The 129,098-nt window shown below is 43.2% G+C and overlaps 2 protein-coding genes across 3 annotated transcripts; one reads left to right on the forward strand and one right to left on the reverse strand.

Annotated features, from left to right (window-relative positions):
• The first annotated feature begins 13,150 nt into the window (after positions 1–13,150).
• LOC104485636 (kyphoscoliosis peptidase-like) lies at positions 13,151–29,250 on the forward strand. Its single transcript, XM_086747625.1, has 7 exons — positions 13,151–13,201; positions 15,192–16,155; positions 19,223–19,340; positions 20,724–20,841; positions 21,433–21,624; positions 22,904–23,094; positions 27,932–29,250. Exons 2-7 carry the CDS (start codon positions 15,517–15,519, stop codon positions 29,248–29,250), a joined length of 2,577 nt encoding a protein of 858 aa, XP_086603751.1. The 5' UTR covers positions 13,151–13,201; positions 15,192–15,516.
• A 14,895-nt stretch (positions 29,251–44,145) lies between these two features.
• Positions 44,146–120,299, reverse strand: DNAAF9 (dynein axonemal assembly factor 9). 2 transcript variants are annotated; one of them, XM_086746504.1, is made up of 37 exons: positions 120,173–120,299; positions 109,955–110,034; positions 103,711–103,830; positions 102,699–102,823; positions 99,210–99,306; positions 97,862–97,968; positions 95,375–95,452; positions 93,098–93,196; positions 92,768–92,823; positions 91,450–91,585; positions 89,745–89,826; positions 89,105–89,141; positions 86,631–86,718; positions 86,149–86,225; positions 85,812–85,856; positions 85,299–85,344; positions 84,856–84,967; positions 83,935–84,005; positions 83,155–83,205; positions 82,268–82,355; positions 77,185–77,288; positions 73,659–73,805; positions 69,754–69,842; positions 69,436–69,531; positions 69,043–69,160; positions 67,101–67,189; positions 65,646–65,804; positions 63,156–63,281; positions 61,135–61,172; positions 56,413–56,548; positions 55,675–55,761; positions 54,467–54,573; positions 53,692–53,766; positions 53,327–53,529; positions 51,388–51,453; positions 50,659–50,752; positions 44,146–48,944 (listed from the first exon to the last, which is right to left on the reverse strand). In XM_086746504.1, the coding sequence occupies exons 1-37, from the start codon at positions 120,256–120,258 to the stop codon at positions 48,832–48,834; spliced, it is 3,528 nt and encodes a 1,175-aa protein (XP_086602630.1). In that variant the 5' UTR covers positions 120,259–120,299; the 3' UTR covers positions 44,146–48,831. The 2 variants fall into 2 exon arrangements, with proteins under 2 accessions (XP_086602630.1, XP_086602629.1); XM_086746503.1 differs by having other exon boundaries at positions 44,146–48,959.
• Positions 120,300–129,098: the final 8,799 nt, after the last annotated feature.

The following is a 129,098-nucleotide window of genomic DNA, read 5'->3' on the forward strand; positions in this document are numbered from 1 at the left end:
TCTGCTTGGGCTTTGCTTCTACAAAGGACTTCAGAGACTATAATGTACATAATGAAGAGCAAGACGAGAGAGAGGGCTTGGGGTGGTGTTTAGCCAGTAGCGCAAACACAGCCCATGGGATTATGGCACTGAGAGGCCTCAGAGACAAAAGACAATGGCAAACGATCGGTCTCAAGCTGCCGGTCAGGAAGCAACGTGTTTGCCCTTCCCCAGCCCACCCCCCTGTCTCTGTCTCGCAGCAGAGCCATGGTGCTGACCATGGTTTCCAGTGGTTTCTGATCTGCAAACCAGGAGAAGCAGCCTTTTTTTTTAAAAAATGGTAATGTATCTGAAAACTGCATTTTCAGAACTCCACTTCTTGAATGATAGCCAGCTTGATCCCACCTTCCTACCTGAGCTGCCCCACCTCACACATACAAAGCCTTACCAGCTTTTTTGGTCATAGCATCACATTGGGCACTGTGACTTAACAGCTCAACCCCCAAGTTCTTTTCAGTTTCCACCATACAATCATAGCTTACCTGATATTTTCTTGGATGTCCAACATCACAACTGATGGTGTGGAAACTAACACGTTTCATCCATAAGCTTGTATTTCAGTGGTTTTCCTGAGGTCTCTGAGGCCAATCTTCCACACAATGTTAACTGCTGCTTTGTAGGACACCAAACTCTTTGCTGAAAAAACTTGTTTCATTCCCTTGGTAGCGTGCACCTTCTTGGGCTGGCACAGGAAGCTGTCGGGAACAGCAGGACCACTACATAGATGCTATGGAAGTTCAGAATGTCTTATGGTTATTGTATATTTCTTCTGATTCTTACCTTCTAGAGTAAAAGTACAGGAGAGAGCAAAGGGTTTTCAGTCCCCAAAACACGAAGCCAGAAAGAGATTTCCCCAAAGCCGCATCTGTTCACAGCGAAGCCCCGTGTCTCCTGCTGACAGCGGGCTTCTATTGCCAAACCCCGGGCAATGCTGCCCATTTCCAGTGAAACTCACCCTGACCCTTGGGCTGAGCCCGTTTCAATTCCCCAGAAGAGTGAAAGGATTGTTCAAGGAATGAGTATGGGGGAAAATACATTCATTTATTTCTCCATCTGAAATATTAAAACCCCTGTGGCAGCCAGAGGTGCAGGACCTCACAGGAAAGGGACAACTTCAAGTTCCCCTTGCTGGAATTTTTAATCGTTTGTTCAGATTATAAAACAATAATAAAAAAAAGAAAATAGAAAATGTTATTTTCTTGCAAGTATTCAGCCTGAAAAATTACGGTTTGGTTATATGCACAAGCCTGTCTCTCCTGGGTGGAGGACATGGGGGCATCCTGCCCTGGATTTTCTTTTTTTTTTTTTTTTAGAAATATCCATTGCTTTGTGATATCTGGGAGCAGCAACACTGCTCGCCTTTGGTGAGGAGGTACGGACCCCAGGGACCGCTTGCTCTGTATCACGGACGTTGCAGAAACTCACTGTCCTCCACCTCCCGTTGACAGCAGGTGCCCAGGAGAGCGCTAACACCCTGCCGATAGTGGCACAAATTCATCAGCGGTCTGTTAATTAACTGACAACCAGCCAAATTAATTCCCTTATCTCACAGCACACAAATGAGGCTGGTGAGGCAATGCTGCCTGGGAGTGGGCTTCGTTAATGCAATGCTGAGAAGCCAGACCCGGAAGGAAAGAATGCAAGGAAACAGAAAATATAAATTCTTCATGGTGTCTGCATCCTTTCCACCTGAGGTGACAAAATGCACCTCAGCCTGTGTCTGAAAGATTTTATAGCACGAGACACCAGACATTTAGGAAAGTTCGTCTGCCCTGGGGACCCTCACAAACATGTCAGCGTGGAGAAAATGCCAATTAAAGAAAATTCAGTGCTCCGAGAAATTTAGCGAGTCTTCCCTACCTCTCCTCTTACCTTTAGCAAAGGGTTTCTGACCCTATAAATTGGCTCGTTCCCCAGCGAACATTTTACTCCCCTTTGACACGCACGCACTCAACATTTTCTTCTCTTTCTGGGGCTACGGAGCCTTGTGGGAAAGTTTGTCTGGGGCCTTAGTGCAAGTCTGGAATTGCAGAGGAAAGACAGAGACAACGTGCGGCTACAAACGTTGAAATGCTGCGGGGATGCTGAAGAACATAGAACTACAGTGCACGTTTTACAGGCTTCGTGTTTATTTATAATGGGCATCAATAAAACCTGCAGAGTTTTTAACTCCCTCGTTCGGGAGAGAGAACGGATGAAGAATCTGAAGAACTGGATGATACGATATAATAATTCTCCTAACCAATAAAATGGGAATGGATTCATGTGAAAAAAATGCTAAGTTACAGAGAAGGCTGAATTTGGGTAAGGATACTGACACTGGATGGGCCGAGCTATGAATTTCTCTTCTTGTAACCTCACAATATTCTGATCCTTGGCTGTTTCAGTCCCACATTTTATTTTCTGAGCCTCCAGTTAGGGCTAACTGGCCACAGAGTCAACCCCGTGGGCTCGTGCCCCATACTTTACAAGATGCAGATGCTGGTCACCTCCCATCTCGTATCCTGCCAATGACTTGCTAGTTCTTGCACAATTTGGGGGTTAGGCTTTTTTTTTGTGAGTTATTAAGTCATCTTTAAAATGCTCACATGCCATGACTTAGCCTGGAGCAGTTCTTCCCAGCAGCTGCAGCTTTAGTACTTACAACACAGGGGATAGATTAATCTCGGGCATCGCATCAATAAAATCAGCAAGCGATACCGTGGGTCCAGACCTGTGACCTCAAAGACTTTCCCTTTGGAAGATCTCTGGAAAGGTGGATATCTTGCTGCCCATTATCACATCTGCTGTGCAGAGGCAGGGTGGAAGTCTGCTGAGGAAGAAGGAGGTTTCCACAGGAGGCTGAGAGATTCACAAGCTAATCAACAAGATTATGGTTTATCATGACATTTCTTTCTTGCATGTGGCTCATCAGACCTTCTGCTGCCCACTGCTACCTGCCCTCCCTCCTGAGCATGAGGGATGCAAGCTGGCTACGTTCGACCTTTTGTCTGCACCGTAGACATCAGAAACAGGGTAGGATGAAGCCTAATTGTTGTGGTAGGAAATCCGTTGCTGCTCAAGACAAGCATGTGTTACCTGATAGCAGGAGCTGCCACCACTGCATTCCTCCTGTATATCCTTCCCTAATTTGTTGCCATAAAAGGGTATTTTCCTAGAAAACTTAAATACGAGGGGTCTTCTGTCTGAGACACTCACTGATCTATTCGCTGACATCATGCCTGGCATCTTATTTATTCAGCAATGTTCTAAAAAAGAGGATTTGTTCGGAATCCGGGAAGATGAATAAGCACCAAGCTGAGGACAGGGTGTAGACATCGCCAGGTTTTGATGGGAGGGGAACCGACTGATGGGAATAAAGTTTCTAATGGAGTTGAAAGGTGAGACATTGGGCCTTTTTTAAAAAAAAAATATATTTTCAGTAGTAGTTTTGACTAAAGGAAGAGCAGAGAGCTGATGGTTGCTGTGGGTACAGAGATAAAGACTCAGCAACGGGAAGAATTGAAAATTATCGTAAAAGACAAAATGCCTGAGCTTGAGAGCTAAAAAGGGTGGAATTTAATAAGGTATGAGAGTGAGTACTGAGGGGATCAAACCAAAAGTTTGACTAAGAGGGAAAAAAATACAGTTTGGAAATGATGGAAGAGGAGAAAATGTGGAGACACAGGATACTTGTAACTTAAGTAGTTGAGGCATCTGTGGAAAAATGCAACCCTAGCACGTACTGGGCAAGGAGTTCAAATGCTGGTGTGGAAAACTTAACGTTACTGTAGCAGACACCTGTGACACCACAACTGGAGCATCCTGAATACTTCTGATTATCTTAAAATGCTGAACCCAGACTGTCATGCTTGGAGGAAAGAGATGCTGGAGTGGTACTAAAGTGAGCAGGAAAAGCTAGGAGACTTGGAGGACCCTAACCACGTCCTGCCTCCATCCCAGGGTGTCTGGCATCCAGGTACGTGCTGCTGGAAGAGACCATGGGTCATCCCAAGCCTCCCAAACACAGACTTAGAAAGGACTGGTTTGTTTGGTGTGGTTTTGTTTGTTTGTTTGTTTGTTTTTCCTCAAAACCACACAGGGAAGCAGTTCTGCATCAGCTAGGGTGAAGGCTTCTTCAGCTGGGGGCGGGTGGGAGTGCAGTGTGTGAGCAGGATGGGATCAACTCAAGAGTAGAATATAGGCAGGAATTCAATTAGCAGGAATTTAACCAAACTCTGTGGTTTAGTGTCGAGGCAGGAAGTTTTTTTCCAGCGCAGGTGTGATCTACTGAAGAGGATGCGTTCTGGGAGAAAGGCACATCACAGCTGGGGAAGGGTCAGCAAGAAGACAGACCACTGAGAAGTGGTTAACACAGCACAAGCTGAGCTTTTGGAGGAGAGGAGCTGCCAGATCATCCCAGCTCACAAAACAGGCAGAAACTAGAGACCACTCAATTTTTTTTCCTCCTGCCATGCCCAAAAGGGGAACCCTGTAAAAACCCTGGAGAAAAAACTAGTCAAAGCTTAAATAATCTGTTTGGGCAGCAGTTCCCACAGGCAGAGCCGGAGCAGAGGACTCCACAGGAAAGGCAACAAGATAGCTCCCTAGGAGGGGCAGGGAAGAGAGATTACAGATATTTCCTCTGTTTGTTACTCGAACAATATAGAGAGACTTGGTTTCGCTCCTAGCAGCGATGCACAACTGCCCTCTCTTTATGTGTGGAGTGCACCCCGCTGTCCTCTGGTCCCTGGCTGTCCCACGGGGCCAACACTGAGCAGGGATGAAGATGACTTTAGCGGCTGCACAGTGACTTATGGCCACTGCTGATTCAGCAGAAAGGGACAAAGAGCCCTCCGGTGATAACCAGCTCTTGTGGGCTCAGCATCCCACAGCAAACCCGTCTACATCTGTCAGATGTGGAAAAGCTATTTAAAGAAAAAAAAAAATCAAAAAACACTCAAGGGAGGTAGGAAAACTCTTCATCTCGCACAGGGGAGAGCTCTCCAGCTGGCATCTGACAACTTCCAGATAACTAAAACACATCTGTGTGCTTCCTCCTACCTTTTTTTCACCCAGTCTGTGGTGCTAAAAACCCTCTGACCGTCCGCTGCCCACATCCCCTGCACAAGCAGGTAGGAAATTTCACAGGTTGGAGTAGATCAGAAATCCCTCAAATAATTTTTGGCAGAAAAACATCAGCTTGTACAGAAAAATTTAGCTGGGAAAGTGGTGCTGAATGGAAAGATTGTCAAGCTGCGGGGGCATTTCTGATCTGTGCCAAATGTCTGTCCTCCCTCTCCCAAATCAACCCATGGCCTCCTGCAATGGCTGGAGCAATCCTTGAACATCAGGGTTCAAGTGCTACCTCCAGAGCAGAGCAGAAGTCCAGGTCCACCTTCTCGGATGCTTTAATCACTGTTTTAACACATTACCTACCTCATTATCCTCTTTTAGACTTTTTTTCCATAGCTATGTCCCGATAAGGATGAGGTCCTGCTTGTCACCTTAGGGATGGCACGCAAGGTCTGGAGATCCACTGGCATACCTAGTTCAGGAATACCCCGAGAGTCTCCATTTATTTGCTTACCCATAGTGCACGGTGTTGCTTTGTACATAAATTTCAGCTGATTTAATCCCTGGCTATGTTTAAACTTGAACTGGGATTATTTTTTTTTTAAAGTAGGGATTGTTCTCTCCGAATGTTCAGAAAGTTCATGCTCCATAACAGGAACTGCAGTTCCTATAAGCCAGTGATTAAACACGGATAAAGATTTGGACCAAGTCACACCTGGCTTGTTTCTTTGTCTGTAAAATGGGCAGAAAATTATGGAAAATTGTCCTGTCCATCTCCTGGGGGTCTGTAGAGAAGCTGCATGTACTCCACTGCAAGAAGAGTCTCCCTCTTGGCTGCAGGTTTAGCAGGCTGCTCAGGAAAATTAAGTTTTGGCAAGACTGAAATTTTCTCTTGGAAATCAATCAATTTGCCAGGGGAAAAAAAAAAAAAAAGAGAGAGAGATTTAAAAATGCACCTGATGGTCTATTTGGGAAGCTGGCTGGGTGCTAATTTAATCTAGGATTTCTCTTGCCTGCCTGCTAGGCCAGCTTTATATTTTTCTGGTTTTATTTTAGCCTGCCATCAGTTTTCTGCAATATTGAAAGCAGCTACTGCTCTAATGAAACATCTTATCTGCTCGTCTGAGGTGCGTCTTGCTGCTGGAAGGGAATTGTTTGACATTTTGAATTAGATGGTGAAAGAAGGTGGTTCACTCAATACTAATTAGAGTAGCAGCTGGTTTGTGGTTTGGGTAGGTTTTTTTTTTTTAATATAACACTAAGAGTAAATTAAAAGAAAAAGAGAGGCTGATATCTCTTAGAGAAGCTCAACATGCAGACAGTTTTTGAATTAGCTGAGGAAAGTATTCTGAACTTTCATTTCAGGATTCCTGTTTTCCTAAGAGTTGGTAATTCTGAATCACTGTTTTCCAGAGAACCGGACTTTCCAGCAAAAAGGAATTTCTGTATTTTGCCCGGTGATAATTTAATGCATAGGCACTGCTATTCATTTTCCTGTACTCCAGGGATCCTACAGATTACAATGGGGTTTGATGGGTCCGTGGAGATCCATGAAGAACAAGAGTTATGGCTACAGCGCTGCTCCTTACACCAGCAACAATAATTAGCCCAATGAAAGTAGTCCTGGGGTGCGTATATTGGATCTCCTACCGATGCCAGCTGGGCTCAGTCTATTGCCTTCAAACACAAAGGACACACGTAGTCCTTCTAAAAGGGGCAAAACCACTGGAAAGACTAAGCAGCATCCATGGGAACACACAAAACCTGCGTAAACCAAGAGGAAAAGAAGAAGACACTACAATAAAACTGAACTTTACATCTGTATGAACAGTAAAAATACCTCTCTGCTCAGCTTGTTGGCCAGGAGTTCTGTGTCCCACATCTCCTGGACACGGGTGGGACCAGGAAGTGGTGGACTCACCATCCCTGGAGGTCTTCAAAGAATGTGTAGATGTGGCACTTTAGGACATAATTTAGTAGGCATGGTGGTTTGATTGACGATTGGACTTGATGATCTTGGAGGTCTCTTCCAACATATGATTCTATGGATCATCAGGAGAACAGTACTTTGGAAACATCGCAGTCCAACATCTCAGTCCCACATCGTCAGTGGTGTGTGTGCTGTCCTCAGTAACCAAACCCAGAGAGGAGCAAGTCTCTGGTTTCAGAGCAAACAGCAGCTCCACAGCTGATCAACAACCCACTTGCTGCTGAGAAATTACTGTTTTGTCAGTCTGTTCCCTGAGAGGGCTTCATTGAAAAGATGTTTACATCGAACATCCCATACCACAGACTGTACATTTGCCTCATTGCTGTACAACAGAGACCAGACACCTTATTAGCCACCTGCTCCAGATGGAAGTGAATTTTTGAGCCAAAACAGCCAGTCTGTTTGCGGTGGTGTATCACCCACGCAGATGAAGCCAAAGCCAGCTTGCCTCTCCCTTCCTACACCTCTCCAATAGATGGCATCCAAGGTCCCTTCTCTGTTATTTTGGGATCACCAGGCCAGGAAGCAAATCGTAAGTCAACATCACAGTCCGAGCACAGACAGCGCCTGCCGTGTTGATGGCCAGGCTTCTGAGGAAGGTGAACCTCTCCTTGTAACTCTTGGAGAAGGGCTGGTTACTTTTCTCAGAGCCCTCTCCTGCCTGGAGGTTGTGCCAGGGGATAAAAACTGTCTATTTTTCTCCCAAAGTCACCTCTGAGCCCAATCATGGCCTAAAATCCAGGCTTGCTGCTTTTAAAGCACAACCTTGCATTAAAATATTGTTTATTTTCTCCCTCCCTTTCAATCTGCAAGGATAGATGGTTTGTTCTTCCCACACACTCCATCCTTGCAAAGCAAGGACAAGTGAAAATAAACACCAGAAGCACAGTTCTGGGAGTGCATCTCTTGTAACAGCCTGCCTTGTCTGGTCTGTGTCAGACATCACCCGCGGCACATGAGGAGGCAGCAAGAACCAGTGCAAAACCAGAGGACACGACACGGTCAACATGGCTAGTGTGTTCTAGGACCTGGTGGCATCATGTGGCCTCTTCTGCTGACAGATCTGCTGGTGATGGTATAGGCTATTTGTTTCGTTGACTGTTACAGCCCAACACCATGTCTGGAAACCTGCTGTGGGGTCTACATAGACCCCATGGGCTCTCTGCCTGTGTCCGGCAAACAGACCTCAAGGACTCGGAGGTTTGGTCCATAATTTTCCCCACATAAGACTCGCATTTGGAAATTTTCCCAGCTACTGAGAAGCTTGCTAGATACCCAGAACATCTAATGTCTTTTGGGATACTGTGCAGTCATGAAGTCTTTCATGATGCACCAGTTCCTGACTGGGACCTGCAACTGGAGATGAAGGACAGTCACCCTCCCCATCAGACCTGCATGCAACCTTAGTGTGTCCCTATGCATCAGCTGAGCCATGGGGACTTTTTACATCACCAAGCGACCAACCACAGCCAAAACTGACCCTACTGCTGTGCGTATTACCAGACCATCAGGAGACCTCACAGGCCATCGCGTGCTCTGTATGGCGAGACGTGTCACGGGGTAGCAAAGCACGGAAACGCACCGGGGAGCACATATGCTGTAATCCTTGGCTGTCCTTACACACCACTCCAGCCTCCTCCAAACAAAAAGGTCACTTACATTGTTCCTTCACTTTGTCTACAGCAGCCTGACAGCTTCAGCACGACGGTACCGGGCCAGCTCAGTGATGTCAATTAAATACTTGTCCGAGCTTCAAAGATTTTGGTGTCAGATTGGTGCCAGGACGCAGGCTTCAAGGGGGGATAGCTCTCCGCAGCGTTATTAGTTGCTCATCAAACACATCGTTGTCAGCGTAGAGATGCCAGTGCCATGAGTTCAGAAAGCAGAATGTGCCCGGTCTCTGCGGGATATTTTGTGCTTTTGATAAAAAAAAAAAAAAAAAAAAAAGAGGAGCTGACTCATTTCTGGTTCGTGTATTCACCTGAAAGAAATAACAAAACAAAACAGAAAAGGAAAGGAAGCAATGACGGAAGGGAACTGTCAAAAGCCCTGTGTTCTTCCTCAATCTGAAAAAAAAAATAACTATTCATTAAAAGAAAGCACTTGAAAAAGGTCGCCAAAGACAGTGATGCGTAAGATGAGGCAACCTGGTGACAGAGGTGGCTGATGCATTATTTCCTGTATTGTTCCTGAAAACGTACCTTTGCGCCTCAGCAGCCCCAGCTCCCCGCCGCGGATGGGTGGGCTCTACCAAACAGGAGCTCGCTCCCTCCCAGAGGCCTTTCCACAACACTGGAAATCTGTTCCCTGCGCTGCAGCAGCGGGGAAAGGTCCCACCCGACGTCAGAGCCCCACATGCCGAGCGGTCAGCCCGAGCCCCTCCAAGGGCGCAGCAAGAGAGGTCGAAAAACATGGACGTTTTCACCGGTGCTCCTCATTTAGTTAGGAGACACCAAGTCTCCGTGGTTTATCTTGCAGTCCCAGATGAGAAAACAGGAATCCCAGGTTTCAATTTCTTTTTCCCCACCTCATAATCATGAATACTTTAAAAAAAAACCCAAAAACCTACAACAACAACAAAAAAAACCAAACAAAAACCTTCTAAATACAATGTTAGCAGAACCTCCAAATCAGAAAACATGCTGAAGCATGACCTGTTTGCCTTTTTTTTTTTTTTTTTTTAAATCTCATCCTTTCAAAGGCCACTGCAGAACACCAATCCTTCCCCAGCCAGGATCATTGTAAACTTCTCAGACGTGAGCAGCATCGCTTCAACACTCACCCCAACCCAGGAGGTGTGGTACCAACAGGACGACAAGGTGGCCCTGACCCATTGCACATTTTGTCCGTTGGCTTTTGAATCAAGCAGATGGACAGCTAACAAGTCACTCTCTCTTGTAGACTTGAACCAGGGTCTTATAGAAGGTGGACTCCACCATGACTTGAAAATTGCAGATTCTAAATAAACCAGGGGTTTTTGACTGCAAGAACAACACGGTGTTGGCTTCTGAGCAGCTGAGCCCCTCCAGGATGCTTTGATTTCAGTTGGGCACCCCTCCCGAAGGACATCGTACCGTTCAAATACAACTCACCGCTGGTTTCAAAGCCAGCTTTGGATTTCCCTGCCTGCTCCAGGCTTGGGATCTGCCAGGTTAGGAAGGCTGCTGGCTTGAAAAGCCAACCCAGACCCACATGAGGTGAAGGTGCTTGTCTGGAGGATTTTAAATTATTGCCTTTGCTTTATTTCCATGTATTTGGCCACTCTTTCCAGGGAAATACACTGGAAAAGTGGCTCGCTGCCAATGTCTGAAGAGTGAGCAATTCTCTCTCGTCTCTTAAATTCTGGATTCCTGCTGAGTGCTTTATAAAAAAAAAAAACTCCAAAAAATAACCCGAAAACTAGCTCCCAGCTTTTGAGCCAAGAGACTCTCCGAGTCTGGAAGGCTTCACAAGCAAAATAAAAGATCACAATGAAATTTACTTTCTCAGCCACGCTCTGCACGATTGCTGCCGCAATCCGTACGCCTCTCGGAGGCACCGCCTTGGGCTCCAGTCCTGCAAACCCCAAGTGTCTTGCGGCTCTGCAGAGATGAAGCAAACAGCGTGAGACCAGCCCCGGTTTGAAGACAGATACTCGTCTGTCTGAAATTTCTCCTTGCTCTGCAACATGAGCAACGCCACTGCTCAAGGATGGGTACGGCCTGGAGGGGTGCATCCAACCCAGCGGAGCGGTTTTATCCGCTGTCCACGAAGCCGTGCAACCAAGGTGGGGACAGCACAACGGTATCTCGCTTGGCCTGATCTGCAAACACCCGCCTGCAGCTACTGCTGAATATATATAAATTGGCCCTTCCTGCCATAGGTGGGTAATTAGGATTGAACCCGTAGCAGCCGTAGTTGGTGTGGGCAGTTTTTTTCTTACACAGCTGGAGCCTGCAGCCCTCCGACCCGGCATTTCAAAGCAATGCCCTCCCCTGCCCATCCACACAGCCCATCAGCTCATCAAGAACCTTGCCTCCGCACAGGGTTACTGCCTGTAACCTCTCCTCTGGGTTCGTCTGGTACAAATTTGACTTCATTGCACGTGCAAAATACCTCTCTGCAAGAGTATTTTTAGCTCCTTGCCTTGGCCAGGTCAGCTCTTTCTGTATCCTGATTCTCTTTGCACCCTTTCCCCCCGTGGAAGGAGGGAATACGCAATGTGCTTTTGTTATCTAAGGCCTCTATGCCCCCTCCTCTCCCACCTCTGATCCCAACTCCATCTCCAGGCTCATCTGGTTCATCCTCTACTAGCTGCTGGATCGCCAACCAAGCAATTCTGTGCTATTCTCCCTGTCTGCCTTCGTACTGAGAAAAGCCCCCAAATACAAATCACAGCGAGGCCTCATCCCTTTGATTCAAACCTTCCCCGTAAGCCTGCCTTTTCCTGCAACGCCTCTGTTAGATGGTCAAGAGAGGAACCAGGGTCTTATTGAAGATGGGCTCCACCATGGCCAGACTGCTATTCACAGGGCTGTCTAGAAATTTGAACTCATACCTTGGCTCCAAAAATTACGTTGTCCAGTGAGGTGTAATGCCTTGCAGAGCCTTTTGCAGTGTTCCAGTAAGTCTCTGGGTTGGGTAGAGACCAGCGGAGGGTCACTAATTGCAAAACAGACCCATTAACGGCCACACGTAACTGGAAACATCTGCAAGCCGTGGCACCTCGCACTCTTTCACCAAAGACCCAAGGCCTTCCCTTGCCAGCCTCCCGCTGCCGAAACCCACTCACTGTGAAAATTTCATTTTGAAACTGTTTTCTGCAAATTAGGAAGGTCTCGTTGGTGGCACCCAGACGACACGGTGTGCTCTCCAGCAACCGGGTGCAGCGTCCGCTGCGCCCAAAGCAGAGCCAGCTCCGCGCCGAGAGGGGAGCCGGGGAGAACCTGCAGCATCAGGAGGCGGAGGGTTCCTAACTCCAGGTAAAGGGAGCGAGCCTGGGGGCTAAGCTTTGGGGGGAGTTTTAATGAAATGTTTTTCTCTTTTCCAAAACAACCATTTTCTCCTTTCTCCCCCCCCCCGACCTCCTTACTTTAAGCCAAAAACTGGGAAAAATTCTTCCAAAAATACATTTCCATTTCATTGACAAATATTTTTCCTCCCTTATTATTTCCTATCTGTTTGACGAAGAAATTTTTCAATATTTGGAAACAGGGTTAAGATAAGCGAACAGAAACAAGGGATATGATGCCACTTAGTGGAACAGAGTTAGACAATAATAAAGAACAATATTCCAACATCTGTGTTTCAAATTTTTTGTGATCTCTATCAGATATTGTTCTTAATCCTAGTCCTGGACTTTCCAGGGTACCAAGCTAAAGACAAGGGCCAAAAAGCAGTCCGTGACATGCAAATAAAAAGTTCCCTTTCCAATCCTGCAGATGCAGCCTGATGGCACAGGGAATTTTGCAGAAAAGTTGGAAAATCAAGGGCGCAAGATGATGAAGATGATTGGGAAGGTGTTGTGAATTGGTCCATGAGCATCTCACAAGACAGTCAGAGCTTGTGGTGTCCAAGCAGCGCTAATGAGTAGAGGAGGAAGAGAGGACCCCCCACCGGCTCGCTGGATAACTCTGCTCTTGCCTTTCCCCACCAGCTCCCTACCAGGGCAAAGCCAGGACGGTGAAATTCAAAGCGCTATGAGAACGCAGCCAAAGGTGCCTAGGAAAAAAAAAAAAATAAGAAAGAAAGAAAACATCACAAGGCAGGAGCAATTCTGCAGAAACACCCAAATTGGTGAGGGGGACAGACACGAGCCAGCCGCTGCTGCCCTGCCAAAGCCTGGCCGCCGATAAGGGGAAGCCTCTTATCTCTCCCCTGTCCCTCCTGTAAATACACCCCAGCCCCTGCGCTCTGAAGAGGTGCCAGGCCTGCGGAGGCTTCGGTTGGCAGAGCAACGTTAGCACGTTCGCCGGCGCTTTACAGTATTTTTAGCTCTCCTGACATTAGCAAGGTGGGAAAAAAAAAATAAAATACAGACAGTCCAGATTTGGCAGGTGTATAAAAGGGATGGTGGCCCTGGGAGTTGTTGCCTGCTTTTTGCAAACAGAGGGGATCCACGGCTGCGTCGTGAGCAGAGTGAGTAGGAACAACCCCCTTTTTTCCAAGGCTTTCCTAGCCCCATGTTAGACCCCGCTCACGCGCTGCTCTGGGTCTCTCCAGGGACACCCACCGCCGTATAGACCCACTGGAGATCATTTCCCAGGGTTTTGTCGTCTCTCTGCATTTATTCCCTCAGCTCCATCCATTTCCATTACCATCGCAGGACAAAGCGCCACGTCCCCACGTGGGGCGGTCGGCGTCCAGCCTGGCTCTGCTTTGGTGACCTCTTTATGGTCCTTGCCCTTATCTCCTGACCATCTACACCTTCTTCACCCCAAAAATTCCACACCCCAACAGCAATTTTGGAAACTCCGTGTTCCCCATGGCATTTCCCTTCCCCTCTCCGCTCTCTGCCAGGCCGGTTACCATGGGAGGAACGCTGCAGAGATGTCAGATGGTGTCTCTCTGCTCATCCTGTGGAGGTTTTCCGTTTGACCCATCACGCCTCTAAGCCGCCGCCGTTACAGCTCGTAGAGGCAAAGCAATTCCCGTGCTCCCAACATTTCCAGCTGTGGAAAAAATTGTCTTAGAGCCCCCCAGTCCCTCTGATGTAGGGTACACACTGCAGGAATAAGCCTGAGCAAAGCAAGAGGAGAAAGGCTGGGGTTCCTGGCATCTGCGGGGATTTTTTTTTCTTTTGAGTTATCATGCGCCGGTTCACGTCAGGTAACGACCGCGTAGGATTCAGAAGTGGCCTCTTGCTGCTCACTTAGGAAGTGGCAGCCAGAATCCCTCTCTGCCTGTGACAGCAGGTGGCTGTGCCTGGGGACGGGAGAGCAGCCCAGCTCACACGCCCAAGCACAACTTCAACCTGTCAACAGCTGGGCGTGAACAATTCATCTCTTCGGGCTGCGATGAGGTCCAGGAGTAAATAAAGGGTGTACGGCCTTGGTGGGCCATGCAGAAACCCCACAGTTCTGGGGTGGTTTGGGCTCTAGTATGGCTCTCCTGCAAAAGAAAACCATCCCACGTGTTCAGGAGCTATCCAGGACACATCCTTCCATTGGGGCATCCTCTGGTTATCTGAGCATCCAACACTGGATTAACTCATCGGTGCTGTTTGCATCTTCTCAATGTCTGTACGTGCGTGTGCATGTTAATGGGAAGAAAAATAATAATTGGCAAGCCTGGAGTGGTCATGACCTCTTATCCCTTCTGGACAAGGCTGTCCTACCTCTGCAAGCCTCAATCCCTTGCAAGGAGGGGAAAAACCAGGGTAGCAGAGAGAGGGATGAGTGACATGATGCTTTCCTGGAAGAGAGGGTCCGGTGCCCCAGTGCAGCTGCTGGAAAACCCAATCCGCCTCCGCACGGGAGAGGCTGGCTGAATACGAAGAGTGACATTTCTGGGCGACGCTAAGTGGCTCACAGCAGGCCCTGCTGTTTGCATTGCACAAATAGTCATTTTCTGATTAAAAACAACAACAGCAAACAGAAGCTAAACCGAGATAAAACCAGCGAGCGCTGCGCAGATGTTGAGGGCACGCAGGAGCTGGCTCTGCCTACAGCTTTGACCCAAAAACCTTGTCAATCCTGGATTGCACCTTTCCTTCCACTTTTTCACATATTTCCTCCTACAGCCTTCCCACTCGACACACCTATGTTTCAAGTGTAAAGCAAGGATATGAAGAATGACATTTTTATGCAGAACTTGAATGGCAGATGTGAATCTGAGCAAAACAGACAGATACTGGGTGGGAGGTGAAGGCCCGCGTAAAGGAAAGATTTTCTAGCAGAGATACCTTTCTGGAGCACCAAAACATTAATTATATTAACTCTTTGTTCTTCTTGATTCTTAGCTCTGGAGGAGAGGAGAAATGCTACGGGATTAGTCCTAATTTCATGTAGGGAAACTGAGGCACCCACTCATTCCCTGCACCGACTTATGGACCCTTCCAACACATAAAAATATTTCTTTGCTCTTTCTTTGCAAATGGAATAACCCTGATTTTTCCGTTCCCTTCCAGCTTGGACAGGTAACTGCTGATAGCCCACCACTGGATCTCCAACTATCCAAAAAAAAAAAAAAAAAAGTAATTGCACTTGGAAAAAAGACCAAGGTCTTCTCTTCAGGATTGCCATCCCATCGTACTTCTGGAAGTATGAAAAAAAATTTACTTTTAGCTAAACTCAGCTGACCAAATCCTGATTTGTTGTAATTAACCACGCAAACAGACAGGCTCTGAAATAATCGGTGCAGCCTACATTCTTCTTTTGAAACAAACCAAAAAATAATCTGTCTTCCCATTGGCAGACCTCCGTGGTTTCTTCACCTCCTTAGCCCCTGCACAGATGAAGAGCAGCTATGACAGAGGCAAGTCATCCAAACTCCAGACTACCAAAGCAAACGAGCCGATTTCCTCCCATCACTCCAGGAACAGCAACCACCGTGAAAAACAAACCACCCAAAGCACATTGAGATGGGCACATCCCAGGAACCATGGAGAAAACACAATGCCATTCCGGGCCAAAAACAACTTGCCTGGATGGAGGGAAGCTCCGATGTCAGATGTCTGTAATGGCAACTTTCCCCTGGGACACGTTTCTGAAGAGACTGGCTGCAAGACCTCAGAGAAACTCCACCATGGAGTCACCAACATGAACAGGAACAAGGAGGGGGTGCTAAAGAAAGTCTCAACTGCACAAAAAGTAAAAGATGGACCTAAGGATTCCCCCTCCAAGGAGGTTTTCACATTTTGGGCAAACAGAGTTAACAGCAGCAGCGAAAGGTCTGCCTTCCAAAAGCCACTGCAGAAGTCACCTGTGACTGAGAGAAGCTGCTCTTCAGCCCCTCTACCCAAGGAAGGGCTTAGCAGCTTGGGAGAAGAGAAGCAGGCTAAAAATCCTCAGAGAAAGACCAGGAGAGATCTCTTCTCTGACTCAAAGGTTTTCAGCCACATAGACACCCACGTCCTACACGTGAGTCAGCAGGTAGGTCTTGGTGTCCTTCGGTAGGAACACAGATGGTGCCATCAGCAGAAGGTGCCATCAGCAGATCCACATCCTCACACTCAACTCTTCTCCGTAGGCTCTGATGACAGCAGTGACAAGGTCGTGCCTTTAGGAGATCTCACAAGGCCCTGGGCTGTGAATTTGCCCTAACCGTGGCAAAGATCTCTGTGCTACCTCTGAAGATCTGCTGCCCATCCAGGGCCCACTGCTACCAGCCAGCACCGGTGTGCAGCTGCAATATGCAGCGCCTGCTGCATCTCATCACACGAAGCTGGGAAGAAGGGTTGGATTCATCGTGGTTCAGGATATTTTCGGGGTCCCAAATGGGATTGCAGTGGTAGAGGGATCCTGGAAACCCTTCTGGGAAGGATGCAAGGGGGAGAGGAAGGGCCTCAGACCACAGTACGCCCCAAGGCAGCACAGGCTGGGACATGCATCCTTCCTGCATAAAATGCAGAGACAGCAATAATCACAGAGCATGGCCACATCCACCAACCCCTTCATATCTGCAGCAGCCCAAGTCCTGCTTTTTCTCAAGCAGGAGGCACCGGTTGTGTCCTCTCTTCCGGCTGTCTGCCGTTATACGATGCTCCCCGTTTCGGGATGCTTGGGAGCCCAGGATGGGAGCGGTGAATTTAATTCCTTCATTTTACCTGCTGCTGGTGTAATTTCTCCCCCAGAGTCAGCACAATTTGTCTAAGCAGCGAGTGCTGAACCGATGCAGCGTTCACCACTTACAGGTTAACTCGTTAGCGAGAGCAAAGAGGCCCAAGGAATAATTGTGCTCTCTGTTACTGTTGCAACCTGTAATTTGTACCTAGCCCGAGGCCAGTCTCCCTCAGGAAGAAGGATGCTTGAGGATTTCAGAGTCTACCTAGCTTATTAAAAAGAGAAGAGAGGAGGAGGGAGTTGGATGAGACAAAAAAAAAAAAAAAAAAAAAAAGAGTAATAAACAACCAAAAATACCTCCGAGGCAGTGGGGAGCCATGGGAACAACTCCTTTCCCTGTTTATCCGAAGTGCAAGCTGCAGTAAAACCTGGTGCACTTCGTCTCTTCCTCTCAGCCATGAATTACTGGTGCCAAGAGCGGCGGCAGACCAGCTTACTGACCACATGTGGGTAGGGTACCGTACCTCTGGGGATGGCTGCTGCTCAGTCAGGTTGTCCCCTCCCCATGTCCCCAGTGAGGAGATGGTTGATGGGACAGCTCCAGGCAGTGCCGGTGAGGAGCCAAACCTCTTCCCTGGCCATTTAGGAGGAGCCTGCAGACTGCTTGTGCTCATCCACCTTAACCACGTGAAAAAAAGTCTTGGCAGGATCATTGCCTGGGGGGTTTTGGAGAAAACAGAGCCATCCGTCAACTCCAAATACTCTGGTGGAGCCAGCAGCTGCTGCAACACAAGATGCTCTATTCTGCCCTGGTGAGACCCCACATGCAGTACTGCATCCAGTTCTGGACCCCCCAACACAAGAAGGATATGGACCAGTTGGAGAGGGTCCAGAGGAGGCCACAAAGATGATCAGAGGGCTGGAGCAGTTCTGCTGTGAGGCCAGGCTGAGAGAGTTGGGGCTGTTCAGCCTGGAGAAGAGGAGGCTCCAGGGAGACCTTAGAGTGGCCTCCCAGTGCCTAAAGGGGGCTGCAGGGAAAATGGGGAGAGACTCTTCAGCAGGGCCTGGTGTGACAGGACGAGGGGTGATGGTTTCAAAATGGATGGAGGGAGATTTAGATTGGATATTAGGAAAAATTTTTTTACAATGAGGGTGGTGGCACACTGGCCCAGGTTGCCCAGAGAGGTGGTGGATGCCCCATCCCTGGAAACATTCCAGGCCAGGTTGGCCGGGGCTCTGAGCAACCTGATCTGGTTGGAGATGTCCCTGCTCCTTGCAGGGGGGTTGGACTGGATGGGCTTTGAAGGTCCCTTCCAACCCAAACCATTCTGTGATTCTATGATTCGTTTCTTCAGGCATAGTCAAGAACAGGTTTACTTGTGAACATTGCAACTCTCAATCTAGGACCTACTTTTTACCATCTCTGATTGAAACAAATAGCAGCAGGGACTTGGGCTGAATTTGCACCATGATGTGCAAATGGTGAAGCAGGTAGCTAGATATTTAATGGCTGAGTATTATTATTTTTTTTTCCTTGGGAATAATTCACATTATTTGTTTGTCTAGAAACCACACACTCATAACAGCCCCAGGACAGAAATGCAGGGGACCAGCAGGAGCACCATCGTTTTGAAATAGATGCTGTCCTGGCTGCGTTGTCATTTTTAAACCCGCATCACAAGGAAAATCTTCGGCCATTACAAAAGCAACCTTTCCCAGAAGCAAAAAAGAAAGAACTGTCCACCTGTGTGAAGCTATCTTACAGATGGTTGGGGCAGGAAAGTCATTGAGGAACGAAATAGCAGGGGCAGGAGTTTGGAGGAACGAGCTGGGCTATATTTAACTCAGTGAAAGAGAGGCCTGCTGCTTAAAATGCTTGTTCTGTCACAAAGAAGGGAAAAGCCCAGAAATGTGAATATGTGAATGGGAGGAAAGGGGCAGAAAAGCTTTCTTAGGGGTCAGGTATGAATTAAAATGTCTGTGAATTTTTGGTGGTAAGGGCAAAAATCTTTCCACCCTTTTTAGTGCATGGATTTGAGTGAGGTCTCACAGCTTTAAGAAGAGCATCTGAGCCACAAGCCTGGTCCTCTTCTGCGTAAATACACTGAGAGGTTAATCATAGAATCATGGAATGGTTTTGGTTGGAAGGGACCTTGAAAGCCCATCCAGTCCAACCCCCCTGCCAGGAGCAGGGACATCTCCAACCACATCAGGTTGCTCAGAGCCCCGGCCAACCTGGCCTGGAATGTTTCCAGGGATGGGGCATCCACCGCCTCTCTGGGCAACCTGGGACAGTGCTCTACAATCAGCACGTGGAAATGTAGCTTTGGGGTTTTCGTGGTGTACATTTTCTTTCCAGTGAGCCAACCACGTGTCACCCGCCCACTCATCAGTGACACCCTGATTCCCTTTAACTCACCCATCCTCTCCATTGCAGCTGAAAGCCAGGCAAAGCGGGGTGTCCATCCAGGTCATCGTTCCCCTGATTACTGCCAAATCCCAGAGCAAGCTGGAGATGGTTCGGGCGATATGGTTCTGGCTCTGCCACAACATTGGTAAGTCTGGTCCCACTGTTTTGCGAAGAAACATAAATAAAAACTGGGCAGAGAACAGGCTGAGAGCAGACCTAAGGAGAAGGACATGGGAGTGCTGGTTGATGAGAAGCTCAACATGAGCCAGCAATGTGCACTCGCAGTGCAGAAGGCCAACCGCATCCTGGGCTGTATCAAGAGAAGCATGACCAGCAGGTCGAGGGAGGGGATTCTGCCCCTCTGCTCTGCCCTGGTGAGACCCCCCCTGCAGCACTGCGTCCAGCTCTGGAGCCCCCAACATCAGAAGGACGTGGAGCTGTTGGAGAGGGTCCAGAGGAGGCCACGCAGATGCTGAGAGGGCTGGAGCAGCTCTGCTGTGAGGCCAGACTGAGAGAGCTGGGGCTGTTCAGCCTGGAGAAGAGGAAAAGGGGGCTGCAGGAAAGATGGGGAGACACTGTTCAGCAGGGCCTGGTGTGAAAGGGCAATGGGTAATGGTTTTAAACTAAAAGAGGGCAGATTCAGACTAGACATAAGGAAGAAATTCTTTATTGTGAGGGTGGTGAGGCCCTGGAGCAGGTTGCCCAGAGAAGCTGTGGATGCCTCATCCCTGGAAGTGTTCAAAGCCAGGATGGACAGGGCTCTGAGCGACCTGGTCTGGTGGAAGGTGTTGCTGCCCAGGGCAGGTGGGTTGGAACGAGACGATCTTTAAGGTCCCTTCCAACCCAAACCATTTTCTGTGTCTATGTGAAAAGTCCTTTCTTCATAGACCAGCTCCCCAATTTAGGCTCATCATGCCCTGCAGAACAGACTCCACAATACTCCTGTTGCAGTCATGAACTGAAATGTCCCCCTCTTGACTTCAGCAAAGTGCCCGGGGTAGGAACTGGTTCCCACCATAGGACCATCCATTCTGGAAATGGACACCTGCCTCACCAGCACTTGAGTGTCAGACCTCCAGAGACACTGGTGAAGCCCACCTGCCTTCGGAGCACTCAGCTTCAATGCATGGGAGGCTTTTTCCCCAGTAATGCAAATTCGATGAGTCTGAGCTATGCCTGGTAGCAGTCATCTGGGGACACAGGAATCTCAGCACAATGCAGCCGCTTCGTGCTACTTTACCCTACTACATCCATGTGTGCGAGACAATACGATTGTCACTGTACCTCGCCCGAATGGCACAGCGGCTGTTTACATGCACTGGGAACCCAGCTCCCCCAAGGCTTTGGCAATTCTTTGCTCATATGGGGAATTGTCAAACTCTGGAATAATGATGGATAAAAGAGCTGTCATGGCTTCCAGGGTGGGTAGGCAGAGAAATAGGGTTGGGCAGGAGAAGGAATGGGATCGGTTTGGAAATAATAAGCCTTTACATTGGCATGAAATTGCATTACATTCTTCCTTTCCTAGAATATGATGTGGATGGCTTCTTGGGGCTGTCTCAGAAGATCCACATGCCAGAGCAGGTCCTGCAAATGGGAAGAGCTGTGTGTTCCGGTTATGCCCATTTATGCCAGGAAATGTGCAGGTAAAACTCACCGTGGTCTTTCTTCTCCTGTTCCCTCAAAGATTTGAGGTGGGGACATACATCTGGCACAGGGCTTGCCACACAACCAGCATCACTCACCGACCGTATCCCCAGGCACAGTAGATGCCTCCCTCTTCTTCTGCTTGGATAGAGGAGTAGATGAGGGATGATTAGATATTAGGAAATTTTTTTTTTTACAATGAGGGTTGTAGAACACTGTCCCAGGTTGCCCAGAGAGGTGGTGGATGCCCATCCCTGGAAACATTCCAGGCCAGGTTGGCCGGGGCTCTGAGCAACCTGATCTGGTTGGAGATGTCCCTGCTTCTTGCAGGGGGTTGGACTGGATGGGCTTTGAAGGTCCCTTCCAACCCTAACCATTCTGTGATTCTATGGTGAGGACTGGGAGTAAATATGGGGAAAGCAGGGACCTGGATAAAAGTTGAATTTGGCCAACAGCTTGCACGAGTAGGGCCCTGACTTTAAGAAGAAAGAGGTTGTACTTACCACTCAGGTTGGGTTGCTCTTCAAGAAAGCAAACACAAAGTGGTGTTTGGTCTGCAGTTATCTCCCCTGATGGCTCTCTCTGGACAGGGAGGCGGGTTTGAGCTGCGTGCAGGTTCCAGGATTTGGCCGGAGCCCAGGCTCCCGTGGAGGCCAGTGGTGCCAGCAGCAGAAGAGCAGCCACATGTGGAACGCGGTGGAGCTGGAAGGACAGTGGTGCCTCCTGGATGCTTGCTGGGGTGCAGGGACTGTGGACACAGACAGCAGGCTGTTCGTGCCCAGGTGAGACATCCCTTCCCCTGCCGTCACTGGAGACATGGTGCTAGACACAAATGAACAAGGCTCAGCCTGACTTTGGAGACACCCCAGAATGGCCACCCCAACCCTTCCAATATACTCCTTAAAGTCTGGGTTCACCAGGCCTTGAGCCCCTTTCTTCAGGTACGACCCCAGCGGCTACTTGCAGAAGGTCCAGAGAGCTCATCCTCAACTATGGTGGGTGCTCAAGGACCTCGTGCAAACATGGACCTTTTACTTGTAAACATCTACCTTAAGTGCCTTATTCCTTGAGCTGGGGCAGTAACTTTTCAGATGATAACTTCACTCCCCAAAATTGTTTTTTTTTGTCTGCAACGAGTGTCACTTACGAAGCAACAAATCCTCATTTTGTTCTCGTGTGGTTCCATATGTAATTACTTGAGATTTCTCAGCTCATGCTATGCAAATAATGACTCTCATGAAAGCTATTTGTACAATTTAATAATTTCCATTAACTGTATTATGGGATTGCGTGTTATTTTTTTTTGTCTAATAATGCATAATGAAATAATTGTGTAATTTCTAATAGGTAATTATCTTGCTGAGAATAGTTTACAACATCAGTGAGTGTGGGTTGTTTTTAGCTGAGCATGGGGAAAAAGAGGACAAGAAGAATGAAACATCACCTAGAACAACAGGCAGAGATAACAGCTTCTTGTGGGTCCAACACAGTGTCCTCAAAACCTCTGAGTCAACAGATGCAACAGGATGACCCCAACACAAGGCTGAGCACGCGTCTGCGTTTTGACCCACTCAGCAAACACCTAAGCAGGGGTGACGTTTGGAAAGTCAGGTTAGGCACGTTCAAACTGGAGACAAGGTGCATTTTTTTTTTTTTTTTTGTTAAATTGTACGTAAATTGTTGGAATAGCTTTAAACCAAGATCAGTTGTCATACTGCAACACAACCTCAATTAACAGGCCTTGGTAAGAGGAGCCACTCAGTGAAATTTTCTCCTCTGCAGCTCATGGGGCCATCTTAACTGGTTGCTGAAAAAGATCTCTTACAAGGCTGGGAACTGCAGTTTCAGCTCTGGACATCTCAGTAGAGTAAAAATGAGAGGGAAAATAAAGGCTGCAGAGAATGAAAAGCCAAACGAGAGCTCGGTCCTCCCTTACTGAAGCTGGTGCAGCTCAGAGGGTGTGCAGGAAGCTCCCTCCCCTTACAGTGGTGCATCATGACCACTCGGGATGCTGAGGGTTTTCTTGCTCCTTCCATGATGTCTTCTCCTCTCACTTTTCAGGCATGATGATTTTTTCTTCCTGACTGACCCGGAGCACTTCATTGAGACCCACTGGCCGGAGGACCCCCAATGGCAGCTACTGAAGCCCCCTGTCTCGTGGGAAGACTTTGAGCAGAGAGTTTTTAAAACTTCAGAGTTTTTCAGACTTCAGCTCTCCCTCCTTTCTCCAAACACTTCGCTCCTGAAAACAGGTAACTGGAAAGCGAGGGCTAAATCCTAGTGATATAAAAGCTCATTTACTCTTGAGAAATAAGTCTGGGTTGAGGAAAACAGCTCTCATTCAAAAATGGTCCATCTGTCTATTTTTAAGCCCATGTTTAACATCCAGTAGAGCAGAAGCACATATTTAAGCAATTTCTGAAATCACGGCCATTGTGTGATACTATGATTAGTAAACTGGGAATTAGGATTCATAAATTACAGTTAATTGAGGTAAATCACTTAAGCCCTTTTGTGCCTGGCTTTTCCCATCCATATTCACCAACGGCAGCAAAATAACTTCAACAAACCTGAGACTCAATCCTCATTGTGTTCATAAACTGGGGAGGGCGACGCCCAGATAAAACATGGCCTGATAGCTTCACATCCCATTTTTTTGACAATGAAAGGAGAGGGGTGAAGTTGGTTTTCTTTGATTGTAGTTTTATGACGTTTTTTCAGATTGGATACAAAACGATCTTTTTACCTGGACACCCTTTGTACATCCATTTCCCTGCATGGTCCCAAGAGCATATGGATTTTTCACGCAATTTATTTTATCAAGACAGCAAGCTAGGAGACAAAGCAATCTTAGATTGAGGGGAGTTGTCAGGCTTACAGAAAATGAATGGACAACAGACAAGGCACGCTGTAAAGCTTTTGATTGAGAGAGGTTATTACTTACCCAGAAATCAAACTCCTCCAGTATTTTCAGGATGCTGGGCTTTGCCGAGATGGGCTATCACACACCTTCTAAGCGGTGAGCGGCCTGTGCAAATCAAATTAAATTTGGAACAGCTGAAAGGTTGTTATTGCCTCTTACGCAACATTACGGGGACTTTGCCACATAAGTGCTTGCGACCTTGCGTAGAGGTAGACAAAGTCCCCTTCCCAGGATGCTCTGAGGTTCTGTGGTGGAGAAAGACCACAAGATCCTTGGAGACTTGGAGAAACCCCTTTCAGGTCCAGGGCACGAGGGAGGCTCCAGGGCATAAAACCAAACAACACGACATTTGCGGTCTCAGAGGAAAAAACAGGAGATCAATGGTCCAACTGGTCCCTTCATCTGTGTGCCAAAGCGATAAATTGCAAAACATAGACTCCTACCAAATATCATTAGCGATGGTACAAAAGCCCAAAGGGAAGAATGAGGAAAAAAATAAGTCTTTCATTATTGTCTCCTCTCTCTCCCTCAGCTTTTGATAGTCAAAAGACAGAGGGATGGAGCCCAGAAACAGCTGAGGGCTTTGGGTCCTTGCTGGACACTAGCTGCCATGAGTCAAACCAGAGCTGGGGGCAGACGTGAGGGAAGGAAACCTGCCTGGCACATTCCAGCTACATCGCTTCTTCACACTCCCTGGGCTGGAGGATCTCCTGTCCCTCAACCACAAAACTCACTGGCTGATCTGGGTTGCAGGCACAGTTTTGTTTTTTCCTCCAAAACTGAGATGAAAGGAGCTATTTCCATCAGAACAGGGGGGAAAAAAAAAAAAAAAAGGTCAACTTTTTTCCCCCTGTGAATATCTCATCTTGTGAGGGAAAAAAAAAAATGGACCTAACCTGAACAGTTTAACTACTGCAATTAGCCTCAACAGCCAGCCCCATATCAGAATTGTGCTTAAAATACCAAATTACAAACCCAGATTGCGAACCAAACCAGCCATTTGCTTTTGTTGATGCAAAATTATGGTTATATAGATCTAGATTGATGGGAGTAAGCTATCAAAACACAGGGTATGCTTAAGCGTCTGCGGCACTCTCAGTGCAAAGACGCTTGAGCCCTTCGGTGCCAAATCTGCTTATTTTCCCTCTTTGGCTACCGCGGATCAATTCCTCCTCTATTATATTTGAGCAGCTCCCATCTACTTAAAATGCTTAAACGCTTTCAGCCAAGATTCCTCCTACAAATCACTTCCTGATGGGAGCTGAAGGTGGGACACGTTGCAAAGGGACCTGATTTTCAGGACATACCTGGCACCCCATCCTCTTAAAACCCAGCCCTTGTCATCACTGATGCTGCCCAGGCGTTAGGGTTAGTAGCCACAGCGATGAAGGATGTTCAGCCCTACGGAATTATAGAATCATGGAATGGTTTGGGGTGGAAGGGACCTTCAAAGGTCATCCAGTCGAACCCCCCTGCAAGGAGCAGGGACATCTCCAACCAGATCAGGTTGCTCAGAGCCCCATCCAACCTGGCCTGGAATGTTTCCAGGGATGGGGCATCCACCACCTCTCTGGGCAACCTGGGCCAGTGCTCCACCACCTTCAGCATCAAAAAAAATTTTCCTAACGTCTAATCTAAATCTATCTCCTTCTATTTTGAAGCCATTACCCCTTGTCCTGTCACACCAGGCCCTGCTGAAGAGTCTCTCCCCACCTTTCCTGCAGCCCCCTTTGGGCACTGGGAGACCACTCTCAGGTCTCCCCGGAGCCTCCTCTTCTCCAGGCTGAACAGCCCCAGTTAGGACTTTATAAGATATATTTTTTCGTATAGAAAAGCGGTCATCGGTGGCATGCTGTAGATACAATAGCTAGGGTGGGAGAGGGGAAGGGAAGCCATTTAAACAAGGCTTTGAGAAATTAGAAACACGCCTGTGCATTAATAGTGGTTTTCCCCCCCAAACAATTAATGCAGCATACATTGACCTCCTGTGGCACTGAGCGTGCTGACGTGGGAACACATCCCCAGCTTCACCTGGCCTCCCTGAAAATCAGGAATCTCTAGCGCCTGGCTCGAATTAACTCAATAAAACAAACGTTTGTTTTAGACGTAGCCATTAATTATCTCCTTGGGTCTCCTTCCCGACGCGGAATGCGTTGCTGGCTTCCCTATCTCATCATCGCTGGCTCCGCTGCATACAATGTTCTGTTCTTTTCTTTCTTCCTAAAGATCCTAATGCGATGCAGCCGGCCAGGCCAGCAGCTTCGGAAACTAGCATAGAGCGAATTTAATAACAAGCAAACCTGCAGTTAATAAAGTCTGTCATCAGTAATGTCTCCACTGAATGCTTGCCAGGAGAGAATTGTTTGCACTTACTGTGTGAGCCAAGTCACAGCTTTAACAGGCAAGGCACAAATAAAACCCAGCCTTCCCATTCTTTTCACATCTCTGTTCTGACCTACCAACAAAAACTGTAGGGCAAACAATGAAAAAATCCAGATTCAAACTTTAAAAAAATAAAAAATAAAAAAAATAAAGTCATCTCCCCCATTATTCATTAGATTACGAAACACATTTCATAATCTAATAATTAGCAAGGGCAAATTTTTTCAGCATGAATCTGGAGTCTTTTGTCATTTCGTGTTAGCACCCAAAACAAATGAGCATTGTGCACAGCACGGTGCCGATACCAGCCGTGGGCTCCCGCCGTGCCGTTGCTCGGTGCTCCCCTCTCTCCAGCGAAAACGTGATGGGGATGGGATGGCGCAGAGCAGCTGCGCTCTGAATGTGAGAGAAGCCATCCTGAGGCACTTAGGGACCCTGGGTAAGGAGCAAGCTTGATTTCTACAGACCTTGAGGATGGTGGGTTCAAACACGTATCTCGGTACATCTGCCAGTGCCGGGCTCTGTGAAGCACTCTGGGATCCTTCAATGGCAAAAGGACTCAAAGTTTTGTTCTCTGTGGCCATTTTTCTCGTGCTTTCATCTATACCTGGAGTAAAAAAAGGTAGATAATACCATTAACCCAGGGGTTTCTAGCCAGACTGCCCCAGTACCTGTGGCTTCCCACGGGATGATGTAGCTCGCCACGTGCGCAAAGGCACCTGCTGTCTGCTGGTTAGACGGTCCCGTCTTCTTCAGGGCCAAGAGTTCAGGGCTTGTGGAACCTTGCCCTGTCTCCGTTGCAAAATCAACCAACCGCCCCTTCTGCCCAGGAGCAGATGGAAATCCCTTGGGAGGTCTTGCTGCTCTGAGAGGTGCCGTCTCAGACCGCGGTATGGGTTTACAGGCAGCAAGAGGTGGCACACAGAGGGTGGGGGTGAAACCAAGGCCACCAGGACTCTTCTCCTCCATGGCAACCTCCCTTGGAGGTGCTTCATTTCAGGGGGTGAAGGTGCGTTCAGATTGGCGTTAAAGCCATCTGCCATGTTCTGCCTGGGGGAGCAGGCTGGTTTGGTGCTGGGGAGGTGTTGGGTGGTGCACGGTGAGCAAGAGATTGCTATGTCCACCCAAAGAACAAGAGCCCCAGCACTTACCCACCAACCAGGTACCCATACCCATACTCCTTTGGACATGCTCTCCTGCTCTCTTCTCCTCCCTGGTTAGAGCACACTCCAAGCCAGAAGCTTTTGGATTTTTGTGATTTGGTGAGGCCAAAATTTAGAAAAAAAATATTTTAATAATAATAATAATGGGAAAAAAAAATTACATTCATTCCTAAAATGTGGCAGTGATGTGGGATCTGCTACCAGCCAGGTTGGGCTATTTTTACCCTCCCAGCTGCTTTGTTGGTTTCACACCACAGTATAAGACCTGTGGCTTAGAGGAATGACTCCAGCTCAAGAAGCCATGCAAGAATCACCCCAGATGGGACATCATTAGCTTAGTCTTGGGTGTCTCAGGGCCCAAAGGATAGCTATTTGTACCTGCCCCCTTCATCTGCAGATCTAGTGGTGTCACCATTTCTCTTTCAGCAAGGGGTGAAAAATGATAAAAGGTGAAGGTCTTGCTGAGGCTCTTCAACAGGGAGAGAGAAAAAAAAAAAAAAAAAAAAGATGGAGAATCAGGTCTCTCTCCTGTGCAGATGATTTGGGTCAACACTGCAAAACTGAATGTGTTACACCTTTGATGAAAGGGTCATAAACGGTGTTTTGTTTACCCTTCTACAGCCCATGGGGAGGTGTCAGTGATGCTGGGGAGCACCCACCCAACAGAGTTCACCTACCAGCTCTCCAAACTTCAGGGGACCACAAACGGAGAAGATATAGGCGCAGTTCATGGGATGATGACAGTGTCCAAGAACAACATGACTATCAAGGTGACTCCCCCAACCAAGGGCTTGTTCGACCTCATGATCTTTGCACGCCACAGTGACTCTCCGGACCCGTACAACTGGGTATGCTCCTATCAGATCCAATGTCTAGAGCCACACAGTGGAGAGAAACTGCCCGAAAATCCATTTCATTTCTGGGGCCTCCACCAAAAGGTGAGAGATTTTGGCATCAAGGAGAGCAGTCACAAAGACGAGCTGCTTGTTGCTCCACAGGGATCTTTGCTCTTGACTCTCCAAACATCCCAACCCTTGCTTGCCATGTATGAGCTGGTTAATAAAGATTTAGATGCTGCTCTGAGCAAGAAATGCCTGGCTGCTCAAGCTGAGGAAGAGAAACTGAGTTGCCACGTGCTCTGTCCTTTCCAGGGTTACTACCGGCTGTCCGTGTTTGTGAAAGATTCAGGAGGCAGCACCTTCAGGAACGTGGCCAATTTCCTCATTCGTTGTCTGAAGCCTGTCAACCAGAACGAACTCTTCCCCTCAGGGCTGAGCATGCACTGCGGGAGCGGGATCAGCTCCAGCAGCCATGGCCTCTCCAATCCCAGCCACTCTTCACCCATCATCACCACCAAGCTGGGGAAGTGCAACATCACCTTCCACACACCCACTGATGTTGAGGTGACCGCCAGCTTGAGTAAGGACAAAGTCATCTACGCCAAGTACCCCCTGGAGAGGTACATCCTGGTCACCCACCTGAGGACTAAAGTCAGCGTGTGTGTTGTGCTCCCCGAGTCGGGCATCTACAAAGTGGGGCTTTTTGGGAGAAGCAAAGACCACAAGGACTTTGCCCATATTTGTGACTACGTTATACGCTGCTTCACTGATCCCAGCTGGCTTCCCTTCCCCAGGGTCTACAGCCTGTGGAGGAGAGGGTGCGTCTTGCTAGAGCCGCGCACAGGGGTGCTCCAAGAGCAGAGCTGGGTCCGGTTCAGGGTCAAGGTGCCAAAAGCCTACCAGGCTGTCGTCCTCGGTCAAGACAAGACGGTGCTGCAGCAGACCCCGAACATGGTCTGGGAAGGGGATGTATTCACCGGGACTGCGGGGACGCAGGTCAAACTGGCAGCCAAGTTCAGCCAACACTGCTCCTCCCTGGAGGTCATCCTGGCGTTTGAGGTGGAGGGTGGCTCATCTGCTTCCCTGGGGTGTTCGGGGTAAGCCAGAGAGAAGGGCTGGATGTGCCGGGAAGGATTAAAAAAACCAGGGAAGGAAGCAAACGCTCTCAAAACTGGAGGATGTTGAGGAGACACGGACAAAACTCCCAGAACTTTATGGCATGTCGGGGGGAGTCTGGGTGTTACCCGCAGAGCTTTTCTTCCCGCAGGATATCCAGATACTTGCTGGGGCCTCCAGTCCCACTTGGAGATGTTGCCGCCGTCTAAATCAGCACCAACATATGGAAGGCTCCTAATATTTTGCTTCTGTCAGAGGAAACCATTGTTCGGCTTCTCTACAGGAAGGATGTCTCACTGCTTATTACCAGCTTGAATAATTGTTTGGAATGTTTTATTTGACATTTATTCAAGAACTTGGAAACCCACATAGTTTCTTTCTCTTGAGAGGATAACAACAACAACAACAAAAAAAAAAAAAGAAAAAAAGAAAAATACGCGAACTGGAGCCAACAGCTTCAGATATTAGCAAGATTTTTAAAATGTAAATATATAGTAGACCAAGTAAAACTTCCTTGCAGAGAGACTCTGTGCTTGGGCAGAGGAAGGAGGAAAGGAAGTAAAGAGATGCTGTGTTTTATCATGTGTGTTTTTCAAATATTTTCCAGGTCTTCATTATCAAGGATGACACGTAGATACACATTTATGAGCACTGAGGGCTTGAAATGAAGAGACAGAACAGACAAGAAAGCAGCTCTGTAGCCAAAGCATCTAATGGCTGAGCAGAAAGCACGAGCAACTCTGCTCTTAAACTCTGACACATCCTGCAAGGCACCACAAACGCCGACTCACTGAAAGCAAACGCGATGCTCACTCTTAGGCGGGCTGTAAGACACAGTGGAAATACTTCACCACACTGATGTGTTGGAAGATTCCCCTGAAGAAGAACGTACAAGGATGACTCTGAACTAAGGGAAGCACTTGCAATGGTAGACATCGGATAGACTCTTGCCTGTGGTGCTAGGAAACATTTAAGGACAAATCTCCAGATCTTCATCTTCTGACCCATGTTCTGGATGTTCTGTGTTGGGCCATCCACTTGGATGGATAAGGGAAAGAGAACCATAATGTGACTCAGCTTCCTCGTGTGTCTTTCAGAATAACCACAGACAAAAAACATTCTGCTCCTTGTGAGGCTGAGCAGACAATTCAGAGCCCGTAAAGTGGCTGGGGGTTGGTGTTGTCCTCCAAACTCCCGCTACCAGCCGAGTACCTTTGTATGCACCTACCATGACCAACAGTCTTCTGACCATGCTGCGCTCCCTGAGCAATGGGGATGCTCTCCAGACCTCCTCAGTGCTTCCCAACCTGTGCATTGTCCCCAGACAGCACCAGCAGTGAAATTGTATCTGTAGGCAGGCTCCCTAATACTCCGTTTTACTTGGTTTTTGTAAAAGCATTTTGGCTCAGCGAACAAAAATGAACTCTTCATTTCTGGCCAGTTTTGCTGTTAACTTTTCACAGCTGTGCCCCTCTGAGCCTCTTGAGCCACTCTACCTATCTGTGTGTATGTACTTTGTTAGATGAAACTGTCCCATCTTTGCCCAAATTTAAGCAGGCAGACCGTGATCACATGCCTCCAGTGAAAATCCATCTTCCAGCCCGGTGACTAGTTCCTCTTTATCCATCACAATGAGGTCCAGGTTAGAGTTACTTTTAATTGGAGTCCAAACAGGTTGTGTCAGAATATAATTACCTGGAGGTGCTGAGAACTTAATGATACTCCCATAGAATTTTGGGGGTTTTTGGGGGTTTTTTCGGGTTTTTTTTTTTGTGGGTTTTTTTTTTTTTTGAAGGATCTGAGTCAATCTACTCACATTTTCTTTCTGTGCATGCTTGGGTATAGCATGTAACCTATTTTAAATGTCATTCTTATTTAGATTTACATACCTCAAAGCCTGCACCCAGAGCTCTAGGAGCCTTCGCAATAAACACGAGCACTAGCTCTCCAAAAATAACAGCCCAGGGGCAAGCGTCACTCATGAAAAAACAATGATAAGGAAAGAACTAACTCATATGTCTTTCCTCCTCTCACTCCTTCTGCCCTGTAGGATTAAATTAGGTAAAGATGGATTACAACACATTGCTGCAGCTATAAAACACACCTAGTTCTGAACAAACTTAGTTCAAAAAGTCATTAGGAGGCCTCCAGGTATGCATTGAGCCGCAGACGGCCAAAAATTGAACAGGAGGCTGCACCCAACTCTACGAGCCATCTTGGTTGAGAGGTTGCCTTACAACCAAAGTCAAAGCAGGTGAGACCAGGAAGGGCTGAACCAGGAACTCGCATACTGAAAACGCATGCCTTTCCTAAATAAGGTAAGACAGCAGTCACCAACCGCACTGAGCTTTTACCTTCCTCTACAGACCATACACAATAACCATCAGATGGTGTCCAGACTCCATTTCCCTGTATTTATCTTGTCATTAGAGTCAATTATGTTCATACTTGTTTGGGCTCAATTTATCCAACGAGTCACACACGTACACAAACTGTGTTTTCTTTGGCTTCTTCTTGTGCTTCTTCCCTTCAGCACCATTAAAACCTGAGATGACCATCCTTTCCATCCTGTGTTTGGACTTCCTTGAGTTTGCTGGATGGTGATCAAGGGTGTTGGAGTTTGCAGAAACAAACGAGGATGTGTCGTTAGCTGTCAGACGGCAGCAAACAAGCAGTAAGAGCGTAGGACAGGAGTTACGGTCTTCGCGTTTGCACGCTGCAGCTGGGTTGAAATGTATGCTCGGAGTAGAGCCCTGTCCGTACGTGTCCATGGGTTTTCTACACAAGGAGTCATTAAATGCCTGCACATGATCAAATAAGTCCTACAACAAGTATGAGAACAGCACAAAAACTGCTGTACTTTGGTTAATCTGAGAATATGCCGGGAAAAGCAGTCCTTACGTTGCCCAAATATCTTTGAAATACAGAAAGGTGAAAAAAATAAACTGACTCAGGTAGGAAATCAAGTAGATTTCAAACTTTTTGTCTTTGGTCTGACGACTGGGATTTCATGGCAAAGTTGCAAGGAAAAAAAATGGGTACAGATAAGAAGAATATATGTGAGAAGCGCATTTCTCAAAGCAGAGCTCTTTCATACGGTCACAAGAGACATGTAAGTGAGAACAATCTTGTTCAGCAAGTCCCCAGGGGTCTGGCTGGGAAGACAAGTGGGAGGGAGGAAGGGTTAAAAATATTTTTCAGAGAAAGCTTGGCTGTGGCTTGCATCTCCTCAGGCTGGTGTACAAGAAGGACTGGAGACAGACTTCTGCTGGAGGTACCATCCTCCTCTCCAGACTGGCAATGTAGTGATAACGCACAGAAGACGAATCCGGAAGATCCCTGAAGAGGAGTATGACGACAAAGCACGAGCGACTCCGGTCGAGGAAGTCCCACTTTGCACAGCAAAAGGGAGGAAATGATGAGCAAGCACTTCTACACACGGCAGGAGAGAGACCTTCCAGAGCCTAAGGCTGGTGGGAAAGCCGCAAAGGGCATTTCTATAACAACAGAACCGAGAGATTAGCGCCCGGGTAGGCTAAGCGCTGGGCAAACACACCTCCCAAATCCCACATTATTAAGGATTTAAGCTACAAACCCATTTTACAAAGCTATCCAACCATGGACATCTCGTTAGCATTTTCACGATTGCAGCCAAAGATGTTTCATCCCCAGGACCTGCCAAAACAAATCACCATGGGACGTAAGTTGGGCGAGAACAAAAGAGAGAGAAGGAACAACTTCCCCTTGTATCAAAAGCCAACCTCCTTAGGAGAGACTCGCCAAGAGCACTGGAGTGATGAGAAATCTGTGACATCATATTTAGAACATTTTGCTTGCTTTACCAAAGTCTTCCTTGCCCTGGTTCTGCTGTTTTCCATCCATGGGTACACTCTGTACTCAGTACATACGAAAGAAAAGGACTTCTGCCATCAGCCATTCTGTTTACCACGAATGAAAGCGTGGTAACCAAGGTTACTTGGGTTTTGCTCCTGTGATTTTCGTTCCCAGAGAAAGCAATATTCCCCCTCCCTCTTTTGGTGCAGCAACTCCGCAGATGAAACAGGGCTCCGTTGTACTAGGCTCTGAGCACAGAAGGTGGGGCCACCCAACAGACCTTGCAGTCAAGAGATAAGCAGGTAGCCTGGGGTGAGATGCTCCGTGGGTTGGCAGCCTTCACATGGCAGCTATGGAGGCCAGTGCCTCCTGGGCAGAGTTACCTCCAGGACAAGCTAAGCTGTCCCAGCTGTCCCCTAGACCATGATGTGATGTCTCCAGGAACAGTGTCACAGCACTGGAAAAGTCGTCTTAATTCTTCCCAGGACTCACATTTGTAGAAGGACACCTGGACTGTTACGGCCGTATCGCTAAGTCACTTTTTGTCTTGGGTTTTTCATGCAATGGCTGTCCTGGAGCAGATGAAGGGTCCACCAAGGCCAGCCAGAACCAGCGCTAGGGGAAAGACCGTAGCCATACAGTGATGGTCACCTTGCTGCACCCTTCTAGTTTCCAACTATCTGCAGTCCCCACCCCAGCAGACATTGAGTTTGCCTCTCCATTATTCTGCTTAATGGCTCTTGATGGAAAATTTCTTTGCAAAACAGGCAGTATGATCCAGCAGTGAGGACCAAGCACCCATCAACCTCATGGGAAGAGGCTGGTGGATCTCAAGCAGCAGCAAAGGAGCCAATGGTGACCAGACCTCCTCGTTAGGCTGTTCAACCCTATGGACCCTTTCTAAGCTTAGTCTCCAAGGACACACAAGCCTATCTCTGGTTTCACCTTTCCAAGAGCTGAGAGGGGACATGAGGGAACATCCAGCTTCTGCACACAGACCTTTTGTTCGCCTGTGCTTTATAAACGCAGTAGAAAGGACTATTTAAATCATATTTGTTAGGGTTTCCTTCTCCAGAAATACTCCTTTCCTTGGAGAACTTGGTCCCCTGTGCTCAAGGTGGCATCACAAGATGGTACAGCCAGGCCTGGAGACAATGTTCAGGTCACATTATTGTCACAGTCCCAGCTTCTGTGCAATATATAACTTCAGCTTTTATTTCAGTATCTCCTTGCTGGAAATGTGCTTAATCTGTTCCTTTTTTTTCCCCTAAGCCTTCCCCAAGGACAGTCTGAATTGAACATTTCAGGTGTCTCAAAATGAGAACAAAACATAGCTCAGATCCCAAAAATAGCTGCCTTCAGAGGCAACACCGAAGCCGGGAAACAGCTGTGCACTTTGTTTTCTTTCTCCTACCTTCTTTTTATCTTCACTTGGGAGGAGAACAGAGGAGAACCTCTGCATGGGGAAGGGGTCCATGCAGGGATCTGCAGCCCCACATGAACTTCAGGCACGTGCTAGGGTCTCCCAAGTGCTTTGACCTGGGTTTATCACACTGACTCAAGCTTATCCCCCTCCTGACACCATCTGTAGGGTCCACTTGAAAGCGGAGGTTTGATGCTTAGAGTTGTCTTTAGATGAGCTCTTAATTCCAAGCCAGAGAGGAGATTCACTCAACATCCTTTCCCCATTATTTTGTTGGGTTTCTTTTCCTGCTTTCCTCCCTTGGGAGGCAGCTCTCCAACAGCGTTCAGGCTAAGAGCATATTATTTCTAATGCAGAAGTGATCAAAGCCATCTCTGCGTGGCAGGGCTGGCTGAACACATCCATGGGAAGATGGACGAGTCTTCACTTGTGCTGCAATGTGGGGGAAGCAGAGAGAGAAGGATGAACCCAGAAGATGACAAAGCCATGTGAGCCAAGGCTTCAGCAACCCCAGCGGTACCAGGCATGACAGAGCATCAAAAAGCTGATGATGAAGCAAAAGTGCAAACGACTCAGCACCAGGGCTGTACTTGGAGTCAGCAATCATCATTTTGATATCAGGAAAAAGTTTTTCACACTGAGGGTGGTGAGGCACTGTCCCAGGCTGCCCAGAGAGGTGGTGGATGCCCCATCCCTGGAAACATTCCAGGTCAGGTTGGCCGGGGCTCTGAGCAACCTGATCTGGTCGGAGATGTCCCTGCTCCTTGCAGGGGGGTTGGACTGGGTGGGCTTTGAAGGTCCCTTCCAACCCAAACCATTCCATGATTCTATGATTCACTCTAAAACCCAGCAGCTTTTCTTTCTGAACAGGGTTCACCACCTCTCTTTTCTTCCGTTGGAAATGAAAGAGGAAATCTGGCTTGATATGGCATGTAATTAATTGAGAGACTCTGACTTACAGAGACAAAAGGGGAAAAAAAAAAGGATAAAAATTTAAAAAGCCAATTAAATTAAGTTACAAAAATTAATCTGTGGTGTGATGTCCTGGTTAACGAGTTGAGAGCTTTCTGTGAGCTACAGTCTTTTACGGGTGTCAGTTAACCCTTCAGGGGCTGACCGACAGCGGCAGGGCTCGCTGCAACGCCTCGGGGAACGCCTTCCCCAGGCAGACCTGAGAGCATCCTTCACCTTTCCCGAGCTTCCCTTTCACCTTCAAGCATGGCCACTTCCAGCAACACACGTGCTTCATGGCAGGGGATTTCGGGGGCAACAGTTAGGAAGGAAAACATGGGTAGGGCGAGCATTGCACAGACAACTGCACACCCAGAGTAGAAAAACAGGGAATTAAACAATTACCAAACCTCTTAAAACGCCAAGATCTCAAAGAAAGTACTGGTTTGCTCCTCATCATCCTGTAAGAAGGACAAGTGGAGATTTCTAGCTTGGACAGCAACGGAAGAGCTGCCAGAAGACCCAGACAGAAGACCATGAGCCCCACCAGTGACTTCACGGCTCAGCCCTTGAATGTTGCCTACAACAGTGCACAAATTCTGCTTGAAATGCCAGATGGGCAGGGCTACAGAAGGCAGAAGAGGGATGAGAGCACCTCCGTGGCGAGCAAGAGACACTTGGCCATGGCAGACTTGCTGCAGACAACGAGAAACGTTCACTTACAAGAAAGAGGTTGACCCAGGGCGGGGGGAAAACGCCTTCCTGGACCGCTCCAGCGGCTGTCTTCCCCCACAGCGGGCTTTGCCAAAGGAATCCTCGGGGCTGCTTTTTTGTACGCATTAAACTTTGATTGAAAGTGATCGTTATTTTCCTACCCTTACCGGCTGCCAAGAAAGCGGCAGATGGGTGACCTCACTGCTGCCTGCGAGCCAGCTGAACCAGAAGCTCTCTGAGACGTGAACTCCTCCGTGCGTCCCAGAGGGACCGGCGAGTTGAGGACAGAGTTAACACATCCTGGATGATGCTGATGCGTCCCTCCTCCCGTACCACGTCCCACGGCATCGGGTAGTGGGCTGCCACCTAGACCTGTAAAGATGGAAACTTGAAGTTTGAGCCTGGATGAAGCGAGGAGAAAGAAAGCCCGTGGCTCCAGCCACGTGAAAAGACGTTCGCCCTGCTTCCCAATGCCATAATCCCTTCCTGAACATCAGCACCCTGGGCTCGCAACATTTCTGGTTTCTCTTCCTCCAACCGAAGATGAACTGTGCCCTTCACCACTGCTTTGGGACGTCTTGGCCATCCCAAGGCACTGCCAAGGGAGGCTCCCACCAGGCTGAAGCTGCACGTCTTGATGCTGCCTGCACCTCAATCCCAACACCTTTCCTCCCCACAGCCAGTAAAATCCATTGGGTTTCCCTGCAAGGGGAATGAAGATAGAGACTTTTCTTGCATGGGTGCATTGAAACGGTCCATGGCAACATCACCCTTCCAACCCAAAATATTCTTTCATCGATCTGGGCTTGGCCTCATGCTAACACCATTGCAAAGCACTGGGTAGATGAGGACAGTCGTGTCCAGATAAGACCATGAAAACACTGGTTCCCCATCCCATATCTCACATTACTCCAACTAATGCCAGCAGATTAGCCGTACCTGACCCACCGCAGCCCATCTGCCCCACTTCACCCCGGGGATGCTGCACTCATCTTCCATCCACTTTTGGCGGAACTTCACCAATCACCACCTCACATCTGGAGTGTGTTTCCACTTCGTCACTGAATCAAACAATAGTGTGCTTGTTCATGCCAAAGTGGGTGGGAAGCTGCTCAGGGAGCAGTGGGAGCACGGAGCTGCTCAGGCTCCTCAGCAAGGACAGCAAGATATGACAGATGGCCCCATCACTGGGGGCTCAGAGGGATCACACCGCCCTGCCCCAACCCACACAGGTGATACCGCCCCAGCACCGATCTACGAGTGTTTGTCAAGGGGTGGCACAAGGACGGTTGTTAGTTGGCAGGAGCTGTGCTGCTGCTTGCGGTGGGGACTCAGAGTCGAGCTGCTTGGTTGTACCAAAAGGTCCCTTTCCCCCTCCTCCTGGGGTCTCCAACCAGCTCTACCATTCAGGAGGGAGGTGAGTCAGACACAAAGAAAAGTCTTTTACAGGGAGGTATAAGCCAACATCCGGTTCAGGTGGAGAAAACTCCATGGTTGGGTGCCCAAGGAGCAGCAGTGACCTTCTCTTGGGGCAATGGGGATTAAACAAGATGACTTCTCATGGGTCTTCCCATCCTTCTCTTCATCCCTTCTCCTCTCCCTCTGCACTGCTTTAAGCCCTTTAATGAACACTTAGCTTGGGAGGAAAGGTTGAAAGGACTAAAGAGTCAAAGCCATGCCCACTGCTGCCTGCAAGATGGGTAAGAAAACAGAAAATGCCCAGGGACGATGGGAAGGAGCACACCACACTTCTTTCTGCACCCACCTCATTCTCCCATATTCCCCACAACGTCCCATCCCAGGACTGGTGCTGGCTTGTTCCTTTGCTTTGACCTCTCTGCAAGCCATCGTGTTCCCAAGAAAGTTTATTGTTAGAGCTTGCACCCACCTCACCCAAGCAAACAAAGAGCTGCTAGCGGAAGGGACACCCTTCCCAAACCAAGCCAAACCTAAACCGTTTGTGTTTCGTTCGCTTTGCAGCAGCGGTTTTAATCTGCAGCACAGACCAAGCAAGTGCAGAGGGCCCTTCCCTGCTTCTCTCACCCATTTCTAGAGGGGGAATTCAGGGATTTTACTCATTTCTGTGGTCTTGCAGCCAGAGAGAGAAGAAAGCCATAGGCCTTTGCTTTGAGAAGAGAAATCTCTCACCAGTCCCACCCTTATCATGACCACATCCCACTGCCAGGGAGCAGGTCCTTGGCCAGGGGGACAACATGGCTTTTTAGCAGATTTAATTTAGGGGGAAAAAAAATAAAATGCATAATACAAGGAGCTTTTTAACTCCATCTCCTGAAGAAACAAAGCTGCAGTGACCACCAAGAGTGGTCTGTAGTTTTGTCACCCTCCATGAACACTTTCTGAGCTCCTGGCTGACCTGAACTGGGTCTGAAGGAAGAGCTCAAGGCTCATATAGCTGAGTCATTTCTGCCAAGGGAAGAGAGCCAGGCCATGCCCATTACTGGGGACATGTCACTAAACATCAGAAGCCAGAGCCAGCCACCCTCGCAACCTTGCCCCAAGCTGGACCAGCAACTGGTAGGCACAGGAGGACGTGAAGAGGCTTCCCTGTGAGTAGGATGGCTGCTGCCTCCTCTTTCTGCTGTACTCAGAACCAGCCAAGTCCAGGAACAGCAAGAAATTTCTTCATTTTCCTCCTAAAATTTAAAGCAGAAGTCTTCTGTTCTCCCCAAGGCAACTTCTAAGAGTATCTGTAGGCACCAGTGCACATGAAGATGCACGTGAGGCAGACGCCTGTCATCCTGGTGGCACGTTCAGGATGGAAGACACTGAATTGGGGCAGGTCACCTCTGACAGCGTAAGGCATATAAGAGACACTGTAATTTGTAATTCTATCTTTGTGTTGTTCTTTGTCCCAACAAAGGGAGAAGGGATGTGTCTGCTGGTACAGGATGAACTTCAGCCCTTATCTCAAGAGGTTCCACAGGGAAATACACCAGAATTCTCTATTGTTGCACAGGAAACACATCTTTCAACAGTGTTCGGCATCAAACCTGCCTGTGGGACCTTCCCCGTCTGCTGGTGACATCCCTTCTGACCTCGAGTAAAGCGCTGCCTCCCCGTTTCCCCGCGACACGACGAAGCCTGCAGACTGGCTCAGAGCATCGGGAGGGTGGCGAACTCCAGCGCAGTGCCACAGCCGGGAGGGCGCGTGAAACCTCCACATTCTATGCTGAGTTTTAGAGCAGAGAAGGCTGAGGTAGAGGACGGGCACACAGGGCTAGGACCGGCTTTCCTCCCTGCGCTCCCACAGCCCAAGCTCCAGCAGCAGGACCGGAGCACATCCCACGTGCTTGCAACACTTCAACTTCAGAGACGACCTGGACAAACCCACCCAACTTCTGTTTCGATGCACACAAGCCACCTTAGACATTCTGCACCTCTCTCCAGAAGATCCTGTGGTCCATCCTTACCTTATGTCCCTTGGAGCCTCCCCTCTTTGCCAGATCCTCAGTTATTCTTTCTCCGCGGCTTCACAATACAAGCAGAGGCGCAAGGAAAGACCGCGGACAAGACCAGCTCTTCGGCTGACAAGATAAAGAGTTAACGCAGGCAAAGCAAAAGCTTTGGAAGAAAACAGGTTACGTAATAAATCAGATATTAGAAGGCAGGAAGGTGCGCTATATAGAGGAATCAAAGTCCGGAACAGGATGTATATAAAGCAAATATTGAATTAACTTTGATAACACAGAAAAATAGAAGATTTTTGGCGGGGTGAACCGACGGCTCAATTTTAACTATTATAAATTTCCTGTTTCACTCGTGTCGGGCGGTTTTGCAGCGATCTATACAATACATTGTGTGCCTAATGACTTCCTAGCCATGAATGGGTCACTCAGATTTTACTTTCCATGGGTTATTTTTTTTTTTGTCTGTCCTGGAGCAATAAAGCTATTGAAATCCTCCAGGCCTTGCCCATTGGGTGTTTTCTTTCCTACCAAGACATCAAACTACCCTGGAGGTTTATTTTAAGCAAATTCAATAGGAGAGATCACACGAGCACCTTGTTGAAAGCGTACAATGGCAGCCGAACCCAGGGCTATTCAATTAACAAGCGCTCCATTTTCAGGCAATTCCTGTTGTGAATTCATTACTTTAATTAGGCCAGCAATTTATGAAGCTAACGAGGCACCGTTTGTCTGCGGACACGTAGGCGAAGAAATTCCGAATCAATTCACATTGGAGGGCAGAGGAGCTCACGAAAAGCTAAGGAGAACTGGAAACCTCTGCAGATACACCAGACTCACCAGAATGAGAGAGAGAATTGAGAGCAAGGAACAGGATGAGAACCCTGAGTCAAGGGATACGTTCATATTTATCTAGGAAAATTTAACTCGTCTCTCTTCAGAAACACACTGGAAACACCGGCACCATTCACATCCCAGAATCTATTTGTATTTTTCAGAGATGCTTTTGCACCGGCCTCACATCCAGCTTTTCTTCCTCAGTTCTTCCAGTGATATGAGCTCAAATCCCTCTATCAATATCTTCATCATCTGATTTTCAGTGCTACCCCTAGGTCCTCCACTTCATTCTCCACCATTTCTTGACCCTCCTCTGTACATAATACTCCTCTACTTTATACTTTTGGTGAATTTCCTGTGCGAAAACTCTTGTGACCGAGATAATTTACGTAAAATGTTCGCTGTGCATGTTCCTCACAAGCTTCACCAAATAACCTTCCCTCAGCCCAGTTCTCCTTGCAACACTGACCACCATCATCCAGCCTTCAGCCAGTTCCTGGCTGACCTTGTGACTCTTCCACCAACCCCTTGGTCTGTAAATCAACAGCTTCCCATCTTGAAAACACCAAATATACTGCCCATGTCCAGGTAGATGAGATCTTCCAGGCTGCCTTTGCCTAGGAAAGATGTTATTGAAGGAGAAACTCAAGTTCATAGGGAACAGTCTGAATGATAAGGGGGACAAACCAGCCAACATCATCCTTCTGAACCACGGTTTTGCAGCTCCTAGGACACCCATCTGCACATGCCTTCCATCCATGCCTGTAGGCATTGAGAAGTTATTTAGGACCAGAAAAAAAAAAACAAACAACCCCAACCGAACCAAACTTTAAGATTTTTAAGGCAGAAAAGATCTTGAGAGTCTCAGCTTGATCTTGCCTGACTTGCCAAAACAGATTTTTACCTGTTACGTTCCCCATATCAGCACTGAAATATGGGTATAAGACACATCAGATAAATAAACATCCCCCAGTTGGCCAAATTTGGAAGCGGTTGAACCCCAAGAGCTTGGGGCTCAGCTTCTGACACCCACGCTACGGGTTAGACAACCCAAGCTCCACCTTCGCTCCGCCTGCAGATCCCACCAGGTGAGATGACCCATCTTCAGGTTTAAGGGGACTGGAACAAGGGATTTGGGGAGGAATGGGACCCACACCTGTGAAGTTAAATGGTAGTGTGAGAAGAGTAAATAGATATTAGCCGGAAAATTTGATTCTGCACCGCAGTAAGTTTGAGTGAGGGGAGAAAAATAAGCAATGTAAAACAAGTGGAAAAGGATGCACCTGGATCAGAGAAGAGACTTTCTTTGACCTTTATATTTTGTTCCTAAAAAAGGAGACCGTAAAAATGACAAGCTTCTAAGTGCGCGCACAATACTTCAAACACGTTGCACGCGCTCTCTCTGAAGTTCTGGCCGCTAAAAATAAACCGACATTTCAACAGCCTCAGCCCGAAGAGGAGAGCTGTAGGTTAGGGCCCAACGCCAGGGCGACGGGGCCGGGGGGAGTGGAAACTGCAGAGGGTGAGATACAGCTCCGAGCCAGCACCGCCAGCTTTCCCAGAGGATGGCCAAGGGTTTTAAACACGGGAGCAGATGAAACAACCACACCTTGCGCGCTCTCTTGCTCTACGCTTTATTTGCTCTTTGTTTTTTACTAACACACAAATGTACGGATATTTCCTCTGATCCTCTAGCACAGGAATTCTCCCCAAACCATGTTTTCTTGTAAGATTTGTTGACGTAACTTCGTACTCTCACAGACACCTCAAATCCCTCTGGGTTGCAGCAGCTGTGTCAGTAAACGTTCACAAAACCGAGGCCACCAGGAGCAGAATCAAGCTTGAGTCTCACTGCTGGCTCATCGGGAAATTCAAAGTTTATAAATTATGACCGCCACTTTCAGAAAGTTTTAAGCTAAGTATTCTTGGGATGGAAAAAAAAAAAAATATCCTATGGACACACAAGAAAGCTGTAATTTGTGTTCTGTGGAGGAGAGCATCCTAAGTTCAGCCCAAAATGATTGCTTACCACTGCGTCATGTTCATGGAGAGGACCATAATTAAGCCAGCGGTCTCCACCACCAGATGTGCCAGTACATCTGACAATGGATAAGTCTCTTAAAAAAAATAACTCAATACTTCAGTATTGGGATAATTTCTAGAAATTCCTAAATGACAAACAACTCATCACTTGTCATAGATTTTTTTTCTCTTGACACTCAAGCTGAAAGGGCTGCTACAAACAGAGCTCTAGAGATGTGCTCCTCCCGGCCAGAGCTCCAAAGATCTACGTGTACTGAGCCGACAGTCTAATTTCTGCAGCCTTCCTGTAAAAGCAATTCTTCGCAAAGGGTATCTCCTAAAATCCTAATAAGATCATGACTTGGACATTTTAATCATCAAGCACAAACAGATCTCACTTTAAACCCTGAAAATCCAAAGTGAATGGAAGACGCAGAAACCAGGCAGTGAGCAGAGTCACGCACCAGAGAAAAAGAGCAAAATTCTCACTTGAAGGATAATCCAGGCCAGCTTGTAACAGGAATAAAGAAAGTTGCTTTTCTTTCATCGACCTTCAGCAACTCCGTTGCCTTTGAGGAGCATCTAAAGAATAACCACACGGTAAGATGTGAATAAAGCCATGAGCCGTGACCTGAGCACCTGAGGGATGGTGGAAACCCTCCTGGTTCCTCGGCCGGCACCAAGATCTAGCCCAAAGGCTCATACTGAGAACGTGTGCCCACGTGTTCGTAGTAACAGGACCCAAACGCTCTTGGCAAAGCTGAGACATGAGGGATTTTGTGGAGTCTGTAGATACCAAAGAGATAACTGGTTCTTAGCGTTGTGTTGATAGCACGTACCACAAAGCCAAAGGAAATTGCGCGTACTCAGCAGTTCAACAGCAGTGAATGCAGTCCAAGCGCATTTACAAGTGGATGAGTCCGTGCTTTCCAAAACCAGCTGAGTAGCAAGGGAAAACTCCTGGATTTCAGTCAAAAGTCATAGAATCTCAGAAGCTGTTATTTCTTGTGTGCTTACCTGGAGTATGCAAAGCAGGCTGAATTTAGCACGCTGCTTTTACATAAACACTTCATTAAAAAAAAAATAAAAAAAAAATAAATCAAGCGCAAAACCTTCCCACAAAAAAAAAAAAAAGCTAAAGCGTTGTCAAATTGAGACAGAAATCATTTGCAGATTGAGTTTAATCAGCACACCGATCTGACTCACCCACAGCCTCCCGCTCAGCGGGCGAAGCGGGAAAGGAGGGTAAGGTGGGATTGCCCTCTCCATGGCAGCCTGGTTTCAGTTCAGTGGAAGCCGATCTTGAAACTGCAGCCTTGTTTATACGAATACAAGGAGCAGAATTTAGCTCTTGCATTTCAACTATCAACTTACGCTTACATACAGTTGTTGAAAGACAGAGATGGCAAGGGGAAAGCTGATTAACATCCTTCATCCTACTATTTTGAAATTTTACCCAATTACAAGTCCAAGAAAGAAGGTTTAAACTTAAAATGGCAACTTAAAAAAAAAACCCAAACCCTTAAATCTTTGCTTTTTTAGTTTAAATACAAATTACTCACCCTTCTGCCAGTTCATAAAACCAACAAATTTAAAAAGAAAACTGCTAAAAGTTTCAAAATTTAAGTTGAGGAGATGGTGAGTTTATGAAAGAAGTCCAAGACAGGCAGTGGATGGATGGATACTGTTTATTGGTTCTTTCCATCACATCCGAGTTACAGGTGTAAAAGTCACACAAACTGCAGGTATAAACATGTAAAACAATACAAAAATAAATGGAAAGGTAATTTTTATATTTACTGAATCACGTTGTGTAATAAATACGACAGGCAAAAAGCTTCAATCACACAATTCAGTTTAACTGAAGTTACAGTAGTATTTGTAAATACGAGTTTTTAACTTAAAGTTGCAAATATTAAAGCATTGAGAACTAGTATAAAAGTGAATTTTGGCACACTGGAAAGTGAGAAGTGTTAACATTAGAATCTGACTGCTGTGTAAAAACAAAGCAATTTCTCACTAGCTTTCTGAGGTACAGGTTTGAACAATCTAAAATTAGATCAACGATGCGGTTCTAAACTCACAGTTCACAATTCACTATACTAGTTACAATTTTTCCCTTTTAAGAATACCGACGTACTCCAGAGCTTACATCTGTGCAAATTCAGAAAAGTTTCAATTAAAAAATAATAATAATAAAAAAAACTTATTAGGGAACTTTAACGCGCAACTCAAACCCTCCCTGCAATCCGTTTTCTTAATTGCAAAGCGTAAAATCGGACTAATCCCAAATTGCACAGCTTAATATAAAATACGCCAAGATCGCAGCGCAGTTTGAGTTGCAGACGTTCCTCTCCTAAGTTTATCACATTTTTCTCCCTATAACTTCAGTAACTTCTGATCACACTCATTCTCGGTGAGGGGAAAAACCAAACCACCACCACAAGCTGCTAACATGAAGGTCAGCAAAGCACGTAAACCCCTTGAGGACTCTCAGCATTTCTTCACAACATCAGAAATGCCTGGGCACAAAGTTACTGTCAGCAATTTTCAAAATACAGTAAGAGATAAAGGAACAGTGTAATGGCACTTTTTCTGTATCCAAACATCTGCGGTTTAGAAACGGTGCTTTTTCTTTTTTTCTTCTTTCAGTTTTACAGTAGCTAAAAAAAAAAAAAATTTTTCAAAACTAGATCCTTAGAATTATCTCAATCCTCTTGACTTCAAAAGAGTGAGGAAACCAGTTTACCCTCCAGACGGGGTTTGATACAGTATAAACATCTCTGACCAGAGTACAAAAGTTATGCTTTTCTCCTAAAAAAAAAAAAAAAGTGCTGCTGATTGTTAGAAGTAACTCCAAAATAATCAGCAACTGCTATTAAACTATCAGCAGCATCAGGCATTTACACATTTTAGTCCTCAAAGAGTTTTCTTTTAAACAGTTTAACCATTTGTGCTAATATTCTTCACTAGGTTAATCTTAAGTCCTTTCACCAAAACTGTTTTTCCTTTAAAGAAAACAAGAGGGTGCAAGCAATACAACCCATGACATCCATTTATTTTAACGCTTCGTGAATAAACGGTGTCATCTGCAAGGCACTACTATGTTTGAAGGATACCATTGTCACAGTTTCACTATTTCAGTATTTTTTTTTTCCTGTTTGAAAGTCACAGTTAAAAGCGAAACAACAACAAAAAAAAATTGAGGTAATCAAATTATTTCAATACCAAAATATATGAATTGAAATAGTACCAGTATGGTGAAAGGTCTTTATAATACACAGCTATTACCACATGGCATGCAGTACAGGATATAAGTATACTAGGCCTTTGTTTCCCAGCTCTTCTGCTTCAGTTTTTAAGGAATAGCTCAATTTGCGCAGCAGCACGCCAATTTTGAACACTTCTTTCCTTTTTTTTTGTTCACGGGGCATCTCACTTGCGATTCCAACTCGCCGCGTCAACTCCAGGCGAACGAGCCCCATCGACGTTTATTTGAGCGCTGCACAAATTGGAGTTCTTAAAAAGAGTTCAGCAGAGCAAAACAAGCTACGGTATCTTCATCTATTGTTCAATCAATTGCACTTCAGCCTACTCTTACGGACTCACAAGTTGAGAAAGCATCGACAAGGCGCCTGCGGTCCCAACCGCTCGTCTTTCTTCTGCCGTTACAGCTATTCTAGAAATATGGCTTTGCAGATAACTGGTACTGAAAAGGAGCGCGCTGGGTTTACACTAAGTTCGTTAGCAAAGAACTTGAATTTTCTCATTTTCTAATGCCCCTTTTTATTGCAGTGTTACGACCAGAATTTTATACTCTAATAATCCCGGCCTGATAAATAGTTCCATGCAAGCAACTGTACTTAGCTCGTAAACACCCGCTAGCCCCCCCAAATCCACCGCTAGCTACGTTTAACCCTACCAGGCACTACCGTATATTAAGACTAAAGTATAGCCATGCATAGATAAACCCACGAGCCTTACCACGATGCTCTATACCGGTAACACGGCTCACCCCAGAAAGCCTAGAAACACAAACTAATCGCTGGCTTTTACTGTACTTTAACAGGATACATGTAGTTTATAAAGTCTCGTGGTGTGCAAAAACAAAATAGGTAATTCTTAGATTCAGACTTGTAAATCTAGTAAGAAAGCTAAGGAACGAAACCTTATCAACATCTATATCCCGACCTGCAGCACCTGGAATTCCGCCTCTGCACCGAAAAACCATCACAGCGCAGGCACCGGCCAGCTAGTAGCAACGTGTACTGGAAGTCTACCTGAAAGGCGTTTCTTTTTGGACAAACATATTGAAATGTCAGCCATTTCAGATTCCAAAGGTAAAAAATACATATTTCTGAAGGCATGAAAATGTACCAAGCCTCAGGTTCGCTGGCAGGAGTTAAATCTCATTTTCCTGCCACAGAAAGAGACCGTGCGACCGCGTTGTAAGTATTTTAAGTGTACTGTGAGAAATCATTCATTCGATTTCTTACTGCATTACATACCTCTGACCAAAAAGAAAAGTTGCAGTTGTATTCAAAGACTGAGCCGTTCCTAAGGCAAAGGGACACGAAAATAAAAAATTCCTCCTGGACTGTTTTTACTTGACTAAATTCTGAACACACGGCACGCTACAATAATCTGCTTATTCAAATAAGCGTCAGTAATTACGTTTAAGTAGCTGCTAAGGTACCTTATAATCCCTCAGTCAGTGATCTACGAAGTCTCACTTAAAATTGTACTAAACTAAGTTAAAGGACAACTTGCCAGAATTCCTGTTACGATATCACTTAGTAACTGTAAAGGTTTTTTTGCAAGTACTTAAAACCTGATGTATCAGTTTAGTGAAATGTTACGGCGTGCAAATTCTTCTGAAAGCTTCACAAACGAGTTCTTTCATGCTTCAAGTATATTTTTTTATATTTTTTACCTTTGGAAAAAAGTCATGAAAAGGAATTCTTTAGCTAAAGAATATCCTTCTTTTCTTGCTTTGCTTATTTTTTAGCATTGAAATAAGAATCCTTCAGAGATAATATTTTAAGCAACAGCAAGTTGCAGATTACTGCCATTCATGTCGTATATTTTCTAGAACACCAATAACAACATTGGGAAGAAAGTGAGATATCTCCACTTATCTCATTTCACCCTGAAATGTATAAACATCTTTTCTTTAAAAAAGTCAAAATGTCGACTAGAGATTCAAACTGTGCAGAGGTTGAGACACGCTGCCCCGTCAGAAAAACGCAGATGCCTAAGTGTTCCCCCATTTCTCGCTTTGGGAACAGCCTAATGGCCATAGGATTAGGTACTCTTCCCAGTTTTTCAAGTGTTCCCCCATTTCTCGCTTTGGGAACAGCCTAACAGCTGTAGGATTAGGTACTCTTCCCAGTTTTTCAAGTGTTCCCCCATTTCTCGCTTTGGGAACAGCCTAACAGCCGTAGGATTAGGTACTCTTCCCAGTTTTTCAAATGTTCCCCCATTTCTCGCTTTGGGAACACCCTAACGGCTGTAGGATTAGGTACTCTTCCCAGTTTTTCAAGTGTTCCCCCATTTCTCGCTTTGGAAACAGCCTAACAGCCGTAGGATTAGGTACTCTTCCCAGTTTTTCAAGTGTTCCCCCATTTCTCGCTTTGGGAACAGCCTAACAGCCGTAGGATTAGGTACTCTTCCCAGTTTTTCAAATGTTCCCCCATTTCTCGCTTTGGGAACACCCTAACGGCTGTAGGATTAGGTACTCTTCCCAGTTTTTCAAGTGTTCTCCCATTTCTCGCTTTGGGAACACCCTAACGGTCATAGGATTTGCTATTCTTCCCAGTTTTTCAAGTGTTCCCCCATTTCTCGCTTTGGGAACAGCCTAACAGCAGTAGGATTAGGTACTCTTCTGAGTTTTTCAAAAGTTTCCCCCATTTCTCGCTTCGGGAACATCCCCCAATCCCACGTACTGAAGTACACTACTGCTCACCAACGCTCCTGCGCAACAAGTTTCAAGGGACATCCAGAGATTAAAGCGGTTTGATTATCTGCACGATGGACCGATTCCACAATTACATTCTGACCTACTAGGAAATACATTTTTGCTTCTTTTCTTCTTCTTTTAAATAAGTTTCCACTACTAGCCAGAGATTCCAGGTGATGCTTTTTACAGTCTGGAATTAAGGTGAAGTGGAAGCAAACCTGACAGTACAAACAGCTAAGCAGTTACCGTATTAAAATGCCAACCTTACAGGAATGATCTCTTAGTTTTAAAAGGAGTGCTGAGAACTGATATTTCACTGAATTTTCTAGTTAACCAGCAAGGACAACAGCATTTTTGGTTACTGACAGCAGGCGGTTCAGAAACGCACAGAACGCACGTGCTTATGTTTTCTGCTCGAAGAGATCGTGATACTCTTGTTCTTCTAGTTCTCTGTTGTACTTCTCTATTTCCCTGTTGGCTTCTTCCAAGTAATCGTTCATGAATTGGTCCATCACTGATTTTGAAAAAACTAAGGAAAAATATTTGTGTAAATAGCGTTCGTCAGAAAAGAATTTACAGGTTTGAAGGATCTGTCAGTTCAGGGACACTTACTGAGAGCAGAAATTCAATATATCACCTTCCAGGAGTCCTGCAGCCAGACCTAACCACAACTACTCTGTGTTAGAAAGGAGTTGCACAATAGACATTTCCCAACAAAAAGGAAGAATATAAGAACAGCAAAACTACAGCAGGTCTGCAGATGTTCACATCTGTTTTGGTTAAGTGGAAGTCTAAAAAACTCTGCCTAAAATTCCAATCATCCAGAAGGGGTTAACCAGTGCCTGTATCTTTTATTGCCAAACACCACAGTGGCGGTGGAGTAAAGCTCCAGTGATTTTTGAAGTCCAAGTTCACCATCAGGCTATTTTCTGTCCGTATACCGTAACTAGGAGCTTACCCTGCAGGCAGAAGTCTCCTGGTTTAAAATTATAAATTTGTCCCATAGGGCATAGAGAATAACTGTTTGTTCTTATTCCAGAGCAGAATCATAGAATCCACTTGGATTTCTGTAAAATTTGTCAAAATTAAAATGAAAAGTTAACTGGGAATATAAAGTCAAATTTGAAATTTTAGTAATAAAAGAAAGACAACAGCGATAGAAATTTATGAAAACAAGAAAGAACAGGAACACGACACACTGGACCATTAGTATTACTCCGGCATTTCTCACCAAAGACAAAAATATGATCAGGTCTAAATTAAAAAATAAAAGTAATTTCTGGAAAGAAATACAGAGCACTCTACTTCAGCTGTAGTTCTTGTCTTGTAAACCAACACCAACAAGACCAGTGAGGACAGTGCACTCACAATCGTGTGCATGTCACAGTTCAATGAGTCAGTCACACCCCTTGCTAAGCTGAAGTAGTTTTAAAGCAAGATTTTAAGTGCTTCAGTGAATTTTAAAAGTGATTACAAAAGAAGCATCTCTGCGCCTAATTCTGAACACACTGTTCACATTACGACATTGCACCCAGTAAGGTTTTTCTCATACTGAGTTACAAAATGAGAGCGATCATATAACATCAGCTGCACCACAAAGATAAATCACAGAAAAAATGGTATTATGGTAAAACCTAAACCAATCCTGATTGTTTTGACTTGAGCTTTTTTTTTTTTCACTTTATAAGCCATGACCAGGCATTAAGCAACACTACAGCATTATTTGGTTTGAAAAACATTTCTTTGACAAGTTGGGGGCCATAAATTATTGTCCACATGAGCTCACATACAGTTTTGGGATTGTTTGCTTGGTTCTATTCTGCTTTTCGGATCATCTCTCTGAAAAGGTGTTTTAACAGTAAGCTTTAAATGGCAAGTAACCACACACAAATTTAAGGAATAAAACTTTTAACTTCCTGGTGGAACACTGGCCCAGGTTGCCCAGAGAGGTGGTGGATGCCCCATCCCTGGAAACATTCCAGGCCAGGTTGGCCGGGGCTCTGAGCAACCTGATGTGGTTGGAGATGTCCCTGCTCCTTGCAGGGGGGTTGGACTGGGTGGCCTTTGAAGGTCCCTTCCAACCCAAACCATTCTGTGATTCTATTACCACCTGCAAAACAAACTGGCTCTTCACCATATCATCCCCCTTGACAGTCTACATTTCAGATTTGCATAGTCTGTTGCCTACCGAAAACCTTCAGCGAAACCCCCCAGATCTTAAAGGATACATGGATGATAATCCATTTTGTCACCAAAAAAGTTCACAAACTGAGTCCCATTGTAAAAATAACCAGCTGGAAGTGGATCCAAGTGGCGTTTCACCTACATTAAGAAAGAATAAACCGTACATTAAACATTTAAAACTCAAAACTGCTTAGTGACAGTCCTAACAAATGTAAAGAGATAAAAGTAAAATATCTTCTGCTGAACTTAACAGTCAGGGAGAAAGCTATGTCTCCTGGCTATAAAGGAGTGCTCTGAAAAAACAGGATGACCAGCGACTTCCAGGTGCATTAGGGTGGTTAGGTACAGTGACGCTAATCACAGCCACACCAAACTCTCAGGAACCTAACTCCAGAAATAGCCCTTACAGCTAAAGGTAGTTGATGAGGGCAGGATTAGGCATTTGGGACCCTAATTTGCATGTGACAAGCCGCACAGCACCGAAGAAGGGACAAGATGGGGAAAGACCATTACCAGAACCAAAGGTGTATGCTTGGCCAATACCCCACACCTCCTCCTGGTTTTCAGAGCTGACTTGAAGCCCTGAGACAACACCAGGGTTTCTCTCTCAGATCCCTCCTGGACAGCCTCAGTTATGTTTTGTCTATACAAAGAGACCATGGTGCAATACTCCAGCGCTCAGCACACTCGTGGTGGGAGTCGCTCTATCACACAAATGGATATTTAAGAAAATCAGCCAAGAGAAGGACTTGCTATTAATCGCATCTACTTACATGAATGTTTTTTATTTCCTGAAGGGTTAGCATTCCTCTGGTTTTCAGGGCTTTCCTCTGAGGTTTCTACAGGAAAAATTAGACTGAAGTTATATACCTACTGAGTACAAAGTGATACTACAGTTTAGCTACGTTAAGAAAAACAACCAACCAACCAACTCAAACCACAAACCAGAACAATTCTTTCTTGAAAATGTGGATAACGGTAGTGAAATCTATGTTTGTAGTGCTCAAGCCATGCACAGAAACACTCCTTTTAGAAGTATATATTTTAAAAATTAATTTCTAGACAGAATTATTCAATTATAGTAAGGTACTCACAACTATGTTCTGAAAACAAAAGTAAAGATTAAGCGATCTTACATAAGGCACCATTAGAAATGACAAATTCTAAAAGTATTTTAAATAATACAATTTGAATACAGCTCTACTGCAAAAAAAAATGAAGAAAACTGGCACAGGAACAGGAAAACAATCCAGTTCTTAGTCTGAAGTTTTATAATTCCTTTCACGCAGCACGTAGTAACTCTCAGAACTACCTGAAACCCTGAACTAGCCATGACTACTGAGACTGTATAAAGACTATTTGTATTCCTGAACTGCTCAAAGAGGAAGCACTTCACACTTGAGTTAGCTTTTAAGTTCCAAGTTCTCATAAAATTAAAATAGCATTCCACAGAGTGCCTTCTTACACGTTAAAAGCATTTGTCTCCGTGTATTACCCATGAGACACGTACAGAGCATGAGGTATCATCACAGAAAACGTATCCTTGCCTGAAATAACACAACCTGCTAGGAGACCAGAGGAGAGAACCTGTAAATGATTAGGAACAGCTCCAATGGTCTGCAGGAAACTTTTTTTCCCTTCCTACAGAACTTTTTATAGATACTGTGCAAATCCTAAGCCATAAAGAAGTAACCATGAGGTTTTTTTTAATAGACAAATGTTCCAAAATGGGCATCACGAGAGGACACAGTTGGAACTACAGGTTCATGTTCCAACTAGAGTGAGAAAATATGGTATTTGTACAGCTGAACAGTTTCTGTCCAAGTATATTTCTGAATCAGATCTCAAGAACCACTTCCTAAGATCTTAATGTGCAGTCTGGCAAAAGCAAGACCTGCCAGTAGTACTTGGCTGTGTAGCAGCAAACCATCCTGTCCCGCACTCCTCGTCAGGTCATGCCACTCACTCTGTGACGTCAAGAAGACACCACAACTGCCAAATGGGCCTTCTAGGCTTCTAATGATGCGCATATTCCCTCTTCCCTACTCCAATTTCTATTGCACAGGTACACAGCCATGCAGAAGTACGTGAAGTCTTACATAGCTGCACACTTAGAAAATTAAGCGAGACAAAATTAAAAAATCTATACCCTCCATTTCAGCGGACCACTTCCAAGGACGTTTAATGTAGTGAACCAAAACAAGTTTTCAGCTTCGCAGCATTCAGGTACTTCAAGAAGATTTATTTCATACTACACTTCAGCTTTTGGCAATCACATCTCAGCTAAACTATATTGTGTTTATTCTGGACGTACTCCATTTGTTCAAGCATTCAGAAGCAGATCAATCCATGAATGTAGCGTGGCAGACATTAAAACAATACACAAATTGCAATACAGATTTGCAAACTGTTAGTAGTGTGTCTGAAATACATTTACACCCTGCAATGCTAATACCATAGTAGGACAGAAAGGAGATTAAAAAAAATAAATGTTTCATCAAGACAGTCTGACTTATAGAACGGTTTGGGTTGGGACCTTCAAAGCCCACCCAGTCCAACCCCCCTGCCAGGAGCAGGGACATCTCCAACCAGATCAGGTTGCTCAGAGCCTCATCCAACCTGGCCTGGAATGTTTCCAGAACGAATTCCTCCTTTGGTTGTTAAGAAATGCCAAACAGATCACACTGAACAGAAGCAAACATGCCCACGAACCTGTTTTGCAGTTTCTCTGAGCCAGTCTTTTATATCCTCTTCCTTGAGAGAGCAGCCAATGAAGACAAGGAAGAACTCCTGTTGACTGCTGCAATCTCGGTTATCGCTTCTTGAATCAGGAGGAGTTGGCCCCTCCTGAACAGGCACAAGGCTTAGTGAATTAGACGATGTGTTGTGACAGACTTCAACCACTTTATCAGAATCTAACAAGGAGAAGACAGAAGAAAGCAACATCACGATAACTGCTAATCAAATTTAACATCACACATTGGTGTAGACAGAATATAGTACATAAAAAATGTCTTCAAATATATACACATGCAATACAATCACAAAACAAAGCGTAAGCAGTAATTTGCCCTTACCTGAAAACTTAACTTTGCCCATGATGTGATAAATGTTTCCAGAAAAAGGACTTGGCTTGAGCAATGACTTAATCGCTGTTTGAAACAGAAGACAAACACATTATCTCACTTATTGTTCTTATTCTTGGTGTGGTTTCTGGTCACACCTACGCTACAGGTCTCTAATCCACATCCTAGTGCCTCGGGAAAAAGCTGCGGTGGCCCCTGGAGCCCCACTACAAAACGTTTCTATACGTTCTCCGTTCTTTGCTATGGGGTAGGTGGGAAACAACGTGTGTTCGGCATGATGAGCGCTTACAGTGTGTATGGAAAGTAAAATGCTGCTCCTTAACACTGCTTTGCTAAGGAAAGAAGGAAAGGCATGATTATACATCTACTCTAGGAGCCCAACACAGAGTTGAGTCTATTTTCTAGTAACTACAAAGAATTATTTGGCGTAAAAAGTAGAAGCTGATAGTCACTTACAAATTGTATTTCGACACTACTAAATAAAACTAAGCATAAAATAGAAAGCAAACATATGAAGATAAGTGTCTCAGCTTCTAGAAACCAAAAGTTAAATTAGATTTTCATCTGAACAAAATCATGGGTCAATTCTCCAAAGCAGACACTGAAGACAATTTACTGTACTTTAAGGAAGGAAAACTGAATTTTCAATTAAAAGTTTACTTCAGCAGTAATTAAATAACTGTGCTACGTCAGTGCCTTCCTTCCCCTCTATTTCTCAGTATTTCAAACTTGGATTTAAATCAAGTCAGCCAAAGTTCATTTGTACCTTTACACTTGGTCACAAATCGTGTTTTTTCCAGAGGACGATTAAACCATACACAGATCTGAACCATCGGAGGGAAGACAGACCCAGCTCCGTATTTGCCTTCGTACCTTAAGACAAAAACAGAGACACAGCTTCAACATACAGGAAACACAGAGGCTTGTGCTTTTCACCTCACAGACTTCTTAAAAGGAACATCTATTATTTCACCACAGGTAAGTTTTGCTCACAGGAAGAAAAATACCAAGCTTTCTCCTCTAAGACATCCATGTGCTGTTAACAGTATTAGGTAGTTCAAAGAGCTCAGGGCTCCTTTTGATGCTCTTCCTGATGCAATTTTTTTTTTCTTACATAGTATCTACTTACTATTCTTGCATGCTATCATCAAATAGTTGTCCAAAAAGTTTTAAATACTTTATTTTTCTGCCTTCTCTCTCTTCTTTTGGCTCCACGGAATCCAGGAGCAACTCTGACATCCCAACCTTTGTTCCACCTTAATTGAGGATCTTTACTTGTGTCCAATTTAGAGCAGGAATTATGGATAAAAAGATATACACACATACAGCATTGGCAAGGTATGGCAAATAAATCATGCTTCCAACACCATGAAGGTAACTAGAAAACCATCAACCAGGAGTTATAACGGTTGACAGGTTTACGTCTTCTGCCAAAAAACAGATAACTGCAACAAGATGTGTAAAGAACCCTGAACCATGAAAAACATCCCTCAGTATGAAATGGAAAGCTTGGTACCGCGTATTATTTTGCCCTCAGCCTCTGCCAAGACTATCAATAAGGCTGTTGGTTTTTATGAATAATTGTTCTGCTAATAGCTAGACTGACATAGCAAGTTCATTCCAGTAAGGCTGAAGAGCTGTCAGAATGAAATTACTCCGTCGTTATTGACCTCACCCATCCCAATCCTTCCCAGCTTATTCCCAGAGGGTTCTTTTCTATTCTTCTGAAAAACAAGATTAATCTTGCCATTGATTTAAATGGTGTCCAGAAAGTATCCTTTTCCCCATAAAACGATAGTAATCGTGTATCTACTAAGAATATTCATCAGCTCTCTTTTAAAAATGATTTACAAAGCTGTTGCCTGTTCCAAATGAGTAGTCTTGAAAAAAATATATAAATTAAGTCAGTGAAACTTTTTAATCTTCAAGTTAATTAGAAAAATAGTTTTAATATTTCTCAGTCTAGATACTTGCCAGCCAGGATACATTAAATATCGAGCTCTCATCATCTGAGGATTTGAAAAACTGCTTTCCGAGAGAATTAATTCAATATCCTCATTCCTATAAAGAGATAAAGACGAAGATTTTTAATTTTATAAGTTCAATAAAATGGCCACTAGCTGTACGCTGCTTACATAAACCAGAATGTGTTAGTCACAGTAAAATTAAGAGTACTTTTCCCATAGTGCAACAGTAACTAACGTAATTCTTACTCTGTAAACAAAAGCATCCATTTCCTAATTCCTATATTTATATGACCACAAATGTAAAGGGAAGATGCCTTTTGCATGAGAAGTAATTAAGAAAACTTTGCACCTTCTTTGTGTAAGTAGATGTTTTACTATAATAAAACAAGAGAATACAACTCTTCAGCAGGGCCTGTTGTGACAGGACTAGGGGTAATGGTTTCAAAATAGAGGGAGGTAGATTCAGATTAGATATTAGGAAAGAATTTTTTACACTGAGGGTGGTGGAACAGTGGACAGGTTGCCCAGAGAGGTGGTGGATGCCCCATCCCTGGAAACATTCCAGGCCAGGTTGGCCGGGGCTCTGAGCAACCTGATGTGGTTGGAGATGTCCCTGCTCCTTGCAGGGGGGTTGGACTGGGTGGGCTTTGAAGGTCCCTTCCAACCTAAACCATTCTGTGATTCTAAGTGTGTGTGTCTCATCTGCCAAAAGTGACAAATACTGGACAGTGTTAATTAACGTTACCTAGTCACAACTCCATTTTCTGCCAAGATGAACGAAACAGCAGGATTTGCCGCTCGGATGAGGCTCTGCAGTTGCACAAGGAGTGGATGCTTCTGCTCTGTAGCATGACTTGTGAAAACCACGTTACTCACGAGTCCTGGGTAAGGAAATCAGAGGATAGTTTACCAAAGTCAGGTATGGAACAGTGACTAAGAAACAATCAATAGCCCATTCTCTTATTTTCCTTCCAACTCAGTACATTAAAGTTATTACAGAGAGAAAAAGTAACAACACAACAACCTCCTTTCATCTCTTGCCTGCCCAGCAAAACTCCAGAAGCCCATCTAACTTCACACATGAACACTGTGGAAGAACCAAACACAGAATTATCGTTAACTATTAATTTAGCAACTGCATCCAGAAGGCAGCCTGCTCAGAAGCCCATTCTGTCACAACCCATAGACGGGCAGAAACGATACCTCCTGAAGGAGACAACCCTTGTCAGTCACTGGAATGACTGGAGGGGAAAGAGGCAGGATGTTGTAATCTGTGGGTTGTTATGATTCAGTGAAATCAATCTTACAAAAAAAAAAAAAAAAAAAAAAAAAAAATTAAAAACATGAGCCTACCAGTACAGTGCCAATCGCTGAAGATGATTTGACTAATGAGGAAGGCCTGCTTTGCCAAAACACAGTTATAGCAGGTCATGACATTTTTATTTCAATTAGGCCGTGTAACAGAAGTAATTTAGACTCAGTTAATTAAAAGAATCAATTAATTAAAAGGAGAAATTCATAGGAGAATCAAATTGAGAAGGACTGGTTTAATAAAAAAAAAATAATAACCTCTAAAACATCCTGGCAAATTCAATGTGTAGAAAGATAGGCCAAACAGCTAAACATCAGTGTTTTGGACCCTGACACTTCCCACTTCCAAGAACAAGAGAAGGGTTTGGGGTTTTTTTGCTCTCTGTTTTTAAGGAAAGACCCCCAAAATGGTATTCAGACAGCAAGTCTGAACCCACAAGGCATCAAAAAAAGATAATAGAGAAAAATAATGGGATAACTATTTGTCCTGAGTTCCAGTTCCCAAAAAGACTCAGCTGTGTCACCAGAAAAGCAATTCCTTTTTCAGAGCTAACAGCACCCCTTCACTCTGCACCCAGCACAACCTATTTCACTGAAGAAGCGGTTACTCTTCTAAAGCAAAAGCTCCAAACCATTCTGTGATTCTGTGATCTGCTGCCTAGTTATTCTGATCTTTATAGAAGTCTTTAAAGTCCACTAATCCTTGGTCAGCCTTCTTTACACAGATATTTCTATATGTTTCTGGGCTACTTACATTTTACCATGTGCTCCCAGTCACTCTTATTTGCATCACTGACCCTTTCAAGTTAGAATTTTAATAATAGCCCAAGCAAATTTCCATCATTAATATTTCTTTTTTTAATCCCCCACAGAAGTTTCCATTTCAATTTCAGAAACGTTTAAGCTTTCTCCAATACACAGCTGCTCTTGAGAGAGACGGCGGGGAGAACAGCAAGTATGCTGCGAAATTTAAGTCACATGCCTGCTTGAAATTATGTAGATCATGTAATTAAGATGAAGAGAATGAATAAGCTAATCAACAACCACCACATCGTGGGTGTGCTACGCGCAGTGGTTTCAGTTTTTCTTCTTAATATCCCCAAGCTTGATACGGATGTAAAAGTCAAGTTTAATTAAAAACGTGGTTGTACTTTCTGCGAAGTTGGCAGAGAACAATTAAAAGGCTGTATAACAAATGCTATGAAGCACACATTACAGTTAGAAGCACTACACCTTGTAGAGAACCAGTAGTTGTCAAGGACTAAGCTGGCAAAGCTTAACTTTAAGGAAAAGATTCAAGGAATAAAATATCTAGCAAACCAGAAACCTGTGTTTCTTGCCTCACACTCTTTCTCCATCAATCCCTGCTTCATTTGTGCTTGTCTAAGGGGAACAGCTTTCGGGCACTAGCTGTCACTCCTGCTTGTAAACTCCCACGCAACCTCGGAGGTTCGAGAAGACTGCTCAGAGCCTGGGGAATCGGCAAGCTTTGGCTCGATACACGCCTAGGAATAAACCTTGGAGGTGTCAGTATCCCGCAAAAATTGGCCCTGGGTTAGCAGGCAACTGTCCGTGATATGGAACTGACCCACAGGTAGCATAATTTAGAAGAAAAATAGCTTTCTGAGAACTGGAAGTTGCCTACACAGCTTTAGGAAGAAATCATTTTGACCTTTTCTATTTCAATTGCCATTGCCATCTCTGTTTCCATTGCATTTTGGAGACCACTCAGTTTTGTTTAATTCCTTATTAATACATCCATCTAAAGAAAAAACACCTTGCAGCCTGGCTTCAATGGAAGGAGTAGAGAAACAGGAATAGATTAAAAACATGTATGCTTTACAAAAATACTGGATCCTCTTTGCTGCCAAACATACAATGGGCATATTTAACAGTGGGGATGTCAATCTGTAAAACAACTTCAGACACAACACCTGAGATAGCCACGTGCCCTTGGACTACTAACATGTCACCTTACAGCTTCTGTGGAAGAAATCTGCGGAAGGAGTGAGGTAAAAGGAAAACACAGTGCAGAGATAGTGGCAAAATTATTTTTTTTTTAAAAGTTTCAATAAGCATGCAATGCTAGTGTTGGGGATTCTGTGATTCCTTCATGTCTGGTGGCTTTCCAAGCACAAAGCGTAACTCACATAAAATGTCACGTTGATAATAAGCATCGGTACCCTTACATTTCAGAGAAAGTCTCACAACAGAAGAGATCGGGAAAGTAGCAGCAAAAGGCTAACCCTACTCACTCCCCAAATTGGCAAGGTAATTACGTGGGCAAGGTAAGAAGTGATATTAATTCCCAGTTGCCTACATCTGTACTTATCTTTCCTTATACCCTCACTGATGCTACAGTAACACAAACAATAGTACTGCTGTGCATGACAAAGCCAAACAGGACAAATACCTCCCAGCAAAGTGAGTGTCTCATTAAATATCGCTATTGTTCAGTCAGAAATCAATTCTCAATTATGCAGAATTAAATTCTCTACTGTACATGTGACACAATCCCACATTTGTCTGGAAAGTCTAAGGGTGTACCACATCCCAGTTCAAAGCATACTTTTCCTCCCAAAACCTTTTAGATAAAAATTGCCCCTATTAATGTGAAACAACTTGCTTTACTCCAGCAGACCTCTAGGCTATCTAATGTCACGTTTTGCATCTGAAAAGTAAATGTCAAAACCCCGCAACATGCAGAAATAATGCACTGCCAGAAGAACATTTCTCTAATTTCCAGTATTTTTCCCTCTTTCAGTGTTTGGACCACAGGAAAACAGGCTGTGCTTGTCCTCAGTGTTTTCTAGTCCTTAAACAATGACAAATTCTCAGCCAATCAGGCCTGTACAAATGCACTTTGAGTATTTTTTTTTCTTCTGTCATAAAAGAAAAAGGCATGCTCGCACTCTTAACTTCTCAGTAGTTATTAATCTTTCGTTATATTCCTAATTTTGACATTCTCCTGCTCTCCTCAATCTCACCCATGGCTATAATCACAATAGTTACCTATTAGTCAGTTCCCCGGTTTGTAGCACCAACATTTTTCTCCAAATAAGAATGAAATCCTGATTTATATAATAGCACCTACATATTTTCCAGCTTGCTCACAACCTCATTCTTTTGGGCTCTTTCAGATTTCATTCTTTTGGATTCCCTTCAGACATGAGTAAGAGGCATAATTCTGGCAGCAAAGCAGAGTACTATGGTCTAAACAGCCACAATAAAAGTGCACCATCCTACTTTGACAACCACATTTAAGTAATTCAAACACAAAATGACAGTCCTGCAGTTCACTCGGGAAGATACTGATGTAAGATCAGAAAGCCATGCTGCAGTAACTCTCATTTGACAGCAAGTTCAAAAAAAAAAAAAAAAAAAAGAAAAAAAAAATCTCATATATACACAAACCACATGTACTGGTCTCAATGTTGTCAGCTGTTAAAAAAAAAAAACTATAAAGGTGGTATAATCAAATTTCCTTCTGCTCTTGAAATTTAAAGAATTTATTTGGTGATAAGTCAGGAAGGACTGTATCCCATTTACACCAACAGCCGCTCTAAGTTCCAGGCCCGACAAGGACAACGTGGTCAGTGATTCATTTCAGAGTCAGGATGTAAAACTGAATATGCAGGTAAGAAACAGTTCTTTTGCAAGTGAGTTTTTGTCTGCTGCGATGCCAAATGAACCCTGCAAGGATCCTCCACAGCGCATTACAAAGAGGATATGGAGAACAAGGTAAACCAGCTCTTTTCTCCCTTTCTAAAATAGCAGAAGTGAAAGGAGAGCTCCGTTTCCTCACGCCTTCCCAAAAGAGGATGGAACTCAAATTCAAGCCATTTTGCTCCTACGTTAACACCACAGCACGAGTCACAACCGTCCAAAGTAAGCAGTTCAACTCTCGGTCTTAGGAAACCCATCCTCCAGATGAGGACAACCAGAACGCATCACGCTCCAGACTCTTAAATCTCCTCTAGGCACCTATGGTGTTTAATAACGTAGGTGGAGAACGATTGACTGTTCTGCACAGATGGTTCTTACCTCCAGGAATTTATCATCATCCGTTGACGCTATGATTTACAATGTATTTATTTAGCCATACGGCTCAGCTACTTGTTCTGTACAGCTCAAAGTCAAGAAAAGCGACACATACCTTGAGAACACTGGTCCAAGAACTTGGGAAAAAGAAGCCTAAAAAAAAAAAAAAAAAAAAAAAATCACAAGTTTATATATCAAGAATGGATATTATTATTTAAGTAAAGCATTTACATTCATTTGGACACTGGTAGCTAGATTCTTACTATCCAAACCATTTTCATGTTCCATACCACTGAAACATCCCTGTAGGTTACATCTTTCAGTAGTTCGTCCCCAAAAGTTAGTTTTGGAGACTGTTTTAATTCTTTAATGGATTTAAAAGCTAATTCCCACTTTGCAACTCATTCTGTTACTCCAGAAAGTCAGAAAGGCTTCAATACTACTTGAATTCCTATTTAAACAATAACAATTTTAAGCTTGCTCTAAAAAACTGTGCCTTCCAAACATGGTGGGAAGTCTCCACAGAAAGACTGCATGTACAAAGTGCTCTCTGTACATATCGTACTAATTTCTGGTACGGTGTCAGACAAGTCCCAATTATTTTTATGAGCTTTATCACAAACACCAGCACTCCAGAGGCAGTACTTTATCTGTTCCCCTTCAACTACCGCTCCCCTGTCCTGGCTTGCTGTTCAGCACAGGGAAGAGCTTCAGCCCACGCTCATTAAAGATCTAAATCTCTACAGTAATGAACTTTCTGGGACAAGAAATGGTTTTGATTTTCTTGACTGTAGAAGTTTCCAGTCAGACATTAAAAATCACAGTGAAATCGTCAAAGCCTCCCAACGGAAAGATTTGTCACTGGCAGTACACGGCTACTTGGTAAGTTCTTATCAGAAGAAACTCCAAAGCAAGACACAAATAGTCCACACCGTCGGCTAAGCCTCTTCCTCCAATTGCTGCTGCACTTCAGGAGAAAAACAATGTCAGGCAAAGGATTGCAGGCTACTGCTGCTATAAATACCACTCAGTACCAGGACCAGTAACACGTTAGTAAGTCAAAAAACCCCTAGGAATGGAAGTTGTCTTTCCCATAATTATGGAAAGAACAAGTTGAAACAGCACTCCAGCAGCAATTCACCAGTATTTCATGCAGTCTTTATCATTTATTTACAATCTTTGTCACGGAGATAAAAAGAAGCAGGAAGGTAACATCTATCTATTGACTAGCGCAAAGCACAAGAAGCGTATTGGTTAGTGTTTCAAAAATAGCTAGGAAGTTTAAGGAATGCACTTTTATAAAATGATTGGGCAGCTCACCTCTAAAGTGTGATGCACAGAGTTTTATCACAAACAGCAGCAATGCTAAGAACTCTGAAAATTGTAGCTGGTTTAACTTACTTTTATCAGCTACAATGCATAACTGGAAAATTTAAGTATCATAATTTTACGGCTAAGTCTAAGAAATCAGTTCCATGTTTGTTGAAGTGCAGAGCACACACATACGCTATGAAACAGCAACCAAACCAAGCTATTTGAAAACGGCAGCGACTTGGCTTGGCTACCGTTTCCTCCCCACCCTGCCGCTGCAGTAACCCAGGATATCAGATTTTAAGACTCGCAATGTTTTTGCTTCCACGCTTTGTCATTCTCTTCCACTAAATCTGAGACTGTTTCCCCTAAGTTGTGTATGCTAAATCTGCAAAGTCTTCATTTAACATCCAAAAGGAGTGACACAATCGATAATCCGAACTGAGACGCACGTTTCAATTTTCAGTTGCACTTACAAAAAGATCGTAAGAAAAAGAATGATTTAAAAAGCACCATCCAGATTTCACAAAGCCCTTCGCCAAAGTATACGTATTTAAGCAGTATGCTAACAACAACCTTTGTTTATTCCTCCACAAGCTAAACTTTTACGAATATTATATATACTTATACACGTAGTGGAAACCAAGAGTCATAATTATAAACCAAAAAGCGCTTCAAAGTTCATCCAGGATGGATTATCTAGCAGTTTAATGAGATTTAAGACAGTTCAATGGCATTTAACCATCATAGACCTCTAACTACTAGGAAAGTGATCTCAAATTTACATATCTATTTTCAAACTAGTAAAAATATCTTAAAGTATACCTATGTTCCATATAGCAACTCAGTGGCTCTACACAGGTATTAACTGCTCCAATGACAAAAGAAGACTTCACATCTGGGTCAGGATGAGTCTGCAGAGCCTGTACAACATCAATAACGTCAGTGTATCTGTAAAAAAACACAGTGAAATATGGTTTCAGAGAAACAGAACGCCACATTTCAACATCTAGTAAATCAACTGCTTGCAAGAAAGTTAGATGTCTAAAAAAGCCTACCAAAATAGTTATAAAGCAGTTCAAAACTTGACAAACCCAGACATTAAGTACACTGAAAGTAACATTAGAAATAAATTATTTACAACCAGAGAGCAGCAGTATAAACTTTGCACTGAACAGCTGAGAAGTCTGGCTTTCTGGAAACACAAAAAGCATAATGGAAATACAAGCATAGTAAAGCTTGCAAAGCATAGTAAGCACTAAGCTTGCCTCAAGTAAAGAAAAAAATAAAGTAACCCCTCTCACTTTTATCAGGATTCTGATTTAAGCATGCTTCTATAATTAACACTTCCATTTTCTTCTCAGTATTCTACAAACTGCTATATTATGCTTCTGCATGACAGCAAAGTTTAAGTGAAACTGAGCTTTATTCCAGATTTTTATTTCTCAGCCAGTTACAATCTTCTCTCAAAACTCTGATGTCAGTTATCAAGTGAACTGATTATTTAGAGAACTCCAGCTGCTCTAAATCTGTCTATACCAACACTCAACTGCTCAGGAAGAACGGAAAACCCATAATTAGCCATTCCTGAAGCCAGTGCTGCTACCAGAGTATCAGTTATTTTGCACATCACTGCACTTTATACCACTCCTACTAACTTAAAATTAAAAAATCTGACTCAACACAGAAAAAATTATGCCAGAATGGACCATAATGAAGAAAATGCTAAGCTCTGTATATACGCCCTTGGTGAAAAGATGAACGCTTGGTTGCCTGGGAGCCAAAACCACTCCAGCCAGGTTAGGGTTGCCTAGTTTACGTTACCTGCTAACGACTCAGAAACAGAGCGAGCAAACACACTGCATATGATACGACTTGTCCAATGCTACACTGGAGATGGAAATGTCAAACATCGAGATGGCTCCGAGCCTTCACCTTTATTCCACAAGAAAATTGGCATTTATCCAAAACGTATTATTCAGTCGTACTTCAATATCGCCTGCTGTATTAAGGGAATTGCATATTTTTGACGAGCTGCTTTCTGCTGGTAGTTTTAGCGATCATAATCTTTATGGAGCCATTCACTCCGAAGCACAGAGACTCAGAACATACCATACGAGATGTGATGTGCAAAAATTGCACAAATATTTATTTGGATAGCTACTCACGTAACTCACATAACTTTATTTGGATAGCTACTCACGTAACTCACATAACTTTATTTGGATAGCTACTCACGTAACTCACATAACTTCATCTCTTTTATCAGTTTGAACTTTGGAAGTTTGTGTCGCATTTTTGGTAGCTAATACTGCCAAAGAACCAAAGCAAGGACTATCAGAAATGCAAAGACGAAGCAAGCATCTCGGTACAAAAAGATGCTAAAGAACAGGAAAAAAGCAAAGATTGATTCTTATGCTTACTGCAACACACACTCCTCTGTTCAAAAAGTCACAGTAGCTTTGGTTTTTAAGTTTCTATTTGGAAGAAAAAAATATTGCAAACTGAATGGACCGTTTAGTTCTGGCAACTATGAATTTATTCATTAAAGATTCTCTAGCACTCACTGATCTCTCAAAAGTTTAAGGTACTGTAAGCACTGGAGACATATAATTATCATCTTTCTGTCACACCATACCACACTCCCTAAAATCACTTTCTATTCTGAAGCAACTCAAAATAGAATATACCAAACCGCGCTCAGTTACCTCATGCCTTAAAGAGAACAGATCTTCCTCGGAAAGAAATAGGGAGGTGCTCCACCCCCATTTTTCATCAAGACAATTTCACCGTTTTAGCAAACTTTCAAAGAAAATGATACATGAAAGGTGGGGGGAGGAACTCAGCTAGCACGCTTTTCTGCCTTCCGTAATAAGTTGTCTAGGATCTCCAGAGCGGGGAAACAACAACCAAACCAAACCCAAACACAAAACCACAGAGCTGCACCAATAAATAAAGTGCCATTTAACAACAGTCTAAGATGCATCTGGAAAGGGCAAGAAAAGTTTTGAGAAGCTAAAATTCACAATCAATCTCAATAGGGAAGAAGGATGAAATACAGCCTGTCCTTCCTTTTGATTGAAGGAAGACTTTGAACACCATTATTTCAACGGAGTAATGAGGAATAAAACAAACAGGTTGCAGAAAAGTTGAGTTTAGTACATGGGTAAATCAGAATTAACTGAGTACCATACTTTAGCATAGAAATTTGACTGCTGCAGGGTGATGGGAAAGTTAAAAAATGCCTTGAAAAAAAGACGGGAACAGAAAAATCCCTTATTTTGTGCAACAATTCAAAGAGTTTCAAACACCTACCCTTGCAAGACCACTAAGAGCCGCTTGTTCTTTTTAGTGTAAGGGGACTGACGGACACCGTGGTTTTGCTGAGCCTCCAGGACACCAGAGAGGTAACGCTGGAAGTGGGCTGCACTGAAACATTCGGGACTATCCATAGTTTGCCGATAAACCATCCACCTAAACAACAGAACACAAGGAAAGAAGTTAGTGTTCTATGACACAATATTTCTATTTTATTTTTATTTTAAACCAACAGCCAAAAAAAATTTGAGAAGCCTTAAGATTCCACATCTCTCACACCAAGTGGGAAAGAAGAATTTACTTGGCTTTCCATCATCTCCAGCATAAGCACATTCTTTACATTACTGCCAAAAGATGTTGTGGTTTTTTGTTGTTTTTTAATAAAACAACGTTCAATAGCTTCTTCAAAGCAGCACATCATTTGAGTAATTCTGATCTTTGTTAGTGATGCAGTAAACAAAAACTATATGAACCTAATACAAAAGACTCTGGGCACAAAAATATTTCACTGCAAAATAAAATGTAATCATGACATTTGCAGGAAAACATGATGAAAGGTATTACAGAACATTCAGAAGTCACCTTATATGTTTGCCCTAAAAACAGAACCACAAAACTGTTCTGAATCAACCTGCTACTATCAAGACACTGTGTCAAAAGTAATAAAAAAAAAAAAACAAAAACAACTACAACATTACTACGATTGAACGCTAAGGTGCTTGGCTCTAAGATTTAAAAGGATAAGCATTTCCTTTTTTTGATTTTCCAGAAGCTGTATCAACACACAGAATGGCAAATTCCTACACTAGATTTATCTGAATATCATACAATAGATGTCCTGAATGTATCTCCTGCTATTGTAGAATAGAAACCCGATCAGATTAGAAATAATGCTGCAGCAAGGACTGTTAGTGCAGTCTAGTATAGCCTTTTCTCCAAGAAAAAATGCATTTTAGACTCACTACCACAAGTTAATAAATGGAAGCTCTTGACTCATTCCCTTCAAGTTGTGATGACTTACCTGTTTGCTTAAGGCAGGATTCATTTTGCCCTTCTAAGATTATTCTTGTTTGTAGCATCAGTGATTGTTCCAGCCACGTCATAGATCTACAGTGATACCTGGGCTATTCTTAATATGGAATATCAACAAAGAAATCTCCCGTGCTGTTTTTCTTGTCTAAATGTCTAAAATCTAAGGGCAAATCTACCTGGCGTAACACGGTTAAAACTGATAGCACACGTCAGTGTTACTGCAGGTATGTAGAACCAGTTAAGGTGCCTGATAATATTTACTGAATTTATTCTAACGCCGCATCTGGTTCTTTATTTTTCAAATATCCTAGTTTCTACTTCGTAAAGCGAACCATTGATAGTTTCATTTCCCCCATGAAGTAGTTCTTCGGCGGTTAGTACGACCTCTGCTTTGGACTGTAAAATCAGAAGGGTACGAACCTTCCACGCTCCTTGTTAAACGTTACGAGAAAAGCGCACAGATCGCTGCAACGGCATCCTGGGAGACCAGTTATAATGGTGATAACCACCTAAAACACAGGGAATAGGTAAGAAAGGGGGAAATTTGAAGACTGGAAGTGAGCTTCAACAATTGCACACAGAAAAGGCTTCTAATTTGACTAAGTTTTATGTCTAAACACAAAATTAAGTGACACTAACCACAGAAAGAGCAAGATAGTGTAGAATTGCAATTGTGTTTACACAGTTTCTCAGATATGTATCATTTTAGAAAGACGTATTTTCTCTTGGTTTCATACCTTAAATACACTGAAAGGATAATTAACAAATACAGCACATAGTATTATCAAAACTTATACATTAAAATCTAGTCTGCAGTGTGAGTATTAACGCGAATGTCAGACAAAACACGGCAAGGGACACCAAAGAGGTTATGTTTCCTGCGACAAAAAGAGTACATTTAAATACACAGAGCAGTATTTGAGCAAAATGGTTCAAAGAGTGGTGTACACCAGTGCTGCAATGATGTTAGATGATGCTCTCAAACACTGATGTTTGAGAGCAACTCGAGGTTTCCGATACTGAACCGAGCATGCTACACGCAAAATTTACTCCACGTTTTGAGTGGGATTGGTAAGAGGCTGCACAACAGCAGCTCTAACATACCAACATCTTTTCTGCATAAAGCACCTCGATTTCCATTATGTGTATTTCTTGTGGTGTTTAGACAGGGATCACAGCAAAGAAACACTGAAGAGCAGTCAGGGCCTAGTGTGTGTGTGTATTTATTTCTACACTACGTACTGGAGCATGCTACTGAAGTAAATGAGCTCTGGAGGAAACACAACTACAGCAACTCTGTGATGAACTGAAGAAATTATGTCACACTGGCAACCAGTCATCACACTGCATATCATGGTGCTACTAACAGGTAAATTACCTCTTCCAGTTTCTGACTACATGATATCTGAATAGAGGCATCTGCAGACTACTTGTATCCTATCCTCAAATTCACTGTTGAATGCTCACAGAAAGCAAGTGTCCATCATAACAGATATAGAGAAGGAACTCAGAAAAATCAGAGTTTGCATGTTTTATACAATTTGGTATGAACATTATAAAAAGATTTTTTTTTTTTTTAATGATACACAAAGACAGCTAAACCAACCTTAAAATCAGATTTAAAAACATTGATAAGAGTTTATTAGCTAATACTTAGTTTAAGTGTCTATGTGGTCTCTGAACTAGATCCCAGGAAATAAGTCTGCCACCATTTTGCAGTATTCACAGAGAAAGACTATGTTCCTGCTGCTTTGACTTTCTTGCTTACAGCAGATTTCAAATGCTGGAAAGTTCCAAGGAAATATTTTCTCTGAAAATGCTATTTAAAGCACTCCTTAAGTATGACAATTGTTATTGCCCCTATAGAGAACTGAGAGTTCTACAGATAATATCAGTAAATGTTAAATATCATGTGCTACCTCCATGCTATTTAAAGGATTCTTATGTTCCAGAGAACAATTCAGTTAAATTATTCAGCAATTCATAAAAACAAGCTACTGCTTTAGGGCTAACTCTCCCTGGACATTAGAGAAAACTGTTCACTTGAAGATCTACAGCTCATTTTCTGCCTCTATTCTATCAAGCTGAAGGGCCATTAGCTCTTCCAAAAGATTGTTTAAATGAAAAAAAAAAGAAAAATTAAGTAATGTAATCAGGAAAACAGGGCAGAGCAATTTATTCTAATAAAAAGATTTGAAGAAAGTTCAGTGTGAACTGGTGGTACTGGAGAAGGAGGCACAGAGCACGGCTAAATATACCTGAGTCCTTTGCTACATTATCTGCAACAGAACTAATGACAGACAGAATATTTGCTGAATATTCTATAGTAGGGGTGAGAAATGTTGTTGGGTTGCTTCCTTACCTTATCACTTTCTGCTTTGCTATCAGGAATGATTTCTGATTGTTGCAATAAAATAGGAAGATGCGCTCTCATTATTGGCTCGTGACTGACGCTGCTGACTGTAAAATGTTGCACAAACCTTTAAAAAAAAAATAAATAAAGGTTTCATTTCCTTACAATCAAGATCAAAAAATTTAATTCATATAAATAGTTGGGAAGTTACTAAAATAAGATTGTTAAAAAGGTCAAACAGAGGATTCCTAGAGAGGAAATAATCCAACTTAGGATAAAAATACCTAGACTGAAGACAGAGTTATTAAATAAGCAATATTTAGACAAGTATTACATATACCAAAATATTTTTGTATTATTCCTGACAAAACTGATCCCTTGAAAACAAAAATAATTTCTCACCTCTCTAATTCTGGAAGAGCAGCAGATATTTTCAGCTCCCTGCATCTTTCCCCAGAAGACGACAAGGCATTAAATAGCTTCTGAACACTGGAATGCCTAAAACAAGCAAATTAATTAACTGGTTAGTTGAAGGAGAGACCTGGAAATTTATCTTCTTTAAATCAGATTGCTACATATTAATTAGTATTAAAAAAAAAAAAGGGAGTGTTGGACTAAGAATGCAACAATTCAATTTTGAATCATTATCAAAATCTTCACTAAATGATATTTTTCTGATTGTAACGTATAATTGCACTGAACTAAGCAGCACGAACTTACAGTTTCTTTTGTTCCACAGAAAGGAATTCTTCCTGGACAACCCTTAACGATAATCCTGAGTTTGTCTGGTTTTTCCAGGAAGAGAAAACCTGCAACAAACCAGACCTATGCATAAGTGTCATTATTTTGCAAAATTTGTTTTGAATTTGTTTAGGAATTGGTTTTGTCCACCTAAAAAAAAAAAAAAAAATGCATTTTAACTAGCCATTAAATATTTCACAATACTGATTTTGCTGCAAGAATTCGAAATATGGAAGAAGAAGACTCCACAGATCAGATTTTGTAAGCTTCTCTTTTGCTAGACTGGAACTGCTTTAAGTAGTAACTTCAGTGAAACGGTCCAGATTTCCACTCCATCTTCGTAACCGGGGAAAAAAGACTTAGGAAAAAAAGTTTACCTACCAAAGTAAGAGTACCATTCACATGGATCTGTTAGTCATAGTGTACTCCACTGACAAAAATGCTAGGTATTTATAATCCAACTGCTGTACAGCAAGAACTGAATTAATATAAGTCTCCTTTAAGTGGTATTGTAATTTTCATGAGGTAAGATTGCAGCAATCATTTCTAGAAATTTAAGAAAAACCTCTGTTCCTTTGCAAAAGAAAAGGGAGCCCTTTGTTTCCCCAGGGGACAGCGTTTTGGCTCGTATCCTATTCCTCTAGCCAAGTCACATTAATATGAATGGCACTGTGAACCTAGAAATCAGATTCAGATGAACCACAGACTCATTTAAGTGCTCGGTATTTCCCTTCTTTTAATAAGTTAAGGCAACAGCCATTGTCATTTTTCACAATAATTTGCTGCAAGACAAAACGACTAGGGGGGAAGACTGCTTTCCATTAAGAAATCGACATCCTAAACACAAGGGTACTGAGGTAAAACAACATCAAAACAAAGCAAACTTTTTATATGAACAAAGACAATATTGCTTGTGTAGAAGGATCCATGCGACCAAACAAATAACCACTTCAAAACATGTGTAAAAGACTAAGGAAGAATGCCTACGAGGGATGGAAAGGACTGGTCAACAGAAAATTGTATTTGTTAGAAGGCCAAGGACTAGGGATAAAGTGAAAACTTAGGTCAGACAGACAGACACCAAAGGAAATTAATCAGTTCTTTTTGTATAATTTAATTAACATTTTAAAAAAGAGCTGCTACGGCATTAGAGAAGGTGAAGAAAATCAGATAAATCAATACATCCCAAAGCCTAAGCATGTTTTCCTCCCTTACCAGAGTAAGGACATGAAAGGTACTGTCCTGTCTTTGCAGGATCTGCAAACCAGATTCCAGGTCTGTGTGCTCTCAATCTTGCAACTGTCTCAATTTCAAGGAATTTAATACACCCAACTCTGGAGGAACAGGTAATCGCCATTCCCTATTTGAAGGAGGCTTGGCGTAATTAAAGCATAGGTCCAGTAAGCAAGGTATCACGCCGTATGACCGTAGAAGAGTAAAACTAGTAGCAACATTTTAGTGAATTTTTGTAACTACAGGTCTGTAGAACAACTATGTCTGCGCGACTTCAATGGCACGCAGACTTTTAGAAAACATTTTGGAGGAAATCAATAAATACCTGAAGGTAAATGCTAACAAAATACAATAACGTGCTTCCACGGCTTACACAACCAGGTCCACTTGATCTTATGAATAGTTTTCGTTCATGAGATAACAGCTTCAAGACAAAAGACATGTTTCATCTACTTGAACTCGAGCAAAGCAACTGGTGTGGTGCCAAGTGAGAAACTGTTAAACTGCAGAAGCTGAAACTCAGTACAGAACTGTTCATCAAAAAGCTCCTCAAAGGAGGACCGGAATAAATACCATTGAAAAGAAGCGGCAGAAGTCTGAGGACATCCACCAGCAGAGTCGCTTAGGGAATGCCCCAGGACACCCTTTGCAATGAATTTGGCATAGACTCAAGTGAACTGACAGCATTTTGGGGAACTAAGTTGGGACACAGTCTTCACAGCATTGAGATGCTTCATAGGAAAACAGATCTAACTGTAAGAACGGAAGAAACAGAAAGAAAAATAAGATGAAGGTCAGTATGAAAGCAAGAATGAGCACACCAACGTTTCTAGAATCAACTGGAGTATTGTCGGGTAGCAAAAGAGAAAGGACCCGAAGGAGATTCTCAAAAAATGAGCATAATGTATTAATTCAAGGCAGCAGTGAAAAGTAAAGGCAACGCAAGGGTAGCTCTGAACATTTTCAGAAGAGAGAACTATTATTGCCTCTGCACAAGAAACAAATACCCTCATCTCGGATACTACACACAGTTTGGATATCTACAGACAAAAAATAGATAAAAGGTAAGTATTACAACGATCAGAGGAAAAGAGAACTTTCTGTAAGCATAGATTTAAAAGGATCTGGTTTTATTTTATTTTATTAGGCCAAAGAAGCCAGAAATAATAGGTCTGAAATTTCTAAATACCTCAAGGATGTCTGCTGTACAGCAAGAAAAAAAAAAAAACAGATATAAAAGTAGACCTAATAAAATAGGCTGAAAATTCAAGAACAAATAAACAAAATATTCCCAGCCACTCACACAGTGCGACACTGGGAGGAATTTAAATACTTAAGATAAAAGGAGGAAAACTTTTATGGTAACATTAATACTACCAGTGGGGACTGTACTCACTGAGCTAGGTGGTCTTTTCCAGTCCAGCGTTACGATCGCACACTAAAACCCTTGTGAAGTCCTGAAATCTCCAGGCTCATTTCCTCAAAAGCGCTATTGTTATGAAGTTTTGTTTCTTAAAAGCCTCTGCATTACAATGCATGAAGCCAATCTAGTTAGAGAATAATACAGTGCCATATGGGATACTTAAAGATTTTAACAAAACTTCCCTAAGGATCACGATCCAAATGTGTCTAACCACAAAAAAAATACAATAGAACCTCTGCCACTGCATACAATTGCTGTCACCACTTATACACTAGTGCTACATTTAAAATGCAACTACTAGAAAACAAGCTTTTCAAGCACTCACTGGCTTCAGAAGACAAAATGAAAGCACATGGTGGACATTAAATTTAACGAGCAACACAATTGCTAGAAATTGTATACATAAGTTGAAGTTTCTCACATATGCAAGCTCCTGAGATCAGGAGCAATCACACTCCTTGAAGGTCTTACATGGCAGGGCAGCCCGCGACAATCTCAAGTGTGCAAGGTAGATGCCATAGGTCACAGAGAGAACCAGAGCTTCTGGTTGGAAAAGGGCCTCTGGAGGTCTCAGACCCCTCTCCTGCTCAAAGGAGGACTGCTGCTGCCAGTGCAGATCAGGTCAGCCATCGCTTTGTCCAGCCAGATTTTCAAAAATCTTCAAAGGTGGAGATTCACTGCCCGGGTGACCTGTTCCAGTCACTGCACCGACGTCCTGCTAACACTCAGTCTGAACCTTCAAAGCTGCCATCTATGGTTACTGCCTTTTGCTATGTTACCTGCCACTACTGCAAAAGTTCGCTGTAATGGTCCTTCCTACTGCAACACCCTGATTTTAAGTGACGAGCAGCCTCAAAATCACAGAAGCCGTTTCTCAACACCCTCCAGGAACCCCATCCATCTTCACAGAGGAGGTTTTCAACATGGTTCCTAACTTGTTCCTCCCTCAGCATTAACTGCCCCTCCTCCTTTATAAACTGTGCTTGTTCACCGAGATAAGGAAAAGGTTTTGCTTGTGAGAAGAAGAAAAACCTTGACCTTCAAACTTTCCTGTGTTTACTTACCACATGACAAGCTTTAGCAGCTCAACTAACATGAGAAATAAACACCATCATCTTTCCAAATTTAATTAGACATCAACAAATTGACCCTTGCCTCTCATCTCAAACACAAAGAATAATTGTGTGCTCCCCCTCCCCACCCAAAACAATCTTTTTTTTCATCTTACCTGTGAATAAAAAGCTTTATAAATCTTTGTTTTGGGGAAAAGTGCAATCATCAAAAAGTTGTCTCGGGTATGGAATTCAATTGGTAGATGAGCAAGCAAGGAACTTTTGAAGTCTATAAAGAGAGCAGCAACAACACTTGTTGAATCCTAGAAAAGGAAGAAACAGAACAAGCTATAATCAACAGTCACTGAAAGTGAAAAAAGGTTTAATACATTAAACAGCAGAGAGAGAACTATTACAGTCATAGCTGGCCACGCATAAAGATCCAAACATTCATTCGCTCGCAAAGCGCAGGTATGGAGCAGGAGATCAACTGCAGCCACTTACTGTGCCCCTCAGTTTCTACTTTGCAGCTATTGGGGACACCATAAGCTTTAAAGAAAGCAGAGACTGGTCTAAGCACCTAAACTTTGTCTCCTCTTGAAAGGAAAAGCTTGCACTTGAATATCTACTCTTTTTTCTGTACCAAAAATCAGATCTTCAGTCCTTTCTTCTGCTAACGCTTCACAACAAAGCCACCTTCATCCATACCCACACATCTCCTCTGACACAGATACCCCAGAAAATGAATTAAACATCAGCTATAAAGATGAGAAGGATGGCATGGTGCTATTGCAAGCTTTCTTATACCATGCTCTTGAGTTTGTAACCTGAAAGGAACCATGCTGCAACGAGACACAACTATCAGGCCTGTCATTTGAAGTGTAGGTCACTTGCATGCTGGAAACGTCCCGTTTCTCTCCAATTCTTTAACAGGCACAAATTCTACTAAACCTATTGCTTCTTCATCCGAATTATGTCTTCACCAACAGAAAGCTGAAGCCCTAAAGATCGGTCTCCATCAGAAGCACTGAACTGAGGTTGCCCAATTTTTGTTCTAATAAAACAACACTGACCCTTGGTTTTCTGGAATTCAAGACTGGCATTTAAGTACAACTTTGCAGGATCCTGAAGTGTTTTATGCTCAAGCTTTGCCTTGTAACTCCTTTCATGCCGAAGTGTTAGAAATACAGTACAATTCAGCAGTGTGAAACATCCCCAGAGGATGAGGATCCCACTGCTTAGGGTCCAAATCTGAAATCGAGTAACATCCATCTCCCTTTCAACAGAACTGGGCAAAGAACTCTACTTACAAATTTTCAAGAAAAAGTTCAAGTTGGAGAACGCTTACATAACAACCGTTATCAATTCAGAGACGTTTGCAAACAGAATCTCTACTCTTAGCTGACTGAAGGATTAATTAAAAAAAGTAATCCTCTCAAAGTCATCGATGTTACTGAAGAACATAGAAAAACGCTGTTCAAAAAGAGAACAACTTCCAAAATGGCTTTTGGAACATGGTCCACAGAGCCTGGATTCTGCGGGATAGCTTGCAGGTTTCACGACCAGGGAGTAAAAGGCCAACTCATACATGCTGCAATCTGCACGTGAAGTGTCCAACAGAATGTGCTTCTCCTCCTGGAAAATGTTTAGGGTTCCACAAATTGAAAAAAGCTGAAAACAAGCAGTAATAATCCCCACAGATATAAGGTTAAAAGAATCCACTTCAAAGTTTTAGAAGATATTAATGTTGTTGTGAAATGTAAGTATTAATAATATTTGTTCACTTAATTAATGGCTAAAATGAATGCTGAATTCAGGTACTTACAAGCTGAAATACTTGGTCTTAAACAAGACCTCAAAGCCAAGCATGTAGCATCTTAAGCTCTATACAGTAAAGATGCCTTGATACAGTTTACTGAGACACTGAACAGAAGAAAAAAAAAAACCACAAAAACCTGGGAGTGTGGAGACTGGGTGGCAGTGTAGCATGATGGATTTCCTCTTACTCCCAGGACGGGCGGTACTAAGCTGGAACAGTGCTGCCTCATGAGATGGGAGATGTGTGTTTGACTCTGCTACGACTGAGATGGTTTCTGCTTTAGACCTCCATGGAACAGTTTTGTGAGGAATCACACAATTGTGCCACTCAATGATTAAGAGCCTCAAGGACCTCAGGTGGCAGCTAGGTGCACAGTTCCTCAGAATAGAGAAACCTGCAGCATGGATGGGAGGCAGAAGTGCAGACTTTTTCAAGTTAAGAAGTGGAGCATCTAGCAGGCATGGTGATAGAGCAACTAAGAAGCTGTATTTGGCATCACTTCAAAGTCTTTGTATCTTTTATTTTAATCCGAGCATTAAATTATCCTTTCCTTTCCATCAATATTGTTGTCGCAGTAACTTTCAGAAAAAGCATACTAACAATTACCCTTCTTCTCCTGTCACTTCTTAACATTTTCAGCTCTCCACCCTTGCATTATGCCAAGTCAGTCGAACAATAAAACACTCTCTGTCAAGGTTTAGCTTTACACAAAAATCTGGCGTCAGTTCAAGAATGATAGCCAGGCCCCATAAATAGCTAGTTTTATGAAAGTGAGTGTCTTGAATCAAACAATAGAAGGAAGGTCAGTGTTAAAATAGCTTCTTAAACTACCAAGGGGCAATCAATACGACATGCAAGAAAAGGCAGCTAAGGTAAGATTCTCTTCACTGTTGTGTTTTCATCTCAATTGAATCACAGACTTTTATTGTATTTTACTGGTTTCCTCTATTATGTGATGGAATCATAGCACCACAATGCGTTCTGGAGGTCAGTAAACAAATGTGCAATACTGTACCTGAAAAAAATAGAAACTAAAGGAAACAGAGATTAGGGGTTTTTTTTTTTTCAGTGCTTAGGAAACAATAACCAACCAAAATAATCTCTTTTCCATTCTGAAAAAGTAATAGTTAACCCAGCGTGTCTGCCTTGAAGGAGAAAAAAATGCTGAGATGCAATCATTAACCTAAACTCTTGATCCCCACTAAGCCAGAAGACCAAACTAGTAGCGTGGCAAGTTGGCCAAGTGAAGTGATACAAGCTGATCACAAGAATGGCAGAAGTCTGCACGTAACATAGTGTCTTTTACTGTAAATACTCAGATGATGTGTAATTACATGCAGCATGCCCTTCCTTCTCCCTTCTCAGCCTGGGAAACTGAACCAGTCATTCTCTTCAGCCTGTCAGTTACACAATGCTCTGCGACAGTAGACAGACACTGCTCGTGACCTTTCCAGAGATAAGCACTACCTCGAACATTTGACTGAAGGTTAAATATATTTTGAGTAGAAGGCAGCATTTCACCCTCCAATACACAATACGACTTCACAATACCTTGAACTTTTCTCTATCCATCACTTAAAATCGCTAGATGTTTTATGAATGCTACGTTCTGCAATTTTTCTTTTAACAAAAAGCAATTTTCCACACCAACAGGAACACATTGATAACTAGTCTGGTACAAAATTCTCTTCTCCCTACAGTTTAGCTATCAGTAATTGGTTAATCTAACCAATGCCAAAGAGTAGAGATTTGTAACAGATATTACAGTTTTACACACACTTGTAAAACTGCAATTGAAGTTGAAACTTTGTACTAGTGGCCTACAGAGGCACTGTCAAAAACTGATAAAAGGTTTATGACAGTAGGAAAAAAAAAATACTCACCCCATCATAGAGAGAAATGGAAGTCATATGGTTCTTGGAAATGGAAATGCTGCCATGGTGGGGATCAGAAAAGAGAATGCCATCTGAGAAGAAGTACAATTTGCCTAGAATTTGAAAAAAAAAAAAAAAAAAAAGAAAAAATTACATTAGGTATATATCGATATTTCAGAATCACATGCCAAACGTCTCTTCCTCCTGAGGAAGAAATCAATGTTCTTGCAAAATGTTGTCATATTTAACACACTACATTTGAACAAAGACTTGGGTTAGTATATAGACATCACTCAGAGTACAACCATTTGATTTTTACTGGATCTCGCTATCAAGGGCAGGAATCACGACTATGACCGCATTTGACTTAATCTTATCTCCTGGAGCCCACTTATCATAAATATGCCGTAGCTTTTTCTTTTAAAAGCCAAAATCACATTGAATTGCAAACTTCCAGAAATGCAAAATTGACAAAACAAGAACTTAAGGAAAGCTCAGATCCGAAATAATTGAAAACTTAGACATTGAAACAAGCTGGTGAGATTTTCAGCAAAATGTTGATATACTAACACATACCAGAGAGTTAAAAAAAAATATACATACATAAATACACATACATAGATGACAGTTTTCTTTTCACTTCCTCACCAAGTTTAAAACAGGAAAGTCCTTTATCTGTAGACTTGCATTATCTTTTGCCTATAGAGAGAAACGTTACTGCACTAGGAACTTCCCCAGAGGCTAACAATCTAGTGACAGCCAAGAGAGAAATGGCATTCATTCTACCTCGGTTTTTCTTCCCATCTTACAGACTCCTTGGTTCTTAACAAACCTGCATGACCAGGGAAAGCGGTTGGAAAATGAGAAACAGCAAGGCTATAACGGATAAAACCAAAATTTCACCCAAGCGCTAGTAACCGGCATCAGCAAAAAGCCGATTTCCGGCAGTCGTAAGAAAGGCACGAACAGATGAGTAAGCAGGGGCTGCCAGCTGGACCTCTGCTGCCAGTGCTAGACCATGGATTGAAAGCAGGATAGCATCCCTTACCAGGAAGCACGTGAGTCAGCAAAAGGGAAAGGTTAAATATTTTAAGGAAAAAAAAAAAAAAAAGTGGAAAAAAAAAAATCATTACTCAGAGTTATGCTCCAAAAAGAAAAAAAGCAAAGCCAAGCAGCAGAAAACTAAAAGATACAGCTAACCGTGATCGCACATCTAGCTCAACCTATCAAACAATGCTCAAAAGAATCGAAGACCTACGATACTTTCCTCTTGAAACGGCAACTTAGGGTCAGATCTTCAAAACCGTTCAAGGATTAAGGCTCTGTTTCAACAAAGAAGAGCTTGATATAAATCAAATCTTCGTAACTAGACAGATGATTTCAACAGTTACCTAAAACCACATAGGCTCTGCTAGCTATGAACGTAACTGTTTTAGACTGAAGCTTCTTCTTAGCACTCACACTGTGCTGGAGAGCAGGCTACTATTAAATTGGGAGACACCACAATCACAAATTCAAGGTCCAAATTGAGAGTAACTAGGACGGAGACAAAACCAAACATAATTACACAGATATGGAGGTTTAATAGTTTACATCTACAAGAATTTAATTGCTGATGCTCCCAATGCTCGTAAAACGTCAGCCACAGCGCAGGCGGTGTGTCCTCTATTGAGTGGTCGAGGAAGAAAAATGGAGAATACAACGCTTCGAGTACATTTCTGTCACATCTCACAGAATATGACACTTGAGAGATCGTGCCAACGGGGAAAGAAAGGAAATCAGGGATGTTAATTCTTTTGTAACAGAAAAGGAAGCCAGAAAGAGCAGCAATTAATACAAACTAAACCAGCTGTCTTTAGCATCCAAGTCAGTGAATTATATCAAGAACAACTTAATATACCACTTGTATATTTTCCACAAGTGATTAATCACAAACGAGAGTTTAATTGGCAAGACTGATTGACTCAGTTAAGTTCATCCTACAAAAATCTGTAACACAGCAGATGCATTAGCATACAAAGGTCGAACAGCTCGAACTTTTTTTTGCTGCGTTTTAGTCATGAACGTGTACTTCACTACAATCATTGAGAGTGACAGAGGGAGAAGACGAGTGCCTGTCTGACAGCACCTTTTGCACCCTCATCTTGCCAGACTACGTGGCTGCAGCCTCAGCAGAGCCCAAATTAGAGCGCAGCAAATTTCCTCACAGCGTACATGAAAGGGAGCGACGTCAAGTTCACTTTCACTTGACACCTCAGAAAATATCTCCCTCGTTGAAGCGTTACATAACAGTCCTTATACCACCTACTTAGAACTCTCCATCCCAAGAGTTACCAAAACGTTTAACTTCACAAATCTCCCCAAAAAAGGGAAAAAAAGTAAATTGCTCCATTGGGGGGCACACAGACTGTTTTCACAAACCCAAAAAGAAAAGAAAAAAAAAAAAAAGAAAAAAAAATTCACCCTTCTCTAGTCATTTACTGAGTGAACATGTGCCCAGAGCACTGAATCACAAAATATTTAAATATATTTCTCTGCATTAATCTTCTTTCCTTAAAATCTGTTAAATTAGAGCAAAAGCAAATTCCACTATGTGAATGTTGCTATTTAATTGCCTTCTACATCTTGATTTATCCTCAGTACTCTCTTCACATAACTATAAAAACAATCAAGCTAAAGATTTTCACCTAAATATCATCAGCTTATACTAAGCACTTAGATGTCTTCCGTTGTACACCAGTACTGTGACAACGGTACCTTCTCCGGACAGCAGAATATAAAAAAATATTCTGTTTTGAAAAATATGTTTCGATTCAACAACTTGTATTTATTTTTCTTTGAGTTTTCTCAAGGCAAAGCAAGGCACACTGGCACAAGGCTGTGAGGGAGGGAAACTTCTCCCAACAGTCCTCCCAAATTGTCTTTAGTCATATTGTCATGTCTAAACTAGAGAGACATGGGTTTGATGGACGGACCACTCGGTGGATAAGGAGTTGGCTGGATGGCCGTGCTCAGAGAGTGGTGGTCAACGGCTCGACGTCCAAGTGGAGACCGGTCACGAGTGGTGTCCCTCAGGGGTCCGTGCTGGGCCCGGCCCTGTTCAACATCTTTGTCGGCGACATGGACAGTGGATAGAGTGCACCCTCAGCAAGTTCGCCAATGACACCAAGCTGTGTGGTGCTGTCAACATGCTGGAAGGGAGGGATGCCATCCAGAGGGACCTTGACAGGCTGGAGAGGTGGGCCCGTGCCAACCTCATGGAGTTCAACCAGGCCAAGTGCAAGGTCCTGCACCTGGGTCATGGCAATCCCAGGCACAAATACAGGCTGGGCGGGGAATGGATCGAGAGCAGCCCTGAGGAGAAGGACTTGGGAGTGTTGGTGGACGAGAAGCTCAACATGAGCAGGCAATGCGCCCTTGCGGCCCAGAAGGCCAACCGCATCCTGGGCTGCATCAAGAGGAGCGTGGGCAGCAGGTCGAGGGAGGTGATTCTCCCCCTCTACTCTGCCCTGGTGAGACCCCACCTGGAGTACTGTGTCCAGTTCTGGAGCCCCCAACATAAGAAGGGCATGGACCAGTTGGAGAGGGTCCAGAGGAGGCCACGAAGATGATAAAAGGGCTGGAGCACCTCTCTTATGAGGACAGGCTGAGAGAGTTGGGGCTGTTCAGCCTGCAGAAGAGGAGGCTCCGGAGAGACCTGATAGCGGTCTTCCAGTGCCTCAAGGGGGCCTACAAGAAAGATGGGGAGAGGCTGTTCAGTAGGGCCTGTTGCGATAGGACGAGGGGTAATGGTTTTAAAATAGAGGGAGGTAGATTTAGATTGGAAATTAGGAAAAAATTTTTTACAATGCAAGTTGTAGAACACTGGCACAGGTTGCCCAGAGAGGTGATGGAAGCCCCATCCCTGGAAACGTTCAAGGCCAGGTTGGCCGGGGCTCTGAGCAACCTGATCTGGTTGGAGATGTCCCTGCTCCTTGCAGGGGGGTTGGACTGGGTGGCCTTTGAAGGTCCCTTCCCACTCAAACCATTCTATGATTCTATGAGTCTATGTTATTGGGACAGTCCTGTTACTTAAGTTCTTGAAGGAAAAGGCATCAAAAGAGGAGGAATGACCTAAGACTCTTGCCAGTAATCTCGTGTCAGAAAGCAGTAACTTCACCGAATCTGAAAAGGACCAAGACCAAGCATCTTTCTGTAATACGGTAAGCATCTGTGACAACAAACACTGAAGTTCTTGAGGGAAAAAGAAAAGGGAAAAAAAAACTGGAACAACATGTCACCTCCAGGAAGAGTCTTTGATAGAAGCAAAGAACACAAGGCTGTAAATAAATTAAGAAGCAAATCATTCAAACTCCCTCCTAGATCACAGGCAGCACATCATGTTGTCCAAAAGGAACATATTTGCCTTCACTTTTTGAGCTGGAAGCCCATGGCATACTGTCACTATTGTAAATCCCAATTTTTCCAACCCAGTCTTAGAATCATATAACAGTTTGGGTTGGAAGGGACCTTCAAAGGCCACCCAGCCCAACTCCCCTGCAAGGAGCAGGGACATCTCCAACCACATCAGGTTGCTCAGAGCCCCGGCCAACCTGGCCTGGAATGCTTCCAGGGATGGGGCATCCACCACCTCTCTGGGCAACCTGAAATGTTCATCTAGGTACAGAAAATTAGCAAACATGGCACATCACCCATTAAGGATAGAAGTAGACAGTTTGTGCATGCTTTTGAACTTTGACTATAGGAGAATGCCATCTCCCAGGTCTGCAAAGACCCATTTTCTCAATCATGTGAGGGAAGTCCCATATGCCTCAAAAGCAAGCCTATAGCTCTGACAGGAATCCCCTCTTCTAGGACTAGAGGTTTCAAGCAGAGGTCGAGGACAAAAAAGTAAAGCATGGAAGTTGCAAAGGCAAATGGAAAGAAAGCTTAACACTATGGCAAAGGTAGGATCACCAGATGTGTAAATCCCAGAAACTTCATCTCTCTCATGGTTTTTGGGTTTTTTTTGTTGTTGGTTTTTTGTTTTGTTTTTTTTTTTAAAAAAAAAAGTGGACCATCTCTATAAGTAATTGAAAAAAACCCATCTCACCTTCTGCAGGCATGGCTTGTGGATTGCTAGAACAAATATACACTCCATCACCTCCAGTGAGTAAAGTGCCCAGAAAAGATTTCTCTTCCTAAACAGGAAAAACAAACAGTAAATTCACAGACTGCATCAAGGACGGTAAGCCAGGCAAGAATATTTTCTCATGCTTCAAGAGTAAAGATTTTTTTTTAAACGGCATCTGTCAGAACTTTCAAGAGAGTTTTAAACTGCATTGGTATAGAAGAACTAGTGAAAGACGCAGCATGTCAAGAGCATAATTTTTAAAAGCGCTTCCCCCCCTCTCTGGTTTTGCCAGCAGCTATTAAGTTACAAGTTATTGTCACAACCACAAGGCACAGCTTTTTGTTTTGGGACTGTCAATCTACTGAACTAAAAGTATATTACAGGAAAATAAATCTATTTGTAATGAAGATTTCTGGTAACCACAAATTAAACCACAAATGTGAAACTCATGTGGTTTAAGATGTTCCCAGATCCTAAATTCTTTTCTTTTTCACAGTGCTTAAAGTGTTTTCCTTTAGACATTCAGTGTGCTAATTAAGTTAAAAGAAAGTTGCCTGTAGAGTGGCATTGAGTTTGGGGGTTTTTTTGAAAGACATGAGCTCCATGGGTAATACTTAGTGAGACTTCCATGAAACTGTAGCTTTATTAGAATTATTTTTGCTCTTTGGTTCTGTCATTATTTGAAATAAAGAAAACCTCAAGTATTCACACACAATGTATTCTTTTTGGTAGGTCAAAGTTTGAAAGAGACAGGGTAGAACAGACAAGTCTTTAACAGAAGAAGAGGAACAAAAGCCAGTTTTGCTAGCAGCTAAGATTTTTTGAATACTGGTTCTTGACAGTTTAACAAAAACGTTTAATTTTACCTTCAATATATGCTGTGCCTTTTCAGAGAGTTTCACATCACTGTCTTCAACCTGTAGCCAGAAACATTTGTATTGTCAGTAGATAAAGCAAGCCTAATGTTAAATAAAAAAACATTAAAGAAGATTCAAGGCAAGCGAGGACCTTAGGTACCAGAGACAGACAAAGTATCACTTCAAAGACAGCTTTGTGCTCTTCAAGACTGTTACCATGGGACTGAAATAGTTTCTTGAAACACATTCAAAGGGATACTCCCCATCAAATTGTTTTATAGATTAAAATGATATTGTATAGTCACAAAGCACTGTATCGCACTCAGTCTTTTTTTTTTTAATTACTGTTAAAGTTTTTAAGAAGTATGGATTACCAAAGTGCATAATGTTGCCCAACTTAACAATATTCGTTGGAAGTATACCTCTAACACAGTATAGCACACTAGAGGTCTGGTAGCAGACCTTTCTTTCTGTTGGGGCAGACATTTAAGTGATCTAAAGTGCCTCACAACAAACAGAATTTTCAAAAGTCACACTGCGTACTTAAACGCCCATGCCTTTACAAAACTAGAAAACTGATGTGGTGAAAATGAAATAGTTCCATCAGCCTGTTTCCACTTATTAGTTTTTCACTTCATAACCAAAGTTAAAAATCAGAATAATACATTAAAATTTTGTTTCAGTGCTCAAGTGCCATATTTTTCCCCTCATACATCCATACATTTATAACAAGTTTTTCTTGGCGAATCTATACTTATAGAAAAAACTGAAATAAGTTTCTGTACGAACCAGCCAAGAAGCGTATCTTGGGATAGCTGCAGTCAGTACTACGTGGCTGGTTTCTGAATTAATGCTGCCATCTGCAGGGAGGTAAACAGAACACAAAATAGCATAATATCATCCATAAACTTCAGACTGGCCAATAAGTTACTTTGATGACTTGAAATTTCTTTAGGAAATATGAACATTTCTGTATTATTTTAAGGATTTATTACTGTTTAAGTGAAGCTTTCACAGCAGATCAGCTCCCAGTCTTCTCGTGCTCAGAGCTGCTATACAATACCGAAAGAACCCCAGAGGTAAAAACCCACAGCGTGTCTGTATACAAGAATTCATAAATATTGTTCAGACAACCTCAAAAACTATGTTTCTTTGTCACATGTAAACAACCTGGAAAACACGCACTTGTCTGAAGTTATGGAAATTACTCAGTATCCGTTATTTCAAATTTAAGGCTGTTCCAAAAACCAGCCTTCCAAATATTTTATCCTTTTTTTAGCTTTGCTTTATCTCTTCCAAATAAAGAGCAACTGAAATTAAAATATATTATAGTATAAAAATCAGTGTTACAAGAGTGATTAACGAGAGCTGTTTGAATTTTCTCACATGATAGAAAATACTCACCAAGACTGAAGAAAATTTAGGCAGGGTACTACTTACTACACTTGTATTTTTACACTTCCACCTTGCTGTATCACAAGGCACCCATAAAAACCAAAGTCCTTTCAGTGAAACTAGAGAAACTGTCTTGATCCTTAAAAAATTATTCATTACTAGGCAAGCTAAAACATTTAGGTCTTTTAATTAACGCAAAGGCTTAAAACCATAATGGTAACGGCAGTAAGATCCAGCAGAAGCCCTTTTGCCATTTCATCACAACAAAGTTAACAGAATTACAACCTCAGTGTTAGAATTTAAAAATAAAATTACCTTTTTCTTTCACCTGTATCTGTGATGTTAGAAAGGACTCTGAAAAGACGACAGATCCCAAGCATCCTCTTCCTGTGAGCAAGTCTGGAATGTCGAAAACCATCATAGACGCCTAGAGCAATCAAAGAAGAGAAAGCAGAACTTGAAGTATTTCAACTGAAGCAGCAAACTCCGTACATTTTAAGCCTCCTAAAACACAACACTTCTATACCGCAGTGGAAATTCTGAGATCGTAACTCCATGGTAACATTTTATTCCAAATCCCACTGTCTGACTTGATGTTAAAACTCAATCTCACCTTAGTTTCCGCACCTGAAATTGATCTCACCTCTCCCCTTACATGTGTATTCACAAAGAGAAATCTCAGCATGTCCCGTTAAAAAGCCACTCGCGCTCTGTTTTCTCATAAAACATCTAACCAGAATACTGAACAGCTTGCTTACCGTTTTAATCAAACACAGGCTATCCTCGTTATCCAAGGGAGTAATTCTAGAAACAATAAAGGTAATTTAAATTATTCAAAGGTTAGATCATGTTGAGTGACTTCATAACAGCCAACTAAGCTATTTCATTTAAAAATAAAATCTAACTTTTGTAGGCCATTTCAGTCAATTACACAGCACAAGGATTAAAAAGCACAAGCTTGTGATATCAACTAAGTTAAAAGCACAGCTTTAAAAGTAAACTCTTAATGAGCTCATGGTGCTTCTTCTCATTAACAGTTAATAAAATCCATCTGTCCAGTTGTTTCAGAATTTTTTAAATGTTTTTAAGGTTCCACAGAATTACAGATATGAAATCATTAAACTGTCTCAAACACAAAAGCATTTAGTACATCTTGTACGAAATAATCAAATGCAATGTTTTCTCTGAAGTTCCAAGATGATAAAAATGAAACTTATTACTCTGTTAAAAACATCAATTAATAACAAGAAGTGTAAGACAGCGATACAAACCTTCCATGGTTATTCACAGCCTGAATTTGAAAAACGATTTTGGAGCTGCAGAATAGAAGTTATACTGGTGAATAAATGTGTTTTATACTTCTACCACACACAAAAAATACGGAATAATAGATTTAAAGCTAAATAACTGCTGAAGTGATTATAAAAGCAGGAAAAGATAAATGGAACAATTACCATTATTTTAGAAGTCTGGATGCATTATGAAGTCTTGGAATTTGGCAGTCATGCAAGTTCAGTTTAAAATTAACATTTGATACATTTTTTTCCCCCAAAAGAAACTAATGGATTGACACAATGCATCAATCAATATGTACTTGAAAATACATACCGTAACGCAGTTTTAAGTTGTGTTAAATGAAGGGTATCTAACACAGACATGAGTGTCAGCTCTGCTGCCTCCTTCGCCTGGAAAAAGGAAATGGAGAAGAAAAATCTCTTTTCTGATACGTCAAAAGCCCAGCAACTACAGGAGCACCCGTACGATAAACAAGAGACCATACACTAAACGACAACACACTGATGCACCAGGCTAAAATTTTTTTCTTTCACATCTGGTTTTCCTTACTTTAAGATTAGAAAAACTCATGAATGATGGAAAAACAACTGTAAACGGATAATATTAGATATAATCTGAAACATCTCTTTCTTAAGCAGAATTCAGAGAGATTGCTTGGAGGCTGCGGTATTAACTTCAATGTTATGCAGTTGACTTAAACTTTTTTTTTTTTCAAATTTTGGTTTGCATGTAATCTTATACTGCAAGCAATCCAAATGAACAATTACGAGGTACAGAACGGGTGCTTCATTTACCTTGGATTCAGCGGAAGTTTTAGCATAGCACTCAATGCCAGCAAGCACAGCCTCTACAACAGCAGAATAGATTTGCGACAACAGCGTACTGAAGGGAAATACAAACACAACATTTACTAGACAGATAGAGCTTTGGCCTCCTCTGTTTAATGGAGCAGTTTTGCCCCTCATAACACAACTGCCTCATATGGAAGGGGTCCTTGTTCAAAGAAGCATGGAAATAGCTTTATTCCTAATCTGAAAAAAAAAATTAGTTAGAGCAAGGAAGTTGCTCAAATTACAAAATATCTTAAGGAGAAAAAAAAAAACAAAACAAAACAAACCAACTCTTGGCACAAACATATCCCTACTCTCACCAGTCAAGGAAAAAATGTTTTATTGTTGACTTTCACTGGAGTTGTGTTGAGGATCACGTCCTAAATATTCCAAGAAAAGAATGGTAACCCCATGTTCCGCAAAAGCAAAACTGGAAAACACAGTGAACCAAATTCAGAGATCGACTTGTTCTGGAGCATGTCAAGCAAAAAAATACCAAACCAAACCAGTCACCACAACCTTTTGAGCACATCTTCATCACAGCATAGCCTGATTCCCTTCCTAAAAGGGAATGCAAAATTTGTACAGAAATAAACAAAATTAGGTGAAGCCAGAAGCAACTTACAGCTACTGATGTATTTATAGCTCCAGAACTAGTGAAAAAAAAACACCTGTGCCCAACTAAAAAACATCAGCCTCTGTCTTCCAACTAAATTGGAAGAAAAAGACAAATAGATCGACAAACCAGTCCTACTTCCCCAGGCTTTAACTCCTCTCACTGGTCCTCTGCAACTGCTAGATGCTGAGGGAGGAAAAAGGAGGGAGGAAAGCGAAGGGTAGAGCATTTAAGCAATATGCAAAGCATTCCTGAAGGATGGAAAAAAAGCTCCTGAAGCTCCCCAACACGGTGGAACCTCAAAATGCACCAGCGCTTGTCTGGCCAGACACGAAGCAATTGAACCAAGCCCTATAAATACTACATTCTTTGAAGTTCATCCCCAATAGCAGTTATAAATCTTAAAAATCAAACTTTCTCACTACTTTTTGAGGTTTCTTTGATGTATTTTCATGCACTCCATGTACTAACACAGGCATTAAACTTGTTTTCAGTATGCACTTCTTGCAGGAAATGTGTCTAATTCTTCCCAACTCTGTAACCATTCCTATTTTCACTCAAGTTCACACGTATATTTGCAAGAAAACACCTCACAGTGAGCTGTGATGTACATCAATACATTATAGTTATATCTTGCCCCTCTTCTTATTTTGAAATTTTGACACTACCAATACAAAACAGAACATGGTATTTGTTTAAAAAAAAAAATAATAAAGTAAAATTGCAAGGTTTACCCCAGGGATACTTAGAGTTGTACAGTCAGTTTGTGCACTCCAGCTAATCTGTACTCTAGGTTGCAGTTCTCCTTCCTAAATACAGCCAAATTTGTACTGACTAGTGCTTATGATATATTTTCCACTTTTTCTTTCCTTGGAAAACATTGACAAATATAAGAACCTGTCACAGGACTCAACTGCAAGCTAATTCCAAAATCACAAGGTCAGGTTTGCCAGAGAAGCTAATTGTGGTGTTGTTGAAACTAGATTGTTTGATCCAACACAGGGACTCTCCAAAGAGAAGGATATTCTCATAAAAATACTGCCTCCATCATCAGACCCTTGCTTTGCTTAGAAGCCCTCTAGCCACCTCAGAACTGCATTTTATACAAATTCTTTCAGAAGTAGGACAAAGAATATTCTATATGTTTGAGTAGAACATCATGTAAGCAAAATTACGCGCCAAAGTTAACTTTACTACTAAAAAAAATGAGAAATCTGCTCCTCAGCCTAGTAATCTCTTTCACATCTTTGAGAACCCTACCGCAATCATCAAGAGTCCATCTCCCTCTGACATATCTTTAATATCTTGCTAACCTGCACGCAGGCTTGCGGACTGCTCTGCCTCAGAAGCAAGAAAAGGCTCCTAAACTTATCCTAACTAGGCGGGAAGACAAAAATCTCTAGGGAAAAGTCTGCTTCATCAAGACTGAGAGCAGTACCCAAGTAGATTGCATGTTGCAGATACCTGTCAAGCTTCAAGAACATGGCAGAGTTGGACATCACCAAACAAGTGGTTATTTTGTGAAACTCAAAATGTGTGGAAGCTTTGTAGCTTACTAACAAAAAATTTCAGAAATTAACTTATATCTACTCTTTAACAGAGCGAAATTTCTTGTCAAGTTTGAGTCGGCATTTTCACTAACAATAATAAATCTGACACACTGTTTAACTCGATGAAACTAGTCTAAAATTTACTTTTACTTCTATCTGTGGCACATGCTCCCATTAAGTCACGGCCACTGCTGACTAAAAGCAGTTTCGACCTACTGCCACAAGGTAGAAAGAGCAAAGGGTTAAGGAATAATAAAAAGTCGGCAGCTTACACTTGTTCAGCTTGCTTGTGCATCTCATTGTCATTTCCTGTATTAAAAACAAAAACGTTTGTTTTAAGCACTTTTGGAAGCGTTTATACAGAACTTCTTGGGCATAACATTTCTGCTGCGCACCTTACACGACATTTATCCAGCATTTTACATAACTGTAGTGTGTTTGTAGATTTTTAAAAGTCAAAGAATTTTCTCCATCCCTTTCAAAATCCTCAATTTTTTTTTTCTTTTTAAAAAAAAGCAGCAGGCTTCTTTGACAACTACCACTTTGAATTACTATATATTTGAAGACAGTTTTTCTATCAACCTTTATGCAACATAGACTTAAATGTTCATCTAGTACTTGTGAAAGGCCTGCACGCTCAGGTGCTCTCTACCTTCACGCTGCATTCTGATGCAATCAGAATTTCTTGATCTTTGAATCATTCTTTGCGAACATCTGACAGATTTTTCGCACGTCAATGTAGGATGTGCAACAGAAAAGTGTTCTACTGCGATCTGATGCACTGGCCACAGAATTACTGAGTATCTACCACTCTGTGGCCTAATGCTTATAAAGGAATCAAAAGCCTCTTTTAATCGCTACAAATTTTAAATAATCAAAGAGAACTGCTTTAAATCACTGCTTCGTACTTACCCAGGAAAGGAACGTGAGTGGTTCCAAAAAAATAGGTTCTTGAACAAGCCAGAGGTCCCTTTGGAGATACACACTGCACTACCTAATTGTCAGTATTAATGAGATACAAAAAAACCTCAGTAAAAGGAATTGGTGCGATAATTAACAATAAGCTAAGCTCCCCTTAACTCTTCTAACCACTGACATACTACAGGAAGGACACAACACAGACTTAACTGGATTTTTAAAAAGCGACTTACGTTTTGAAAGGTCTATTTCACTTTTGACTTGACCTGAATGGTTGAAAGGCTTTGGAAAGGAGATGAGCTCTGACTTCCATAAGCGTTAAGCATGTGCTTTCAATTTCCTATGTCAACTGCTCTTTTCATGAAGAGGAAAGTGTGTCAGGGTCCCATAACTATGCTGGCACTTGGTCTTATTTACTATTTTCATGACACCCTATTAAAACCGTATCACCTGTACCTGTAAACAAACCACCTTTTTAAGAACAGTGTCAGAATGTGAGGTCAACAGGTGGAGCAAGTACCACATCAGAAGAAAAACTGTACTTGCAGCATGAAAGATATTGAATGGTCTTAACGGGAATGTTAACAAGGGGAGAAAAAACAAAATTGGAAGTGTTTTTACAGAAATGGGATTAGATAGAGCAGCAAATGAAGGATGAGATTTCACCGGAACGCTAAAACAATCCTTTCTCAGGCTTTTGACTCACATAACATATCCAGAATACCAACGTCCATCCATCCTTAAGGCAACTATGCATGAAATGTTGTCATGACAAGATCATAAAAATCATTCCCTCAATCATACGTTCACTCCACGATGACCTGTACTCAACCACATCCATCTCCTCAACAGCACAGACTTTGGACTCGCACAACTGACGGACACTCCCAGAGCCCATGGAAATCGGCTAGCAGGGAGAACTACACAACGCAATCTGCACGCTACCTCTCCTCCTTCGCTGCGAGTTACCTTCTTGATGCACCCAGCCCAGCCAGCCAGAGGATCTGAATTCCCTGGGGTCGCTTCCCCAGTTACGTCCCCTGCGCGGCGGTGCAACAAGCCATCGACCTCATCATATGTTTTAAAACTAAGCTTTTACTTGAAAATGGAAACAAGTTAATCTTACAACTTGATCTTAAAATTCTTTGAACACCAGAAAGATTTTTCAGTTTCATGAACTGTTCAGTTGCTGAAGCATACACTGAAATTTGGATACACACTAGTAGCCTTTATATTCACAAAGTCATGATTGACAAAAGTGTCTTTCCATTTCTTTTTAAGGAACGGCTAAACAATTCTGATTAAAATAAAATCCATGTGTCAGAGTTAAGTACATCATATGCTACCATCAGGAAGATTTTCACTTTATGGCTAGGCCAAACGTCCTCACAAACAACATTTCCCTCTCCCCCACCCCACACATTTACAGCACCACAAGTGTAAAAAAGGTTGTTTTTTTAAAGGGGAGAAATATTTGAACCCATTCAGCAATTTCTGATTAAGCATCCAGTATAGTTCGACTTGGAAAGAGAGAGAAAATTAAATTTGTTCCTTAAACTGACTGATTGTTAAGGTAACATTTTTTTTTTTATGTTAATAATTGGGTATTTAACTCATCGGAGGTAAGCATTTTCAGGGCCCCCAAAATATACAAAGAAAAACTGCTTAAAAATACCAGATAACTACTTAAAAGCCTTACCATATGCTTAGCAGTGCTTCCACCAAGGCCGGTGTTTCGAACAAGATGTCCTTCTGATGGAAAATTAAAGTTACCAGTGTTCAAGTTTTCCTTAGTTGAGTGGCTCCCAAACAGAACGAAGGGCTGCCGGCTAGGGCTAAAGAGAAATGAGGGTATCACCACCAAAATACTTGAAGGAAACTCACAAACAACGAGGGAAATCGAAGCTTTTAAGTGTGATGGATTAATCATTTAATTTCTTACTAAAAGAGCAGGACAAAAAAAATTACTACAGCTGCAGAAAGCTTCCCAAGTTCCAAAGAAAAAACTGCTCGAATTAACAAGGCTGTAATTTCTTTCATACACAAGAACGTATCTCAAGGCCATTTCCCAAATGCTGTTAGAAAGGGTTTTTTTTTTCTCTTTTAAAGGTAATTGCCTTGAAAAGCTGACTAGTTTAAAATTTACCAAACCCTGAAATGATTATATTAGAATTATAATTATTTTGGTTTCAGTTCTGGCTTTGGGCCCAACCGGAGAGGTCAAGGTTTTTCTTTTCATTATTTAAATGCAAACAATGTAAGATGCTGAAAACAATAAAAGACATTGAACTCCACTGTTTAATTCCAAATAAAGAAACTGCAGAGACATTCAAGTAGCTAAGCAACCTTTGCTTAGCTCAAAACAGTAGAATGCTTGGTTTTGCAACATACGACAAACAACCTTCCTCTCGGTTAAAATTCTATGCCGAAATAAAATAAAGCTGACCCGTATTGCCCAGTTTATACCGGTTAAGATCTGGGTTTTCAACTGCCCTGCTTTAAGCATTGGTCTCATGCATGTTGTCACTCACAGAAGTATAGCAACCTGATCTAGTCAAAGATGGCCCTTCTCGTTGCAGGGTCGTTGGACTAGATGACCTTTGAAGGTCCCTTCCAACCCAAACCATTCTATGACTTCTTCAACCTTCCTATTTTAACTGGTTTTGAGTATCATATAAACAGGACCAAAACTTTCAAACATAGTTGTCCTGTGTATTAAGTTCATGAATGTGTTTAAAAATATCTGACTATGAAGAAATTGATCGTATTAGAATGCACAAGGTGGATGGCTTCTAACATATCGACATCGTATATGTAATTACCATAGCTTTAAATCCCATGAAAATTCAGCTTATCCTTCCCAGAAGCAGTTTTGCACAATTTTTTTTAAATACGCAAAGATGATATGTGATACTGAGATGGTCCCAAAAGGACTTATCAGCGTTACAGCATCAGAGAGATGGAAATAATGTCTCGAGGTAATAGTGACACCACAGTTTCACAGGGAATGAGTATACCTGTTATCCGTTATATGGCTTGAGATCATTCCGTGACTGAAATAACTTCTGAAAGGCTGTGAAGAAATAAAAAAATAATAAAAAAAAACTTGATTAACAAGTAAATGAACAAAAAGTGTGATATATTCTCACTATCATTAAGAACAAATCTGAATTACCCGTCTCAGACAAAACTCCTGAATCCTCAAAAAATACTTCCAACCTCCATAAACAAACCCAAACACCCACCAAAACCAGGTTTCTACTTCTCAAACAAAAAGAAAACAAGAAAAAAAACTACTTCTGCATGGGTGACACTAGCATTTCAAAGGATTACTGAAGCAGGCATACCTCTCCGGCCTGAGATTCTGAGAGTTCCAGAATGAAGGGAATTTCGGTATCAAAATTAGCAAAAAAGTTGGTCCACTGGTGTTCAAAAATCATTAAATCCTAGAAGAAAAATATTCAACGTTATTAATTTATACCAGAGAAAGGAAGTCACAGATTGTACTGAATGAACACAAAATACTTCAGAACAACACAGATTATATTCCACTATGAGTATAGAATACAGCCTGCCCTATGAAATGAGAAGTAAAAGAAAATAAACATCTTTTAAAATATACGGACCTTCTGCTGAATTTTAGAGGTCTTTTTTGTGTGTGCTTTTTTTTTTTTTGGTTGAGGGTTGTGGGTTTTTTGGAGAGAGAAGAGGCAGGAGAGGGAGAAGGACCAGGGCCCTACGCTGCCTGCTTTTAACCCGAGGAAGTACAGTGTTTTGCGATCACTCATAACTCAGATCTCATGTTTCCCATAAGATTTCCAAAATGAATACTTGCCCAGGTTTAATTTTCAAATTTTAAATCTGTATGGTTCTGCAGTAACTTGTATCTGACGTTAAGTAAGCTTAATAGACAGAAAATGAGGAACAGGGTGGGGAAATTGAGAAGCTCATGATATGCAAGTGGCAGACAGTCGTTTTTTTATCTATCTTTGTTAAAAAAAAAAAATCAGAACACCTCACTACAGCAGAATAAAAAAGGAAGATGACTACAGGTAAGTGTTTCATTATTCAAATTAATTTAAAAAAAAATCAGCGAATCAATAAAAAGAAGAGAGTGTGTCATGCTGACAAAGGTGGAACCTTACAGAACCAGGCAATTTTTAAATGCTCTTGAGATTACTTTCAGTTACTTGTCACACACTTGGAAGATGAGAGACTTCCTGATTTTAGAAAGTGTAGTTTTTCAGATACACATATAACAGGCAAAACCTGTGGTATAATTATTATACAGTAGTTTACTTCAGCCACTTCATGAACGCAGTACTGAATGAAATGTAGAGAATGAACGCTGATGAAATACTACAAGTCTTCCAAAATAAGAAAACCTATACTAGAGGTTTAAAATGAAGGTTTATATTTAGAGGGAGAAACTATTGTTGGACAATATTCCAGTCTCAAACAAGCTTTTCAGAGAAGCTAAAAACTAAAAAGTACTGTTGTCAGTTTTTTGGAATGCACCAACATTGTATAGAACATCTTTTTAAATCCTAAGTAGAGTTCACATCAGAACTTTAATTTCAAAGAGCTGTGTGAATAAAAAAAAATAAAAAACAAATATATACCAGCTTCAAATTCTCTTTAAGATCACCTAACTTCATCCTTTCTGAGAAAATCAATCATTTTTACATCACCAAATTCTATGAAACCAGAGTTAGATTAAAATCTCATTAATTTTTTTCTTTTTTTTTTTTTCCCCCCAGAGTATTTGAAGTCAATTTAACAACTTCCAGGTCTAAAACTTCAAGTCTGTTTCAGGGTAGACTTACCGGGTACAAGAAAAGTCCCAAACATTTATCTCACTTGCACAGGGAGAGGGAAGTGAAGTATCAGAGAGTGACTATTTAGACAGACAGCCTTGTAAACTGCATGACATTTTAATTTTCATTACAGCAGTTGATTAATTAACCAAATTGGTGTGAACTACCAATATTTCATTAATAAAGGATACTTACTGCTGAATTTGCTAGATATTAGAAGCCTACTATGCTGCCAAGCTAGAAACTGATAAAAAATGAACAACAAAATAATATATATACTAATGCTCGTATGTTGCTTTGCTCTCTAGCATTGAGACCAGACCATTGCATCGAAATGAGAAATCACTGAAGAGTCTGTATTTCACAAAGCATCAGGGCAGCCACTGTGTGTCACTGTTATCCACTTACAGTAGCTACAAAGCAATCCTGAAAGCTTTTTTTTCCTGAAAGAATGGTTGTATGTTAAAGTAGACTGGTTTTTTCCCCCCTTCCTTGCTGCAAGAGGAGGATTAACACACAAACACACCAACTTTCTGTACTTTGTATATAGTCCTATGACCTGCAGAACAGTCACACCATTTAGAAAAATCTTTAGGAGCATTTTAGGCAAATTAAGAAATTCCAGGAATCTAAGACATGCTATTTTAATGCTTTGTGGACTTCGCAGTAGATTTGAGGAAAGGAAAGAGACCTTGCAAACAACAGTATGCACAGCCAGCCGACCAAGTCCGTTGAAAACAAAATCACAATTTTGCCCTGCAGCTACGCTAAAAGACTAGTAGATTCCAAATATTTCACCTGCATTACCTCAAACAGCAAGTCCTCCAAGGAAACAGGATCCATTTTGCTGTACGTCTTCCACAAATCAACACTGACATCCATCAGCTGAAAAAAAATTTAAACACATTTCCGTCAAAAACACCGAAGAATGCCACAGATTCAGGTGTAAGCCACACTAAAACAGACTTGCAGAACACACTACTCCTGAAGTCTGAATTCAGAAATATTTTTACAGGACTGGTTACCAAAGAGTTGACCAGATGCAAGTGTTCTGGATGCTTCAGAGACACATCTCCTCTACTGAGGGTTGAAAGCACATGCCAAGTTTTGCCTGTGTCTTTCAAATAAATCATTTCAAAGTTTTTCAAATTCAGTTAACAGCAAAGAATAGTATCAGCTGGTGCAAGCAAAAGGGAAAGAGCAGTTTTCTGAGCCAAGCCAGACATAGAAGAAGATTCCAAGGCTATTAATCCTACGCACCAGCCAACTCTTGCTGTAAGCGTTATGTAAACTTAGGCAAAGCTTGCTTAACTTAGCAATACTTTCTTCCAAGTAGAGAAATAATGCATACGAGAATACTATTCAAAAATATATCCTTAAGAGACACTTGCATCTGAATAATGTCTGCATTTACAGGGTTCCCTACCAGCCACTTAATTAAAAATGCAACACTGACTGGAATTTTCTCAAACCACTGCTTTACAGTTATTCCAGTTAGTCGTACAATTAGACATGGCAATAATGATTTCCCAGGCATCCCGTCCATTCATCTATTGGTACAGTAAATTCCCAGGATTACAGCACCTTGAGCAACTCTAACTAAAAAATACTGAAAAAAAAATTAGGACATCATTCAATTATCTTCAAATCTAACAGCACAGAATGCACAGCAGAGGGAAAGCCAGTCAGAACACACAGCAGAGGGAAAGCCAGTTTGAGGAGCTAAAAATGCACCAAGAACGCTCCCTTTTAATAAGGGCAGAAGTATTCATTTATAGATGATTTACAGTGATCCCAAACGTACTTCCTCCCATGGATTGGTTTTCCTTCCCATCTGTGACATAGAGCAGCTGCCTAACGGATAACCACGCACAAACAGTTACATAAAAAGTCAAGAATGCCACTTCCCACTTGAAACCTCCTTACGACTTTAAGGAGGAAGAAAGCAAGAACTTCAGCTGGAACTGGCCGAACCACCAGAGCTAACATGCTTCCTCTGAAAAACAGATACGGAGAATTTTCCTTTTTAAGTCTGCAAGAGTGGTGTAAAGACAGGATCAGCTCCCACAGTGAAATACAGGAAGGTCTGTCTTTACAAAGCCATTGCCACACTGTGTCTACACATTTTGTCAAAGTCTCTATGGATTCATGAAATGAATTGGCAAGGGTAAGTAAAGACCTGAACAACTCCTGAATTCACAGGCAAATTTTCATTGACTCATTTCACAAAGGGCTATTGATACTCAGGTAGACCTCCCCACGGATGTTGATCTATTTGCACTTTGTGTTTAAAGTTTTTGACAGGTTCACACAAAGAGATTATTACAATACCAGTGATGGAGCAAAGAAAAAAAAAGAAAGCATGAGGAAAAGCATCAGTGGAAAGACTACAGTGCTCAGAGAAAGGCACGCTTGAATTCACATAACAGATTTTTGAGCAAGCGTGTACAGTACTACATGTGATGAGACTTTGACAATGGTACAATTAATTCCTTGGGATTTTTCCAGTTGTCAGAAGTCAGACAAAGAACATTCTGGCTGTAAAAATGGAGGAGTGACAAGAAAAATAGGACATCTGCACTTCTGTGGCAAAGGTCCAAGAAAGTTAAATACAAGAAGCTCCAAACAAGTAGACCATACAAAGCTGTCCTCTGAAGATGCTGTTACGAGTATATTTAATAAACAGGCAAATCAAATGACACAAGTTGCTCAGAGTAGAACAGCCAACCATTAATAAAACTAGGAACATCACCCAGTCTTGACTGTTGCCCTATTCAGCAGGCTATAATGACTCAAAAATACATAATGTTGGTGAGAAAAGTGGATATATCTCTTGTGTGAAACGCAGTGACTCAAAAAATACAGTCACTTCTGATTTTCTCTGTTCAAGGCATTTGTCACTAACCAGCCTCTCTTGAACTGCTACAGCCACCTAGCAGAGTTTTTAAAAGTGTTTTCTGTTATTGCTAGAGGATCTAGAAGAGAAGGAAAAAAGTTCTAAATCACAACAGGAAGGCTAGCGTCGGGGAGGACACCAAACAACCACGGTTTATCCAAGACAGAGTGCTGTGTAGCTCATAACAGTCTCTCAACAAGACTGTGGGGTCTCCATCCTCGCACATTCAAAACTCAGGTTCATAAGATCCTGAAAAAGCTTCATCCAACTTCGAAGCTCACGAGCAGTGAGTCAGGATCAGATGATCTCATAAGGTACTTTCCAACTGAAATAATTCCATGAATCAATTTCTGCTTCAGAGTGGGAATGGAAGAAAATGAAAAACATTAACTACTTACTTCATATTTCATTGTAAAGAAGCCATCACCTCCAATTCCTTCCAGTGCAAAAGCCTGTACTATTGGCCACTTTTCAACAATGAACATATCAAATATCTGTAGATGACCTGGAAAAGAAATGTTTTACAGAAACATTCTCTCACAAACACTGGCAGTTTGACCTTCTGTAAGATCTTAGAGTTGTTCTGAGATTCTAATAAAGGATCTCAATTATCCTGTCTTTGTAAAGCTTAAAATCTGCAACTGAAAACTAGTTTTTTTTATGAAGACAGTAGCTTTTAGAAACTCCTTTCTCTGCAACCCAAATTTTGTCCGTTTTTTCCTACTATCAGTCTAGTAAAGGATATTGTCTCCTTGCAAATTTCACTCCAAGACCATTAGCAAAACCACGTCCAATAAAATTCAAGATAATAAACATGGAGCTTTGTTTACTCCAATTTCTTCAAATATTTGGCCTTAAGGAAAACACTATTGACATCATCCCCGTGTTAATCAGAATTTTAAGTCAGGGAAGAGGAAAAGTTATCAGCGAAGGCGTATGCCATCTCAAGTGTGACTACCATCCTTAAGCTACACACCTTCTTTAAATACTTTCTAACAAAGAACCACCCTCGTTCCCTCACGCTCTGACCAATTAATGATTTTTCAGGCACTCGGCATATTATGCTTTCCTCAAGAGGAAGAATTAGGATACAACAAAAAGTAGGAATAACAAAAAAAACATCAAAACTCAATTAGCTTGGTTTGAACTTACACGGTTCAAGAATAGAAAGGAATTTTTTTGTTGTTTGCTTGCCTCTCACCTACAGTACTACAGATCAAAAGCCCCACACGCTCACGCTGCACAGTGAAGCACGTGCACTGCACTGCTTTTGAATTATTCACTGCTGGCGACACTGCAAAGCACACTTCACTGAACAATGCAGGATTACACTGTCCAGGCTGCAAGGCTGGCTGTGGATCATAACAGGAAGTCATGCAGTCCAGTTTTTTGCAGCGTTAAAAAAGGAAACTTGCATAACGAAATGTTTATTCTTCCCTTACATAAAGAAGTATTTATCTGGAGCCCCCATCTGAACAGAGAACTTCTATAGCAGCAGAACACACTACTCTGAATGCAAATTATTTCTTTGCCTCACACTGTGAGCATCCACTTTTCAGATGAAGTCTAAGGGCTTACATTTTTCAGAAAGAAACACGGCTCTTAAGTGAAAAGAGGCTAAAAGGAAGCTATTGACTTATTAATGCTTATTTCTTACCAAAGGCGTGGAAATCTTCATTCCCTGAACTGCATGGCTTGCACACTGCAAAACACTTTTTTCTGTAGGCATAAAAGAAGTGAACGCACCTTGGCAGCTGTACGGAATACCAATGCGGCTGCAGTCGCGAACCATGTCTACAAAGCTGGAGATTTTGAATTCCTCTGCAACTTCTTCATCTTCATACTGAAAAGAAATCATTTTAAATAATCCAATTAGGCAAATCCTAAACAAATTTTGTTAGTTTTGCACTGAAGAGAATATGTATTCTACTGATTTAATTTCATAGCACATGTAATCCACTAAAATATTACCTACAGCTTCCAGAAGCTAAAGAATCTCTTTAGCCTCTGTATTTCAGAAACTCCATCATGGCAGTGATGTGTTTAAGCCAATCTAAGTTGTTCTTTAAAAAAATCAAACTTCAGAGCAAGGTTTTTAATAAGGTTATTTGAGGGCATATTTGTATACTTTATTTTTAGCTTTCAGTGAAGTCTTTCAAAAACAGCTACTAGATTCTGGACAATTTTAAGCAACAAGATATTTTGAGAATACCAATTGATATGCCACAAAAAAATTTTCCACTGATGAAAAAAAAAAAAAACGAAAATATCACCAGTGTCACAACACTAAACTGGGAAAGCCAACCGACAAGATATGCCTCTGGCCACAGAACAAGCAATGAGAACCAACTGCTGTCTGAGGGAGAGGTAGGCGCAGGAAAAGGAGGAGGAAAGATGAGGAGACACCACCACGCAACGCTATCTTGCTGTTTCACACTAGGAGCAGGCTGAAGTTGCCTGAAGACTTCAGCAGAATGAAGAGCAGGAGGGAAGAACAAGTATCATACTTACGGCTCAGAAAAGCATAAAAACTAGACCGAAGAGAAATCACACACAAATCATTTTTATAACAGAATAAAACCCTAAGAAGGCTCTCTGATTTTTATCTGAAAAGGTACAGTTTAGCAGCAAGTCTGAAACCAACAGGCCTAGCTGGGTACTTCAGGAGTCACATTCTGGAGCAAGATCAGAAGGCAATGGTGTTTTGCCTTTTTTTTTTTACATCACAGTGCTCTGAACTTCATATCAAGTTAAATTACATGATTATGAACTTTTTGCATATAGCTCTTGTGAGCTTCAGGGTACACTCGAGAAATTTATTTTAAGAACAAGTTGTTTTAAGACAAGCCTGAATTTAAGATGCAGCCCAAGTTCCTCCATGGTGTGTTCCTTCTTCAGTCCTGGGAAGTCAGATCAAAGTCTGGGTTCAAAGCCAAGCGCCAAACAACTGCCAGTTTCTCAAGACTTAAAATTCCATTTGAATAAGAACTTGGTTTTTGGCAGGGGGCTAAAGGTTTGCTCACTATCTGCTCATGCAGGTATAAATACAGCCCGTTCCGTAAATGACACTCAAAGTTTACGCAGTATGCATCAAATTTCAGTGTCGGATCTTATTTGGCCATTTTAAAAATGCGTATTCTTTAATAATATGTTTTTTCTTCCAATAACTAGGATATTCACTAAAATACCTACGGTCTAGTTAAATGCAAGTAGAAAGGAAGGAGAGGCTATGGGTTTTGCCAGATTCATCAAAAGCTGCACAGAGCCAGGTACGGCATTGCTCTATTCATTTATAAAACTCTTCAGCTTTTTTTGGTTTCATTTTTACAAAAGCAAGCCAAAATTATTTCTACCACTGGAAAAAAAAAAAGCTTAAAAGCCACTACAGGCAACCCTCCGGTAAACAGGATGCACGTAAAGCCTGACACAGCAATGTTGTTTTATTTCTCTTTCGGAAGTAATCTAGGAACCTGTCAATTCTTACACATTAGAAACATGACTGCAAGTGCATCGCTCAGCTCACTCACACAAAACAGTAACCAAGCTAACTTTGCATTTTCAGCTTCAGAAATCAAACTTTCCCATTCATTTCCACAAACAGCGAGGCATATGGTTTACCTTTCCAGTTACACCACTGTTTGAAGCCAGTACTGCGTGACTAAGGTTACCATTTGCCACAGTACATCACAGAAAAGCCCATAAGCAAATGCAGTTTGGAATCCAAGAGCTGAGATCGCAGTTGTGCTAGCAACAGTGTGTTAAGAACTACTCCATTCTTGATTCCAAAATGCACGCGTTTTACCACCGCCAGGAATGCTTCAAGATTTGCCCTTTCAGCAGGGATTTTGGCAACAGAAAAACCTTATGAAGCCAGGCTTTAGATTTTGCTATGGCATGCTTTAACCTGTAAGCTCAGCACTCATGAGACTGGATCTAGAGCTTCTGGGACCTATGTACAAGACAGACATGGACAACCTGGAGCAAGTTCAGTGGAGGGCCACCACGACCATCAGTGGGTTGGAGCACTCGTCCTACAAGGAGAGACCCAGGCTTGTTCTGCCTAGAGCAGGCAACAGCTGGACCTCATAGTTGCCTCCAACACCCACAAAAATGTTCTTGGGATGGTGAAGCCAGGCTCTTTGCAGTGGTCTGCAGTGGCAGGATGCATGGCAAAGGTATCATTTAAAACAAGAGAGGTTCGGATTGGATAAAAGGAAACACTTTTTCACTATTAGGACAGTCAGGTAATGGAGTAGACAGCCAAGAAAATTTCTGCAGTCATCATCCTTGGACGCTTTCAACATCCAACTGCAAAAAAACCTCAAGTAACCTTATCTGATGTCATCACTAACCCTGCCTCTAGCAGGAGGCTGGACAAAGCGATCTCCAGAGGTCCCTTCTAACCGGAATAATTTCCTAATTCTGTGATCTAAACTATCAAACAGCCACATAAAACCACAATCAGTCATAAGCTCTATCACTTTTCAAGCTGGAAATGCAAGGAAATATAAAGGTTTCTCTCCCTGACCTCCCCACTCATTCTTCCACCAGCCTCACCCATTGACATTGCAGGTATTTCCAGTCTCAACTGGAATAAAATTCTAATATTCTACACCTAGACAAACAATACTTTTATTTTGTACTCCTCTAACAGCACTTCACTACGATAAACATAGCTTTTCTAATATCATCTTGACTTTTAAATGCAAGATGAAACTCACATCATTCACATGGTCTTGAAGAGCTGAAAGTTAAAGTGAAAATACATAATCAAGTTGCTTGACTTTAAATGGCTTACTAAGCCGATCTTTTCTAATATTCTAAAACTACTGGCATACAACACATTAAAACACTCCTTTGGCAGCAAATAAGGCTGTCATTGGAAATCTCAGTGCTGACTGGCGTATTTGATTCAGATTCTGCCTTTCTCACAACCCACATGTTTTTCCTCATTAAAGATCACTGACTCATGTCAAACAATAGTAATTAGTGGCAGAGGGGAGTAATTTGTCTTCATGCTCCGACAAATACAAAGTATTAAAAACATACTCTTCTTGCACACCTTCGTAAAATGATTAATACCTAGATATATATGCAGATCACTCCCCGGCTGAGTATGAAAAAGAAAAAAGGCTTCCAGAAGGAATGTTAAAAAAAAAAAAAAAAAAAAAACCGAAGTTCTACTTTGAATATCAGTTCATTAGCAATTCTCATCTGCATTCGTTTCCCACTCACCTCATTTTCAGTCAGACAGTGAAAATGCAAGTTCCTCCAGTACGCCACATATGGCAAAAGATGATTATAATTCACAGGGTTACAGTACAGATGGACACTGTCACGTTTTACTAATATGATTATATCTGCAACAAGCAGAACAAATATTATTTCAGTATCAGGACTCCACACACACAGAAGAATTATATGGACACAACCCCCCCATCCCTAGAAACTGAACAGAAAACACTTTTCCTATAACGTTCCTAACTCCCACAATACAAGAACTGTTTAACTATTTGAACGTAGAATCATTCCCCACTTCTTTAAAAAAAGAAATAGTTGGCAGCCATATACAGTTCCAAGTACAGCAGTACTGAGCAGAACAATTGTGGGTTTATTCTCAAGTCTTGCACAGAACTTGCATCAGCCTGTCCCTTGAAAAGCCAAGAGTGTTGGCGCAGAGTCCTTACAGAGCACTTACAAAACTCTAAACGATGGTTGCTCTTGCCTGGGATTATATCAGAAGGTTGCTCCAACCGAAAACGAGCACTGCAGCCTATGGGGCAGATATTTAAAGTTTCATGCAAATAAGGGAATAACAACCTATGATCACAGTGACCGGTCACCTTTCAAAGACTAAAAAGCGAGTTAAGGAAGAAAAAAAAAAAAAAAAAAAAAAAAAAAAAGTAAAAAAGAGCTCAAGTATTTTAGAACTCTGGAGGTATGATCACACACTAATTAATAACACATGTACATACATACCGTGACTGAGTTAGGACTTCTCATAATGGGATGTTTTTGTCTCGGTTTAGAACACCCAGAGGAATGTATGGAGGGGGCACACGTTTAAAAACAAGAGCTCCTCAGCAGGATTTTTAAGAACAGTTTTTCAGGTGTACATACAAAACTAGAGATTTACTGACTTTTTTTCTTGGGTGTTTTTTTTTTTTTTGAGATACGTCCCTTTTTCTGCTCACTCTCCCTCCAGAAAGACTGAAGAATAGGTAAAAACGCTGAGTACGTTACTCACCATCAAGAACTTCTTCAGGAAACCCGGTTCTTTCAAAGTCGTTGTTATTCTGGTTATACAAGCCAAAAAGCAGGTAATTTGCCAGTTCCCTGCAACCTTCATTGTACCGACTGTCTATTCCTGTGAAAGCAAAACCATATGTGAAGCGTTACGTGTCCTAACATCATACACCTGTAAAGTTTGTTTTCTTATCTAATAAGAGAACTTTAAAACAGGAGTATTAATTCAACTCCTTTTCCATAGTCAGTGGGCACCTATGCCCGTTGAACATTTTGGGAAAACAGAGTAGGGAAAAAGGAGTTTTTGCAAGGTTATTGCCACACACTGACATTCCACTCTTGACCTAAATCCACAGGCATTGCTTCAAAAAAAATCAATAAGTCTAGCTTTCTGCAGTGCTCTGCATCAACAAAATTTCAATTTTATCTGGTAATTCAAACTTTAACATCTGTCTGTATGCTGTATGCGTTCTAATTAATATGTTCTTGATTGAAGCTTCCTAACAAACTAATCCCGTGACCTAAATCTCCTGCTTTAGAATACATGATTAAACATTATCTCATCAGTGTTATAGCGCAATCCCTGAGTCACCAGAAAGCCAGTGTGGGCTCCTCACAAATCATGAAAAGATACTCTGGTAAAACATACGGTATACAAAGAGCTTCCAAGGAAAGCCTTTTCTGGTCTTCGGGAAAATAAAATTAAAACAACTGAAGATCTGAAGCGCGAAGAGATAGAAGATGAATACAAAAAGAAAGGAAACAGGCCACAGATTTAGGAAGTACTTTCATCTCTCTGGAAGGCAGTCACAGCCATAATTCCTAATTGTACTGTAATAAATCAAGTTTTATCCAAAAGCAAAACTATGCATGAAGTTGACAGAGGTCAGTATTGACTGCTACAGAAGTTCCCATAAATACCAATGTCAAGTTTTCCCACCAAGTTGTATCAGGATAGAGTTGGATGGCTGCCAGTAAATCAAGATGTGTCACCACTGTCCCAAGGAGAGATGGGTACACTGATAATGTAGCAACACAGACTGGATGCCTGAGGTTCAGGACCTGCATCGGGAACCGAGCCACCCAAGAGCCACCTGAACTTACCAGAAATTGCAACAAACACTATGTTCTCCTAATTATTTTCCTTTTTTCAAGATTTAAAGTGCTAACCAGATGCCATGTCTACATCCAGCTACTGAATCCCACAACTTAATGAACTCCCCTGTTTGTTTAGCAACTGGCCTTTGGATAGCTCATGTACATTCCAAGATACCAGATACTTGGTCTGAGGCTACAGAGGAGACAAATTCAAGCACTGCAAATGATGATGAACCTTCATAGGACTGTTCCTCGCTCACAGCTTCATGGTTAATGGTACCAGTGCATTGCAATCCTTCAACTGTGCTGGGAAAGGGCAAAACTGCGTCACATCTGCCCCAGCCTCCCCAGCCCTCAAAAATCTTCCCCACCACAACTCTTGAATCCTCATTCCGCTGCTATCTAGCTTCTAGCACTGATCTCCCATTCATACAAATACATCCTTGGAGCACGCTCTTTTTAAAACACGTCACAACTCTGCGTGTTCGGAGGCATCCCTTGGCAAAGGGAGTATGAAGAGCCTTAGCAGTCAATCTAACTCAGGTCATGGTATCGGTAAGACTCAGGTAAGTAATGCTCAGACCCTGTCACTCATTTTTGCCCCACTGCTACAACGTTCTGTCTTCGCTATTCCAATAATTTTCTGCATAACCAGACTGCCCTGGATCTGGGAACTCAAGAGAGACAGGGCGCAAAAGAAGGAGAACACGCTGTCTCCATTTTATTTACATTTTCAGCCCCACGAAAGCAGGCACATCAATGTAATCTAGAATTCAACTCAACACACTAATATTGGTGCCAAAGTCTTTAGGCGGGATTTTAGTTACAATCAAGTGTGGAGACTCTATTCTTCCAGGCAGCAACCACTCCATTGTTCTGGGGAACTCCATTTAAACACAGGCTCCTTGAAATCAGCTACAGCCTTGGAAAGCTAGCACACACAAGGTCCTGAAGACAATCTGTTTTACTGATTACTTGCCTAACTTAGGCAACTTTTGAAACCAATCGGATGGGCAATAATCTAGCACAAAGCAGGAGTTAGGACAGTCCCTTTCAGTGGCAGCAAGCTGTTAGACCAGTTGATCTGCAAGCAGCATGACTGGTGTTTCACAAGCAAACATCACCTCTCATATCCAGTGTTCATCTACCAAGACACCTTCAACTACGGGCCAAACGGCACGGATGAAAGCAGCCATGACATTTGCACTTTTTCCTTTCATGCTCTTTGCGAGGGTCTCCAAAGCTTGAACAGACAAGGCGGTGTGCTCAGGGACAGGCTACAGAATAACACCCAGTGAAGCAGAAAATGGAACAGATTATTTTCAAGTCTGGAAGTGCAGAACAAAAATGAGAAAAGAAAAAATATGTCACCATCACTATGAGTTTGAGGTTTTATCTGGGTGCACTAGCTCTTCTCCAAGCTTGAAGCTGAAAAGATCTCCAAAGCTAACGACCAAAACTTCACTTGTTCAGTTACTGACAGAAGGAGGGGGAAGAGAAGACAAAAAGAAGATTCTAACAAAGGGGGCAGCTGATAAGCTTAACTCTTATAACAGAGGACACGGGTGAATTTATTGCTTGCAGAGCACTGACAGGCATTAGCCGACCATAAAACTATTAACTCTGTAGAATACTTGGTTTCTGTGTTATTTGGGGTGGGTTTTTTTAGTATCCAGTACAGACAGGAGCTTACATAGTGAGGCTTTAATATTATTCTACAGAAACATATGGAGTTAAGTGAATAGATATAGTTAGCGGAAAATAAACAGGAAAGGAAACAATGACAGAGATAAGATACCTCCAGAAACCCTATCAGGACTCCTCAGCAGAACAATGGGGAAAGCTATTAATTAGGAAACCCCCACGCCTGTCTCCAGCTGAGCTGGGAGTTCAGTAACTCCCTGTCTGTTCCCAGCTCATCGCAAGGGTGTAGTTAGACAATGAGCCAGTCTAGCAGCTCACTGGGAGCCATTCCTGCTCCTTCGCCTGCACGCACCGCTTATCTGACCTTGCAAGAAGCTCATTCAGTTTGCTAAATTGGCAGAAAGCTAGTTTGGCCAAGTACGGGGAAAAATTAAAAAAAAAAAAATGTCTGCTTAGTGCAAGATATCAAACAAGCACCAGCAATGATGCAAAATGCACGTGGGGAGGAAACGGAGTTTGCAAGAAGTATTCAGCTCAGCCACCTCTCACATCCGGGACTTTACAGTTGCTAAGCTGACATAAACATAGCCTACAGGTAAAAAAAGTCCTGCTTTTTGTCCCAGCCACGCACTTCTGACACACCCTTGAGTATCAAAACAAAGAATAGTTGTTTCCTAACACATTAAACAGGCATGGGAGGTCCAGGGACACCAGGGAGGCAGCAGGAAGGGGAGGCTGGAGAGAACGGCCAGATCACCATTAGACAGCTGCCCAAAACCAACATGCACTTGTGGAACTGCCATCTAAAAGAAGGAGCACAATAATAACTAAAATACTCTCCGTTGGGAAAGGGAACGGGATGAACGATCAGTCCAATGTACCAAATGTAGGTGAGGTTGCTTCCATATCCTCAGAGCAAGAGCTCTGTGTAGGATGGATATAAAAAGCAAGGCAAAATACACGTAAAGATTCACCGGCACAGCCTCTGAAGCATTCCTATCTTCTTCAGTAAATACCAAGATCTGTAAAAAATTAGCTTAGCCATGCTGAACTGTGAAACAGTTTGAGCTACAATCAGATTTATAGATATAACCTACTGAAACTAAACACACACCCTCAGAAATCAGATCCACTTAACTCTGAGCTGAAAGTCTCTGTTGAAAGGTAAGATGCAAGAAACACCACTGTTAAAAAAAAATAGTTTAGAGTATAATTGAAGTAGTTTGCTATACTGTTTCCTTAGCAACTCCAGCTGAGACATCATAGCTTTTTAGAGACACTTGACATGCCAACCTCCAAATTTCTTTTTCCTGCCAGCTGTGATGTCTTTTCTCCCCAGCAAAGAATGCAGGAATGGTACCATTCATCCACTTCAAAACAAGATTATAGGATTCTTTTAAAAAATCAGCTGTAACTACATTTAAATAATTTTATTAATAACTGCTCAGTTCTCACGTCTCTCTGGAATCTTACGATGTTTTTAATTTCAGTATAAGCATTAACCTACTTGAAGCGAAGCTATGGAAGTTTACATTGTTTTTACCTCACAGTGCAGTACGTAAAATTAAAGTTGGAGTGAGGGAAAAGCATTAAAGACATTAATTAAAGACATTAAAGACAGCCGAGTGAAATATAACATGCACTGACTGTAAAAAACGTAGTTGTAAGACTCCATATTTTTGGTCAGCCCAACCTTGTATCTGAAGACAGATTTAATGCATTTATAAGAGTGACGTGCCAGCTTAATCCGAAGTTACGTGAGCAATTCGGCAGGCTACGTTAGACAGGTCAGATTAGACAACAGTCCCATTGTGGGTGCTGAAAGAGATTAGGGCAAAGCACAAGCCTAACAACAAAACACGCTTCCTATATTTCCGTAACAGAAATGCTTAATTATGGAGAGGTATGGTCTTGTGCATGGACTTACATACTCCACATTACACTGAGGATTACACAAAGCAATTCCTTTTGCCTGCAATGCCTTCCCTAAAGCTGTAAGATGTTTTGAGTGACTCTTCTTTGCTTGGGACTTACTGCAGCCTCAGAATTAATAACGATAAAAAAATATTACAGTGACAATGGTGAGATGGCCCACCTTGACATATTTTATTAAATTAGACTAGCATCAAATGCAAAAAAAAACCAAGTACTTAATCCTGTATGATTACGTTTCCTTGGAAGGTTGACACAGTGAGCTCACAGACCTTCTAGCTGTGAAGTTACTACTTAGCCAAAGACTTCTGAAACTCCTACCCTAGAGAACGCGGGATAGGAAGAGTCATGTCATACAGCAGGCATCGACCAAAAGAGAACTAAGTTATAAACATTTACAACTGTTTTGTATTTCAGTAAACAAGCTTCACATTCTCTTGTTACATCATTAAAAAAAAAAAAAAAAAGAAAAAAAAAAACCAGAAAAAACCCCAAACCCAGGCTGTTCTATCACTTCTTAATGCAAGCTCATTACTACACACAGCTCCTTTAGGGCTACATTAAACTTCTCCATCTTTAACTGTAATACATTATTTAAACAATCACTCCTCAGTGCTATTCTCTAAGGAATTTCCATCATCATTCCTGACTTTTTCCTTTAATATCTTGATGCTGATTATATCATTAGAAACAAGAGTCAATGTTACCTGCAAAAATGATATTAAAGCAGTACAAAAAAAAAAAATCTGTTACTTTCCTGCAGCATACTTGCACACGTAGCTCTATTTCATACCCCCCTTTTCTCCCAATCCCAGAGGAAATAAAGCACAAAACCACATGCTGCTTATACGCCACCATTTGGCTTGCAACTGCCTACTGAGTTTCTCACGCGACTCTTTAAATGCATTTTTAATTACTTCTCCTGAGGAAACACCTCCCTCCCTCCTCTTAAACTCAGGTTTTATTAATTCTGTCAGTTTTCTGATTATTCCCCGACTCCCAACATCTCTTACAAGCCAAGCCTGCTCTCAACCACCACCCCCCATAGCTCTGCATCTCATGATCCCCAACCTTGGTGCTCCTCTGCTTTTCTCGACTCCCTTAACCTCAGCACCTTCTAATCCCTTCCACTTCCCTGCCTCCATGGGGAAACCAGCTGCAACGCATCTGCCTTCATCCTTGAGCTTTCAGGTCAAGCACCAGCTAGAAAGCAAACACTGCCCAGACAGCTGAATGTGTACTCCAAACAGATATGGATCGAATGCTCCCCATCTTTCCTTCAATTTGGATGTTAACAAAGATTCTCCCTTCCCTCTAGCCACTTAATTTCGATGAGGCTTGGAAGAACGTTGGTATCCCTATCACTGTTGTAGCAAGTTTGCCTCAAATCACTAAATAGGCCTAAAAATTATTCAGAGAGAAAAAGAGCGTAACAACCAGGTAGTCCTGAGAAGCAGGGCTGGGGCTTGGGGTAGGAAGGAGGAGATGACCTTCATCATTCTGAAACTCATGGTATCTTTGTCAGTACAGCGAGAACAAAAAGGAGGCGAGGGAGGGGAAGTAAAACCAACCTAAAATGCAAAGGATTCCATCGGGTTGAGATTTGCTGCTCTGTGTCAGGATACTCTGAATGTTTCGAAGGCGGCTGCAGCTGCAAAAAAAAGAGAATTGATCTTTAAGGTCAGTGTTTTGAAGTGCACAAACTAAGCAGGCTAAAGAGTTGACCCAGCTTTTTACCTTTATTATATAAACTACGTGAACACAGTTCAACTTGGGTATCTGTTATCTGAAATACACTTAAATCCCATCTCAAACCACCCCCAGATTATTTATTTTTGTCAACTAAAAGTACATAGCCCTGAAAGAGGACTAGCACACGTAACTACCCCTTCTAACCAAGTGCCCTATTAATCTCTAATAACCTCTAGCAAAGATTTCTGTTCAACTTTCCTCTCATCAAGCCAGCAACACTCCTTTCTCTACCAGAGAAGCAGATCGCAAAGCAACGTGGGGCAGAAAGCTGACAAGGGAAGAGGCTGCAGCATCTCCTACACCCCAGAGGAGTTTGCAAAAGATGATTTTCAGCACACCCAGCACCTTCAGACTGCTCCCACCCTGTGTAACTCCATAACACAGACACATCCCAGACCCCCTACAAGCTCAAAGGGATCTTTGTAGGGGAGAAGGGGGAGAAGAGGGCTCCATCCCCCCTTGCAAACCTGCAGGGTCTCATCCTTGTCCTCAGTCAATAAAGCACCAGTGTCACGCTATCTGCGGTGTCCCAGTGATGCTTTTGCTCACCAGTACGGTGAGGACTCAAATGGGTCGCCCTGTCATTATTACAAGTACATACACAAGCAGAAATGCAGAACCAAGGGAACTTCCAGAAAAAAAATAAAGCAATTTGAGTGAGCACTCTGAGATAGACAGCTCTTGACCAGGAGATCTCTTATAATTTCAGTTCCAGGTACTCCAGTTTTCCCTTGCACGTGGCATTACTCTCTAGAATTTTACTTAAACTAGCGAGTGCCCAGTCAGGAAGTAAAACACAGCCCAGAACAACTCTAAATGAGTTACTTAGTGCAAATTATAAAAGTAGGAACTTCTGCCCCTCCACGCCCAAAGAAACACCCAGATCATTTTCCTAAGGCACACGTTACCTTTCTCATAACTTTCGTATTACAACCATGATTTTTTTTCTAAAATGAACAGTTAGGGAGAATTTTAAATTTAAAGTATAATCTTTGATAATCTGCCTTAAAAAGAAATGAAACAATACCAAGTCTTGCCAAGATTTTCATAATTAAAAGGAATTATTTATTATGTGCAGTTTAATTTAGTTGTCCAATACGTATCTTTAAACCAGGGAAAAAAATTCAGCTACAACAGACACAGAGAGCAACATAATTCATGCTTCTAGGCAATATTTTGTGAGCTTGTTTTAGTACAGACAGAAGGCAAGAATTTCACTGCTGATATTACTCAATGTGCTTTCTTGTTTATAGTCTTGTTTACATAACTAGGAGCTGATCAGCTCTAGGAAACAAATGTCTCTTACAGCAACACTGCAACGGAGCTAAATTTATGATCTGGTCAGATAAACAAGAATTCCTATTTGCATTGTTACTTAAGCCAAGTAAAAAGCGAATAGATCTTTTCAGTAATATCACAATTATCACGCTCTGCTTTCTCCGAGAGACAGAGTGAGCACAAAAGCCTTACGTTATAGCTAATCTAAGTGCAATTCAAACATCCACAGTAAAGGACAGACAACTTTTGAAGATACTTTCATAGCAAGTACAAAATCAGTGCAAACCACTCCATTGTTTCCCCCCCCCCCCCATTTTAGGTTGGCTACTTGAGTTCTGAATCCCTCAATTCTTCTATTTGCCACAAACTTTCCAACTCATATTACATGCTGGACTGTACCACAGCCCACTGTATGTATGAATGGATGTTTTGATCCAGTCTGAGATATAGAAACAGAAATTAAAGCCACCGATGACAGCAAAAAGACACCTAATCAGGTTCTACCAGATGTTGGTGCCCATGCTATGAAAGAAACACTGAATTTCATGCCGCACATTTTAGTAACTTCTAATTATTAGTTCTTTAAGACCTAACCTAAAACTGTAGCTCGCAGCCATCCACATTTAAGGTTTTGTATCTTATTCTGGAAGATATCATCCCACCACTAAACAGGACCCCAGACTAGCTAGGTGAGAGACGATCCACTACGGCAAGCTCCTATTTTTATACTTCTCATGTCAAAAGACCAAGAGGAGAAAAAAAATGCTAGACTCTTCATTGTAGGTACGAGCAAATTTGACTTATTTCATTTGATAGATGCAAACAAGCCTACGGTTGTTTAAGGACCAGCTCCAGACAAGCAGAATGTCTAGAGTCTCTGTAAAACACAAGAGAATGGAAGCAACTTTTCGTACACACAAAGTCCACATAACAACAAAAATGCTTTTCAGCCTATGTGCAAAGGGTCGTTCAAGAGAAATCCACGCGTCCCGAAACTCCGAAGGACAGACTGAAGGGACTGCGAGAAGGGATTTCTGCGATGACACGAGCAGCGGCTTCCAGACTGACTTTATGAAAGCATTTACCGTATCAGAGCATGCACCTTCCCGCTTCTGCTCAGAGTGAGAAAAGAAACTGTCATTAGAAAAAAAATATTAGGAATGCTTCCAAACTGAAGGCACAAGAGGTAGATTTTTTAATCAACTCCTGTCAGAAACAAGACGTAAAAATCCTGCTACTACTGGTGTTCAACTTCTGCTCTCAAGGCAAATTTAAGTAATTCTCCCGCCAAAGACGGGTTTGTCTGGATTGTAAAACATTTTTAAAACCTCTTACGCATTATAAGCACAGCACAAATACATATATTGATTTTGCTATCAATTTTTTTCCCCTTCTACTGATCACTTTTAAAAGAAAGGAACGGTTCGAACTCAGACACAGAACATGCACGGAAACTCCTTGTAACAAACTCACGGGGAAGATACTCTCATGTACTAAAAAATATTATTATGTGATACAACTTAAGTTATTCCTAAGATCTTGAAATTTAAACTTCACACTAACAACTCTGACAAAAGGGAGATCTGATCAAATACATTTAGCACCTGAAAATGAGCGTAACAAGCCTGTGCAACGGGACCAGAGCAGAGCAAAGCAAAATTCAGAATTTTTTTATCTTCTTGAGCCCCATGAAAGCATTTTTTTAAAATCTGTTCAAATAATGTGTGGTGGAGGGAAAAGAGGAAGAGGAACCGAAGGAGAAAAGTTCTTGCATGTTTGTTCTGGATTTTCAAGTTGTGATTTAAGGTTTGGAATTTTACTCTCCTAGAATGACTTTCAGTATCTTTCACAGATAACTGTAACTTTGGTGCACCCCTTAAAAAAAAAAAAATTCAGATTGAGCTGCTAAGAAATATCTGCCAAGCGCAGCTGAATGGCAGTGCCACACTTCCTTCAGGAGACTGTCCTGACATAAAAGGAAAAAGCCCAGGGCAAATTATATGTTCAATATTTCTTAGTGACCATAAAGATGTTTATTTCAATCATAATATTAAACAGCCTTCAGCAGAATATTATTCTTTGCCTCATTTAAAAAAAGTTGTTTCTACGAACGAAATCTTTGGAAAAGCTTCTTCACAGGAACATTTCCAACATCATTTTGAGTGTGTATAAATCATTATATTCAAAGGTTGACATTAAAAACAGATGACTTCTGTGTCTGAAGAAAGAGGTTATTCAGAAATGGTGAAGAGGATAATTAGAATTCTTACTACATGCTTTTAAACAATGCCGGGTAAACCGTGTATAAAGTCAGAGAAAAAAAGACGGCATTTTCTTGCATTTCGCATTAAACAGTCATCTGCCAAAAACAAAGAAACCATCCTGGGAACAAAATTCCATGACTTTTCCCGTCTCCAAAGCAAGTGCTCTAGCAAGGGTACTGACTTTTACTCCTTTTCATTTTACCACAGTAATCCAATTTCAAACAGAAACCAAGAAGAACGACTTCCCCACAACTGCGTAACCCTTTGGGCTTCGGAACGCTTCGCTGGAAGATGTGGCTCTGGATCCACCCACGTACGCAACCGCCTCTAAATTTTACAGTAGCTTGGTGCTGAAAAATCAGCATTAGGTGGTTCGACAACACAATCACATGAAGCCTTCCTATGGAAACCCCAAATTCCTGGACTTCAGTGAGAGGTTGGACAGGACACGAGCTGCAAGCTCCTTAAACTAGGTCTATTCCAACCACATCCAATGAGACCAGCACAGACAACCAGACTGGTTTAGAAGTGCGTAAGGAGCTGAAGTAGGCGAAATGAGAATTTTTCCAGCGCCCACGTTTGAACAGAAGACGCGATTTCTACATCGGCTTAAGGCGGGACAAGAGCCCACGGTGCTGCAAGGGTCGGTCTCGCCCTTCTCGTTGCCTTTGTATCTGCACTACCAACCTCAAAGCCATGCGTCAGGTCAGACCAGCTGACGGATCCAAACAAACTCTAGCCTAGGAACGAAAAAAAAAAATACTGTTTCCAAACACCAGCAAGCTGATCTGACTGCTGATGAGGGCAGGTCAAAGGGCAAAGCCACATTTTGGGGTGACATCTGGCAATGAAGTGTGCGTGGGCCAATTAAGAAACTATACATCGAGGTACTTGAAATTCTGCTAATCTTGGACTAGATCCAAAAAAAGGGGAAGATAATTGACAGTCATTAACTTCTAAGAATTAGCGCTCATCTGTTCTCATGTCTTCATACTAATTATGCAAAGTACCTTGCTGTACAACAGTCCGGCCTGTCACAACTTCGTCACAGGCACGGCGCTGCATGTTGGCAAATAAAGAGAATATTAACAACTGTCCCTTCCTCAATCAGAGGGGACAAATGCATTTTTTAAATAATGCCACACAGTATTTAAATTTTCATTTTATTTGTTTCCACAACGCATTATTTTCTTCTGCATCCCTTTCTGATAGCTGAATTTATTCTGTGCACAAGCTTCCTTTTCTTGACATTGTAATCCAGCAGTACTAAAGCAGCAACGATTGATCCCTGATTGATTCCCGATTGATTCCCACAGGCTGGCTTACCATAAGTCTGGAATGGCCGCTGCTGCGGTTCACATGCGACTCAGCTGACAAAGGATGCGATTTCCCTGCGTTCAGTATGTTGTGCTTCATATTGGCAGATGTTACGCTCCTCCCCCACAAAGGCTAGGCAGCCTTAAAAACCCACACGTGGTAAAGCTTTGATAGATAGCAGAGAACAAGGGGAAAAAAAAATCTGAGACATCCCTGGCAAGCTTGTGCAAATCCTCACATTAACAAGGCTCATCTTCAGGGAATGACTTGAATAGATTCATCCTGTCTGCCCAAGACAGACACTGGTTTTAACATTATGTACTTGATTTAAAAATAAATTAATATAATGGAAAGATAAAATAGTTCATTTTTTTTCCAGATCTCACTTCTCGTTAACCCGCTGCTACCACCATCTATTTCCACTCTACCCTCAAAAAAATCAAGTTTATTTTTCACGGGCCTTTCCTTGACCTCACAATTTCTACCAGAAACATTGTTATCGTCTGCTTTTATTAGAGAACAGGATTTCCCTGGATTTCCCACATTGTGACGTTATCACCGTCTTAATACATTCCTGAAAACAGAAACCAGACATCAGACTGGGTTAAAGACACTCAGAATTTCAAAAGCAGTTTATTTGACATTTACTATCTAGCTTGAACAATAACATGCTTTCTCAGTTTCATTTTTTTTTCTAGGCTCACCAAAATAACTGGTTTACTGCTTGGCACTCACAAAAGAATGGCATTCACCCACCTTAAAATACATGACAATTTTCCAGCTATTTTCTAAATTTCTCTACAAACGTAGGGAACTTGACTGCAAATAGGAAATCTAGCAATTTCAAAAACACTTAGGTTTAGGAACAGTAAGTAGCAAATACTAAAACTGGATGTAAAGGAAGAAATTTCAACTCTGTGAGCATTTTACAGGACCAAATTTCTTGCTTATTGACTTTAAACGGAGAGTAATATTCAATTTCTTAATTCAGAGACCCCAAAGAGCACAGGAACAAGCATGAATCTCTCCTCACTAAAAATTTAAGACTACCTGGTGCGAATTACAAGCTTTTTCAGGATCTTCAGGACTTCGGCACGTCTGAACAGCAGCACTATTTATTAAGAATGCACATCCATATTCACACTGGTATTTTCTGTAACCACGCTGGATAGTGCAGCCCTTCGGCGTACTGGTTTACTGTAAGCAGCTCACAGACTGGGCCTCAACATCAGCTAACGGGCTGGAAACGAACTTCTTCCATGGGTGCAATCAAATGACAGGTTGCCCATCACCTACCCAGGCATACTGGCCAGTCAGCCCTGCAGCCTCAACGCATTCGTCGTTTAACAGACTGATTTACAAACACCAGCTCTGCATTTTCACTTTCTTAAATCGCAGCATGCTAGAAGGCACCAACTACTCCTCAAAAAAAAAAAAAAAAAAAAATCATTTTTTTTACACTGAGGGTGGTGGAACACTGGCCCAGGTTGCCCAGAGAGGTGGTGGATGCCCCAACCCTGGAAACATTCCAGGCCAGGTTGGCCGGGGCTCTGAGCAACCTGATCTGGTTGGAGATGTCCCTGCTCCGTGCAGGGGGGTTGGACTGGCTGGGCTTTGAAGGTCCCTTCCCACCCAAACCCTTCTGTGATTCTATTACCACCTGAGAAAAGGACAACATTTGAGGAAGCCGGAAAGACTAGCAGCTGGAGTTTCATTATTCTGCCACCAGTCAGTCTCTGACCAGCAAGACAAGGCGAGCGTCTGGCACTTCAGCAGAAATCAGAAGCGAAGCCACAGCGCCTTAAGACCAAATTTACTTTCAGAGCCCATTACCGGGCCACAGCCACTGCAGCCACAAAGCACGAAGCCAGATGCTTTGCCCTCAGTTCAAGCTGAACGACCGCGAAGGGGAAACTTTGGCCGAAGCTCCAAAGGCTGCTGCGTTAATGCAATAGCTCTGCTCCTCTCCTCGGCAACTCTTCCTTCCCAAGCACTTTTTCTACCTTTCTATTCCTATCAACTGTATAGTCCCACGTCCCTCTCAACTTTGGCTGCAGCCTAGCTCTCATTAGACCCGCTGCCATCTTCCCTAACATGGCAGAAACCCATCCACATTCACGGCTTGTTTCTCTTTTTTTTTTTTTCCCCCCCTCCTGTACTTCAGCGAGCTAAATTAGCTCCCTCTTTACATAGCTAAAATACAGCACATTCCTTTAAGACATTTCAGTGAAACCACGCTATTACAAAATCCTGAACCCCAGCATCATTACGTAAGGAACACATGGATACAAACTGTTAATCTTTCAACGCAGACGTGCCCCCTGTTAAAACTGCTTGGGAAACCACAACAATTCTTCCATCCCTGCACCACCATGCTCCCAAACGCCCCACCGACTGCTCCTCTGAAGCCGTAGGGAAAAAGCCACGTACTTAACCGCTACGTGATTACAACCAGAACGGTTTAGAGGATGAGAATATTAGGCATACAGGCAGAGACAACAGAAAAATTAACCCAAGTACTCATTTTCCATCTCTCCACAGACACATGGTGAGAACTAATCTGTATTACATTACCAACGTGAGTAATTAATCATGAGGATTTGCCTACTCTATTTTACACAAAGGTAACGCAAAATTGGGTGGGTCCAGAGCCCTCCCAAACAGAACAAATTCACACTGATGTTAGATGGTGGCATTTAACAAAAGCACGTCACAGAAATTTTGTTCAGAAATGCCTGTATTCTTAAGGAAAACACTCGTTCACCACTAAACACAAGACACATGAAACATGACATCACTTTCTAAAAAGGCATATCCTTCTTTGGGCAACACTCATCTCTTAGCTAAGGGGTTTGTTTGGTTTTTTTTTTCCCTTTTTTATTTATAAACCCATTCTTTACTTGCTTTTGTTGTTACAGTGCTGAGGGTCGCCGTGGTAAGTGCCAGCTCCCAACACACCAAACGGCAGACCAAAGCTCTGAAGTATGTGGAAGAACTCCAAGAATTATCTCCGGCCGTTTCTCTATTCTTTATATAGTCTTAAGAATTTTTCCATTCCTGTTTGGGACTTGGGGGTAGGAGGAGGAGGAGGAGGGTAACGGATTGTTTTGTTTTAAGTTATTTTTATTAACTGCCTGCTATCTCCTGACCGCTTGGGAAATTTATTGCAAACACTGGCCTCCCTGCCTCCATCTGGCTTGGAAAAAAAAACCAAAAAAAAAAAAAAAAACTGCACAAGAACGAATGTTGAGGAGGAAAAAAAATTAACGGATGGCATGCCTCCTACAAACATGCCAAATTACAGACGCTGTCTGGATCTCCCAGTGGAGCCAAAAAGCTTGCAGATGTTCACAGAGAGTCTGAGTGTTCTCATGACAACTCTAAAACAAGATCTCTGATTACCAAAATCACTCATAAAGAGAGAGGCGTGAGTGGAAACCATTTTCTCTTTCAGCCTTTTTTCACCATCTTGGTACTGAGCATGCATTTTTAAATACTTTCCAGCTATAAACAAATACTAAGCTCGTTCTAAGCAAGTAAGATTAATTTATTCAGTGAAAAAAATGATTTGAAAAGGTCACTTTTCTTTCCCTTTTACGATCATTCCGTTTCTAACGGCGGGCAGGGAAGGAACATAACCATCACAGAACAGCCATGTTCGTGTATTTCAAGCAAACAGAACGACCTCCATTTCTCTGTCACAGCGCAGAATTCCTCAGTTCACAGGCATATTGTCTGAAAAGTAAAAAAGCTTTTCTTCCCTCCCTGAACAAAATACCAAAACCTTTTTTTATTTTTTTTTTTAAGTAAAAGCTACAGCAAACATATAACCACTTCAATGCTCAGGTAGCTTGGCCAACTGTTTGTGATTCACACACAGTTCTGCAATCGACGTGCAATGTCCCTGTTACTCTATTATCTGCCTTCACACTGGTGAACACTTCCACGTATTGTGCGGCAACTATCGAAAGCATCAAGCGCTGCAGTTCCTGGGTTGTTCTTTGTGATATTCAGGCACTTCAGATAACACACAGTAGCCTAATACACAAAGATGGGTGCACCTTAAGTCTTTAGAAGGAAATAAAGCTTCAGCAACCCAAGGATACCTGAGCTGACACCTGAGCTCCCATAGAGCCAACGCTATTCTCTGACACGTCTCCACGCCCCATCTCACGTTCCATCCTCCACACTTCCGAAGCTCTAAGGATGTTATCGCCTTCATACCCTCAAGCAGTTCTCCACAAGCCACCCAGTAGGTGCCCACACAAACACAGAAACTCCTCTCCCAAGTACCTACCCCTACCCTAATTCAGCTTTCCTACCTTTCCCCAAGCCTTTTTTCCCAACTTCCAAGGTAGCCCCGCGCTCGTCCCCTCCCAAACCAGACCCAGGCTTTGCTCCCTGCAATAACGCTATTCCAAGGCCGCTCTCTCCAGACCAGCCCCTCTCCAAGGCCCCCAAAGCTCTCTTTTTCACCCCCCAGTCCATCACAGCCTCCAGCATGCCCTCCTCCAGTGGGATTCAGGATTTGCCAACCCCTACACCTGCAAAGCCGAGTCAGGCCCCTGCCCGCCATCCTGGCACGGCCATCACCGCTTCTCTCCCAGTAGCCACCTACAAAATCAGCCACCCCCCAGCGACGGCCCATCCCTTGGCCCCATAGCCCCAGCCCTTCACATGCCACTCCTAATGCTCCAGCCCCCCACAACCACCCCAACCTCCTTAATGACTCCAAATCCCCCTGCAATACCCCCCAAAAATCCTTAATGCCCCCTGCACACAACACCTCTCCTTATCGCCCCCAACCCCCCATTTTAGCCTGCATCAGCCCCCCCAAAACCCTTAACAACCTTCCCGCCCCAACACCCCATTTTCCCCCCAGTCACCACTTCCACTGCCCACAGCTCTCCGAACACCCCAATTTCTCCCCCGCCAAACCTCTTGACGCCCCCAACCTCCTCCCCATCAACTCCCCCCAAAACCTCCGCACCCTCCCTCCTCCTCCTTTCACACCCCTGCCCCGCTCCATACAGCCCCTTCAACACCCCCCGGCCCCTCAGTGCCCCCCAACACCCGGCCCCACCCCACCAGCACCCCCAGTGCAGCCCAAAGCCCGGCCCTTCCCTCTCAGCTCCCTCCCCCCTCCCCGCACTCTCAACGGTCCCCGCTCCCCGTTACCTGACGAAGGCCTCGGCGGCCCGGGGCCGGCGCGGAGAGGGGCGCGGGGCCGGCGGGAGGAGCGCGGAGCGGCCGCACAGCGCCATGGCGACGGCGATGCGGGGAACGGGAGCGGGCAGCCGGCACCACCGCGGCCGCTGCGCCCCGCCCCGCACGCACCAACGCGCTGCCCGCCGCAGGGAGGAGGGGGGGGGGAGCAGCGGCAGGGCAGCGCCGCCGCCCCCTGTCTTCGCTTTTCAGGCCGCGCAGGATTGAGCCCGAACTTCTCTCCGTCGCCTACGGAGCGGGGCCGGGAAGTTTGCTACAACCGACAAGAGCTGGGAGGAAAAAAAAGCGGAGGAGACAGCTGGTTCCCCCCCTCCGGAATGCATGGGCTCGCCCAACTCATGGCCCCCGGCGCAGCGCTCACCCCCCCGCAACCCGCCGCTCATGGGCGCGTCCAACGCGCACGATAGCCCCCCCCTCCCCCCGCCCGCTGTGGGTTCGCCCGGACCCGGAGCCCCCCGAAATACTGCCCGGCCCCCCAAACGCCCTAGGGCACAGGGGCCGTGCTCCAGCCCCGCATCACCCGCCAGCCCTGCATCCCACCGCGCAAACCCCTCCCCAATTACCGTTCCCCCCACGCCACCGTGGCGGCACCACCCTCCGAGGGGAGCCCCCAGCACCACCAGTACATCCCACGGTCCATCTCTCGTTACCCCCCCAAAAATACCCCCCCTTTCCCATCAGCACAAGTCCTGCTACCAGCACAACCGCCCTCACGGGCTCCTTTTATTCCCTTTACACCCTAAATTTGGAGTTTTGCCTCCTGTCCTGCCCGGTTTGCGGGTGGCAGCCTCCCCACAGGCTCAGGCCTTCAACCCCCTCTTCCCTGATCTTCCCCATTTTACCCTTATTCCATCTTTCCGCCATCCCCTCTGGCCTATGTGTTGCATCATCGCCAAAAAATAAATTTTAAAAAATGAGCCAACACGTCCAGCTTCCTGTACTGTGCCAGAGCAAGGGTTTCCGATCCTGCACGTGAACACTTCCAGTGGAAGATGTCCCTGCTCCTGGCAGGGGGGTTGGACTGGATGGGCTTTGAAGGTCCCTTCCCACCCAAACCATTCTGTGATTCTATAAGTGTCCGTAATTAAAAGACTAAGGGTCAACATGATGTGTGGAAGGATCTGGAGCCAGGGTTTCATGAACCACGCAGGGGAACATGGCTTGAAACCTATTAATCATGGGGAACACATCCTCCTCCTCCATCCTCTCGCCTTGTCGTAGCCCAGGAGGAAAGGGAAGCTGTCCCGTGGCACAACAAGAGGTTGAGCAAGCGTCAAGGAAAACCGAATTTGCTGTCGCCACTCTCAACCCCCCATGTGGTGTTTCCCCCCCTCTGCAGAAAGCCCAACGTTAATCTGCGATGGCGCCGGGTCCCCGTTAATCACCCTGGCTCCTCGCCCTTGGTGGAGAGCGAGATAAGACCACTCGTCTTATTTTAATTACACCAGTATTTACCCAGAGCAGCATAAAACCCTAAATCTTCAGCCTTTGGGTGTGATGGAGACAGGGGCCGCTACGAGCAAACTCCTTTTTGCTTTGCAATGAACCCCAATGCAAACATGGAGCAGGTCCAAGGGCTCTCATGCACACCTTGCTTTTAACTCCATGCAGGCGAGAACACGTTCCGAAGCATTATTTCTTTTTTTTTTTCCCCAAAACCAAATTGGACTTTGCTCACTGCTGCAGAGCAGAGGAGACAAGATAAATATGCTGGGCCGTGACCCAGCTGTCCTGGGGCAACCGGGACGCATTTTAGCTGGCCTCTACCGATAAAGCTCAGATGGGTTCGATGTGCCGATGTCCCTAAGCCACGGGTTACACCACCCAGCCCCGTCTCACCTGCCAATGGGGAGTTGGCACCGTGTCCATCCCGAGCTCTCCCTGGTTTTTGAGCCCCTGGATGTGCTTTGAAAGAAGTTTGCTAAGGCAACATCAGCAGTGGGAACTGAAGCACCGAAAGGGAAAGCAGACACATTTGGTGTGTTGGTCAGCATTGCTAAAAACCCTTGGCTTCCCTCCAGAAAGCCCCTAAAACCTGTCCCTCTTGCCTCTCTTGTTGTATGCTGAACGGGACAGTGTCCTGCAGAGCTCCTGTTGGTTGCCCCATCATAGCCCATGGACCTCCAGCCTCCGAAAGGCTTTCCCATGCTCCCTCCACGTCCAGCACTCATGTAGGGAAGGAGTCATGTCCTAACAATGCGTCTCTGCTGTCCCTTCCCTGCAGCAAGAATCGTCCTTAACATTTGGGTGCTGTGTGGGCTCCTTCCGTCTTCTCCTTGCCATGCAACCAAGACCCTGATGGCCATGACACACCACCGTAGGGCTGTTCATGTGCCTGCCCAGGGGTGTGCAGAGCTCCAGAGCCCCAGAAACACAGCAAGACCATGGTGAGAGAGAAGAGGGGACAGTCATCTTCTCAGGACAGGGGTTAGTGCGATTTTGCTCCCAAGGCTCTTCTTTCATCCAACAAGGGAAGACATTTTGCACCACAGGCACACTGTTACCTGGAGTCTTGCATTTCCCCGGCTGCAGGGTGATGCAAAAGCAGATCAACAGCCTGGAAAAAACCCAATAGAGAGGTCAGACTTCCTGGAGAAGGAGGGAAGGGGAAGGGGTGTCTGGCTGCACGGCTGGGAAAGGACGCAACGTCAACTGTTGTTCCTGCTCCCCGGCTTCCTGAGCTTCACTGTCCCACTATTGTTCCACATTTTGAAGACTACAAAAGCTGAATGAAACCTGTAACAATTGCCAAAGAAAGGAAGAGGAAAGCAGAGTGGTTTGGAAAAGGTGGAAAGCTGCTGCTGATATTCCTTGGTGGGTCCTCCTGACCTAGATCTTGCCCAACAGTAAAGCACCAAATCTGGGTTAAGTGTCTGTTCGCTTGACCTGATAGAGCTCTTCTCTCGCGCTGTGCTTTCAGTACCTCGATGTTGGCATCTGCCTATGGAAACAGCTGCCTTAACACCCTCTCCCATGAATACCTTTTTATTTTTAGCAAATCCCTGCTGCACCGATGGAGACAACAATGTTGGAGGACGCAGAGGCCAAAAATAGCCATCGTTCGCCCCGAGACGTGCACCTGGAGAGTCGGTTCCCTCACTCATGAGGGACACTAAAACTTCTCACCCTGGGCTGGCAACTGCTCAAGCGACTGCGTTTTATTTAAAAATTAACTGCTGCATCCCGTGATACCGTGCCACGTGCATGACCTTCCCTGCAGAAGGCATGGGCTGCTGGGTTTGTTGGCTACAGAGGGACTTTGATGTCCTGGTGCATGCCAAGGAGCCATGCACGAGCCATCCTAGAGGACTTTTCAGGGTGGTTGAACCTCAGTTTACCAGCAGGTAGATCTCCATCCCTTGTGTTCGACCAGGCAGAGGGAACTCCAGAAATAAAACCAGAGGTCACAGCTCCAGCTCTGGCTCTCGTGATGGTGCCAGGCACAGCTGAGATGAAGCTGGTAACTGGTTGAAGTGACAGCACAACGGCTACAAATAAAAACAAACAGAAAAGCTTTACGGCTTACAGAAATCCCCCTGTCAGCTTCCAGCTTGCTGTGAGCCAAGAATTCACCTTCTGGGGCTTTCAAATTTATTTTTTTTCTTATCCTTACATAGCATCAAGAATACAACAAGCCATTTTCCAACAGCACTTTTAAGGAAATAATTCAGACTTCTCAGAAAGAAAAAGATGAAGCGTGCCATGCTTGTGCGGTTAAACAAACAAGGAAGGTAGTCCCCTGCTGTGTTTTGTAAGAATTGTTTTTCCTCCTTTCCGTTCAGATTTATGGGATCCCATTGCGTTTATGGGATCCCATAAATGTTTCAGCCGAGTCCACCCTCCAGGCAGAGTCCTGCGAGCGGTGGGTGTTCGTACCAAGAACAGACTTGCTGCCTACAGAGCTTTCCATGAAAAATTTATGAATAGCACCAGACAGGGATAAAACAAGACTGGAACAAAAGTTTCCCACTTTTTACCTCAGGAGGGAAAAGTAAATAATAAACTAGGATAGTGATAAAAGCCTCCTACTCCATTTATCCAAGTTCTTCAGGCTAAAAGATCTTCGTTCTTCTCAAGTGCTATTTTGGAAGGAGAGATAGTACGATTTCCTCTACCCTTAAATTATTGTTTTGTCCTCATTGCAAAAGGCAGCCCCCAAGTCAAAGAAAATAAAAAGCCAGCTTAGTTCTCCAGCCAGCTGAGGTCTACATGTTTATACCACCATGAAACATAGGGTGGAGATGCAGGAGGTGATGGACACCCGGCACACCAAGATCCTGCAAGCACAGGAAACGTATCGCAAAAATAGCAGTGCTGACCCAGAGTTACCCAGACTTTCTTTTTCCTAACAGTCTCTTCTCTTTGTAAATGAAGAGTTTGGCTAAGAGAGAGATGAGGCTGGAGGTGACTATGGACTTCAAGAGACTTCCTAGATGTTTTCTTTGCAATAGCTAACCCCATGCAGGTCGGGAAATCTGAATTTGGGGCTGTTGGTGGTCATTGCTGAAGTTGCCTGTGACTTCTTCAATGGTGGTTTGCTGCCAGATGGGAGAGTAATTTAGTGTCATGGCTTCTCAGTCCCAACATAGTCTGGGACATCTCCAGGTGCTACAGTATGACACTCCTTGAAGAAAAAAAAAAAAAAAAATATTATTATTTTTTAATTTCTGTCCAGGATCATTTCCATGTTATTACTCTGGCTCCATGGACTCAAACTCAGAGCTCATCTACCCACTCACCGTGTGACCCTGGAGGTTAAAAGCAGCGTTTTCTAAAGCTGTTTGGCAATGTCAGATTTACCAGTGTGGGATTTTTCCTCATGTAAGACAGGAAATAATTGTCTGGAGTGACATGCTGGCTTGTCCCCTAACCCCCTGGATGCTCTGGAAAGGCTCTGTAAAAGGGGAACAGTCTGGATGTGTCTTATAGGATCATAGGAACATAGGGAAGTTCATGTTGGAAGGGACCTCAGGAGGTCTCTACTCCAGCCTCCTGCTCAAAGCAGGGTCAGCCGTGAGGTCAGACCAGGTTGCTCAGGGCTATATTCAGTCTGCTCTTGAAAACCTCCAAGGATGGAGACAGTGCAGCCTCCAACCTCCCTGGGCCCTGTACGCTAAACCTCAAAGATTTCCCTAGGACCTGCTCCTCTCCAAGTGCTTGCCCACAGCCATACCTATCCACCCTTGGCACTACAGCTGTCCTCCTGTTGGGTGGCCACCAGCTTTTGGAGGCAACCAGCTCTACACCCATCTTCTTCCTCTCCCTTTGGTATAGTTGTTTCAGCCTGAGACGAACGGAGGAAGCCAAGACCTACAGCGCTCGCTGTGTGGCCTCCTCTGCATCTTGTTATCTCCAGGAACAGCTTCCCACCTCTCCCATCTCATTTCTCCAGGGCTCAAATCCCTCCCCTCACTGTGCTTCAGTCTTCCAGAAGCCTCCTCTCAACGCTGCCTGGGGATACACTTCTGAGAACAGGATTTAAGCCAGCAGCACTCAATTTTACAGCTCTCCAGCTCGCTCTCAAGTCTCTACCTGCCGACCTCGACCATCAGGCTGGGGAGAGGCTGCAACTTCAGGCAATGCAACGTCTTCAAAGGCTGGATGTGTAGGCGATGAGCATCTCTGAGCCTCTCCACGGTCGGCACGGCTCCTCAGCCGGTGGTCCTGGAGAGCTCTGGGCTCCTCCTAAGGGGCCCACAGAAGGTGACTAAGAAAGCAAAGTTGTCAGCATGCTTATGTTCACTTTAACTCTATTGTGTCATACTGGAAAATTTGTAGAGGCTCTACAGAGATATGAACGAGCTGTGCTGTGCTGGATGACCTCTCAATTTTCCTCACCTAAATAGACTCCCAGAAGATGTTTCTCTCTCTCTGAGACCGTTTCCCTCCATCTTTCACCCACCACTTCTCCCAGAAAGCAGCCAGAATTTCTCCTTATCTGGAGTTTGGCACTCCTGGACTCCCTGTTTCCAGCTTGCAGTTGTTTCTGGCTCAGAAAGGTTGCAAGCTGACAAGGCCAGGGATGTCAGGACAGGAAAGTCCACCTAAGCTTTTCATCTCCTTTTGCCAACATTTCATCTAAGTGAGATATTCATGCTGCCGATGCCAACACCTTCAACGGCTTCCCACCCACCTCCACGCTCAGCCCAGTGCTGTCCATGTCCACCTCCTTTGCAAGAGGAGGGAACCCCCAATGGTGCAGTGGCAACGGGGACCTAACTCATCTGAACCCCTTTCTCTCCTTTTTCCCCAAAGAAGGACATGTATGTCCTCAGACTCCATCACTAATTTCCATCCCTGCTGCCTTTCCATCTCCTTTCGAACTTCTTTCATGGCAAAATGCAGCTCCTGACCGGGTTCCTTGCAGTTTCTCAGCTCTTTGGTGAAGCAGCACCTTGCTGACTGCTTCACCGTGCGCTCTGCTTGTTGGATCCAGGGGAAGGAAACAGCGATGAGATCATCTGGAAAGCTGTTTTTTTTCTGATCTGGCTTGCCCAGCGGAGAGCCAGGAGTGTGATCAGCAAACACCAAACGGCAATTGCCTTCACCCTCTGTAATAACTTAAATTAAACTCATTTTTGTTCATCCGTTAAAACAAAGGTCATAATTAATGCCAGCAGCGCTCCATCCTCCTCTTCCATCCTGCCTTGATCTGAAGGGAGGAAGGCTGAGCTCGCAGGCGCAGCCCCGTTTGGCGGAGGGGCCGCGGGGACTGGCAGGGACGCGCGGGTGGGACAAAGCCAGCAGCCAAAGCACCACTCTGGGCTCAGCTCCCAGGATTGATTCAGAACGGATGAGGACAAGCCCATTGTCCCCCCCTGCGAGCTGTTTCTTCATGGATCTGATGTTCAACGTGGATCCTGGTGCTGTACCAGGTGGGTGCTGTAGGCAGGCTGGGATGCGCTCAGCAAGCATCTCTGCGTGGCAGCATCCAGGGCTCACGAGCCGCCACGTTCCTCTGTTACCAAGACAAATTAGAGGAATACAGTTCCATTTTATGGCTTGCCTTAACCAGATCACCTTTCAAGCTGCTAGGAAAAGGATCCTTTGCAAATCAAACACGTGAGTACGGAGACGTGGAAGGGAACATGCAGGGAAAAATATATTTGGTCAGTTCGTTGCCTTTCGATGTGCAGCATTTTCACATCTGCAAGCAAGAAAAACAAGACTGCTCATTTACAAAAAAACAAGCAGAGCCTAAACCCCCGCTCTGGGAAGGAAAGCTGCCGAGAGCTTCCCCGTTCCCAAATATTCCTGTGAAATACACGGCTTGGGAAAGCGCACAGGCATAACCCGCCGTAAATCTTGGTTTGCTAATAAATTCCTCTCTCCCTACCTGTAGGACAGTTATGGCCGGAAAGTGAAATGCTACAGCCTGTTGCTTAACATGCTGGGGAAAATCAGAACTGGCTTCAGAGAAACTCTATTCCAGCACCGGCGAGCAACCTTTATTGTGTTCCATGAGCTAAAGAGCCTTAAGAGATTTAAGGGAAAGCATCTAGAAGTAAGACCCAGCCGTGAAGAGCTTACGGGGAAGAGACAGCATTGACGTTACGCACAGCCAGCTGCTGAGGCTCCCCGTAAGCTGTGCTTTGGCCCCACGTCTTAGGAAATCGTGGCCCAAAATCTGCTTTTTGGCTGTTCTCCGCTGCAGGACTGAACGCTAAGCGTTGGCGGGGTTGGGCTTTGCTGGAGCCGACTTCTTCATGACTCAAGAAGTTTCAGATCTTGCATCACCCCAGCTTCTTTCAGCAGCTCCATCAGTTCTCTTCCCAAATTACTGCAGGAAGAGCCGCTGGTCCATGCTGCAGGACAAGAGTGAAGCACTTGGCAGGGGATTATTTCAGATTATTTCACCTTTGCCAACCTCACCATGTTGTCGCACACACCATGGGCCACGTTCAAAGCTCAAGCCCATGTCTTTCACAAGAAAATAACCCTGATTTGATAGGGAGAGCAGCCCCGATTTCTCATCCCTGGAGTACGGGCAGGAATTATGTCACTTCAACCAGGAGCACAAAACCCTTTGTGGGCTCTTTATCCCTCGCACTAAACCAGCACCGGCATCTACAAGACCATGATTTACAACTTTCTGTCTACCCCGAGGGCTGTCCCAGCTGGCGCGGCACCAGTTTGAGCAGGAACGGTTTTCTCAGCGGGTGTTTGTAAAGCGCTAGGCGCAACGGAGCGATATCTCGGCAGGGAATCCCATAGGCCTTAATTTATTGATTATCATTAGTAGTAATAATACTAATACAGCAGCAGAGAGATTAAAATACCAGGTGCACAGACACAGAAAGCTTCCCAGAGCTCGGTTGGCTGGCAAATGTGTAACGGGCTTGCTGGGAAGTGGTGCCACCAGTTCTTTAACCACACAGTGATATTATTTTTTTGTATTTCACCCCAAAGACGATGTCCATCTCATCATCCACATGCCATCCGAAGGGGACGGCTAAATCCCATGGAGCGCATACGCTTGTGGCTGTCACCTAAAGTCACTCGGTTTGACGGGCAGCGTGGAAAGGAGGCGGCTGGTTTTCCCGTTCCCCGAGAAACGCAGCGCCGAGCCAGCTGGGCAGCCTCTTCCCAAGGGGTTTTCCCACCGCTTCGGTTCACATTTGCCAGCTTTCCTTCGGGAAGGGGCATTGTCAGCCCTTTCCTGGAAGCCATGCGTGACAGCCGGTAGCAGCAGCTGGGTTATTTGTGTAGCTCTGCTTGCCGGCTGGAAATACAATGCGCAGAACGGTCTCTGGTAGCTACTCGCACAGGGATGCAGGGCACGCGAGCAAAACTGGAATCCCAGCTCGCATTTAAGCAAAGGCTCTGCGTGCCTCTGAATACCAGGAGAGAAAAAAAAAAACACCTCTTTGAAAAAATC

The sequence above is a fragment of the Chlamydotis macqueenii genome, chromosome 4 (assembly GCF_036417535.1).
Source record: "Chlamydotis macqueenii isolate bChlMac1 chromosome 4, bChlMac1.mat, whole genome shotgun sequence".
NCBI classification, from domain to species: domain Eukaryota; kingdom Metazoa; phylum Chordata; class Aves; order Otidiformes; family Otididae; genus Chlamydotis; species Chlamydotis macqueenii.

Bases quoted from the DNA above. Each gene is read 5' to 3' on its own strand.
- LOC104485636 (XM_086747625.1), top strand. From the start codon at position 15,517: ATGAAGAGCAGCTATGACAGAGGCAAGTCATCCAAACTCCAGACTACC. The intron at 16,156-19,222 runs GTAGGTCTTGGT...TCTCCATTGCAG, and splicing joins TCCTACACGTGAGTCAGCAG to CTGAAAGCCAGGCAAAGCGG. The intron at 23,095-27,931 runs GTAACTGGAAAG...ACCCTTCTACAG, and splicing joins CACTTCGCTCCTGAAAACAG to CCCATGGGGAGGTGTCAGTG.
- DNAAF9 (XM_086746503.1), bottom strand. From the start codon at position 120,258: ATGGCGCTGTGCGGCCGCTCCGCGCTCCTCCCGCCGGCCCCGCGCCCC. The intron at 102,824-103,710 runs GTGAGTAACGTA...TGCTTGTTGCAG, and splicing joins TCCTGAAGAAGTTCTTGATG to ATATAATCATATTAGTAAAA. The intron at 56,549-61,134 runs GTATGTGTCGCT...TTCCTTACCCAG, and splicing joins CTTGGACCAGTGTTCTCAAG to GACTCGTGAGTAACGTGGTT.